This window comes from Haemaphysalis longicornis, unplaced genomic scaffold (genome assembly GCF_048455015.1).
Source record: "Haemaphysalis longicornis isolate Haplotype H1 unplaced genomic scaffold, Haemaphysalis longicornis Haplotype H1 scaffold_4, whole genome shotgun sequence".
Taxonomy (NCBI): domain Eukaryota; kingdom Metazoa; phylum Arthropoda; class Arachnida; order Ixodida; family Ixodidae; genus Haemaphysalis; species Haemaphysalis longicornis.
The window spans coordinates 205,046,770-205,189,698 of record NW_027526361.1 but is presented as its reverse complement, the minus strand read 5'-3'; the positions used below and the strand labels follow the sequence as shown (position 1 = coordinate 205,189,698).

General features: G+C 49.3%; 2 protein-coding genes and 1 non-coding gene across 4 annotated transcripts; all 3 read left to right on the top strand.

The window, feature by feature from the left end:
- Window positions 1–23,066: 23,066 nt before the first annotated feature.
- On the top strand, window positions 23,067–23,138 carry Trnam-cau (transfer RNA methionine (anticodon CAU)). The gene has a single exon. It is a non-coding gene; the product is annotated as a tRNA-Met (tRNA).
- Window positions 23,139–32,105: 8,967 nt separating this feature from the next.
- LOC144179618 (histone-lysine N-methyltransferase 2B-like) lies at window positions 32,106–102,478 on the top strand. Of its 2 annotated transcripts, none has more exons than XM_077708039.1 (34): window positions 32,106–32,289; window positions 35,029–36,223; window positions 38,433–38,606; window positions 43,527–43,718; window positions 47,531–47,617; window positions 50,072–50,233; window positions 52,809–53,631; window positions 56,014–56,061; window positions 56,991–57,552; window positions 59,526–59,636; window positions 60,051–60,161; window positions 62,611–62,754; window positions 63,788–63,880; window positions 68,020–68,128; window positions 68,428–68,483; window positions 68,760–68,817; window positions 73,208–73,356; window positions 74,433–74,589; window positions 75,232–75,296; window positions 75,734–75,814; window positions 76,146–76,383; window positions 77,750–77,823; window positions 78,098–78,235; window positions 81,089–81,247; window positions 81,946–82,066; window positions 82,448–82,526; window positions 85,325–87,651; window positions 90,516–90,590; window positions 92,126–92,250; window positions 93,970–94,217; window positions 97,266–97,395; window positions 98,857–98,952; window positions 99,620–99,687; window positions 100,994–102,478. In XM_077708039.1, the coding sequence occupies exons 1-34, from the start codon at window positions 32,122–32,124 to the stop codon at window positions 101,097–101,099; spliced, it is 8,529 nt and encodes a 2,842-aa protein (XP_077564165.1). In that variant the 5' UTR covers window positions 32,106–32,121; the 3' UTR covers window positions 101,100–102,478. The 2 variants fall into 2 exon arrangements, with proteins under 2 accessions (XP_077564165.1, XP_077564164.1); XM_077708038.1 differs by having other exon boundaries at window positions 63,785–63,880.
- A 6,647-nt stretch (window positions 102,479–109,125) lies between these two features.
- On the top strand, window positions 109,126–119,806 carry LOC144180193 (endothelin-converting enzyme 1-like). Its single transcript, XM_077708579.1, has 3 exons — window positions 109,126–109,218; window positions 111,917–113,602; window positions 119,177–119,806. The coding sequence occupies exons 1-3, from the start codon at window positions 109,126–109,128 to the stop codon at window positions 119,636–119,638; spliced, it is 2,241 nt and encodes a 746-aa protein (XP_077564705.1). The 3' UTR covers window positions 119,639–119,806.
- The last annotated feature ends 23,123 nt before the right edge of the window (window positions 119,807–142,929 follow it).

The window sequence follows — 142,929 nt, the reverse complement described above, 5'->3', positions numbered from 1 at the left end:
CCCAGCGCTCTCGGTCTGTGAAAGGGGAGCCGATCCGACTCGTGCTCAGGGTGTTGTATTGAAGACAACAAGGGGTGTTCTCAACTTTGCTACTAACTGCACTGGTTAACAGCGAGGAACTGCTTGGAATAACGTATATGGCCGTTTTCTCCTGAAGACACCGAGTCGGGCGCAAGGAGGTTGTTTTATACAACCTTCTCGGTCGGGCGTAACGAACGGAATCCCGAGTGTTTCCGCGACCGCGAACATCTACTTCCGTCGAGTGAAGTACGCCAGCATAAAACCCGCCGCAGAATAAACTCCTACGGCGCACTGGTGAGAGAGAGAATGACCTTTATCTGAGGGTAGATGTATGCCCTGGTGGAGAAGACGCAGTGAATAAAAAACGGACGGTTATGCAATAGCATCGCCCTCAGCACCACGAGGAAAAGTGACGTATACGATACTGAAGTTTCCTTTGGGGTTACACAAATCCCACCTTCAAACTTAACAGCATCAGTGTGCTGACTTTTTTCTGCACAGAGTATACGCTGAATCGGTAATTGTGCGTCGCACAGCACTGCACGAGTGCGCCGTAGCTCTCTCCCTCTTTACGCGGGAATCACAGATCAGCCGTCTGCGCACTACCGGTTGAACAATGCCTCGAAGTTGAGTTCCTGGAAGTTGTCCGCGAGTTTACAAAGTGGGTTAATTGGTTCGCCCTTGCTGTCAGTCCCCGCTGTCGGTTCTTTGCCTAGGAAAGCGCTCAACACCTGCCGTGGTGGCTCACTGACTAAGGCGGTGTGCTGCTGGGCCGAAAGACTCCGGTTGGATCTCGGCCGTGGCGGCTGTTTTTCTAATGGAAGCGAAAAACAAAACAAAAAATTTAGAGCGCTTCCACTGCTGTGAAGATGGATCACCAGCGAACGTGTATTGGTGGATAACTATACTGAGTTATGTATGGTTACTCACTGCATTGATCGAGTAAGGACATAAGTTCCTTTAAATTATTTCTAAATTATTTCTTAAATAATTTGTGTCGGGATGGTTTGGATGAAGCAAGAGTTGCAGCTGTTTTCATTAACCACGCTCCATCCGTGGATGGCCACGTATTCATAGCATACGGGAACTCAGTGACATTTACAACTTCACTGTCAATCACGAACGAACAATCACGACAAGTGAAGGAAGCTCGGCCTGATGATAGAGTCGTCTTAGCGGCCAATCCCAGTAGGGAAATTTCTTTTCCCAAGATACCTATATTCTACTGAGAGGTACATAGCGCTTTACCTTATATAGCTCTGGAGCGAGCTCGTGCGACTCTTTGTCGGCACAACCCGGTAGACGCACGCATTTGTTTTTCAACCGCGGTGCTGTTGTTGCTGGCCGTAATGTGCGCGGCGGCACCAGAAAACCCCCGGTCACGGTTACTCTTGCCGTTTACCACGCACGTTAATAGACTTAACGCCGTTTACCGGCGTTAATTAAACGGCACGCATGGTGTGACCGGTATTAACGAAAGACGCCGTTTAACGCCGTTTATTGGCGTCGTCCAGGCTTGCGCGTGGTACCCGCAAAAAATACCAAGAAAACAGTTCACGTGCGGCCGCGCCTCAAGGGGGAGGGGGGGGGGGGCACATTACAGCTCGCGTTACAGACACACAGTTTGCGAAGCCGGTTGCCGCCGGTTCTAGCACGCGCTGACGCGTTCAGCATTGAAAGGAATGTGAAAGCCCGCGAGCAAAACGATCGAGGCCCACCAGTCACCTATGAGAGAAACGACGATATAGATGGATATTACGATGACTACTACCACAGTGAGAAGCGACGACGGAACATGTAAATAAACAATTGCGTGGTGCTGCGTCCTTCAGTGCTTATATATAAAGAAGTCCTCCAGCTTCGCTGTGGTTCGAGCCTTGCGCGTCTTAGTGCAAGCTTCGCCATTTTTTTTTCAGAACCTCCTCTCCGACCAGCGCGACTTGGTACGAAGAGCGAGAGCAGCCAGCGAGTACCTGGGTTTTCCAGACTAAGGAAGATCCCCCACAGGGCAGGTGCCCCTAACATCAGCACCTAAAGCTCGTACTGAATCAAGTTTATTCCATCCATTCATCCAACCTAGCGCAAGACAGCTTCGCTTTAACATTACCGTGGTACAGAGAGAGAGAGAGAGAGAGAGAGAGAGAGAGAGAGAGAGAGAGAGAGAGAAGATAGATAGATAGATAGATAGATAGATAGATAGATAGATAGATAGATAGATAGATAGATAGATAGATAGATAGATAGATAGATTTAGAGAGAGAGAGAGCAGATAGATAGATAGATAGATAGATAGATAGATAGATAGATAGATAGATAGATAGATAGATAGATAGATAGATAGATAGATAGATAGATAGATAGATAGATAGATAGATAGATAGATAGATAGATAGATAGATAGATAGATAGATAGATAGATAGATAGATAGATAGATAGATAGATTTAGAGAGAGAGAGAGAAGATAGATAGATAGATAGATAGATAGATAGATAGATAGATAGATAGATAGATAGATAGATAGATAGATAGATAGATAGATAGATAGATAGATAGATAGATAGATAGATAGATAGATAGATAGCTAGATAGATAGATAGATAGATAGATAGATAGATAGATAGATAGATAGATAGATAGATAGATAGATAGATAGATAGATAGATAGATAGATAGATAGATAGATAGATAGATAGATAGATAGATAGATTTAGAGAGAGAGAGAGAAATATAAATAATATTTTATTGGAGAGTTTGGTTCCAACCTGCAAGGAACTGGCTACTCCAAACATTTGAGTAATTAAAAGGTAGAATGGTTATCTTAATGAACCACAAGGTTAGCCAAACCAGTAACGTTGAGCCAAACTACATTGAAAGAGCAACAGTTGAAAGATCACCCAAACAACCTATTTACATCTATACACCAGCAATACAAAATGGCCATGACGTGACACATATACTCTCACCTATATACTTGCTGACATTACTGTGTGTTTCCACACCCATCCAGAGGAATGTGCACGCGTTTAGTTCGCAGAATGTTCGCACATCTTCGTCACTTGAAAAAACTCTCTTAATAAGGCAAGGAAGGATTTGGTTTGGTTACGTACATTGTCCCACGGTCCCAACAGTTTCTGCAAAGATAGGAGTGTCGACGCCCGTTAAATATTTGCAGGTGGTCTACATTAATCCGGAGTCCTACACTACGGTGCGCTTCTAACCCGGGTGTAGCTTCGGCGCGTTAAACCACCGAATTTGAAAAGTGCTCATATTGGCGGAGGAAGTGGAACTTTAAATGCAGAGCATTTCAGTAACTCACGATGTCACCCGCGTTGACGTCCGTAGTTGTAGTCCGCACCCCTCCCCCTACACTATATAAAAAAAATACTATCCGGCGCCTGGTTTCGATCCCTCGACCCTGCGGGCGGAACGCAATGTACATGGTGCTCTACCCACTGCGCCACAAAGCCGACACAGAATGGGAGGCTACGAACGCGCCTTATATCCTTGACTCATTCAAACTACGTCAAGAAGCTGCTGATACAACGCATTCACTACCACCAACTCCCCAAACACTAAACGTTAACGCAATACACCCACCCCCTATGCGACGCATTTACTCGAGTCCCCCTCGCGGGTAGATGGGCCCAATTTTACCATAGTAAGCGAACAAAAGTGGCAGTGCAACGCCGGCACGTACGGGAGGAAAAGCAAGCACAAAAAGAACAGAACTCCCGCTGGCGCAGTTCCAGGCAGGGGGCGCGCGAGCACTGCGAAGGCGGGAAATTTGAATTGCATTGGATGGTAGCAGTGAGTGGATAACGGCGCTACAGCACACTATGGCGAATCACTGCTCTGCATTTCCAACAGATTTCACATTGAGTGGAACAGCTTTAATTTTTAAACACTATAACACTGCCACTGTGCCGTTCGTCCGGACGGCCGTTTATTAGGGCCATAGTGATAACCATTTATGATTGTGAGTAGGTTCGTCGTGGTTAACAGCTCTTAATCACGGCACACGGAGAAAGACCCACGTTTCGAGGCCGGATCGCCTTAATTCTAGGACGAACTTAATTCGAAACCTTAATTTCGACACCGATAGGGTTTCGTTTTGACAATGAGGCGACCCATGCCCAGAACACGAGCACTGGGGCAAAGCGATATACACCACAGTATTCAGCCTTTTTAAAAGACGACTTCCTGACGAACTTGATTCGAAACGAGGCAGGTTTCGAACTTGAGTCAAAACCGGGCCTCGTTTCGAATCAAGTTCGTCAGAAAGTCGTCTGTTAAAAAGGCTAAATACTGTGGTGTATATCGCTTTGCCCCAGTGCTCGTGTTCTGGGCATGGGTCGCCTCATTGTCAAAACGAAACCCTATCGGTGTCGAAATTAAGTTCGGCACGTCGACGTAGAAAACATTTAAAAAAAATTCCACACACTTAAATTCATCCAGGGAATTCAGCTGCTAAATGTAAAAAGCACCGAACGTGGCTTTCTTTTTGTAAATGAAGTATGAATGACTTTATTTGCAGTTAGGAGGACATTTGAGTTATAAAGGGACCCGGACCAAGACGAAAGCATAAAACATTTGACGAATATACTCTGAGTAACGCTTCCAGTAACAAACCTATGCAGCGTAGAGCGAGTTCACATTTTACCGTCTGCGCACGTGCCTCTCACGAAACTGATTGCTATTTAGCATATGCCCTTTTTTACCAATGACTCTCTATCAGCCGTTTGTGTACATGTGGATGGAAGTAGGTCAGGCCGGGAACGCGATCACATAAATGCAAATTTGTATCTCAACCGGGGTACAGCTGCGGGCACAATATCGATCGGTGTGCAAATTCAATTTCAAACTATTCCCTTCTGTGTGCAACCGCTTGTTTGCAAGTTCTCTTAATCATTGCAGTATTCCTCGCTATTCGCTTTAATTTTTTGTGTGCTCAACTTTGTGCCACGTGCAAGATAATGCACCCGCATTTGTATGAATGGGTCGCCGTATACTGGCACATTCATATTTATAACCTCGAGCGTCCGCCTTCCAAATGCAGAGGCCGCGCGGGACATTATAGTTTGGCGTCTTCTCACATTTACTGTTTTTTTATTGGGCGAAGCATCTTAAGGCCGAGGCTTTCCGGCGTCCGGCGTCCGTGCTTACGGCACAGCACAGTGTAAATCGAAACATCTGTGAACAAAAGGTTCACAAAAGGTTAGAGAGAGAGAGAGAGAGAGAGAGAGAGAGAGAGAGAGAGAGAGAGAGAGAGAGAGAGAGAGAGAGAGAGGGAGAGAGAGAGAGAGAGAGAGAGAGAGAGAGAGAGAGAGAGAGAGAGAGAGAGAGAGAGAGAGAGAGAGAGAGAGAGAGAGAGAGAGAGCCATGGTGCATGCGCGAGGAGCATCGGATTGGATTGGATTGGATTTAAATTGATTGGATTGGATTTGAAATCGTTTTAGCAGCAGTAAGCACGCTTACGGGCGATTTACGGTAAGAACGATCCCCAGTGCTTCGCCCACTCGTCACGATTCACTTCGTGGAGATGCGTGAATTTTTTTTTCTTTTTATTGGGGCACGAAGCACGAATATCCGCTCCTATTTGGGCTTCCTTAAGGTCGACCACGAATATGGAACAACAAAGAGTAGGGCGCCGTCCGCGATGGCCCCCTACCCCGGCACAAAATGATCCGCAGGGCGAACTGGGCTTTGGGTCCTGTCATACAATATAGGACACCCGATTTACCTGCTGGCCAGACTTGCGGCCGCGTAAGAACAAAGAGTAAAGAAAACAAAAAACAAAAAACAAAAAAAAATCGGAGAGCAGCATACAAACAAGCTGCCGCCGCCGCCACCTTTCCCATTACAAAGAGAAGACCGAATTATGTCCGCCTCTTCCTTTAGTGCTCGCTTCGACGGAGAACAATCGCGACCTGCTTTTTGTGCGTAGCGGCGGTCGAACGTTGCGCGGACCCGTTTTTCGGGCCCCTCGCTGGCGAAGCACGCGTATATAATAAGCTCTCGGTGGGCTCCGATATTTGACTCACGATGCCATCTCTCTCTCTCTCTTATCGGAGCCCCGTATCGGCAATTTGTATCGATTATCCTAGAGTGTGGGTTAACGCGATCCCCTGGTCCTGTTCCGCACGGTAACCAAAACGTCGCACTTAGTCTCTTTAACGCACGTAACTGCTGCTCTTGGGATTGTCAGCACTGTCGAATTAGCTGTGCCTGTGATCACGCCTTGCGTATGCGCGCCAGGTATATATTTGCTCAGTGTGCATATCATGCACATGTGGGCTCTGAATTGCAGAGCCGTCGTGGAGCCTCATTCGCGTAGGCTTTTTGTCTGTGCCCATTCCGGCATTTGTGTAGCTAACACCGAATAAATTTACGGTTAATTCACGTCAATGATGTCACGGGTAATTTCCCTATGCATAGAGTTCATTCTGTGGTCCACGTTCTTCTTCTGATTGCTATTCGCTCAGTGGCTATGGCGTTGTGCTGCGGAGCACGAGGTCGCGGGTTCGATTCCTGGCCGCGGCGGCCGCTTTTCTGATGGAGGCGAAAAGCAAAAACGCTCGTTTGTTGGAGCTTTCGGCGCACGTTAAAGGTCCCCAGGTGGTCAAAATTAATCCGAAGCCCTCCACTACGGCGCGCCTCATCGCCTGCGTTGCGTTCGCGCCTTAAACCCTGCAATCAATCAATCAATCAATCAATCAATCAATCAATCAATCAATCAATCAATCAATCAATCAATCAATCAATCAATCAATCAATCGATCGGATTGCTATTTAACGCTGCACTTCAAATACCGCGATTCTGATTCTGCCAACAAGTGTTTCTCCAACTGTAAAAAGTTTCAACAAAGAATAATAAAACAATTGATAGCGCATGCGCGCTCCCACGCATCCGCCATCATTACAGCGGCGCATTCGCGGACCCGCCAGCGCTGCGCCCATTAGCGCGGTATTTTCCCGTTTGCGTGCAATAACTAGCTTCGAATGCGCCAAATGCGGCTGTTCCCAGCGCTTTTTGTTCGCTTTCATGCATACCTGGCGTAACACACACAAAAAGCTTCTCAAACGCACCAGCGCGAAACGATTTTCAATGCCACCGTGCCTGGACTTGAACGCTTACTGCTCTATACGCTCGTCCTCCTCTGCGTGGTAAAACCCTACCACTGACTGCACGCTGAATACCCCGTTTATCAAGACTAAATAGAATTTGATGCCACTTCGGGGTTTAAGTGGGAACTGAATGTCTGTTTATTGAAGCTAAAAGGAGACAGGCCAACTTATCTGATGATTCCGGCGATTACAGCGCCATCAAGCCTGCTTGCACATTGTAACCGCAGTTAATGAAACAGTGAAATCAATAGATTGGATACACTGGTCTCGTTACTTTCGTGCTTCGTTCCCGTATTGCTGCTCAAGTGTGTGTCCTTATTGTTACTCCGCGTTCTGTGTCCTAATTACTACATTGGGACACAACTCACGCAGTAGAAAAATTAAACTTCGCTGAAATTTATCATTAGTGCAACTTTAAGCTCTCGCTTGATTCAAAGTGTGTTTTTATTTTTATATCTGTATTTTTATTTTATTTTTTTGGTCAGAAAAGGTCAGAAAAGGGAGGGAGGAAGAGAGAGAGCAAGGTTTTAAAACAATTCTGAGCCGACAAGGAGAGGAAGCAAGGAAGGAAGGTTGTTCCCAGTTTATTGGTAGGCGGTAAGGCTTGGATTCCATGATCACCGAATGGTAATTTACCCCAGTGTTCACGTTCATGAATACTGATAACTTCAAGCTTTTGTATAGTTTACGGAATTGCGTTTTTATGATAAAAAATCACGTAAGCTTGCACTCACGCGCAAGACCTGAATGGCGGAGCTGTTGTAGGTGATGATAGAGGGACACAAAGTTGAGTTCTTGTATCGTTGTGGTGTCGTGGTTGACGTTCGCGGCATGGCATTTCATGAACTCATGTTGAGGAAGGGCAGAGTGAGCTCGTCGTTTTTGTCGACGTTTTCGTACGCCACTCTGCAAGCACGACTCATCGTCTCTAGTGGAGGCTTTGCACGCCGAGCATCTCGAATCCGTGGCCGGGCCATGTGGAGTCAATGATGACCTACAGCAGCTTCGACATTCTAGTCGCGGCTCTTCTTCTGTACACAGCGCATGCACACGACGTCACGAGGACGAACGAACGGGGGGCGTACGCTATGACGTGTCTTTCTCGTTCCGGGCAAGTGTTGCCATGATTCGGCGAATGCTGAAGTTTTTTTGTGGCCAATGTTAGCCAATCTCTCTAATTGTGTATGTATGGCATGACGAACGTGCTTCCGAGGCTTGACGAGCGTTCGGCATTTCGTTTGTATTTTTAACTGCGGACACCACACACAAATGATTTGCTCAACAGCTTCGTTGTTAAAAATCCTTTTTTTACAAAAACCTCTGAGAAAGACTGAGGATGAAGCGATTCTATATGGTGTTTGTGTAGGAAAAAAAAAACTGGATGGTTCTAATCTGCATTGTGGACGAAAAGTTGCAATTTCCATATATTATACACTCATTTGATAGGGGTAAAAATTATAAGTTTTACTGATAAAAGAATGATAACCCCTTCCCCCCTCCGGAAACGGGGGTTCATGTGAAGCTTGGCCTCAGTGAAAACGAAAACGACCACAATCGAAGCGCAGTGACGGCAAAACTAAAACGAAAACCCTTCTGCCAAAATCAAAAGGCAATGACCGAAATCAAAATGCAGAACCGTCGATCGACCACAACGAAACCCTTTCGTTTTGCTGAGCTTTGCCCGAACGCGAATGTTTGGTACATATACGTTATTGCAGAGCATTATCCGCAATTGTTGGGAACTTCACCGTTCTCCAATCGCTACCCGCTCTTTCGCGGAGCGAACTACGCGCGGCCTACCCATGCCGCGCAAGAAGGTGAACTGCCCGACGAGAGTGAGCGACCGCGCCTGCGAGCGACGACGCTGATTCGCTCCCATTGTGGCATGATCCAGCGCGACCCCTGTGATCATGCGCCCGAGCCAGCTGCCAACGGCGAGCGAGAGCTGCGTATAAGAATGATGATGATGGTTGGTGTTTCATGGCGCAAGGCCAACGAGGGCAAAGAGCGCCAGAAAAGAAGTTATATAATGAAGCGAAGTGATTACGACAAAAAGGTAGGTATAAAAACATGTAAGCCGAACATAGTAAATTAAAGGTAATAGTGATGGCTGGTGTATAGGGCCAGATTTGATTATGCGTGATATGAGATAAGGTTTAAAAACTTAACATCTGACAAATAATCAAACACACGTTTCACAGAAACACTGGCATCGTCACCTAGAAACAGCGATGGATGTAGTGGGATATGTTGTCTGTAGAGTTCTCTGAAGTGTTTGTGTCGTGTTGTGTGAAGTGCCTTGCAAGTTATTAGTATGTGGACTACGGATAGGCCCTCCCCGCACCTGCTACACAGGGGTCTTGGAGATCCCGTGAGCAGGTGGGAATGTTTTGCATGCGTGTGGCCTATCCGTAATCGAGCCAGGGTAACTTCGTTGTGTCTGTTGTGAGTATCAGTGGTGTATGCCCCCAAGAGTAACTTTATAATGTGTAGTTTGTTGTCAGTCTGCTGATTCCAGTGTGCTTGCCATGTTGTGCGGAGGTGTTGTCTGATGTGTGGTTTCACGTCGGTGTAGGGTAATGTGGTGATGTCTACTGCATTCGAGAGTGTAGCAGCAGCGGCCATTCGATCCGCGGCTTCGTTCCCGGCTATACCACAGTGGCCAGGGTCCCAGCACAGGACGAGTTCAAATTTGTGGACATACACCGACATAATACCTTTGATGATAAGATTTACAACGTGATTTTTTGAAGACTTTGTTGATGACAATGCCCGCACAACACTGAGGGAATCTGTATAGATAATGGATTGTGGGGTGTGGCTTTGGAGTATATGATTAACAACAAGAAGTTCACCATAAGCCTCTGCCGTAAAGATACTTGTATTACTGTTAAGAGTTCTAGTGACACTAAGGCCGGGCCCATGCACCGCGCAGGACACAGAGGTGGCAGTTCTAGAGGCGTCAGTATAAAATTCAGAACACTGATACTTCTGCTGCAAATACAAAAAGTGCTGCAGGATTGCACATGTGGGAGCTCGCTTTTTATCTAGATGTGTAAAAGATGTGTCGCATGATACAGGGCGGAGATGCCATGGTGCTATAAAATCCGTTAGAGAACTTTGGATTGTATCTAAAAAGGAGACAGCAAGCTCTGACGCCTCCTCTCTAACTCTGTAAGAGAAGGGCGCAGAGAACGATGGTCGATTTAAAAGGAGTTCAGTCATGGACGTATCATGAAAAACTGATTTAAAAGGATTGTGAGGCATGGATGAAATTTTAAAAGCATAAAGGAGATCTGTGTAAGCTCGCTGACGTTGTAGGTTCCATTTGTTGCACTCCACATAGAGGCTTTCGACCGGGCTAGTGCGGAAGGCGCCACACGCCAGGCGGAGCCCGAGATGGAGCACTGGGTCCAGCATTTTGAGGGATGTTTTACTTGCTGACCCATAAACAACGCTACCATAGTCCAATCGTGAACCTATCAAGCTGGTAAAAACACGTAAGAGAAGTTCTTTGTCAGCGCCAAAAGAGATGTGCGACAGAACCTTCAGGATATTCATTGTTTTTAAGCATTTATGTTTCAGTTGTTTTATGTGTGGGATGAATGTGAGCTTTTCGTCAAAGATAATACCCAAGAACTTCTGTTCCTTTTTTACAGGAATAGAGACACCGTGGAGTTGAATGTCTGGATCCGGCCGGATACCACGCCTCTTGGAAAACAAAATACAAGTGCACTTCCCGGGATTAAATTTAAAACCATTGCTATCTGCCCAGCCAGCTAGCTTGTTAACACCAAGCTGGACCTGGCGCTCACAGACAGACAAGTTACAGGATTTAAAGGAGAGTTGAATGTCGTCTACATAGACTGAACAGGAAATCGACGGTGGCAGCGCCTTCCTAAGGGAATTCATTTTCACAATAAAAAGGGTGCAACTTAAAACTCCACCTTGCGGCACTCCATTTTCCTGCACATGAACCCTAGAGAGTGCAGTTCCAACTCGCACACGAAAGGTTCTTTGGACAAGTAGCTGGCAAGTGTGTTTATCATGTTACCTGACATGCCGAAGGACTTGAGGTCGCTTAGGATGCCATACCGCCACACGGTATCGTACACTTTTTCCAGATCAAAGAATACCGTCATACAATATTGTTTGTGGAGGAAAGCATCCTTTACATAGGACTCGAGCGCCGCGAGTTGGTCGTTGGTGGACCGCCCCGCCCTGAAGCCTGCCTGGCAGCCCTCGAGAAGACCATTGTACTCAAGAAAGTACACAAGTCTCCTGTTTATCATCTTCTCGAGGAGCTTGCACAGGCAGCTTGTGAGGGCGATGGGCCGATAGCTAGCAGGAGAGGAAGGGTCCTTTCCCTCCTTCAGGAAAGCCACTACTATGGCCTCCCTCCAAAAGCGAGGAATGTGCCCCGAAAGCCATATGTTGTTGTATAGATGTAGGAGTGTTTCAAGAGTGTCTGGGTGTAGGTGTTGTATCATGGTGTATGTGATTTTGTCTGCACCTGGAGCTGAAGGCTTACATGCGCTCAGAGCAACCTTCAGCTCATGAATAGAAAAAGGAGAATTGTAAGAAGTGTGCAACTTGTTGTTATCACGCAGGGACTTCTTTTGTACAGATGCCTTGTGTTTCATGAAAGTGTTAGTGTAGTGTGCTGAACTGGACACGTGTTCGAAGTGTTGTGCAAGTGTGTTAGCCTGGTCTTCCAGTGTGTCCCCTGTTGTACTAACCAGGGGCAGGCTGTGTGTCTGTTGTCCTTTTAGTTTTCGTATTCGTGTCCAGACTTTGTGTGCGTCAGTGTATGAGTTGATGGAAGTGAGGAAGGTGCGCCACTCTCCCTTTTCGCCTCACGACGCACTCGCTTCCCAAAAGCCTTTGCCCGTTTAAAAGAAATGAGGTTATCTGACGTGGGGTACCGGCGAAGGACACCCCACGCCTTGTTCTGGGCCTCTCGCGCCCGCCTACAGTCCTCGTTCCACCAGGGCCTCCTTGGGTTGCGGGATGCACTGGAGGCCTGGGGCATAGACTTTTCGGCGGCGTCGAGTATGTGTGCCGTGACGAGTTGGGCTGCTTCCTCCACGTGTAGGTGTTTTATGGTTGTGTGGTGTAGTTTAGATGTTTCTGTGAATGTGCTCCAGTTTGCTTTTGACTCATTAAACCTGTTATGGGAAGATGGACTGCATGGGCCTTTACCTATGTACGTTAGGGAAGTGGGGAAATGGTCACTACCATATGCCTCTGTGCCCACACCCCACTCAAGACATGGAAAGAGAACTGCGGAGCCAATCGCCAAGTCAAGATGCGAGTATGTATTGTGTCCTAAGTTATGGTATGTAGGCTGTTTTTTGTTGAAAAGGCATGCTCCGGAGGATGTAAGAAACTTCTCTATCAGGCGACCGCGGGCATCCGTTCTGGAGGAGCCCCAAAGAGAGTTGTGCGCATTAAGGTCGCCTGTTAGTATGTATGGTTCGGGCAGCTGGTCAACCAGTGCCTCGAAATCAGAGCTCAGAAGTGCAAAATCAGGAGGAATGTAAATGGAGCATACCGTTATCAACCTATTAAATATTATCGTACGGATTGCTACAGCCTCGAGGACAGTGTTCAGAGTGACAGGGTGGCAGGCTAAGGATTTCCGGGCAATTATGGCCACACCGCCAGAAGAGTGTGTGCAGCCATCCCTGTCCTTTCTGAAGACCATGTAACTATTCAAGAAATTTGTGTGCTTGGAATTCAAATGTGTCTCCTGAACACACATTACACTTGGCTGATTAGCATGCAGTAGTTCGTATACATCGTCAAGATTTTTAAGAAGGCCTCTACAGTTCCATTGAATTATGTTTTCTCTTCCCATTATTTAGTGTGAGAGCTACTGGAGTGTGTGTGTTTGTTTATGTGTCGTCTTTCGGGGCTGTGACTCTCGCCTTTTTTGGCTTGTCTGGAGGCTTTGGCGTCGGGACGCGTGCCTTGCGCTGCGTTGCAGGCAGGAACGGCCCGACATCCATGTCGTCGTCGGATGTCCGAGGGGTGCCCGACGGACCGGGCCCCCCGGACTTGGCCCCCCCTCGGGAGCCCTCCGTTTGAGCCGCCACCACCGAGGGCATCCGGGGCGCCAGAGGTGGCACGGGCGGTGCGGTGGCGGTGGGAACCGGTGCGGGGCCCGTGGTGTCCATCACCTCGGTACCCTCCAACGCACTGGAGGAGGGGGAGACAGAGGCGGGAGCGGCACCGGTCCCGACGGAAGAGGTTGCCACCACAACCGCTGCTGCCTCAGCAAGCGGCGTGATGGCGGGTTAGGCGCAACCCAGGGGGGGGGGGGGGGGGGGGAGGGACCAGGTCAGACTGGTGTCACGCGTCACGTCGGTAAAAGAATGGACTCCGGACCAAAAGGGATCAAGTTAAGATAAGACTTTAAGGAAGAAGAATGTAAGAGAAATATACAATAAAAGTGCTAGAAATACAGTACATGCAAAAAAGAACCCAAATGGCTTTCAGTTCGTGAACTAGAATAGTGTCCTCTCGCATATCTATTGGTCCCTATAGTTTCCTAAACGCCATTTCCCTACCGCACATTCTGTCGTTGCGTTGCACTGGATCGTTGGGGTAGCGGGGCATCAGTCGTCGCTAAGGTGGCTCCCTGAGCGCAGCGCCGTGAAGATGGTGACGGGGCCAGTGGGGCGAAGCCACTGGTGCGTGCGTGCCCGTGCAAGCCGGTGCTGAAGCCAGCGGAGCGGAGCCGCCGTTGCCCAGGAGCACCCGCGTCAAATGCTTGAGGAGGCCAACGGGGCAGTGCCGCTGGTGCCTTGCGGGTTCCCAGACCTCGGGTCCCGCCTCCTTCGGTCGCCTCGAACCACGATCTCCTCGTCCACCCGCTCGTCGTCTTCCTTCTCCTTTTCCCTCTCCTCTTTCTCCACCAGCTTCCAGAAATTTCTCGCTTCTTATCCCTTCTTCGTCGTCGTCCCCGCCGTCTTCGCACCTTGACTCCTGACAACTGGCTGAACTGGGTTCCTGTGGAAACCAGACGCCGCTCCGCCCCCCGGCGAGCTGCGTCGGCGTACCTCCCCAGGGGGAAAGAGGCGAACCTCTTTCGCGCCTCTGGGAAGGTAAGGTTCTCAGTGACTTTCACCTTGATGATCTCCTTCTCCTGTTTGAATTTCTCGCATGTTCTAGAATAGGCCCCGTGGGGCCCCTGGCAGTTAGCACACATGAGGGTTTGCGATGGGCAGTTGTCTGATGGATGATCGTGTTGTGCGCACTTGGCGCATGTTAGTCGACCACGGCAGGCGGTAGTGCCATGCCCAAACCGCTGGCATTTAAAGGGGCCCTAAATAGGCTGCCAAATGTTACGATTTTGCGTGCGCAGTCACTGGAGTACTATCCAAGGAACGTCATGCCGCAAAAATTGTTTAAATGCGATAAGTATTAGCCGAGTTATCGCTCATTAAAAGGGGCCACCCATAAGGCCTGGGGCTCTCCTCCTCTAGTAGCTCCTCCGAAGCACTGTGGAAGCCGCGACGTCATCGACCCGGCGCAAGACCACCGAGAGAAACAGGGCAATCCATCACCCTCCTTGATGTACGTGCAGTCATTGGCTGCGCCAAGCCCTGCGCGCGCTTTTTTTTTTTAGCACTCGACGCGCATGCTCCGCCCACCAGATTCCGGTTGCACGGTGAGCGCTGTCGCTGTGGTTCGCGTTCGCGGCGCCGCACTGGGCAGTGTCTCGTGCGTCATAGAGGCGCGTCAGAGCGGGAAAGAACTGCGTCAGAGCGCGCAAGTGTGGCGGCAAGGTATGGTTGGTGAGCCAGGAGAGAAAGTGAAATCTTTTTTTCGTGTGTGTGCGGCCCCTGCTTTACGCAGAGGTGTAATATTTGGTACACGTTGTCGTGAAGGGGTACTCTAGCGATTGCGCGATTGAAATGGCGACCTACGGAAGCCTATTTAGGGCCCCTTTAAAACACCGGCGGGGGTTGGGGATGTATGGCCTGACGGGGCAATGAATGAAACCTGCATTTACTGATTCAGGAACTGTGGAATGGTCAAAAGTCAATATTACATGTTTTGTTAGGATTTCCTTGTTATCTCTACGAATCATGATACGCCTCACTGCTGTCACACCTTGGTCCTTAAGGCCTTCCAACAAATCAGTGTCAGTTTCATTCATTAGATCTGACTCAGAGATCACACCCTGGGAGCTATTAAGGCTGCGGTGGGGTGTGACCCTGATGTCGAGATCTGCGATGCGAGTTTGAGTCAAGAGATTTGTAGCTTGTTGCTTGTTATTCACTTCTACAAGAACTTCTCCTGTTCTGAGTTTTTTGGCTTTGTAGGACTGACCAACAATGCCCTCAAGAAATTTGGAGATCAGGAAGACAGACTTTGTGGCAAGGGGGTTCGACGCATCAACAGATTCGATTACCAAAAACCTAGCATAGTTGTCCGGCTTTGGGAAACTCGTCGTTGGCAACGGAGGAAAGGATACTTCGGTGCGGCCCCTTTTAGGGGGCCGATCTTTGGATTTGGAAAATTTGGAAGCCATATATCATAGTATAAAAGCAGGGAGACGGGGGTACTTTCTCCTTTGACCTTACCCTGGTAGTCAAAGAGGCCCGGAGCTCCCTGCCTGGTAGACAGGCAGGGAGCCCATCGGCCGGAGCTTGACCAAGGCTCCGACGGCCACCGTTAGAGGTTTCTACCCTTCACCTTAAAAACACATCACCACGGTAGGGCACAGCTTATGTTGGGGGGCTCGGGGTCCGCGGTATCGCCAGTACCGTCACCATGAATACTCAAGGTGCCCCGTGCGGGGAGCTGCGTATAAGAAGGGGAATGCCCGGGAGGGTGTCAATCTGAAATCCAATCTATAAGCCCCAACAGGGCACAGTCAACACTTTATCCCTTGCCAATCCCGCCAAGTGGGCACGTGCCAACGTCAAGGACATCATCATCGTCGTCGTCATCATCATAAGAGCACGTGAATAAAGTTGGCTTTGCCGCAAAGCGTTTCTGCGTACGCCACCAGTCAGCCAACACAAGCTTCGCTTGAAAAAAAAGTACCGGGAACGGGATGAGCGGTAGTTGAGCATTGAGGAACTAAAGCAAAAACACAAAAAGAGGCAAAGCAACGAAATAGTTCAAAAGCGGTGGCAGGACACAACAAGCAGAAAAGCGAATAAAAATGCGACGAAATGGTTAAAGAGCAGCGCAGGGAGATGACAGGCAGAACATACGGGGGAAAATGTGCTCCTTTTCTTCTTCTTCTTCCTCGTCCACTCCTAACAGGAGCGGCGCGTAGCCAGAACGAGTTAAAAATATGGCCCGGGCGACTCACGCCCCCTCCCACGTAGCTCTGGCGAACAAGCGAGCCAAGCAAAGCGGCGCATCGTCAAATAGTGAAACGGGGAGTCCGTGTTGCCAGGGCCGAGAAAGATGAACGTCCGGTGAACCGACCCGCGCGGGCGAAAACAATCGCGCAGTAAAGCAGGCAGGGAGAACCTCCTCCAAAGTGCTCGCCTCCTTCCGCCGGCGGTCTGTCCGAAAAGACCGCGCGCGCAAGACGGGGGCGAAACACCGCAGCCACTCACCTCCTACCTCGCGCCCAAGCAATCTGTCGCGAAACAATCGGCGAGACGCAAATACGCAGCTTGGTAGAGGTTCCCGACTTGAGAAACATTTTCCCGTAGACGGACCTACACTGCGAACGACTTTTTCGAGCGAGGTGAGCTTGGGGAGAGACGCGAGGCCTTCTGTTAGCTTGGAGGTGAAACGCGCAGTCGACGGCTGCTGCTGCTACCAGTACTATCCCGCCGGGCGAGAATCGGACGGGGGGAGCGGAGGCCTCCGCTGAAAGACATACGGAACGAAAAAGGTGGACGGAACAAGAAAAAAAGTGGTTGGTTGAAACGATTCCAACTCTCTCTCGGCTCGTCGTCGTCCGCAGTCAACGTGCTCGCTCGGCATTGCTCTTGTTTTTGTCCTTTTTCTCTCCCGCGAGTGGGAGTGCGTCAGACACCGGCCGCCCTTCTTTTCTTTTCTTCTCTTCTATTTCTTCTTCGTACCACAGCGCCAGCCTTTTCATTTCGCCCCCCCCCCCCACTGCCCCCTCCACCACCAAATCCCTAGTTCCCTCGTTCGTTTTTTTAATTCGTGTTTTTGTTTTTCTTTTTTTTAACCCTTCACTACGACCACGTGAGCAGCAGCGCGCTTTCTCCTTTCGTCCACGCCGATTTCCCTCCTATTCCACGCGCATCTTCGCGAGCTACTTGCAGTTGCGCAGTCATTTTTCGCGTCTTTCCCGTTGTTCCGCGTACGGATCACGGATGCCACCATCGTGCATTCGTCATCCAGGCGATGTCCAAAGCGGGACAAGAAATAATACAACAACCATAAGTACTGTACTCCGCTAGAAGGCGCGGGAAGGGTTACGACATTTTAGGGTAAATGAGGTGGGCGCTAAGGCGAGCGAGAGGATATGACGCAACAAACTGAACTCGAGAAAACCGGAGTAGCGCGCGATTTCTTCACCGCCAACCGGATGCCCGCTTTTCTCTCTACAAGTAGCTCCATTTTCTTTTTTCGTGCCCGTGGTATCATGGCCTTTTTTCCCCTCCTTTTCTTTCACCCCGCCCCCAATCACTCCCTATTTTCCCCCATTTCTTCCCTTCTTCTTGTCGTTTCCCTTTCCCTAGATTCTTACCAGACAGCATCTTCCCCTGATCCCGTAAAAGATAAAAGACGCGTCCGCCTCCCCCCCCTTGTGTTTTCTCTGTCCGACCTCCGTCCTGTCAGCTTTATCTCGTCTAGCAGCGCCTCGCTAAAGCTGCCCTCCGGTTCGGTTACGAAAGCGACGAGGACGGGTTCACGAGTTCGCTCGCGCGGCTAAATCTCTCCGCGAAGAGGCCGAGGGAGAAAGCGGGACAGAGTACGGGAGATGGAGGGCACAATGCGCGTGGGAAAGAGGAGCAAAAGAAAAAAAGAAGCGACCAATGAAAATCTGGCGGGAAAAAAAAGAAAAAAGGAAGTGCCTGTTGTGACCTGCGCGCGGCGTGCGTTCGTTCCAGTCTCCCTCTGTGTTGCCGCCGGGAGATTAAACGAAGCTGGGAGATCATACATAAATGTTCTGAGCGCGTGTGAGCGCGACCATCCAATCCCTCCGCACTGAACGAGCCTAAAAACGACACGGGATGCGACGCGAATCATTGCGCCGGAGCGGGCGAGACAGGAACGGGAGCGGGGATTACCGGTTTGCCGTAGTCGCCGAACTCGGTTCCCCTTTTCTTCTCTTTTGTCCCCGGTTCGCTGTTGTCGCAATCTCGTCCGGGGCGCCTTTTATAGTCGCGCTGTTGGGAGGTGAGTGCGGCGCTAGTACAACGAAGGCTCGCTGTTTTTAGACACCGAGCGCAGAAGGTGTGCGTGCTTTTCGTAGCTACGGACCGTGTACGAGTTAATAGAGAACGCGAGAGCCTAAAAAGGAGATGGAGGAATGAAAAAAAGGGAAAGTGCGGGAAGCGGGGAAGGGGAGGGGGGGGCATAATTAATATTGAGGACGACGTAGATAACGTAGATGTTGGCTCCAGCCGATTGAGAAACTGGTTACTCTAAGATTCATAGCGCCACGAAACCGATATCGATGTCGTAACTGATATCGTAGAAAACATAAAGTAACGATGAAGTACGATAAAACAGATGAAGTACGATACCTACGAAACTGATATCGCAGAATAAAAGATAAAATAATAAGCAACTTATTATTAATTAACAGGTTAAAAAATGGTTCGAAAATAAGTAAGCTCAAGACATCCCTCGGAAAAAGTGAATTCGAAGACACCTTAAGGTGAGACGTATCAAAACTTAATCGAGTTGAATTAACAGGGCATCGTCAACGCACAAACAGTTTTCACTGCAAGTGAAAAAAAAAAAAAAATCCGCACAGGAGGTCATAAATGATTTAACAAAGTTAGTGGGTACCCTCAAGAAAGTATTCGATTAAAATATAAACTTAAATAAGAGTATTGAGAGAGAGAGAAAACAAAAAAGTCCATTAAATACGCATCATCCCGTTACCCTACGCGTTGATCGCAAAGAAACGTGTTGGCTGTCCGGATAGAAATGGACGTCTAACGGACGGACCAAGAGCCAGCGGAACGGTCCTTGGCACGAAAGGCCGCCCGGTGACACAAATTATGAATCAATCTCTGGCTCGCCATCCGTAGCATCCCGTTTCTCGCACTCCATTCTCTCGTTATCGCCACTCTTGATGACCTCCCGCGGCTCCGGCACTCGTCCGACGATATTACCGACGTCGTTTTCTCAATGCATCACGTGCTTGTGCAACGCGATCTGCATACTGCTCGTTGCGAGCAGTAATCTCCGCACCGGCTTCTGCCCCCTGGCGACGAGAGTAAAAGAAAAAGAGAAGGATGAAAAAGGGCAATATCGAGCCCCGTCGGCCGACTGAAAGTGAAACAACACCGGGAAATAAAAAAAGAAAGACATAAGCTAGCGAGTAATCAGACGAGCGCGGTCGCGGAGCGCCCGACGCCACTCGCCCGAGCAATATAATATAAATAGCGGCGCTCTTAAATGGAAGGAAGCAAGGGTTGCTCAAGAGGCCCTCCGTTTCTGCTCGGCGTATATGGCGCGCACCTTCCCCTCGATTTCATCCCCCCCTTCTCCCCCTCCGGCTGGCATCTGCTGCTCTGCTCCTTATCATGTCTTGCGACACAACGCGCCGACCGCATCTCGAAGCTGGGACGGGCGCCGTTTTTGACGTTGCGAAAGACAGTTCCCTTGTACGGATCTCCGCTCCTCCCCCCGAGTTCCAGCTCCCCGCCGCAACCCCGGGTCTCGGTCGGTGATCGCAAGGCGCGGTCTTTCTATCGGTCCGCAGCACCCTTACTATTTCACTGTTTATATCCCCCACCACAACCTTTGATTCCGCCCCCCCCCCTCTCTCTCTCTCTCTCCCCTGCCCCTCACGCATCTCACCTCTCTCTCGTCGTTTTCCCACCGCCCCGAATCTTGCCTCCTCAGACAAACGGGGCGACACCGATACGAAAAGCTTTCTTTGCGCCCGTGGCGCAATGTTTGTCCTTCTTTTCATTATAACCTGACCCCCGCCTCTCCCTCCTTTATTCCCCCGACCGCCGCTCCCGTCTTTTCTGTTTGATTCGATGGAAATTCCTGACGCCTCTCTCTCTCTCTCTCTCTCTCTCTCTCTCTCTGACTTCGCTCGTGGAGTGTGTTCACGACGGTAGAACTATATCGCTGAGGTAAGAGGTGCGATGCGGGAGGGTGAAGGGTGGGAAGGGTTTGTTCCCGCGCTCTATTTTTCTTTTGGGAGGAATTGAGTAACTCGCAGCGCGGTAACTGTCGCGGAGACCACGCCGTAACGGGGCCAAAAGAAGGCTCGGCGAAGAAGTCGAGTTTTGAGAGCGGCTAGAAGTCAATTTCCTCGGCCGTCGAGGGAGCCGTGAAGTCGTGTCGCGCCAGTTAATTTATTCGGAGATGGCAGAAAATAAACGAGGGCGACGATTGCGCGGGGTAAAAAAGGCGGAGTAGGCGGCAATGGAGCCTTGATAGAGCACCTTTTGCGCGAAATTAAATCAGGTCAGCGTTTAGCGTATAGTACCCCTATTTAAACTTGGCTGGCCAGGTTGCGTCTGACTATTTACAAAGTGGCTCACGTCCCCTACTAATCCCGAACTTTTCCCAAAATCGTAATTAATCCCGAAAGATCAATGCTAATTTGCACTGGGAAATCGAATGCATTGTTCGATTTTACAATTCGCCGAAACTTTAACGCAGCTTTGAGGGAGGGTGGCAGCAGTGATTTTGGGCGTGGAGTCGACGTTGAATTGTGTTGAAGGCTGCGAGTCTGCGACAGTGGGTTCTGTTGTGCGGAAAGTGGGCGGTTCATGATGGGGCGTCGGCCAGGGCGGTGGGGCAGACGAGCGCATTAGTAAAATGCAGGCGCCGCAACACGTAGTGGGATCGAACCGCCCTCTCTATTTAATTACCCGCCGCGGTGACTCAGTGGCTATGGCGTTGTGCTGCTGAGCACAAAGACGCGGGTTCGATTCCCGGCCGCGGTGGCCACTTTTCTGATGGAGGCGAAAAGCAAAATTGCCAGTGTATGTGGAGATTCCGGCGCACGTTAAATATCCACAGGTCGTCAATTGATTGATTTGATTGATTGTAGGGTTTAACGCGCCGACGCAGCGCAGGCGATGAGGCGCGCCGTAGTGGAGGGCTCCGGATTAATCTTGACCACCTGGGGATCTTTAACGTGCGCCGAAATCTCGAACACACGGGCGTTTTTGCTTTTCGCCTCCATCAAAAAGCGGCCGCCGCGGCCGGGAATCGAACCCGCGTCCCTGTGCTTAGCAGCGCAACGCCTTAGCCACTGAGCCACCGCGGCGGGTTCCACAGGTCGTCAAAATTAATCCGGAGCCCCCCACTACCGCGCGCTCCATCACCTGTGGAGCGTCGGCGCGTTAAACCCCACGAACAATCAATCACTTCTCTATTTAATTAATGCGGCACGCAAGGTTCCGAACTACTCCAATTAAAGAAATAACGGCAACGCACTTCTTGTTCGTTGGCGTGCGTTGTTCAGCATAACAGCGGCGCGAAGGGCGATTGAATGAATAAAATCTTCGATGAGATATGAGCAGATGCTGTTGTTAGGGCATTCGCCCGGTGGAGGGGGTAACGCAAGACAGGATTCATCTCGTCTTCCGTTTATTGCACTGTTAGGCCAAACTGACTGAGTTATTCAGACCATCACAGAGCTTCCTCGGTGTTTTAGGTGTGACGTCAGAACGTTTAAATAGCGTCATCAACAGAGTGATCGATACGCTATAGTGGTGACGAGATCGTATCAACTTGCTTCCCACGCCAGAGCCACGGCTCGGCTAACATCGCCGCTTCCATTAAACTTATTCTCTCTCTCTCTCTCTCTCTCGCTCTCTCTCCAAAAAGATGTGACCAGCAGCTACAATGGGACTGGGGTCATTCTCCAAGGACAATATCGACAAGGTCGTGCGGTGCGTCCTGCAGTTTTAAGACGAGAGAAACACCAATAACTCTGAATTACGAGCATGTGTCATTTCTCCATTTGCGTGTACTAAGCCTGGGTTAGGTTTGGCGTTGCCACCAACGTAATCTAGTAACGTTGGTTGCCACTTCTTGGCCAAACCCCGCTGCTAATGTGTAATGTGTGCGGGGGCACGGTCTGAAGTAGCAACGACCTCTATAGTGTGCCTACTTACATCTGCTCAGGCATCTTCCTTCCTAGGCCTTAAAACTGGCCAGAAAGCCGGAGTACAAAACCCGAAATTCTAGCTCATAGGTGAGGACTCGTGGTTTCCACTCCAGAAGCAGATGACCTGGGCTCGCCCCACAAATCGCCGGCAGAGTCGCCAGTTTGTGGTTTATTGGTTGATTGTAGGGTTTAACGCGCCGACGCAACGCAGGCGATGAGGCGCGCCGTAGTGGAGGGCTCCGGATTAATTTTGACCGCCTGGGGATCTTTATCGTGCGCCGAAATCTCGCACACACGGGCGTTTTTGCTTTTCGCCTCCATCAGAAAAGCGGCCGCCGCGGCCGGGAATCGAACCCGCGACCTCGTGCTCAGCAGCGCAACGCCTTAGCCACTGAGCCACCGCGGCGGGTGTTTGTGGTTTATTATTGGTCTGTTTAAATGTTAACACCACTGGATCCGTTTGGGTAGGAATTCGTTTAAATGAAATTAAATTTATTAGCCATAATACGGCACGTGACAAGGCACAAAGAAAGAAAGAATGACACGTGCTGTGGCGAAGCAGTTTTAATTGGAATGCGCATAGTTGCACTTCATTCGCGGTCAGTTTTAATTAACGATTGCGTAGCAGCTGTTCGCCTGGGAGAATCGTCCAGCAGAGTGGCGCAGTGGAAGCGTGCTGGGCCCATAACCCAGAGGTCCGTGGATCGAAACCACGCTCTGCTACGTTTTTTTTTTTTTTTTTTTTTTTGCTGTGCCCGACACGAGAGGGCGGAGCATGCATTTTTAGAGCCTCCGACTTCAGCAGAAATTGATAATTTTTGGAAATTGGTAATTATAGAAATCAGCAGTAATTAATAACGTGATAGTAATTGGTAATATTGCTGTCAATAGTCGATCAGTATGCGATACCTGCAAGCCAGCAAATTGGGTATATTTTTAAGCATTGAAATAAACCGCGGCGTGATCGTCGAAAAAAAAAGGGAACGATATCAGTGTCTAGGGCTCGTCTTCGGAGGAAATGCACTGCTGCAATCCAGTCCAGATCGGTTGTGTTTCCTTTTCGTTTTCGGCGCCAACCATTGTAAGAAAGTCTATGGCGCCAACAGGAGTGTCTTTCGGTCATTTTTCTGTCGTCTGCTCAAGCATGAGCGTCGTCTGCTAACCACCGCCAGAGGCACGTGCCGACTTGAGAGAGAGAGAGAAGAACTTTATTTATAGATCCGGCAAGATGTAGTCAGCGGCCACGCAGGGCTCGCACTACGACTCTAGTGTGATTCGAATAAAGTCTCTTGTCACACCGGGCCTTGGATTCGAGGGAGGGGGGTGCCTTGACAGGGGTATTTGGGTCCCGCTGCCGGTGAGTCCGGCGTGTGGTCTCCCGTTCTTCTCTGTCTTGCCAGAGCCTCCTCGAGTTGCTAGATCGCCCACTTTTGCTGGTGGTAATTGTCCGAGCGAATGCACCGCTCTAGTCCCTCCGGGAGCCGGTCTCCTGGCACCCCGGCTCCCGCCACGCAGTCTTCGGCTTCCTCGCCCCGTGCGGGATCGCCCGTGTTAGCAGTTCTTCCACACCTAGTGATGTGGCACAGAGTCGCGAGTTCACTGTCACATACACTGCACACAGCACTCACGAAAAGTTCGGGACACGCGTGCCTGGCCCACGCGGGAGTCAAAGCACACTTCACTTGCAGGTGTCTTAGGAGCACCGTCTCCGCTCGAGAGAGGTCTCGATGCGGGTTCGGGTACTCCCTCCTCGCCTCCCGATGTCTTCTGAGGATATCCCCGTAGTCCGTCAGGACGGCGCTCGTTGCTTCTTCGTCAGGATCCGCGGTGACTTGCGTTTCGCCGGCCCGGCACATGGTGAGCTCGCGGGCTGCAGCGTCTGCGTCGTCGTTGCGGTTTTCGACGTTTTCCAGCCGGCCCATGTGAGCCGGAAACCACTTGATGGTCGTTACGGGGCTGTGGGCTCGCGGATCCCGCGAGGCCCGTCCGAGTCTCACGATTCGTTCCGCTCCTTCCCATACCGTACTCCTTGCAAAATTCCTGATCGCCGTCTTTGAATCGCTCAGGATCGTCTTGACGCCGGGTGTCGCCAGCGCCAGGCCGATCGCCGCTTCCTCGGCTTGGCCCGGGGTCTTCGCCCTCACCGACGCGGCGTTGATCAGCTCGCCCGTGGACGATCTGACCACCGCTACGGTGAAAGCGTTCGCTGTAGTCGGGTACTTCGCCACGTCCACGTGGGCCGCGGCGTCGTCGTGTCTGTAGATCCTGGCCAGGGCTGTCGCCCTGGCAAGGACAACCGAGCCATCCTGGGCCTAGACCTTCAGGCGGCCTTTGACAACGTCAAACACTCGGCAATCCTCAAGCAATTCTCTCGTCTGGGCCTGGGCGAAAGATCTTACAATTACGTCCGCGCTTTCTTGTCGAATCGCACGGCAAGACTGTCGCTGGGAGACAGAAAGCTCGAGGAAAGAAGACTCGGAAGCATAGGAACACCGCAGGGCTCAGTGAGCTCGCCGTTCCTATTTAACACGGTGATGATCGAGGTCGCCAAACGGCTGAAGGCGCTGGGCCCCGACGTCCGTCACTGCATATACGCAGACGATGTCACAATTTGGGTGACGTGAGGGAGCGACGGGAAAATCGAATCGGACCTTCAGGAGGCGGTTAGAGCGGTGGAGCACAGGCTTGCGCTGCTCACCGCAAAAATCGCAGCTCCTGGTGCTGCCGCCACCGGGGCGATACAGGAAGACGGCGGCGCAAGAGGCGGCCAAGAACATCGCCTTACGAACGGAAGACGGCGAACTCACCCCGCACGTCCCCGGCATCAAGATTCTCGGCATGCACGTGGACGGTGTCCAAACCAACACCACGGCGCTGAGAAACATGATCACGAAAATCGGAATAACGACCCGCTTGGTTAAGCGAGTGTCGTCGAGATACAACGGCATGAACGAGCGAGGGCTCTTGCGCCTTCTGCAGACCTTCGTCGTTAGCCAGGTCGCATACGCAGGAGCCTTCCACCGATGGACGAGATCGGAGGAAGGCAAGATCGACGCAGCCATACGCAAAGCGTACAGGAGCGCCCTGGGACTTCTCCCGGGGACGAAGACGTCGGCCTTGCTGGATCTGGGAGTGCACAATACACTCTCGGAGATCAGCGAGGCCCAACGCATGTCCCAACTGGCGCGGCTGAGCTGCACGAGAACGGGCAGGAGCATCCTCGACATGGCTGGCATCAACCCGCCCAAAGGAGGGGAGAACAGCGACACGAGCGACAGAATACCGCTCGGAGACGAGGAGGCGAGGGGAATCATCGTGTTCCCTATGCCGAAGAACGTAGACCCGGAGAGGGACAGGGAAAGGCGCCTAGCAAGGGCGACGTGCCGACTTCGTCAGCGCTGTGACGCAACAAGGAAGGCTGGGTGACGAGAGTAACAACGGGGACTGAAGGGAGAGAAGAGGCGATGAAAAGGAAGGCGGGCAAGTATTCGAGGATCGCGGAGATTGCGCGTCCGTTTCAGGGGTTAAAAAGGGGGCGCAATAGAAGTCCTCCGCTCCGTGGTTCTGGCCCTGCCGAGGTTGCGCTTGTGTCGGCGGAGGCCTCGCTGGTCGACGAGGGGGAAGCAGCACGCGTGCGACAAATCTGCACCCCGCGGGAGCTTTGTGCTGGGCGATGAAGCCGAAGTTGGCTCATCGTGGAGGAAGGGCGTCACGGCTTGTGTCACTCGCGGTATGCCGGCACACGCTCGCCCGCTTACATTTGCATCCCTAGTATTTTCTTACAGCGGGGTCTATCTAGCCTTGCTACAGGAGTAGCCGTCCGGATAAAAATTGTCGGCTCAAAATGCAAAGGAAAATAAAGAGGAAAGTACGAAGAAACGCCACTCTGTTGAACTTTCCAAGACAGAAAAACTTTCCCAGACAGAAAAAAAAAAAACAAAAACTGCTATCATTGTTCGAATTTACCTTGAAACTAAAGCTGGAACATACTTTTTAACCCTAAAAATAATCGCCCCTCATCCCGCTTTATTCCAAATATCCTCCCGGGCGTCAATCAACCGACGTACTTGTGTTCTGTGCCAGATTAATCCAAGTACACTGCTCATGGAGATATCGCGAAGGGCGCCCCGCCGGCAATAGCCCGCGGACATGTACGAACGTGCAGACATGGACAAATGAAACGCGATCACGAAAATACGAACGGAACTCACAAATAGCGTTATTTCTTTCCATGCAGGTGAAATTGACGCGTCTATTAATTGCACTAAAAAAGTTGGGAAATCTGGTTTTCGAAGTACTATTCGAATAACGCGCCATTATTTCGCCTACACGAACATCCTTTTTTCAATTTTCGGTGTTCTAAATCATATTTCCGTGTTCGCATTTCACATACGTACCAGCCTCGCGACAAATGAGGTGATGCAGCTGTTTTATTTATTTCTCTTTCGCAGCTGTGATCTCCACAGTTTTGCGGGCAGACAGCTCACTCTCTTGCAAACGGTGTTGACTGACAGAGCGCGCAAGAGGAGTGGGATGCACCGACTTCTAAACGAAGACCCAGAGATAATTTTGGGACATCTCAGCTGTTAAGAAACAAAGTAACTGAACTCTATGAATATCTGAGGTGAGCGAGATGCGAAAGAGAATTCGATTTTTGCTTGTTTGTGCTGGAATGTTGCCATCCGTGACATATCCGTGGCCAAAATCGAGGCCGGAAATTCCCTGCATAAAAAATCGCTTCTTGGGCCTTTCTCTCCACCATAATTTTTATTACAGAACATTATGCATAATCCTGGCTTCAAACATGCATTCGCCCACGCGTACATGCATGAGCGAACACTTACTTCATTGTGATGCGGGAACGTGCGTCACGGCACCACCACCATCATCCATCATCATCATCGTCGTCGTCGTCTTCGTCACCGCCGTTCCGCACCATGAAAAAATAATTAATCCTTCGAGGAAGAATATTTTAACGAGTTCTTCTATACGCGGTACACATGGACATCTTTCAAACAACAAGGCCTATAGTAATAGAAATAATGTTATTGCCTTCGTAGGCAATGGACAATTGTTACGACGATGCCGGGATTGAAACGAAGTACTTTTCGTTCGTCTTTTTATTGCAACGGGACTCTAAGAAAAAAGAAAAAAAAAACACATGGGCAATCTACGACGTATATGAAAGGTTGGGCTGCTCAGCTAAGACTACGACGTGCACAAACGACCGAAGCGATGACGACCGTGAATGGAAAAACGAGAGAGGCCAGAGTGCTACAGAGACAAACCATGCGAAGGAAGCGAGGCCGTAAAAAGTAACGGGCCCGAAAATATAAATACAGCAAATACGTTTGGTCTAACGCAAAGGGTGAATAGAGTCGCAGAGAGAGAGAGAGAGAGAGAGAGAGAGAGAGAGAGAGAGAGAGAGAGAGAGAGAGAGAGAGAGAGAGAGAGAGAGAACGGCGGTGAACGTGCGTGCAAAAGTTAACAAATATATTGTTCTCCCCTCGCGAGAGTATGGCTAACGAGAGCTGACTGTTATCCATGCCCTCCAAGGAAGAGCGTCCACGTTGCGTAAGCCGGTTCGATGAAACATGGATGAAACCCTTTTCCTCCCTCGATCGCATCGGCTGCGCACCGCTCGCTTTTTCTTCTTTTTTTCTCCTTTCGCCGCGCACACCCTCGCTCTCCGCCCCCGACCCTTAGAGCATTTTTCGACGCGTATTTTCGGAAACTGGAGACAATTCTGAGAAGAGCGAGAATAAGCGTTCAACCTAAAATGCCGGAGACAAAGAAGGAAATTTTAAAAAATATTTTTACCACGCGGTGTCGAAACTCCGAGCGGCTCCTCTAAACGATCGAATTCGAGGAGATCGGCCGGATACGGGTGTAAGAGTGGCGCGGGTCAAAATCCGATTTGCGTTATGTAGCTAGACATATTCATGCGAGTACAAGCGAAGCAAGTTGCTAGGGTATTCTACCGTATACGCGCGCAAGTAGAGAGAGCGAAGACCGGACGACTGTAAGAGGCGATTACTGCGTTCGCTGTGACGCAATGACAGCAGCAGCGCTCCAGCTTTGACGTTGCGCAGAGTGCGGGGGAGTAGGAATTGCGTCAGGCGCACCGTCTGCGCCTGAAGAGAAATCGATGAGCGACTACTGGTCGGCACGAGGAAGACCTTTTGAGGCCGGACACGGGTTGCTGTTATAAGCGGGTGTGGCAATAATGGGCCTGTTCGATTTGCAGTCGCGGACTGGCCGCGGATAGTCCGAGGCGGGTAGTCCGAGGATTCCCCGAAGCCATAGAGATACATTGGAAAAACGAATGCCGGACTGCTTCTCGGTGTGTCTGAGGTGTATCCCCAGATTGTAAATTCGAACAGGGCCGTAGCCACAATTTTTTTCCCGGGGGAGGGGGGGGTATGGGTTATTGGAAGGGAGGAAATTTGCCGAAAGAAGTACAAGTCTGGCTCACGTGCTGCCCGGAAAAAAATTCGGAAAGTGTTCGCCTCCCCCCCCTTTACCCCTCCTCCTTCTCGGGCTACGTCCCTGAACATAGATAAGCACGACGCGTGTAGTTCTACCCCGACCTCCCAATTCTACCCCCAAAATAAAGCAATACCTCTGTTCTGAACTGCTCCGTTGCGTACTACGGATTAATGTACACGCCGAAATCTGTACCACTCATAAAAGTGCTCCCGTGACTTCTTTCGCGCGCGTGTTGGAAATGCATAAAACGGCGCTTGGCTGGAATTTTAAATGTATGCAACGCGGGAATTTCCCTCAATGAGCTCGAGTAGCAACACGTCGTTACAACGAGGTTAAAAAGAGAGAAGGAGTTACTTCTTATTACCATTGTTTCGTTGCAACCATTGTCTACGTGAAGTATAAATAATACAAAACAATTGCGCTCTCTTGTTATATCCTTTACTTCCGACTGTTTTGTTTAAAGCGCTTTAACTTAGTTGAGGCGGCTGGGTGGGTTTGCCGGCGTCGTGGAGTGTGCACTGCTTCGAGTTAACATACTCATGCGCGATGCTTTTCGTCCTCGTTTGATACGACACGAAACACGCGAAAATCTTCCCGGCACACATAGACAACGTAAGCCTTCCACACAAAATAATTTCATTAATAATAACCTTAATTGCACGCGAAATACGAACTCACGTTGCGTGGGTTGCATTTGCTGAAATGACAGCACAATCCCCCGCCGTTTTCTCCTGCCAAGCACATGGCAAGCGGGAACAAATTCATCCTTGTTAAAGCAATCGGAAATCACTTTGGCGTTTAAACGTTAATGCGCCCGCTGTGACGGGGTTGAAGAGGTCTCTCGAGGCGGAGAAGAGGGGAAAAGATCGCGAATCGAAAGGGTTCGCCCCAAACAAATAAGCAGAAACACGGCGACGAACAGAGGGGAGCGCAAGCAACTACGTGAGTCGTCGCGATAGCGCGTTTCAGCCGCCGATGCCGCGACTGTACTTCGCGCTTTTTTTTTATTTATCACCGGCGCGCGACGGGAGCTGGGGTGAAAACAAAAACTAACCGCGCGATGGAAAAAAAAGTTCACAAAGAGAGCAAGGAGGTTCGGCGGCAGCGCCGACGACCACATTTCGTTGGCGAGGGCGTCAGCAGCAAGAGCGAGTGTAGCAGACAAACAAAGCGACAATTTGGGCGTTTGAGCTGGCGCGCGGCGAACCGCCGCGCGTTAAAAGAAGCGTGGCATACTAAAGGGAGCGAGAGAGGGTTGCGATGAAAACACGCAGAAATGAAGTGGCCGAAACGCGCGCGTGCGAGCAACCCGGGGTCCCTGTGCGCATGTGCGCGGCGACGGCTCGTAGGTCGGCACGACGCCTTCGATGCCTCTCTCCTCTCCTGCCGCCGGCAGCGCAGTCCGGTCGATATTCTCGCGCACAGACATCAGCCCCCCACGCAGCGCTACTGGCTGCCGGGCGGTTTCTATATTTTCGACGAACCTGCGACCGGCCGAGGGAGCGAACGGCGAAGTGAAAATGAAGGTCGGGGACGTCTGCGAAACGCCGCTAACAATTTCGGAGAGCGTCGTCACTCGGATGCGCCTAATGAATACTGCCCCGCTCTCCGAACGAGGGCCGCTCGTTCGTCCGCTGATATTTGACTCGGGATTTTTTTTCGTGCTCTTGATTACTTGCAATGCGTGGCTGATTTTCTCTTCCACGTGCCCGCGACTTCTTACGCAAGCCGTCCTACCATATTGCGTGAAAAGGAGATTCAAAAGGCCATTCACAGCGGAGCAACGTCACAAGTCGTCTCGCAAATCTGTGCATGGTCGTGTTACATAAAAAAGTGCATGACGCGGGGGCGTGTCATCACTTCTTGTATAAAGCCCATATCCCGACATAAAGTATCTTTAAAGCAAAATGTCGAAGCCCTTTTCATACTAACGCTGTGGGTTCATGTGTGCAGGCTACGATCGCAAGGTCTCACAAGGTTACCGTATTCTAATTCTCTGCATACATTGCAATAAATACATTTAATTTTCTGTTGGTTGTGTGGATGTTTTGTTGTTCGTTTTATAGCGTTCAGCTTTGCTTCAAGCCATGCATAATCATTGGTTGCTGTTTGTTGTGTCCTCGAGTTTTCAGCTGTCTTCAGAAGAAGAAATCAAAGCATGACTGCTGGCAATTGTACGTCTGTTGATTCGTACAACCAAATAAAATTGGGTGCAAATATCAAATGATTATTGTTTTGCGTCGTTTGTTTTTATTGGTTTAAGAGCTGGGCCCCCGAGGGACATTAGCACAAAAATATAAATAAATAAACAGCGCGATTTTCTTCACACACAAAGCTTTCATAACAATGCTGGCAACAATGACAAAGGGCAATCAGCTGATCGTGGTTTTGGTTTTGTCAGCGCACTAGCAGACGATATTGACTCGATTTCTTTGTCGACGTTTGCGCAGCCATAATTAAAATATATTAATGAATAAATGCATAATAGTTCAGTTTTTGAAATATTTGGTAATAGCCATTGCAGACAAATGACACCGAAAATAAGCCGCCGAGCTAAGAAGCGGCGCGATAATAAATTATGCAAGTAACTGGTATATTATGCGCAATCACGTACTTCTATTTGGCCCTGGCAAATATGCAACGAAACACTGGAAGAAATGAAGACTGAGTCGATTAAAAACTAGTTTTCGTAATTGCTTCACACCAAACGCACACGCAACTTTGTGACAGAGCATTTGTTTGTTTATATCGCGAAAAAGAGCACCAACCGAACAAGCGTTGCGCTAGTTCGCCCAATTATGTGCCCCAATCTTGAACAAGTAAAGCAGTAGATTCATAATTTTGTCTGCCAAGGCGCGTCATAATGTAAGGTATAAATCAGGTATTGTTTCTACAGTTGTCAGTTGGCAAATAAGCATCAAAACATAAACGTTGTTGCAGCGCAAGCGAATAAAAATAACCCCAAACATTGAATATGGCGCGAAGGCGCGGAGTGATACACTAACGTTTTCACAGCGAGAAACAAAAACTGGGTTGTTCAAGCCTATAAAAACATTAGAAGTAAATAATAAAAATAACTTAATATTAGCAAGTTAGTAGGCTTTGAGGGAGCATTTTATGAAGGTAAAAGCTTTTTTTGAGTGGCTTCAGGCTTGAAACATTCCGCACTAGGTTTTGAAGCGCACAGCCGAGTGGTGTCGCGATAACACCATCCAAAATGGCGCGACTGCGCTTCCCAGGCTGTCCTGGCCAGCGTATTGGAAGAAACGGTGTTACTTACGATGACAATAAGAATCGTCTACAGTGTGATCCATCATTAAGTGCTGTGTCCAACCTTCAGAGGAGTTACAACAGTTTTTATGAGCTGTTTGGAGCGTCAGACGAGGTACGTACCGCCTTACGACACATTGCGTATATGAGGTTGCTTTGCAGCGTGATGGTGGTGGGGGCTTCGACCCTTTTTTTTGCCTAGCCAGGAATCGTATTTGCCCTCAGCTTTAATTTTCGACCTTTCACCTACAGTGCTAGCACGTAATCTTAGCGCTGCAACGTTCGTGCTCGGCGAAAACGGTTTAACATGTATTTAGGCCTAGGCCTTGTCGCGGCAACACACTCCGTCGCTGCAGCGTTGTTTCAAAACTTGCCGTTTCTAACTTTGTACCACTCGTCGTAAAGATCGAGCGTCGGTAAACATGACATCCTTAGCATAGATGCCCTCTGATGTCTTGTTGCTAGATGTCTTTGCGTACGAGGGAGCCAAAAAGTTTTGTTCAAAGTGCTCGCTCGGTTCGTGAATTTGGTTTGTGGTAGTGCCCGACTACTTCTAAGCATGCTTAGCCGGGCCCCCCCTTGTGTTCGCGGATATTTGCTTAACCTGTTAACGTTCGCTCCCTGCGAAATCTACTTACTTACGAATGTAACCGCGACATGGGAGCAGTTCACGCTTTGCGTCGCTTTTGGACGCGAACTGGCGCGGGCTGCCCCAATGTCGAGGCGCGCGCATTCCCCTGTGACATTTTGCGCGTTCGCACGGATTCGCACACGGTTTGTTTTAGCGGGAACCCATCGCGAAGTCGGGCTGCCGATGTAGGTGACAACGAATACCCGCATTTTCAGCGCGGAGCTCGAGGTGTTTCCTTTCTTTTTTCTTTTCCAGTCGCTTTCTGTCGCTTATTAGCCGGCATGAACGTTTCGTTGTCGTGTGACCAAGGTTTATTTCGTCCCCTCCTTGAAGTGCTGCGATCGTCAGGCATTTTGTAATGTTTTTTTTTTTTTTTTTTTACCGTTACGAAGTCTCGTCTCGGATGCCACGCTACCGTCGCGGTAGGGATGGCGCGGATTTATAGCGACCGCTTACCGGCTGATGGATTGTGTGATCTTTATGACGGCCACTCGCTTGCGGTGAAGTCGTGCGCGCTCAATCTGGCGTCGTGCGATGTTATTCGCCTTTAGCGTGATCGTTTGCCTGCCCATAGACGGTGTGATCGATTTCTTAGCGGACACGTAGCAGTGCTTAGACGGGCGACAAAAGCGATGTCGCGTCTGGCCGTCGCGAGCGCATGGCGACACGCCGCTGCCGGGATTATAAGCTTGTTTGCTGCCATGTCGTCGGCTTGTAAAAGCGGTGCGGTGCGGCTTTCAGAAATGCGGCCGGTTACCGTCGCGCTCTCGTGAGAGAGCGAAGTTTCACGTAATCGACGATGAGCCACAGGTGACGTTGAAAGCCTGGTTTTTAAAGTCTGTCTTTCGTTCATTGCGAGACGTTTTGTGCGGGTACCGTTTGTTTTGATCGTAGCTCGCTCGTCGTCACCAGGTAGCGCTCCCCAGCAAAGCCGTCCGTTTCTTGCTTTTCAAAAGCAGCCGAAGTTGTTTCTCTGTCACATATTTTTCTCTTTACGTTCCTTTAAAACGTGCTGGCGTTTTTTTTTTAATTTGAGTTCGTCCCGCCGTGCGGTTACGTTCATTCAATAAAGCTACTTGTGTGCTCTTCTTGGTTTCTGTGATCGTTCCCGGTTTTTAATAAAAGCCGTTAGAAGTTTAGCGTATTTCATGGTTGAAAAATTTCCGTAACGGCGAAGTGGTGCTTTTGCTTTCGCCCTCATTAGGGGAGACGATTTGTTTTGGAAACTGCTCTTTGCGATGCTAGCAGTCCGTCCATATGTCATCGCGATTTAATGGCTTGTCGTTGGCAGTCCTTCGCTTGCGTGACATCCTGCGCCTTAAATGCGGTAATTTAGAGATAGCTTACTAGCTCGATAACTTATGACAGGTTAATATTAGGGTAAGCAGTTCTTCATTCGCCAATATTCTGACTTTCCGACCCCGTTGTGTGACTGAGGGTGGTGTCCCCGTGAAATCCGGGCTGGTTTAACTATTTTTCGTCAGATCATATTTTTACTGTGGTCCTCAAATGGTACTGCAGACTGGGGCGAGGTTATTCATCAACCAAGTTCTAGTTAAATGTGTGTGCGTGTGTGTGTCAATGGAGGGCTTACCTACTGAATTTGGCTTGTGCTGCATTCTGGCTACACTAAATCATGTGCCAGTCTGAATTTGCTGGAAATGATCCGAAAACTTTTCATTTGTGGCAGCAACATGCACAGTTATCTGTTATTAGGCGAGGATTTTTAATAAAGGGACACATTTGTTGTATAGCTGTATTCACGTCCATCACATTGTATGTGGTGCAATAAAGGAGAAAAGAAGGTCTGTATTAAAAACATGATTAATCAGCAAGAGCTTGACTCTGGCTTTGGTGGGGAAAATGTGAAATGAATAAGTGCGAGTTATAAACGGTGCGCAGTTTACTTGCAGACACGTGCTTTGCATAAAAACCGATGTGAATAACAGTTGAGAGCTGTAGCAGAGGGGAGGACCAATCTTGGTGCGGTACTCGGTAACTGGTGCCGCTGCGCATGTGTAGAGGTGGCAAAACTGGTTGTGCACGCACGCCAACTGCATACCGGATGCGTTACCAGACCGGTTCTCTGCTCTGCTATAGCTCTGTACTGTTACGGCAAAGTTGTATCATTTGCCTGCCTTCTTGAGTCACAGCTGAGGAGGTCTTGTAACAGGAATGTGCAGCAGCTGATCGCTTTTAACCCCCGGATACTTCTCGTTGCAGGATGACGAGTTTCACGGGTTCTCACCCCGAGATGTCCGGAAAGCCATCCAGAAGCTGAGGCATTTCAGCGGTGGTGGGGAGACCTCCGAGCACTGGCACAAGGACGAGCTCACCAGCGATGTCGCGCCCCTCAAGCCCGCCGACAAGCTCACGGGCCGCAGCAACCGCCCGCCAGACCCTGGCGGTGGCGGCGGGCGAGAACGCGACCGGTCACCGCAAGAAGTCGCCAAGCAAAGCCGGCTGCCAGCCCCCAAGAAGGGTGGGCTGGCACCATGTGATGTCAGAGAGGAGAAGCGGAGGACGTCGGGCCGGCACGCGGCCCAGCGCCTTCTGGACCGTGCCAAACGGGGCCGCAGCCGGGCCTCGCCGAAAGAGAGCGTCGAGGGCCGTGGCGGCCTCCCGACCCGGAACGGCTGCTTCCAACTGCCGGCCGTGAGCGCGCGCTCGTCCCGGCGGATCATCCCGCGCAAGCGGTACCTGGAGGACAGCGAGGAAGACGCGCCGCAGATGCTGCACCTGCAGAAGAAGAAGAGCGCCGCACCGCCGCTCCTGTCGGCCGTCCCCGAGGACGCGGCCCTCGGGCCGTGTCCGCCGGAAGCGGAGAGCGCGGACGCGAGCTGCCTGACGGAGGGCGAGGGGGACAGCGGGGGCTCGCGCGTGAGCCTCTTCGACCAGCCCCTGGTGGTGCAGGGCAAGCGGCCGTGGAAGCCCTCGCTCAAGGTGCAGCTGCGTCTGTCGGAGGCCAACCTCGGCTCGCCCTTCGGCTGCAAGGGGAGCCGTTCGGGCTCGCAGACCTCGTCGGTGGACTCCTCCCGGGAGTCCATCAAGCGGGACATGGTGTCGCGCTACGCTGAGTTCATGGCCACCCGGGAGGACACGCCCTCGGCCGAGGCGCCGACCTCACCGCCGGGCGCGGCCCCGCTCGAGGACAAGGTGGCCGCTAAGATTGCGCGGCTGCTCAAGTCGCAGTGGGAGAACCGCCTGGGGCCGGGGGGTCCCCGGCGGAACGTGGTGCTGCGCAAAGCGCGGCTGCGGCTGAGCCAGCGGACGCTGAAAAAGCTGCGCCAGCCCCTCGAGGAGAGCACGGAGGAGAGTGTCGTGTCGGAAGTGATGCCGGAGGTCGGAGCGGAGAAGGCGGCCGAGTGTCCGAGGAAACGGGAGCGGAGGGTTCCGTCTCTGAACGGCATGAAGAGAGGTGAGGGCCGGCGAGCCAGTGTGTGCGACGAGGCTCTTGCTCGTGTAGCCGAGTGACGTGCCTTAGGTCGAGCACTCACTCTTTCATTAGTACTGGTTTGTCAGGAGTATTCACAAGGAAACCAGTAATGTCACAATACCGTAGTGAATCCAACAACGTTGTTGTCGGGTCACCGGAGCAGAACATGTTATGCTGTACCCACTGGGAGAAAGGAGGAATACATTTGCACTATTTGCCACGTTAAAGCTCAGCAGAGTGTAGTAATTGCCATTTGTGTCATTAGTTTTTCGGCAGCTATTCAGAACTGAAGCAGCTTTCAAAGTCTACTGCACCGTAAGCAGCACCTGTTGCTTGAACTTTGTGATCGCAAAAAAAAAAAAAAAAGGGTAGGGGAGGTGGGGCTAATGTGCCAAAGCAACACCCACGTTATGTGAGGTGTGCTGTCGTGGAGGGCTCCAGGTTGATTTTGACCACCTGGGCATCGTAATGTGTGCCGAAATCTTGACACACGGGTGCTTTTGCTTTTCGCCTCCATCTGAAAAGCAGGCACTATGGCCGGAATTGAACCCGCGTTTTAGTGCTTGGCAAAGTGCCTTAGCCGCTAAACCACTGCGTTGGGCTGTTTTATGATTGTTGTTCTTTGCAGTTGCATTAATCAGTGCATTAGAAGATCAATTATTGCCGCTGAGTTAACACCTACACTTACTTGGGTTAGCTTTTAGTCGTACACAAGACAGGGTGAACCCTTTTGGGGTAGGCTTCCGAAACAAAGTGATCACAAGAGGTTCCGAAAAATTGTCAGATGCAGTCTTGTCCTCATTTTGGGGCACAAATTTCTGTCATTCGTCTTTTAATGACGCGCTGTAACAAAAAATGGTAAGCTTCTCTTCTCTTGATATCCCCAGTAGCACCTTATGTAACGAGCAGCGTGCACTTTCAGGTGTGCCAACTGTTTGCAAACTCTTGCTACGAGGTCTCTGCAGCTCTCTCATTTCATTTTTCTTTTCTGACATGCATTGCATACGGCAACTGGTAAATGATCGTAAAAAAGCAAACTACTGCGGGTTGTAGAAAAGTTGTTGCGTTTCGGGAGCAGCCAGGTTCACCGTGCCACTTTAGTTGTACAGCGCTGTCGTAAACTTGTCGCCAAAACTGGGAAAACATGCGAGGCTCCCGGTTGTCGGAACATCTGGCAACAAGAGATGCAGCTGCGTGCACTTTTCCGTGTGACCTTGGGTTGAATGTTTCAGGCGGGGACTCTGATTGCGGGTTTCAAAGCAGTCAAAATGCGCTGGACATCTTCAAATGTCGTAAGGAGAGATGGTTCAGAGAGCTGTTTCTTTTTTTTATTTTGTTGAGGTGTAATATTGTTAACTAGCACTTGTAGTGCTATTGTAAGCAGTTAAGCTTTTTTTTTTATTTTTATCTTTTGTGAGACCATGCAGCTGTAAGTCTCTGGGGTTTAGCTTCAGGAGCAGTGCCTTAATACCAAGTTTTCATTGGGAAGCCTAAGTGGAAAGTCATATCAAAATCTCTGAAGCCGCGGCATTGTCTTTTTAAGCAATGGTTACTTCCACGGTTCACGTTTTATGGCTTCCGTGGCATAGCTGCGCTGATAATTTTGATTTAGTTGTCAGTAGGCTCTTTTATCGCGCCAAGTAAACTTAAACAATGCCTTGTATAGTGCAGGCAACAGTTTACAACACCGTATTGTTGTGGTGTAGTGAATGCTGGGCTCGGACAACAAATACAACGCCACTATTTGGCTGTGTGATTCCATTAGCCGCATTTTTGAGTTTATAGAAGTAAAGTTTTCCCTGTGACGAAGTTGTCAATACCTCTCTGAAATGCAAATCGGTTTGCTTATAACATGTTTGCTTCGTTTATGTGTTGTGTTTTTCATTCGTCTGCTATATTCAGTATTGCCCTTCTCTCTCTTGCTTGGGCCCAATCTTAGCTTGCAATATGTACTAAGCAAATAAATGAATCAATGAAACACTGAATTGTTCCAAGTTCACATTGGGTGCAGCATGTTACCCGAGAAACATTGGTGCAGTGAGGTGGTGTTACCATTAGAGAAATACGGTTAAGAAACCTTGGCATTCAAGAAAGGCCTGCAAAGTTGTTGCGCTGCTAGTTGTTATTGCCATTGAAATTGGCCTTTTGCGGAGGTCAACTTTTCTGCTTGCCCTGTTTCCTCTTTCGACAGAGCGGAGTGCGTCTTTGGCGACGGGGGCGGGCCAGTCGCGCTGCAGCGTGTGCCAGCAGTACAAGCGGTCGGCCGAGCTGGCCATCCGCTACGGCCAGTACGCGTGCCGCTTCTGCTTCCGCTTCTACACGGCCTTCCTCCGGAAGCCCAAGAAGTTTGTCTGCCCCAAGGACGGTGAGTGGCACAGGAGGGACTACGATGCGGATAAGTGCGGGCTCTTCAACTTGTAAGCGGCTACTGTCTAAAAGAATCAACAGTTGGGCGAGTTGGTAGGGGTTCTGAAGCGTCTTAAAGAAGTACTGACACAGAATTTTTGAGCTTTTTTTTTCTCTGCTATAGGTGCCTACGAGCTTACTAATTATAGAATGGCACATAAGATTGTCCAACGCAGCATATATGATTACTTACAGCACCATTTATTCGTGTCAGTTTCGGTTTCGGTGAAGTGAAGACCGAGGCAGCCGCCATGCTGAGAAGGCGCGTTTAACGTCACTGTTCTCAGCACACCCCAGCCAATTCTGGTGTGGGCACACGCGCGTGCGCCAGACCTGACTAATGGGCCATAGTCACATGTGACGTCAGTCCCAAACACTGTGCTGTGTGCACAAGATGCAAAAGTGCACGCCAACAGCATCACCGCCGCCTCCATATGTCACGGGAGCCCTGACGTTGGTCGTTTGGGTCCAAGCGCAGATGACATCATGAGCTCGCTTGATGGTGCGGAAGAGCTTTCTCGTGCGCGGATGGATTAAAATTAATTTAAAATGTGTTCTACTGAACAGTGATGGTTTGAACTTCCGGGAGGGCATATTTATATATACAAAAGAAGCTTTTTACATAGTTACCTGGGCTTTGAAATTTCTTGTCAGTACTTATTCAACACGTTCCTGCCCACGCCTTTTCAAATCGATGGTATACTATTGATGCTTCCACGTTCTAATTTTGATGTTTTCTCATACGAATTTAGCGCTATCCGAGTGCGCTCTGAAAGCTGGCACCATCTACTGAGTAGTAGAGATACTTGCATGCTCCTGTGCGCCGTGAGTTTTTAAAGCATCGCCGGTGTCTGTGACGGACGCTCGAATGATACGGGGACAAGGTCGACATCGTGCGCTACGGCGCCGCGGAAACGCAGCACTTTTAGCCATTTGGACGATTCTACGCGCAACTTCTTGGATGACATTAGCAGCACTCACTCCGAGAACGACTTTTTCTCATCAGATTTCAGCACCGAAAGCAGCAGGGCACCAGACTGGCCCAGAACCTGATACCCCTGTTCAAAATAAGCAGCAGAAAGTGCAAAGGTATTGAAACTGTAAATTATGCTACAAACAAAAAGAATGGAGCAGAAAAGCGACGTTTTCTGCGGTGCATGTGCAGCCAACTTAAATTTTGAGGAACTGCTTTGCACAATGGCACGAAACCCACTGTACTCGGGGACAACTTTCTCTGGCAGTGCAGTCAATGCTACGGAGCCGAACCACACCTTTTCGCTGTGCAGCTAGGAGCAGTTTGGCAAAAATAATTGCCTGGCCATAACCTAAGCAATTCATAAATATATAGTTCTTATGTTTTAGCCTTGGATTGATAATGCCACTAAATTACTTTCCAGGATATAGAAACATAGAGCAATATTTTTTAGATTTCCGGATTTTTTTGGTTGCGGCTGTCATCAGTGGCGTCGCAAGGGTTCTCTTCCGAAATAAAACATGGCGTCGTCATCGACAGCCTTCGACAGCTCGCCACTTCATTCTCCACATAGGATTTTTAAGAAGCTTGAGAAGCAAAAGCTCCCAAAACAAGCGAAGCAAATGGTTTTCAGAGTGTACGCCCCAGGGAGACAGATGCAAACCAGGACTCTCCGTCGTTTCCGCAATCCGTTTGGTTAGCCAGTTTGCCGGCGTAAGCAAGCGTGCGCGTAAGCGTGTGTGCGTGCTGCTCTTTCGGTATACTGTGCCCGCGCTATGTAAGTACGCTAAACATGTTGGTGGGGCAGTCCAGTTTTGAGCTCCAGAAGAGTTTACAAATCAGTGCATGCTGTCAAAACTGAAGCGCTGACAAAATTCACTTCACTTCTGAACAATACAGGGTTAAGTGGTATAGTCCACGTTCAGTCTGAGTTGTTCAGTCAAAGTGTTTGCTTGTGTTTACAAACAAATGAAGCGTGGGAAAGGAGACGGCAATATGCCTGCATGCTCGTTGATCGTGGTTCAGTGAAGTGACCACGGAGCTCATGCGAAGAAATGAACTGTATCAAATGTGTATCTTTCACACTGAAACTGAAACCAGTTTATTGGGAACTACTTCGGCGCAGTAACACACAGCAGTTAGCTCCCCCTCCCCCCTCCCTCCGTAGCTTTCTCCCCATTGCCACAGAAAGTTGTCCCCGAGTATAGTGCTAACATTTTTTTTGTAATTCAAGAAATTTTACAGTTAGGCGTTTGATATTTGCAGGAGTTTTGCACTGATAGTATATGTACAAAACGTATATCTTAAAGTTCTTGTATATTTTTTCTGTGTGGAGCAACACTGACGTTTTTGCTTATATTTTTGTGTTTGTCCCCAAACTTTTTTGTACAGCTTTTTTCTTTTTTTCAAATAAAAATTCCTCTTTGGGACCATTACCACTGCAAAAGAAATATACTCTTCTACAATTCTATACTATACACTTATATGTTCCCAAAATCATTACTTTTCCCATGGGAAGGAAGGTGTGAAGAAGTAGCGCAAATTTGACACAGACACAAGAAGAAAGGAAGCACTGTGGTCGGTCCACTCTCTTCTTGGTTCCATGTGGAGTTTGCACTACTTCAAGATGGTCAAGAAGCTGTTGTGTAAGGTCGACGAGCTTGTTGCGTCGGGGCTGAACATGTACGGCCGGTTGCAAAATTTCTTCAGACGTCTGAACGCAGGCTGAACTGCTGCGCCGCACCCCAGCCCCATCCACTGTTTGGACCAGTGCATTGCCTTTTGTGCTTTGACGTGTTTGTTGGCTTGCTTCCAAAGAACACGTTCTCGCTTCCGAAGAAAGAATGCGTGAACACAATGAGAATGCGAAACAAAGCAAGCGCATTGTTTGGGTTGAAGTAAAAGGCTAAAAACTCACTCGATTTGGGACCGAATGTGACCGATGAAACCACGGAAAGAAAAATACAGGGATGGGATTATCGGAATGGAGATATGTGTGGTAGCGTGAAAGGCATGTTCCTGGGCTCGACCACTGGATAAGAACAAAGTACAAACACAACGTCCACATATGCTAGTGTGTCTTCACAGGGGTGCCAAATCAGGAAGATCACATAGTGCCATTATGGCAGCACCTCACATTTTTCGGCAACCTTATGGAGCTCAGTTGCGCTAGTAAAGTTAAGCTTTTTTTTCTGGTATAAATGGGTACCAACTTGTCGAACTTGCCATCTTGATGTTTTTTTTCTGTCATCTGTTTTTGTGAGACATTCTTAGGCCTTCCTTTCACGGTGCTGCTGTTTACTGGTCGCTGTTGGCGGATTGCGATGTAGCTCGTATGGTTAGTACTGTTATTGTCTTCTAGCAAAGCAGGGGATTGATTGGCTGTGATGGCGCTAACTGTTAGCCACCATAATTACCACTGCCGTCTTTGTCCACCGAAAGCAATCGCTGGAGTTTGTCATACATCAGTCGTACATTGCTGTCGTTGTCTTTGTTGATGTACGGGCAGTCAGTAGCCAGAACAATTGCTGGATTTCCTCGCGCATCAGCTGCGGACTTTCGCAGACTGCCAGGAATGGGAATTTTCCTCTCTGTCGTTTCAGCTTGTCCTGTCTTTTCTGCATTTCCGTCTTTTGGCACCCTCTCCGATAGGGCTTAAGGAAAAGTCCTTTTTTGGCGTGTGATGCTGGGGCTGTTCGATTCTTGGGCTCACCACTGACTCCCCTAAAGCAATCCGGCATTCGCTTTTAGATGCAGAGCATCTGATTCACTCGCCTTGTCCCTCCGGCGTCGTCGTCGGCGTTGTCCACCCCTCCCCCATTCTCCTCGCCGTGCCAGCTGTGCTCTCCGCCGCTCACCCCCTCTCCTCTCCGATAGTGAACACACTCTTGCGAGGGGCATTGTATTGGCTTGGCTTGGATTGGATTAAAGTGGATTGTGTTGGATTGTGTTGCGTCATAGCCGCGGCAGACGAGCTGGGGCCGGTGCATGTGCAGTACTCTGTCTTCCGCGGTTTCCTCTCCTTCGGGCGCGCTGCGCATATAACCGGTGTGCCGTTCTCCGACGAAGCAACATCCACGCTTGGCTCAAACACCTAGAGTCCACGCCGCTTTACAAGTACGCCAACGTCGTCGTCCACTGGGACCGGCTTACGCAGTCCCCTCAACGTTATGCGCGCTATAAAACGCGGTCCCTTCGGCGCTCCGCCTATGCGTCGCATCTACACAGGGGTTCCCGCGAGGGGAAGTGGGAGTTTTTTTTAAAGCATGACTTTCTTAGTGGGACCGATGGCATCCTGTCAAAGAGCTGATGCACTTTCCCATAGACTGGTGGATCGACTGAAAAGCTCTGGAAAGATCTTGGACCTGCGGTGCGTGCGTGAAACTGGGCTTCCACTACGTCAAAACAGTTGCTTCAAAATCGTGAATAAGGAATGGTTCCAGATGGAACAATACATGCATCGATCATGAAAAAGGAGTACAATAGTGTACCTTTATCTCATAAAAAACGTATTGGTATACATTTAGATCATTTGCGGATGCGTTTATTTAGTGCGCAAAATATCGTTGCATGGGTTCGTACTTCATTTGCAATTTGTGTCTTTGAAGGTTTTACGATCGATTGAATGCACTTTTAGCAAAGGTTGTGATGCAGTTTTGATGTGGGACAGCTTTCGCGCTTCTCCCTCCTTTCTTTTGGGAACGGACGGTAAATTTTTTTTCACGTATATTTCTATGGTGTGGCGAATCTCTCGACCACCCGTGGACGATCTGCAGCGAGTCCTCCGAAACTGTAAATCGAAGAGCCCTGCTACGCAACGCTGGTGTGTAGTGATGGGAAGGTGAAAAAGGAGAGGGGCTAAGTCGACACCTTGCGGCGGTTTCCCTCCCCCTTCCTGTGGTGCAGGCCACTGCAGCCTGTCGCAGCTGTCCAAGTGCAAGGCGTGTCTGGTGCACGCGTGCTGGAACCTGTTTGACATCCCAGCGCCCCTCAAGCACCGCATGGAGCGACATCTGCGGCCGCCGCGTGGCGGCGCCGACAGCCGGCCGCGGCGACCCGCCCGCAAGCGGGGGCTCTCCTCCTCCGAGGACAAGACACGTGAGTCGTGGATGGCTGGCAGTGCCTCGGTCAACCTGTCAAGGCTGCTTTCACTATCCTTTGCACCACCGGCTGATTTTGATGTTTAGAGGGGCAATGAAGACAAAATACGTTTGGTTGGTTAAAAAACACTGCTTCATCCTGATAACGATTGACGCCAGTTTTGTTGCAAACTTTAGACAAATGACAGCGATACAGTAAAAGTTCATTTATTTGAACTCAGTTAATCCGAACTTCCGGTTAATTTGAACTTGTGCCCTGGTCCCGGCACAGCCCTGTATATTTCAATAGTTAAATTACCATTGAAATTATCACCAAAGGTTCAATCTTTCAGACTGAGCAAAGTTGTGTTCTGTCTTGGCCCCTTACACACCTGGCCAACACTGTTATTCGGACAGGTGTGCTGCTGCTGTGGGCTATCAGTTTTCATGTTATTTGTGTGTGTGTGTGTGTGTGTGTGCAGTCAAATCCCACTACAACGGAATTCGTGGGGTGGGCGGAAATACAGTCAAGTCCACTTATAATAAAATCCCATCGTTATAACAGATAATTGTTATAAGCGGGTTGCGAAAAAAAAAAAAAGAGGACGGAACAGCTTACATGATTTTATTTGCACTCAAGCAAGGTCGTACTGCTACTTACTTGCAGAAAAGAAGCCATGGTCGGTCAGCTTTGTTTTCTGCACGCAAAGCTGGTGCACATCTTTTTCAAGAGCATCTATAACTCCTTCACGTATCTGAGAAAAGGGTCCTTGGCGAAAACAAAGTCCTCGAGGGGCTGTGTCATGCTTTGGGTTTCCTGCGAAGACCCTACCTGAGTAGGCTGCGCAACCACGTCGCCAGAGTCGTCGCTGTATGCAGCACATATTCGCGCAACGATCAACTCTTCAGTGAGGCACTCTGACGTTTCCAAAACATCAGCCCTGACTTCCCATCCACGGAAATACAGAGGCAGTTGAGGCGCCCAGTAAAATTAAAAGCGGCACAGAAAACTGCTCTCCGCCTATCTCGTTTCCTCGTAAGCGGCGCAGTTGACTCGTTTTCGGAGAAGTGGAAGGGATGAGGCGCATCGCGGCTTGCATCGTACGCCGTCAGCTGGCGGCAGCTTACATTGCTGATAAATGCTGCGACCGGATTCAATTGTTATATAGAATATCGCGGCACTGGAGCATTGCAATAAGCGGCTTATTTTACCGAAGAAAGCATACAAAAGTGGACGGTGCCATAGTTTATCGTTATATCTGATATATTTTTATACAGGGTATTATTATAAGTGGGCTCAACTGTAGTCATTGGGATGAAACTTCGTTGCTTTAAAAAGGGACAGAAATAGGGATGCCTACATTCACAACTGAAGTTTACTCCATAACAATGCACACTTGCATACGAAAACCTTATTTTCATTGGGGAAGAGAAAAGTTTTACTTGCCCATAATGCAAGAAATCCTAATTTTCCGTTAACAAAGATTTCGTTGAAGTGGAATTTGTTGTGGATGGATTTTACTGTATGCACATATGCTTTTTCTTTTTCATGATCTGCAGATGTAGGGATCGACAATGCTTCGACTGTTGGCACTAGGCTGAATTGGTGCTTTCACCTTTCTGTTGCTCTTATTCTTTTTAATTGCTTTTTACTAACCTGAACTTGTGCTTTCAAGATCCGTAACATTTCAAGCATCATGTGTGTAGGAAGTCAGCCACAGTGGTGCCTGGACCATGGCCACTCTGTATGAAACCAGGGACTGGTTACGCCCGGCTGATACCCATCAGGATGTGCTCAAGCGAAACAGAGAGTGTTTTAGGTTTAGGAGGCCCATAAGCAGAAAATTGAAACTGACAGCACGGGCGAAGCATGCACTAACAAACAGGTGAAGTTTATTCCTACGAGTGAAAGGATATATACATGAGCCAACTACTTAGTCAAACCACTCTGCACATGTGGTCACATTGATTCGGTATCCTGGAGGAAGGCTGTCTCTCTCTCTCCAGTGAAGAATGTGTACCAACGCACTCGCCTCCTATTTGTGATACTGCACAAGACGTTTTCAACAGTTCTCTGCTTCTCTTGTCGTTCGATTTAAATAGGACTGCGGCATTGTGGAATGCTGGGGTGCACGTACGATTGGTGCATTGCAAAGCAAGGTTACTTGACACAGCCGTCTGCTGACGCAACGCACAGTGCCACTTAAAGGCCAGAATACATGGAGCGAATATGGGACGAAAAGTCGACGAACAACGCCCGGCGACGCACGCCCGATGCGTGGTGGCGAAAAAACATCGTCCACCGCCGATCTAGCTGGGTGGGAAAAGTTTGGCGGCGGCGAAGCGGCGGCGAGCGGAAAACTGAGGGAACCAGTCAGGTCTTTTGGTTTCCCGTCCATGGTGCATGCAGAGCGCTTTGGTAGCCGTTGAAAGCAAAAGAGTGTGGGGACCAGGGTTCTTACGGCGGCCTAGCTCGATCCTAGAGATTCGGCCGCAAGGCTAGCTCTGCTGAACACCACCACGGACCGCCAACTTGGCGTAGCGGCAGCGAACAGCAAGGAACACACACAAGACACGGAAATCGCCAACCCCGACGTTTATTGCACTGCAATAAGAGACGTCGTGCGCGTCGCTCTACCACCGCCAAGACCACCTTGGCCAGGACGGGAGAAACGGGCGCGAGGGCAGACAAAGGAAGGCCAAAAAGGAGCAACATGTACTTACGGCTGCTCCCGATGATGGCCGGTATCCAAAGAGGACCTTCCTTCATCTTCGACCCCAGACCAGCCAGCCCGGATCTTCCGAGCAAAGCTGGTCGTCCGGGAGTCAGCGGCGCCCCCCGCCGTCGTCCTCCCGCAGCGGGGGAACGCGCGGGCCGTTGGGAGAGAGGGACCTCCCCCTCTCGCCTTCGCGGCGAGCCGAGAGAGATTAACAGCAACGTGGGGCCTGTCTTTGAGATCGGTGGGTGAGGAACAGGCGGTATCACTGCAAGGGCCTCTCAAATGCAACGGAAAAACTAGCAGCAGCCAGCCGTGTGTATTGAGCTTAGTTTGGCATGCTGTATTTTGCGCGATGGTGCCATCTGTTGAGGTAGACCAGAGGTAAAATGCCAAGTTCATGTTCTGGGAGTCGCTAGATCGAGTCTGCCCGGGGGGCGTTCCCCCCCCCATTTAATGCTTTTGAGAACTGAAAATGAATATTTCAGTAGAAGAAATGCCCCCGAATCTCGCAGAATCATCAGACGACGAACAACCCAAGCGGGAAGCTCCTTCACTGGGTCTGTTTACTGAACGCCGCCCGTGATTCTGGGCATACACTGAGCCACAGTGAGAGCAACCCAGTGGCGGCGGGTGCCGTCTTTGCTCCGTGTAGTTCTGCGCAACAAACATACGGCGCCTGCCATGGCAGATTATCCGCTGTGTGAACTTCGTCGTGAAAGTTCGCTCCATGAATTCTGGCCTTAAAAGCTGCTCGTTCGGTGACGCTGCAATGCCACTTCTTGCAAGAAAGGGGCATCTTGAGCTTAGTGCCAAAGAAGCTCTCAAACAAACTTGTGCATGTGCATTACATTCATTGCCTTGCTGTTACGTGCTGCTTGCGTTGTTTTCATTTTAATTTTTGTGTTTTGCCACCATGGATCTCTGCACTGCCTTGCTGGTAAATTTTTGCATGCTCATTTGTAGTGCTTAGCCAAACAGGGAAGTTGCGGGGTTTCGACAGTGGGTTTCAGCAACTTTGCTTTGTGTAAAGGTGGCATGCTTGATGCAGTTTTCGTTATCTCTGCACACGTTTGCTCACCCGAGCCCTTTATTTTCCTCCTCCTCTCCTCAGGCAATGAGAGCGTCTCGGAAATGCCAAAGCCTGTTCTTTCTAGTCCAGAGGATTCACAGGATACCCTGATTTCCAGCAGTGATTCCCGTAAGCATGGTGTTTCCTTGCCTTTTTTGTTGTGTCTTGCCCTGTCAGACACTTGCAACTCCTGCCAGCAAGCTTGTATGCGCATGGTTTTCGTTATGCAATAGGCCCAAAAGTAATTTTAAAGCGAAATCTTTCTTAATGGGACTGATGGCGTCCTGTCAAAAAACTAATACATTTTCCCGTAGACCGGTTCGTCGACCGAAAAGCTCCGATAAGATTCTGGACACACGGTGCGTGAAACCAGGATTCCATTGTGTCAAAATGGTTACTGAAATAATGAAAATCGCAAAAAAGTTCCTCTTCTAGACGAGACGATACACGCATCGATCGTGAAGAAAGAGTACGACAGTATACCTTCATCCCATAAACCGCGTATGGGTATACATTTAGATCGTTGGTACAGTCGAGTCCACTTATAACGGTACCGTTTATAACCATATATCAGATATAACGATGAACAGCTATGGCACCGCCAACTTTTGTATTCTTTCTATGGTAAAATAAGCCGCTTATTACAATGCTCCAGTGCCACGATATTGGATGTGACGATTGAATCCGGTTATAATGTGCACCAGAAGTGCACATTATAACCGCGCTTTTTTCAACTTCCTTTAGAAAGGGGTGGTGAATTTTTTCTCGGCAGTTTATGTTGGGTTTTGAAAGAGCTGCCGTTGGTGTTTGAGTATCCCGAACCTCGGTTTTAAAATTTGCGATGCGAAGAACGTTTGCATCTTTAATTTGTTCCTTCCCTTAAAATGCTTGGATTTTTTTTCCCTTTTGATTGGGTGGGGTAGTTTTGTGCCACGTTTGGTTGATTAGGGCTGTAGGGTAATCAGGTGCACAAATTGTAGCCAAGAGGTGTTTGCTTTTCACCCACAAGCTTCTACGGAAAGGAAAACCTGGTGTGCCCTGGAAACTAGTTGGGAAACCCAAATTACGGAAGTTAAAGTCTGTGCGCACTTTGACGCACTGACCTCAAGTTCTGAAGCAGGTAGCTGGAAGGTTTTGAAGTGCGCGCAAACACCGCTTGCAATGCAGCCAGTGGAAAACTCATGAAGGTGAACTTTGTCAGAACACTCGTGATGCGTGAATCATGCGCGTGTGAATGTCCTAGGGGCGTTTGCCAGTTGTACATGTTTGTGGCATCTGCTATGCTTCCGAGACGTCTTTTTTCTTTTTTGTAAGATATTGTATCCATATTTATTTGCAAAATGTAACACTAGAAGCACTAGAAAAGATGTTCTTTCGTTGCGTTGTCTCTAGCGCTATTGCACTTGGATGCAACGATTGGAAGCGGTGCACCAAACCGGTTTCTTTTTTTTTTTTTTCCCTGCTGTTGCATGCTCGCGAGACTTTTGAACCAAGGTCAACATTGATTTCTTGTGCCAATACGATGGTCCCATCCAAAACGACAAGGTCAACATTGATTTCGGATTTCTTGTGCCAATACGACGGTCCCATCCAAAACGACAAGGTCAACATTGATTTCTTGTGCCAATACAACGGTCCCATCCAAAACGACAACGTAGTTTTACAGAATTTGCCCCCCGAGGGGCTAAATGTTTTGCTTTCAGTCTAGAGATGCAAGGTGTGTGGTCAACTATCAAAGCTTTCCAGCTGTTTACAAGTTTCGGAGGCTTCAGTAATCAGCCGCTTTAGAATCTCTACAGACTTCGTAACCCTGTGCAACTTTCTGTGGTGCCGGTCAATGACAGTGTTGGGAGTGTTCTGTGTTGTGTTTGTTGGTGTGCGAATCATGAGGCCTCGCGGCCTCTTGCTATAATAGTCCCTCGAAGCTTGGCTCGTCTGCCATCCGGGCCAGTTTTGCATTATGATGAAAATGCGCGAAAAGGAGCTCACCGGTCGACTGCAGCTTCCTCTCAGTGCGCCATGCAGCAAACTCACCGCGTTTGCCATTGAGGCATGCTTTTAAGGACTGAATCGCTGTTCTAATAACTCTTAATCAATAAAATTATTTGTTCGCTTAGTTCTTTTTGCCCGCATAATTTCTTTCTGGGTACTACAAGCGGAAAAACTAGCATCGTCTGCTGGCACGCCGCTTTTAGCTGCGATTGTCGGTGTACTCTGTGGTGAGCAGACGATCAGAGGTGTGCGCAGTACTGTTTGCAGTTCTGAAATTCCTCAATAAGCTTATTCAGACAGGAAAACAGAATGCCCAGGAAAAAGAATGTCAGGGAAAGCTAGCCAAACAACAATTTAGTTTTTAGAAAGATGTCTAAGCGGAAAGGGCCAGTACACCGCAACGGCGCGGCAGTCGACCGGTCTGCTGTCTGCTCACGACTTTAATCGCAAGAAGGACCCTTCGGAAGGCCTCGGGCGGCAGACGAGCCAAATTTCTAGGGACTATACTCTCTCTGTTGGTGTCGGTTGGGCAGGGGGGCATGTGGCCTTTTCTAACCTCCCCTTGGTGTGTGTGTGTGTGTGTGTGTGCAGTCAAGAGCAGTCACGGTCCGCGAATCAAGCATGTGTGCCGCCGGGCGGCAGTGGTGTTGGGCCAGAAGCAGGCGACCTTCTCCCCCGCGGGCCGCATCAGCCTCAGCGCGCTCTCTGAGGAGGACAAGAGCCGCCTTGCGGGGGTACACCACTCGTCCCAAGGTACGCGGTACTCCCCTGCCTGCGGTACTGCCCCTTCACAACTCGCTTGGGTGTGCAGAGTCGTTCCAGTTGGTACCGGGGCAGCTGAGGCGTGTTTCCTAGCTAACACAGAAGAAGGATGTTGTTAGGGCAGACATCCTGCATTCTTCTCTCCAGTGTTCGCGTCCTTTTTGCACCTGGAAGCATGCCTCAGTTCCTTGGCTCACTTCTGGCCACTTTGCATGGGTCTGTTTTAAATGCGGTATCGTCTGCTCGCGAAACCAGCGGTGAGGTTGAAGGGAACGGGGGTGAGGTAATTCTTCATCCCTTTTCCCTTGCTGTGTGCATGCCTCTTGGAATGTAGTGCTGTACAGTTGAACACGGATGTATCTAGCTCCGAAGGGATCGTGATATGGTTTGATATATCGATAATTCGAAATACACAAGATTATCTGATAACTCTGTGCGTCACTGAGAGCTTTTCGAGGTTGTGACAAGCAGTAGCTTACCGATTTGTTCCTCAAAGCGCGGAAAAATCGAACCACTGCGTGACGGCCACCGCACTCTATTTAGCGTGGAAAATGTGTGTGAGATTCGCTCGCTTCTTCTTCTGTGTCGTAACCAAACTGTCATCAAGCTTACTAACGCCGTCCAAATAAGTAAATCCGGTGTTGTCCACGGTGCCATGATAGTGATGAATCTGAACACTGACACAGGCTTGGCTGGAGTAGGTGGCATCTGGAGCTGCGGAACAAAGCTGCTTTGCACATGACACGCTCAAGAATGGCCGGGCCATGGCCGTGCAGTCTTTGCATCTCAGGTTTGATGCACAGTATCGCGCACAAAAATGCTGCGAGGAATTTAGAATACTTCTGCAACCAACATCTTTTCGCCGGCCCGTACTCATCCAATGATGTCTCGTCGCTATATCCAAATTCTTCCGTTTTTTTTCACCACCACGGCTCCAAAATGTGTGCTGCAGACAAAAAAACAAACATGCATCACGCCGCATTGTTCCCCCTGCGCGAGCCACCACTGGTAACTAACTGCTCAAGCACGCAGAAAAAAAAAATGCCTGAAACCGGGTTCTTCTGGTCGGTTTCCCCTCCTCCTTTATTGCCTTTCGCACCGAATCACTTCCCGCGTTCACGCTACCATGCGGCTGTCACCCGTGCTAGCGTATAAGCAGGTGTTGAAGGGCATCGGAGTGTTACGACGCCGCCTCCTTTTCACCGGGCGCAGCAGTGCCCGCGAGAAGTCATCATCATCATAGCCTCCATCTTGTCAGGAGAAGCGCACTTGCGGGGGATCAGGCATTCAATATATCGAATGTGCCTGTGATCCGGAGTTTGATACACGCGTACAACAGTGCTACACTTTTGCATGGGATTTCCAAAGGGATGTTCACACTGTTCAATATAGACAATAATTCAATATATCCGGGTTCGATATGTCCGTGTTCGACTGTACATGTTCCTTTCATTGTGTTCTGTCTTTTTTGTGCTGTTTTTTCTTCTGTAATGAATCTAGTCCACCAAGCCCGTGATTTTTTAGCCTTTAGAGCGCACTGTGTGATGTATTAGGCAACAAACTTGATTTTGGCTCAAGTAAGGTGTAAGCTGTCAGATTGGGCACGTTCGATAATGCGAGCAAAGGACAACTGGTAGACCATCTGTTCAATGGAGTGCTTATGAAGAGGCAACAAACAGATTAGGGGGAGACCAGACGCGAAGTTCAGTAATTTGTGGGCATAGAATGGACTTCAAAAGCCCATGCCAGGAGTGATTGGACATCTGGGAGAGGCCCTCGTACTGCAGTGGACGTTTAAGGAACTGCAGATGAGGATGATGATGGTGATGCTGTATGATCACGAAGCGGTAGTGCCAAAAAACGAATGTTGTAGCTGGGAAGGGCACTCGCGATGACGGAAATTGCAGGTCCCCACTTGCCTCCTGGTTTTTTAAGGGCGATAGTCTCTTTTGGGCTACTTAGACCTGAAAATTTTGGTTCTGTGTGTATGTTTGTCCGTTGCTCGATTCAGCCTCCTAGCCAAAAGATAAAATAAATCAGAAACGATGAGTTTGTATGGGCAAAAGCTTTCCAACCCACTAAATCTGGCAACACAGTTCGTAGCCGTCAACATTGTTGAGCAAAATGGAAATACGAGGTATATTTGAGGCAAAACATCAGTGCATGATTGGTACTAGGCAGTGTCTTTTCAGGTGGCAATATAGATGTGCGCTTGACATTTCAAAAAAAAAAATGTGTTGGTAAAAAATACAAAAAAGGGCCTGTGCCTGAGCTTAGAGCCCATGGCAGCATTCTAGGTGCATTGCAAGTTGAACAGTAATGCAAGGTTCCAATAGATAGTGTGCGAGCAGTGGAACGTGGGAAATTTGACTTCACTCGAGCAAACATCTAGTGTGTTTATCTCGGGAGGACGGGAGGGGAAGAGAGTGAGAGGTCGGTGGGGGGGAGGGAAGAGACTTTTGCAGCGAAGTGGGCAGATGCGCGGCCAATCGCTTCCCTTTTGAGCCGCGACTTTTTCTCGGGAAATGGTGCTTGAGAGCGCGGTTCTCTTTTTTCTTCCGAACAGAAGAAGACTCTTCCCCCGAGGTACCCGAGCGGAACCGGCGCAAAGACGACGGCAAGAAACGGGACGACAGCGGAGGGCGAAAGAGGGACGAAGGGGGTGGAGGAGGAGGAGGCCGGAGGAGGGACCACGAGCGGAGAGGGGGCGGAGCGGCCGCCCCCGGCCGGGAAGGGGACAGCCACCCGCCTCCCCCCGCGGCGCACGAGAGGCCGCAACGCCGCAGCAAGGAGCACGACGACCACCGCAGGGGTGACCAGCAGCAGCAGCAACGGCAGAGGCAGCACAGCCAGGATGATCCACAGCCACAGCCACCGCCGCCACCAGAGGAAGAGGGGAGGGGAGGAGAGGGGGCCAAGGAGGAGGAGGGCACTGACGGGAAGAAGGGACCGGAAGAGGGCGAGTTGGAGGAGCCAGGGGTGAAGAGGAAGAAGAAGGAGGAAGAGGAGAGGATGGACGAGGGCCTGAGCGTGGTGACGGAGAAGCTGACTGACGAGGTGATGACGGAAGTGAAGGAGGAGGCGGGCGAGGAGCCGCCGCAGCTGCGGGCTGAGACGCCCGACGAGGCGGATGAGAAGAAGGAGGAGGAGGGGGAGAAGGAGGCGCTCATGGAGGAGCCCCTGGCCTCGAGCAAGGAAGAAGAGGGAGGGGCGGTGGAGCTGCCCGCGGAGGTGGCGGCCACCCCCGAGCAGCGGCCACTGCGGCGGACTCCGGTGCGCCGGACGCACGCCAAGGCGAAGAGGGGTCGTCGCGCGCGAGTGCGCAAGGCCCGCTGCCAGGAGTGCCCGGGGTGTCTTGCTGAGGACTGCGGGACGTGCGTCTGCTGCCGGTCAGTAGTGGGCTTCCTTTTTTCTTAATTTTAGTATTGCGAAGCTGTTGTAGGTCGAGCCTTTTCGGAAGTCTGCCGAAGGTCGTGCGTCACGCTGGGGTAGGAGCAGGGTTCCAGACCTGCCAATAGAGGGCGCAGTGGTCTGCCAGGGGCAGGTTCCTCTCCCTGCCGCTATGGTTTCTTGTCTGCTGTGGTTGGCTGGGGGAAGGAATTTTCTGTGCCGATTTGGCTCTTGAGCTAGTTGAAGCACTTCTCCCGCTCTTGGGGTGCATTGAACCACAGCCCGGTGACTGGTTTGCATATTAGCTTAAGGGTATGTACAGCCATTAAGGATCATTGATTTTATGGCTTTCTTGAACGAGCGTAGGCTAGGCTTATCAAGAGAGGGGGTGTAGGCGTGATTCTAAGCATACCAGCCTGTAATATTGTAGAAGTTGGGAGTAGTAACATTGCGGAGATGAGCTGTAGCAGCCTGTCACGAAGCTTGTCTGTTGAGACCCCTTAGGGGCCAGCGTCCAAGGTTTTTACCCCAGTACGAAATCGATGAATGCGAACACAAACAAGTTGCTGTACTTCATGTTATACAGTTTAATCTTGCTAGAACGAAGTCCGCTTCAACGAAATTTCTGCTTCAACGAAATATTTCCATTTCCCCGTCAGCTAGCCATAGAAGTCGATGCAACAAAGTCCTCGCCACAACGAACCATTTGTCAGGCTTGCTTTCGCTTCAATGAAATTTTCGATGATTTGGGCTGGGTTTGAACAATTATTTTACAATAAAATAAGCATAGCGCCAGCTACCTGTAACTTTTTATACATTCAGGATGCTTAGTTTCACCGAAAACATGCACGGTGCACCCACGCTGCCACCCAAAACAAAAACAAACTCATAGGTGGGCGCCATTGTTTGATAGTGATAACAATGCGGCGGGCCGTCTTTATATGAGGCGCAAGCCAGGTTCACCAAGCCGGAGCTATAGCCAATCCGTATCCAATAGAAATCGCGCGAATGTGCTCTGCTCCTAGCGCAGCGCCGTCATGTATGTGTTGTGAGCAGCTGCCCTTGCAGTTTTCCTTCCACAATTCTTCAAAGTCGAAAGCTTAAAAGTAATGTTTTCGTGTTTGGTCTTGAACCCACGTCATCCTATCTTAGTCGCGAGCGCGCGTTCGCAATAAATGCAAGCCGGGCTTGCCTGCCAAGGTCAGTTGCTTCCCTGCCTAGTCAGAGGATAACGGCGCCCTTCCTGCCACAAGCGATATGGGGGCTTCCAACTGCCTAGCAGCTATCTGCAAGTAATCAGCTCGGTGGAAACGCCTTGCTGTACAGCAATACACTTTGCGCCTGCATTTCTTCATTTCTTCACCTCTCCCCTTCTCCTCAGTATCACGCTCTTCACGTGCTGGTAAACAAAAGCAGATAACCATTGGTATGTTTGTTATCTGAATAAACACGACAACTGCACATCACTCCTTTTTCTAAACGTTGTATTATGCTGCCAATGATGCAGCAGTATCTGGGGCTATTTTTCTTGCCCTTTCGTGCCGTGTTGGGGCAGATTTCGCCTCAACGAATTTTCGCTTCAACGAAATCTTTTGCACGTCCCGTCAATTTCGTTGTAGCGGGATTCGACTGTACTTCCATTATTATGTTCTGCAACCAGTATGTCTGTAGATTTTAATTTTCCAACGAAGCCTTTTTTCATAATTGCTTTATGCGAGGTGGAGCCGGGCGTGTAGGAATGACAAAGTGTGAAAACTGTGTGCTCTCTTTTTGGCGTGACTTTTTGTATGTGTTTGTATTTTACTATTAAGACGTAGAGCAGACTGTGTTTGTGCATTTGCAAAGCCCTCCATAGCCTTTAAAAGATTAGGCCATCATCTGGGCTCTATGCATGCTCTTAGTCATGGTGGAAGATGGTGCGGATTACTTGGTGCACTGATTGCAAAACTACATCGATAGTTGAGTGAAGGCTTTCGCGTTGTCCTACTGGTAAATTTCAGCATGCTGTTATTCACGGTTTGTTCCTGGCCATGTGAGAAGTGATCTAATGTTGTATCAGTTTCAGCGGGTGCACATTGCCCATAACATTGGCAAATCAACTGCACGCGATTGCAGCTCTCGAGGCGTACCTGCATGCAATGGGAGTTTACTCTGGGCGTTGCGCGATTTGCCAGCTCGCGCTAGGATTGATTTCGGTGTGAGTTTTTTTTTTTCATTGCATCTTGTGTGTGTGTATTTTTGTGATTAAGTGGTCCGTGATGGAGTGTGCTATGAGGCAAGGTTATTTCACTAAGTCGTTGGTGTGCGCCGGGATGTGTGCTCACGATTTTGGAGACTTTGCGCTTGCTCTTGTTAACAGTGGTGTATCCGTTCAATTTCAGAGACAAGAAGAAGTTTGGAGGCAAAAATCTTCTCAAGCAAGCTTGCTTGTAAGTGCTCTCTTTATGTTTTCATCTGTCACTCGTTTAATGCTAATTCTGGAACTAGTGCATGGTTCTTTTGCTAAGGGGAAAGGGGGGATGCGGAGTTCCTTAGAACAGCTCATTTGGCACAGGTTTTTTGAAACGGAGTGCCGAATTGAGTCTGCGTATATAGCAAGCCTTGAACGGGGGGATCCATTATCATGCTGTTTAGTTTCTTAGGATTCATTTTGAGAGCAATGCTGGTGATAGCCATGATACTTCCTTGGTATACGAGGAGCTAAAAAAATTGAAAAATCTGGGCGTGATGATGAACGTTCTGTACTGGTATGCAAATGGACTTGTTGCTGGACATATGGTTACTCCAGACGTACTCCAACGCTCAAAAAACACACACTGACAAGGAGGACGAGAGGACCAGGCCTGCTAGCGGTAGCCAAATCCAAAAAATTCAAAACGATGAGGAACACAATGTTTTGCCGTTAGTTGCTGTTCTAGTGAACTTCGTCTTCTTCAGAACTTCACTACCAAGAGTGCACAAAAACTCGTCTTATTTCGAACTTCAGCCACATTTCCGCGTCAACACTCTTGTGCTGAGAGTTTCGTTGGTTTCACTTGGTGCGCATCGCGTTCTAGAGTTAGGCAGGTTTGAAGGCGAATGAGTTCTGCAGAACTCCTTAAACCAAAATGACATTAGAGTGAATGGCATTAGATTTTTGCGTGTAGCAGCGAATTAATGGCATTAATATTTATAGCATTAAGCACGTAACGTAATTTTTTGTGTACGTGTGGCATTGATGAGCGGGCCTCGTATAGACCAAACAAAGGACTACCAACCTGAACGAAATGTCCACTTTCTGCAGTATGAACTTTTCGTGGCATATTTGGCCACGCAGACTCGAGTTTTGACGCCCCAATGGCTCGTGCTGTTCTTTCAGGGAAAGGAGATGCTCGAACCTGGCTCTGCGCGGATGTAACCGAAGGGTGCAGTCCCGGCCAAAGGCCGATCCAGACCTTGCGTCGTCGGACCCGAGCCGCGAAAGCCCTGCTCAGGAGCCGTGCAAGGCGGAGGACGGGAAGGAGGGGGAGGAGGAGGGGAAGGCGACCAAGAGGCCCTCGCGCCTCCGCAAGCCCAAGAAGGTGGTGCTGCCGCCCCCCAGGCAGAGCTACCGGCCCAAGCTGGACAAGTACAAGCGGCTGCTACGGCAGAAGGCGAAGAGCGCCACGGCCGCCAAGAAGCCCAGCCGGTTCGCCAAGACCAAGCGCGGCGGTGGCCAGCCCCGGCGGAGGCCTCCCCCGGCCGTCGCCTGCAAGGTGGAGCAGCCGGCGGGCGACGAGGAGTCGGTGGCCGGCGGGAAGGAGAACATCGGGCCCTCGGCGGCCGCCGCTGACCTGGACACGCGCAGCCAGGAGAGCTGGGCGACCAGCAGCAGCAGCTGCAGCACGGGTGGCAGCAGCAGCAGCGCTGTGGCAGCGAGGGAGGCCAGGCTGCAGGCCAAGGTGTGTTCAGGCAGGCAGGCTGTGGGGAAAGCAAAAAAAAATTTGGAAATGGGAGGACGACAGGAACAAGCTTTTATTCCAGCCAAGATTTATTGGTAGTTGTCGTTTGCTGCCTATTGTGATATCGTTACGAGGAAGATGCGAACTATTTACACTCTGTGTACAAAAGCAGTCTGTTCTCAAAGAATCACAGTTTAATGCAAATAGTCTAAAGTCGAGGAATCCAGTGCAGCTTGTGCCGGTCTGCCTCTGAGCAAGCTTTTTGTCTTTGCTTTGGCTTGCTTTGCGCGACTCACTGATGCGGCATGTACCCATAGATGGAGTGTACGATGGATTGACCACCAGGCGGTCCAATGCATTGCCATGTGAAATGTCAAGAGTTCCGTGACAATATCTTGGACATCAGGGCGTGAGCTGTGTCTCAAGTGTTGTCAGGTGCCCACGCAAAAGCTGCTTATATGCGCTGTAACTTCTACTTTGTACTCATGCGTGCGCAGTTTCCGTATGTGGGTGAGTGGTTTTACCAAAAAGTCTTAGTTGGACGTAGCGCTGGTCCCTGTCGTTGTCCTCTGTTTAAATTTTGCGCTTTACTATGAAAATGCATCGTGGTTTTTGTCTGGGCTGTCGTTTACTATGCTGTGAAGTTTGGGGTGCAATTGTATACCTGGGTATAACTTAAGAACAATGCCACCCTATTTTTTCTCTTTTTCTGTGCAGCGCAAATAGTTGCATTACTTGCAAGTATTTTGAACGTGAGAAGGGACGGGACATTCCCAGGATATTTTAAACCCAAATCACTGAAGCGATGTCAAACTCACTGCACGATAAAAAAAGCAGACAATGTAGCGCATTGCACCCGCAACTTCCTTTCGAAACGTGCTTCGCGCATTGACGTCCGGGTTTGTCGCTTCAGTGGAGTGATAGACTACACGAGCTATGGCCGTTCCTAGGGCCCGAGCCTAGCTTTGGTAGACTGGTTTTTGCAAAAATGAGCCACATTGCATCTGGGCGCCCAATTATTGATGCGAGGATTTGTACGTTTGGAATTATTACACGACCAGGCTGTATTGTGGGCGGAATGGTCATTTCTCGGCTCCGCTTCCCCCCACTTTTGCAAAAGTTTGCCGTGGTCAGACATCTCCTAAAACACACCTTGGATGTGATAAACAAACTTGCACAGTTTGGAGGATACTTGCTGCAGGACACTTGACGAGGTGAATATCGCTTTTACATTAACGAGCTCAAAGCTCGCAATTACAGCGTTAAGCTGGCCGCTTCTCGTCTGTGCATATTTCGTATCCACCCATCCTATACTATACTAAACATACTAAACCTATACTAAACATTATACAAACAGCTCTTAGCTTGCGCACAGTAGGTGTTGCACTAATCATCGCACCCCCGCGCTTTTTTTTATCGCGTATTTGGCATTTCGCTCACATTTTCTGCTAAGGCCTTAGCGGAAAGGCTTTCTTCTGAAAGCCCTAGATGTCGCATCAAATGTGAAAAGCGACTGTCGTCGGCGTCGGTGCAGATGGTACCAAAATGGCTGCCGCTGTAAACAGAGAAAAAAAGAAAAGAAAAAATTGGGTTTGCGTAAAACTTGAACCAGGGTCATCCAAGCAGCAGCCAAGTGGGCTAACCACAGTGCAAGCTCAGCACCCTGGCAGAATAGAACAAGAACTGTTTTTATTATTATTATTTTTTGGGTGCCGTGACAGGTACAGAATGGGTGCACACATCAGGGTAATTGGCATCAAAAGACGAAGACTGAGAAGAGAGAGTCGCAAACACAGTGTTAGCAGTCTGTGATAGTTGCTAGGCTTTTTTTGCCTGCGAGACACGTAGGCAGGCTTGAGTTCCCAAGGAATTGGGAGAGAGATTGTTTGGTTGCACGATAGCCACTGGACATTTTACCGAGGCGTGTACACCGACTGTTCTCTCCCCCCCTTGCCCTTTTCTGTTGCTTGCAGTTGTACGCTCCGCTGGTGCCCAAGGTGGTCGACCACCCGCTGTCCTCCCGACAACTGAGCAAGAAGTCGGTGGGGCACGGGAACCAGCCCCTGGTGCAGGCCTTATTCTGGGTGAGCAGGAGGCTCTGGCTACGCGTTCTTTTTTGGGTTTTTGGGGCAAGTTTATCTCCTGTAGACTCTCCGATTGAATGTTGGGAGAGTACAGAGTGGAAGACGCGAAGGTGTGCAAGGCGTGAAGTTAACTTGAATTCGGATTTATAAATGACATTTGTAATCCTTTCAAAACATTAGTTTTCTAGCACCTTGTTGCTGCAAAATTGTACTGCTCATTCTTCATGCCTGCGAGGGCAACCTTGTGTTCGTTCTGTGTATTTAGCTGAGCTTGTTCGGAGTGTTGGAATGTGGCAATGAGCCCTGCCCTGTTGCTATTCATGGGGGAATGAATGTGGTTGACTACGACAAAAGCCGGCGCACCCTTGTGAGTTGATCGACCTGGGGGCTTCTCCCTTGTCATCTCTCTTGCAGGACGAGTACGAGCGGTCCAAGATCATCCCCGTGGGCTTCCCCCTGGTGTCGGGGCAGCAGTTTGCCGTGCACGCAGTCTGCTTCCTGTGCGGCAGCGCCGGCAAGGAGGAGGTAACCTCGGGCGAGGGCTCCTGTTGAAATTGAAAAAAAGGGTGGCCTTTAGGGCCAGGCAGAAGGGACGTCACAGATGGCTTAGCGGGTGGCGCAAGCCAGTGGCCAAAGGGCAGCTCGGAGGAAAAACGTGCGCGCGTGTGTGGCCACACTGGGAAAAAGGGCGCTGAGCTGAGCTGAGCTGGATTGAGAGTTGGCCGAGTTGGTTAGGCATCGTAGAAAGACGTGCGCAAAAGACGACGGGGCAGAGCAAGAGCAAACAGGACGACACGCTCCACTGACAAGCAGCTAACAGATGGGTTAGCATGTCGTCCAGTTTGTTCTTGGGCATCGTTCACACAGCCGTTTCTCACCCCGTCACGTCACGTCACCGTCTTCCATCATGGGTGACAGTTTCTGAGGCGATTTCTCACTGAAGGCGATGCGACAGCGCCAGGAGGCTGAGTTCTGCGTTGGCGTTCTATCAACGCGACAGGACCACACCCCGTGGTAAACCAGCCAATCAGAAAACTTATATCTTTACAGCTCAATTTAGCGAAAAGTGAGCACATGCAAAAATCTAAGTCATTATTTATTTTTGCATTACAGCACTTACAGGCACCTTGTGTCGTATATATCACGGCATTTTGTTCACTTTTCAGATTGATCACGCTCAATTCTAGGCTAAACTGATCACTAGGAAAACGACCCTGTACTCTGACGGAGAGTTCCAGTACGAATGCTACTCTGTTGCGTCTCCGTTGCAATTTTTTGTCGGGACAGTGCTGTGACGGAGAAGGTGACGGCTGTATCAATGAGGCCTTACCCTGCGGTGTCATCTCTGTTTTTTCTGTGAGCAGAGCTCGGCTCGTTTTGTGGCTGCCTAGCTGGGGTGAGCTGGGATGTCACCTTGGCTTCGTGGTTGCTTGTGTGCTAGCTACACCAGGAGATGCAGCGTCGTCTGCTACAGCGCTCTTTTAGATGCTTGTAATTGATTAACTAGGAATCTCGCAGAGCTATTGGTCGTGTCCCTGTTGCCTTAGTGGTTCCTACAGCACATTCTGAGTCACTTTGGCACAGTTGAGATTTTTCTGGCCATTGAGTAATTTGTGTAACAGGAGATTACTGGGATGATGTCAGCTTACGCTTCCAGCATTCCAAAGTTTTAAGGGAGGATCGACGGTGGTCGGAATGTGCGTAACCTTGTTGTCTACCAAGCAACTCTGGGGACAGCAGGAAACATGCAAACAGTGTAAGACTTAATGAGTGTATTATTTTCACAGAAAGGGAAGGAGAAAGGAAGGGTCACTGTAGTGTTCACTCTTTTTATAATATAATTTTGGAATATGCAGGAAAAAAAAAAAAATATTCAGCACCCTCCCACTTTGTAAAGAAAGAAAGATGGTCAGCGAAGCTGGGCGCAGTTCAAGGAGGGCTCAAAACAAAACACGTTGGTGTGTAATTTGCAATTTGTTGTACTTCCTAGCTGTTTAATTCACTCGTATTTTAAATTTAAAAATTGAACGGCTTTCTCACTTCGCACCGCTCCTGATAATTCTTTTTGCATCTGTATCTGAACGACACGGACAGACTTGGGGCCCGAAAAGTACCTGTAAAAGAAGCGTGGCAGGGCACCTTTAAAACTGGGTAGTACCTGAGCTGTGTACTAGCGGACAAACGTGGGGCTGCCCGTTTCCCGCCTTCATCGTAGGCATCTTGCTGTCTTTGTGCCGCACCAACCCAAACTCCTTGACCACCACTCATGCGTGCATAAATGACGTGCGTGTGTTTCGACGGGGAAGACACCAGCCAGAACATCGCTGCAGAAGCCCTTCTCTGCTGGACGAGAAAAACACCGGGCAAGACATCACATCAGGAGCCATTCAGGAGGAAAACGCGAACGCCTACGTCTAGTGTGAAAAAAAATTTTGTTGTACACTGATTTACGCACACAAGCTATATGTGGAAACTGAGGTGTACATAGCTTAAAAAGAGAGAGAAAGAAAAGGCTCGGGCCATCTCCGCTAACGTGAAAACTGGGGAGGAGCAAAGCACGCAATGTATAAGTGCATTCCTAGCACCTTCGCATTTTCACTAACGGAAGTGAAACCATTGTGTGGGGTACAGGTATACAGTCTCGTCTTTGAAGCACGAAGCTCTTTAGCATGAGGCGTGAACGAGTGTCCCAGTGTTTTTTTAGTATGTGTTATGAAACGCTCCAGCGTGAAACGTAAACAGGTATCCCGGTGTTTTTTTAGTGCGCGTGACGTTCTAGCGCGAGGCGTAAATGAGTGTCCCGGTGTTTTAGTACCGTGACTGCATGAGATGACGATTATGACGACGACAGGATACGCCAACAGCCCGAGCCCCTAAGGGGCCTCGCCCCTAAAAATCTGTGTTCCATTTGGACACATGCCAGGGCAGACACGAACTCCGTCTCTCATCCGCACCTTCTTCTCTAACGTTTCAGCTGCTGTTCTGCTCGGTGTGCTGTGAGCCGTACCACTGGTTCTGCCTGGAGAGCGATGAAGTGCCCCAGGCTGGGGTGGACCAGGAGTGCTGGTGCTGCCCCCGCTGCCAGGCCTGCTCCGTCTGTGGACACCGCAGCAGCTCCGTGAGTGGGGGGAGCACCAAGAGCTTTTTTCACTAGAGTGGGGGGGGGGGGGGGGGGGGGGTGGGGGGGGGGAAGAGGTCCTTGCTGTCAGCTGGGCGGGAGAGATGTTTGGCGACGTGTGGGAAAAATGCATTAGGAGCAGCTCTGAACAAATCCAGTTTTCCAGTATAGCCCAGTTGTGTTACTTTAGCATCATCCTCTCCAATTGTTCCTCCAAATGCAGTGATTCTAAAGCCTCCCAATCCAAAGAATACGAAGCCATCAAGAAAGGAGTGTGCGCCTCTGTGGCTATACTCAGTGACAACTTAAGAACGGCACCGGAAGTTGCCGCTGTGCCTTATCACCGTAGCTGGATGTTTCTCTGCGCGGCGCAAGTAGGGCGTTACTCGGAATATTTTGAACATGGCGTGAGCCGTTCCGGTGATTTTTCGGACTTAATATGCTTATAAATGACTCCAGTGACGACAAACAAACTGCGTGAGAGGAGGAAGACGATATCACGCATTCATAGCAAACCCCTTTCAAAATGCGTGCGCACTGACGTCACGGGTCCGGCGCTTTGGCGGAGTGATACACTACATGAGGTGGTGCCGTTCTTGAGTTGTAACCGAGTATAGGTGACACCCAGGCCGGTTGTCATGGGCAGAGCGGCTTGACGGGCACCAGTAAAGACACGCCCTCTTCTTTCCTCCTGTCCCTCCTTCGATATCTGTTCGGTCCTCTTTCTTCCTTCTCGCTTGGCTATCTCCTCTGCTTGCTGCTGTCGATCGCTTTTGTACCCTCAGTTTTTGTATGCAGTGCCTCTAGATCTGTTCGACCGTATCGCTTGAACGCTGACTGGCCATTCAGACTGATAACTACGTTTTTAATGCCTGCCCCTAATACGTCAGTCCCGCCCATATTGCATCTTTTGTGGCTGGAGTGGGACTGGGCGAGTTACCAACTGCTAGTTCTGTCAAATCGAACAAACTTGTGTTTTGTTTGTATGGTCCCTCTAGAAAATGACATTGTGTGTCCTCCCTGCTTGCAGCAGCTGCTGCGGTGCCACAAGTGCCAGCAGACGTACCACACGGGCTGCTTGGGGCCGGGATACCCGTCCAAGCCATCGAGGAAAAAGAAGATCTGGGTGAGTCTCTGCGTCTGGCTAAAGCTCCCCTGTGGAGCGTTTGCCGCTCAAGTGCGCCCCGTTCAGACGCTTGGTAACCATTCCTGCGCAGCTTGGCAACCAATTCCCTGTGTGTTAAAGTAAGGACAAGACAGGAGGGTTGACGTTGCTTCCTAGGATGGCTAGGTGACGTCACAAGTAGAGGTGTGCGAACGCCAAATAGTAACTTTCGAATGGAATATCAAATCAAATATCGAATATCAATTTTTTTTACAGGCCTTGATTTTTCATAGGTTTTTGTGCAAAAGCATAAGCTACTTTGCATGTTCAGGAGACATGATGTTCTTTTTCAGCCTGGAAAACACACTTTTCAACTCGCATCGGCAGTACTCCAGGAATCCAGAGCGGAATCCAGAAGCGAGCACTTAACAATAGGATGCAAAAACACTGCACAACCGTAGACCTCGATGAGGCACTTTTTTGGAAACACATGGGCTGCGTGAAGCATTGATAGTACGTAGTGGCAGTGCAGTAGTGCAGTACAGTTGTTGTGGGCAAGCTTGCGCTATCCATTGTGGTAAAAACAACAACAACAACAACAAAAAAAAAAACAAGTGAACACGCAGTAACCATACACCAACTGTATGAAAAACAGCCAGAACCGCTTTTGATATTAAATTAACGGGAGCGCTGTCAAAACGGCGGCTGTCTTTACCGGAAGCTGCCCTAACATGTAAACATCCGGTCGCAGAATTCAAAATGGTGGCCAGAGTCGACAGCGGTGGCTCGAAAAAAAAAAAAAGGTCTTATCAATCAACGCAATCGCAGATTACTCTGTGAAGCAAGATAAAATTTACAACCTCTGCAAAGCGCGCTTGTCGAAAGCGCGATTTGGACGAAACTTGCTGAGCAGACGGTGTAGCAGCAGTGCGTTAGCGTGTGTTGTTGCCTCTCGCTTTCGCAAGGCCGGGCACGTTCGGGAAATCGACTCGACTACAGTTAAACCTCGATATAACGAAGTCGTACTTGCGGGCGAAAATTTCGTTAAATCGAGAATTTCGTAAAATCGAGGTTTCGATTTTACAGTTAATTTAACCAGTTATTGAGGTTTCAAAACCTTGCCCATCGCTCAGAAACAACTGCTATGTAGTTACCTCTCCACTTAAAGCGAAATTTGTACTAAAACTGGCCGCGAAAATTGTGTGAATTAAGAGCCTCAACACTTAGGCAATGGAATTCGGATAGCCGACCGTAGTTCGTGTCGTCGTAAAACCGGCGCTTTTTCCGCAACGCCTCATTAAATATGATAGCAGACTAGGTTTTCACTTTTTCTTTTTTCATTTCGGTCACTACTAAACGCCGCTGTTAGTCCATTGAACCCGCGTCCGTGCCCCGTGAACTTCACCCCGGCGAGGTGCTGGTTCAAAGTTACGCCTCTTTTCGTCCGTTTAGTAGTAGGCTTAGCCGCGGCGTTGAGGGGTGCGGCGGGCCAACAGCGGAAGGGTGTCTAGACTTTTTATATGCACAAAGGCTCTGCAGTATGGGCGCGTGATGCAACCACGACACTCGAGATTGAGAATTGAGCGGAGTACACACGGACCGCTTCACTTTGTGGAGCAGCGCTTACGTGCTCCCGCTAAAGTGGAAAGCTTACATTAAATATCTTCTGGCAAATTTGATTAAGCAATTACTTGTATGCCCGCTGAGCCCTAAAGAAACCGATTTCTCCGCATCGCAGCTGTCTAATGAACACGTTTTGACCACGTTCGGAGAGCAATTTATTGCCACCAGCACTCGATGTTCAAGCCGTAGTGAAGAAGTCCGTAAGCAGTGCTTGGCGTTTCTTGACCAGGGTGGGCTTTACGTGACGCTCGTATGCTGACAGCGCTAACAAGGCTTGCTCAAACATTCGCGTGCGCCTGTGTGCCTCCGCAGAACGTCGATGGCATCCATCACTTCGGTGGCCGTCGGTCTACCGTCGACAGGCTCTTGTTCGGAACACTTTTCTTTCCCTTGGAGTGCTCATGCTGCTTATAAGACTCATCTAATGATGGACGAACAAAATATTAATGTGGTTATCAGCGAGCACAACTTAGGGCAGCAGCACCGTGAGCAAAGACGCGTAGAAAAAAAAAAAAAAAAAAAAACACTTGAAGTAGGCTTTGGCAGCCTAAGCATAGAGGGCGCTGGCGTAGGCAACGATGGAGACGTCAAAATGGTGGCGGCACTATTAAACCGTCCATGACCGCTAGCGGGTTTTGAGCAGCAGCTTTTATCGCTTTTAATTGTTGTCAACCGCATAATTCACCGCTTTTCTTTCATTTTAGCCTTTTATCAGTAGATGTGAGTACTTAATGTTTTCAATGTAGGCTCTGAGAGACAAAATAAAACGTGCCTCGACCGGAATTTCGTTCTTCCTTTCTCGCCGTGACTTCGTTAAATCGAAAGCGCCGCACAAAATTACTTCGTAAAATCGAGATAAAAATACATGGATTTAGCAAAATTTTGGTAGAAAACTGGAAAAAATTCGTTATATCGCGAATTTCGTTAAATCGAGGTTCGTTATATCGAGGTTCAACTGTATTCGAAAAATGGAATAGTAGATATTCGATTTGCGAATCGAATTAGCCGCGGAGGTGCTATCTGATTTGTATTCGAATATTCGAATATTCGCACACCCCAAGTCACAAGCACTTGGCCAGGTTGAGCTATTGGCATCTGCCGTGGGAGAAGAAACTGCTGCCGCTGCGATTGGCATTTCACCGCGCAGCCCTGGATTGTATCGTGGCCGCTATCATTCCGTCCATCAGGTGCCACCATAATCTCCTTCATCACCACAGCCACAAAGCTTTGTAGTCTGCATTGGTTTTCACTGTGACGTTATCCGGTCGCTCGTGCACTCCCATCACCATGGGCCGTTTTACCTGCTATATACGTTCTTGATCTGTGACTTCAGTTGCAAGTTTCTTGCTAGGCCACAAGTACCGTATAAATCCACATAAGAGCTTCATGTATGTAAAAGCCACACTGCCTAAGTTATATACTCGGTATTTTGAAAAGGGGCATTGTGGGAATTATTCATGTATGATTTTTACCCCGACTTCAAAAACGTGCTGGCCGCTGACTGGACAGGTGATGTGGGCCGCACTTTTGTCCCTTTTGTTGGTTAACCACGGCTCTGTGAGGCCTTGGCACGTCGCTTTGCCACCGGCAGCGTCTGTTGTGTTTTATTTTTTTTGTGTGTGTGTGTGTGAAAGAACTTTACCTTGCTGGCTTTCACAGGTGTGGGACGAAGCCTTAGCAATGATGGTGCTGTTTTGAAGTGAGTACTCCCCTGGAGTACTCCACTGGAGAGGGTCTGGTTTATTTGTGGCACATTGAAAACTCGTGTATGTAGTTGTAGTAGATGAGCATATAAAAGTGGTCATTATCAGGAAGTGTGCTATGGATCGTGAGGGGGCTCGTGACAGCAATGTCTCTGCGAGTTTGATATTTCTGGGTTTCTGATGATAAAACATAACAACAACAAAAAACAAATTTAAAAAAAATTCAACTCCCACAACTTGAGTCAACGTTTTTGGCAATTCAAGTTTCAGAGAGAGAGAGAGAGATTTTGGCGCACGGTAAATATCCTCAGGTTGTGAAAATCAATCCACATTCCTCCAGTACATCGCACCTCATAGTCCAGGGGTGGCTTCGGCACATTAAACCCCCTCAATTTGAATTTTCAGCTGTTTGAGATGCTTTTTGGATATTTTAACCTTCAGATATTTTAACCCGTTGTCTGGAAGATTGACGTCGTGTGATTGCGCATGTAACAGAATAACGGAGTAAGGGTAACCACGTGGATGCCTAGAGAAGGCAAGCATGGCAGGGGGCAGCAGGAAGTTAGATGGGCAGAAGTTTGTGGGGACAAATCGGTCACAGTTAGCATAGGACCGGGATAACTGGAGATCTATGGGAGAGGCCTTTGCCCTGCAGTGAGCGTAGACAGGAGGAGGAGGAGGAGGAGGAGGAATATTATTATTATTGTTATTATTATAATTATTTTTGTTGTTGCAAGTGAAGGTCGGCTCTGTTAGTGTGGTTCCTCCACAGTGCAAACGCGACCGTGACGGTGGTCCCCCCGCCTTCCCTTTCCTCCTGCCCTGTGTTCGCAGCTCTGCGTCAAGTGCGTTCGGTGCAAGAGCTGTGGAACCTCATCCAAGAACTCTGCGTGGAACTTTGACCTGTCGCTGTGCCATGACTGCGTCCTGCTACGGGAGAAAGGTGAGCAAGGGATTTGTTGGGGAAACCGGACGATCGCACCGCCATTGCGGTCGCGTGCGTGCGTGCGTGCAAGAATTTGTTGCCTAATCCCGGCCACAGTGGCTGCTTTTCTGGTGGAGGCAAAGAGCGAAAATGCCAAAGTGTCAAGATTTCGGTGCACATTAGCAATCCCCAGGTGGTGAAAATTAATCTGGAGCTCTCCACTATGGTGCGCTTCATTGCCCAGGGGCAGCTTCGGCACGTTATACCCCACGATCAACCAAGAACTTGTTGCTTATACTCTGGTCTTGTGTTTCCAGGCAACTACTGCCCGCTGTGTGAGAAGTGCTACGAAGACGATGATTACGAGTCAATGGTGAGTGCTTTTGTTTCGTCTCCCAGTTCTCTGGAATGAGAGGCCCCTTTTGTGTTAGTGGGAGGAGGAGACAGGGTGCAAAAAGTGACAAGAACAGCAACGAATAATTAGGTCTGTTAATTTCTGTCTGGGAGGAGTTGTGGGTAGAGTGAGGGCTTTGGTTACGATAAGTGTTGCGGGACCACAGGCTATCTGTGCTATGTAGCTGTGTTATGTAAAACATCCTTTGAGTGACTCCCTTTGGGAACAAACCGTGCAATCTCTCGTTCCTTGCAGATGGTCCAATGTTCCCAGTGCCAAAAATGGATTCACGCTCGCTGTGATGGCATCTCGGGTGAGTACGGCATGAATTCGCGGGAGCTATGCGTGTATCATGTTATGGCAGACGTAAGGTTAGTGGGAAACAGTGTTAAAATACACATGCTCTTGCTTCTTTATTTCTTAAATTTATTAACAAAAATCATTATGAAATTTTCCATATTTTCTGATTGACAAAACAGCTTGCTAAAGAAAGGCCATAAATCTATTCGCAATGAGTGCTGTGTACGTTTAAGTGGCATTCCAGCAGAGTTTCTTTCGACTAAAAGGCAGTTTGCATCTCTGCATGGTTGGAAATAGTATTCTAGTGTTTTTAAATGTTCTTTAAGTAAATCACCTGATCGCCATTTGGAGCACTATGGTTAATATTTAAGGGGGGACGCGGGTCTTAGAATGGTCAAAAATGGCCAAAATATCGATTTTGAGAAAATCCAATTTTTGGAATTATTGTACCTTCAAGCACCTGCCTTCAAAATATCAACGCGAAATTCCATCGGGAAATACTCTAAAATCATGTTTTGAAACGCCTCGAGGGCCACGAAATGCCCAGAATTGGGCAAAAGTTGCTTCAAATTCCCGCGCGCCCCGCGGGCGAAGCAGCCGACCGATCGCCGCCATCTTGGTCTTGTTTTGAAGCTTGTTTCTTTGTGCGCATTTTGCGATATCTCAAAATGGCGTCGCTTGAGTAGAACGACCGGCCTTGCCAGTTTTCCGAAGGCACCTTCTCGGCCGCTGATTGGCTAGAGCGGGCGCGCGCGGTTTGAGTTCGCCATACGACCCCTCCCATTGGTCGGCGCGACTGCTGTCATGGCGGTCGCCATCATGGCGTCTGCTACGCGCGTCTGACGAAGTCCGCTCTTCTGGCACAGCGCTCGCTTAGAGCAGTTTTTTTTTACAGTTTCTTCTAATTCTTCCATCGCGTACTTTCGTGAATGATGCCAGGAGACGTACGTTTGAAGAAGACGACCCTTCATGCGCACGGGAAGCGAAAGCGTCGTCCGCCTATCCCAAGGTCGCGTGGTGCGACTTCGGGCCGCTCGACTCCGCCGGATGAGAATCGTTCGCCGCCTCGTATTGCCTCGCCTGCCCCATCGCCTGACCAACCACCTCCGGAATCCATACCTGGTCCAAGCACGTCCTGCCGGCTTGACACGAGGTATTACACGGCGGAGGAGATCGCCGCGCAACACGCGGACGAGGTCAAGCGCGGAACGGAGACTAAGTCAGCAACGCAGCGGAAATTCGACCTCCTTGAAGTGGATTTGGCGCACTCAGAGGAAGAATCCGGCACAGATTTTGTCTTAGTGGATTTTGCAATGCTGAAGGACCTTTTCGCGCATGTCAGGTGCGGCAAGTGCGGGCTGGCGGCGCCGGATTTGAGGAAGCCTGACCGGCAGTACGGCCTCGCCGTGAAGCTCGAGGTGACGTGCTCGATTTGTGAACACCGTGTGGAACGTTTTTCCTCGCCAAGGACCGAAGGATCTGGCAATATCACTCTTTTTGAAGTGAATATGAGGGCTTTGAAAAGTATTCAAAGCATGGGGAAGGGGGTGACTGCTCTTTCAGATTTTTGTGCTGGTATGAACTTGGCCCACAGAGGCCTGCACCACAAGACATTCCAAGCGCACTTGAGGAAAGTGGTTCAGGTTTGCGAGGACACTGCAGCAGCCTCTGAAGCTGATAGTGTGCGTGCCATCAAGGACTTGTACACCTTGGTCAGCCGCCAAACAACATAGATGATATGTTTGATGGCACGTGGATGACAAAGGGACGGTTGTCACACATTGGAGTGGGCTGCATCATTGGAGTGTACACCAGCTTGGTGATTGATCATGTAGTCCTCTCTAACTTTTGCTTAGGTTGCACCATCAGACCCAAAGCTTCAGATGAGGGCTACGAAGATTGGCTGGCAGACCATGAGTGTCAGCGAAACATTGACTGTGGTGCAGGACGCATGGAGGTAGAGGCAGCCCTGATAATGTTCAAGCGCTCGCTCTCCAAGAATGGGCTGCAGTACACAACCGTGATGTCCGATGGAGATAGCCGCACCATGCACGGCTTGAAGGAAAAAGGCGTCTATGGGTTTATCCCCTGAGGCCAAGAAAGTTTGCCTTCCAGCTACATTTATTTTCCCCAAAAGACTCTTTTGAAGGCCAACAACATGATGCATTTGCGGAAAACGCACTGCGCAGTGTCCCACCCCTGTATCCTCTCAAACTTCCAGCATAAAAACCGCGAATGAAATAGCCTCACCAAAGAACAAAAAAGGGGGGCACCTAAAGCAAGTTTCACCCTCACACTTTTGCCGTACACAATATTCTGGGTACCACAGTGCACTGTAATAGATGATGGCACTTCACGAAGGACTGTTGCAGTTTTCACGACGCCAGCAAGACACCACCAGATTTCACAACGCTAACAAAATGCCAACAGATTCGAAGTCGATAAATTTTGCTAAATTCCTGTTGGGGTCCGTTACTTGGCCTTTTGTATCTCCAGTTCTAGTTGACATTTTTGGAATCCAAAGACAGATTTGAAAATGGGAAGAACATGTCTTTGTTACTGGGAAATTTTGAAGCTACACTACTGATGGTTCATCTCATAACACATGGCCAAACTTCAAATGCAGTTTTGTCAGTTTCATATTTTTGGTCACTTCCCTCAGCCTTACGCAGCTTTTTGGAAACTTATTTTTGCTTCATAAGGTCAATCTTGGTACCATTTTTTTCAGTACAGCCTGAGGCAGCCGATGACATTCTTAGTTTTTCTGTTTAGGCTACGCATAAATGATGACTTGCAGTTATTTTGATGAGCCAAAATATCCAATACTGCCATTTTTTGTACTTGACATATTTTTTTAGGATGCCGTGATTTTAGAGAAAAACGAAGAATGTCATCGGGTATGGGAACTCTCTGGCTATCCATTCATGTAATTAAAAGCGACAAAATGCAATGCGAAAGTTCATTAAAGCTGCGTAAGAAATTACCTAATTGCGGTTTAGACTTTGTATGATAACTTTTGAACTAACAGCACCAGCTCAAATATAATTGCATATTTGAAATCTACAGAGAAAAGCACATCAGTGTGCAAATTTTCATAAGTTTCTACCCATAAATAAAAAAGTTAGTTTTAAGACCCTCGTCCCCCCTTAAAGGTACTTTAATGGAATGTCTTCTTCGGCAAGTTGGTTCGTGGTTACGGAAACAAGGCTACGCGCAGTAACAGCAAGGACAATGAACGGACAGGATGGGTGCTAAACGGACAGGATACCGCTCGTCCCGTCCGTTTGCTGTCCTTGGCATTACTGCGCTAAACCTACTTTCCATAATATCCAAAGGCTTGTCCTTGTGTGGTGCACTCAGGAATGGGGGGAGGCACAGAGCTCCATTCTCCTGGTTCTGTTTTTTTTTTGGCTTTCAGTTCTTCATACACATTTCAACAAACAACTGTGTTTTTTGTTTGAGTGAAATTGTTGCCGCGGGAATCGGCACCTGGCAAGGATGACATCATTTCTGTCGTTCCAAGCATTAAACATGTTCCCTTCGATGTTTCTGCCTTTTGCGGCACGGGCAGTGGCTGAGAAGCATCCGAATGTCTTTGGTATGGTAAATGGCATTTTTCGTTAATAAAGGGGTACAGTTGGTACTTCCGGGGTCGATATTATCATATAGTTCACCTTTCTTACTCACCAGGATATGCTGGCGGAAGTATGGGTCGTGATGCTGGGGACATAGTTTAATTTGGCATTATTTATCGCGGTCACGGAACAGCTCAGGGAGTGAGTCGGAGTGAATGGACATCAGCTGATAACAGGGCTGATTATTGCAATGCATGTTGCCGTTGTGTGCCTCTAGTGAAAGTGGTCATTGAGTATCTGCCACGATGGTACGCCACCGCTTGGAACTAATTTTACAGCTCATTAAACTTTGGTGGCACCAGTGGCAAGGAGGAACCATTTCGAACGCCCATTTGAAACACCAAAGTTTAATGAGCTGTAAAATTAGTTCCATGCAATGCATCGAACAACAGATTCTCGTATTCCACTCACCAGGGGTCGCAGTATTAAAAAGTACAAAGATTACAGTTTTATGGCTAACACTGTTTTGTCTATTGTAAGTCCAGAAATGGCTAGTTATCTCTCATTATCTCGAGAACTAATTGACTGACTAAAAAAATAATGGCATATTTGAAATCAGTGGGGGAAAAAAAAAAGCAGCTAGACTGGCAAGTTTCACTGGATTTGCTTAGAAATTAATAGAAATAGTTTCAGGAGCCATGTCCCCCACTTAAACGAACGTAGTACAATGTTGAGCCGGTGCTTTGCAGCAGCAACTGGCGTGCCGTGCTGCTGTCCCCCACAACACACGTTGCCTTTCCCCCTTCCTTTCTCCCTGCCCCAATGCAGAGGAGTTGTACCAGGTGCTGTCGCTGCTGCCCGAGACGGAGCTGTACTTGTGCCGGCTGTGTGAGCCGGACTCGCCGCGGCTATGGCTGGGCACGGCCGAGCGCGTGCTCCAGGGGAGGCTGCGCTGCATCATGAACTCCCTGCTCGAGGTGAGGGAGTTCCCCTGGGACGTCTGCTCAGAGTGAAATTTGGATCTCCTACACTCCGAGACTTTTGTGAGGGTCATCTCTACCCCTATGTGGTCGGCCCCTCCCTCTTCTGCATCCCTCCCGCTCCTCTCTCTGGGGCCTTCCTTCCCTGTTACCCTCCTGCCCTAATGGAGTACCTTGTAGGAGGCTAAACTCTCTGTTTTAAAGCGAAGCTTTGTACCTCTACCCCACAAGGGTTTTGTCGTGACCTTTGGTGTGAACACAAAACTCCGACGAACAAATAAAAGAAGCTGCTGGCTCTGCCAGGAATCGAAGCTGGAATGAATAGAGAAACGGAGCGAGGGCCCGTTGTCTTACCAATTGAGGTACGAGCCCACATGGAGACGGGGGAGGCAGACGTTGCACTCACCGAGCACATTTGCGTGTTTGCCCCCAGCGTTCTCGCTGAATGCCACGTGATAGCGTCACGCGACCTCTCGCACCGCTGTGCTCTCCGCCCCTGGCATGTGTAGTGGCTGTGTGCGCGCCTTGCGCATGTGCTAGGAGTTATAAAAATGAAAGGAAGCTCACACCAACGCATGGCATCTCACTTCTCTGTCTCTGCCGCCGATCTTGTCACCTCCGTCGGCGGCGGCAGAGATGGAGGAGAAAGAAGTGACATCATCTAACACCAGGTTGGAGCTTCTTTCAGTTTTATAAAAAAAAGTTTCCACTTGTGTGCTTCACCAATACATCTCTTTGAATATATCTCTTTGAAGTAATAAAGAGTGTGGTTAAGTTCAAGTTTCAGTTTTCAGTTCAGTTTATTGTCAAAATGAAAATACGGTGTGTAAAAAGACATATAGAGGAAGGGGTCCCAGAGTTATAAACTGTAATGGGACCCCTTGTCTCTGGTTTCACCCTTTGTAGAGCTACGTGCGGGAATTGCAGTGACGTCGCATGGGCAGTTGTTGTGGGTTTTGTTTATACAGCTTTGCTTTCCTACCACCTTCACAAGGTGGATTGGCGCGCATTTTTTCTCCCTGATATCCAATAAAGAGCCTCTCCTTCCCTCCCTTCTCCCTCCCTGCCCACAGCTGCAGAAGGCCTCCAAGGACCGGTGCCAGGTGCTGGAGCAGGCAGTGCCCACGCCCCCCGACCTCATGGCCCTTCCCGAGGAGGCCCAGGACCGGGAGGCCAGCATGGACACCACCCAGCAGCAGCAGCAGAGCGCCCCCACCCTCTCCCGAACAGGTCGGTGCCCATCACATCCCAGTGGATGCGTGCTGGTACGATCGTCGAATGGGGGCGCCACAGGACTTGCGAAGAGAAATCACCCTGGTTGGTTGGGCTCGTGTCTTACAGGTGCACTGCTACACGCCAGTATGTTGCAGGAGTGGTTCGCTTTGCGCAGTGCTTACGTTCCAGCCACATGCCAGTCCTTGTGGCTGCACCAGCAGAGGTGGTTTGTAGCTTGTGGGTGCGTGCTGCTGAGGGAACACACCTTACGGAGGGACTCGCTAGTGCATTGCACACGTATCAGGGTGCAGGACTGCACTCTTGGGCACTGCGCTGGAAACAGTTGAAGGTGTGTGTGTGTGTGCGTGTGTTAGCACTAGGTGTTCCTTGGTGTAGTAAGTGATCAGAGGCCAGCTCTGCTCGTGAGGCAGCTCTAGTGAAAAAGGGAAACCACAACAATAAAAGAGAGGAGTTGGTTGATGTCAACAACAACCTGTCATTTTCATCATTGCCAACGGAGGGGTCCAAGGGCCTACGAGCAGGTGTGACAGCTACTGGAAGCATTCAGATCACTGCCCTTGTCACACTGGGTGTGTGTGGGTGTCCTTGTGTGTAAATCCTTTTTTTTTTTCTCCTTCCTCCGTGGCTGTTGTGCAGAGCTCCATTTTGTGGACCTGATCAAGGTGCAACGGAGGCTTGAGTGCGGGGAGTACACGACCGTGGTGAGCTCCCTCCTCCTTCTTCTTCTTGGTCTTTTCTGCTCTTTTCACAGTCACGTTGTAACGTTTTGTCACAGTTTTCTTAGGAGCGCCATATGCGTCACAGCGGAAAACCATTGGTTCTCTGAGAGCAATCGAGAACAATTTTGAGAACAATTTTTTCAATTTAGAGTAAGTGTCCAGTGTTTGTATTTGGTTCCAGTCAAAACTGTGACATTCGTGCACCTAGCCTATATTTGTTTCCCTCAAATCATAAAAAAGGTTGGATCAGGGCCATTTTGTGTTGATTGCTCCTCCCCTGCTTCCCCACTTAGCAAGCTGCTGTTGTATTGCACTCCTGTTGTGGCTCATATTATTGGGAGTGATTTGAATTGTTGGAGTGGAAACAAGGGGAGGGTTAGCTGACAAGTGCCTGCTCTTTTGTCTCCTCCGCACTACAGAAGGAGTTCTGCGAGGACATCCTGCAGGCCGCCATTGCCAGCAGGGTCTCGGCACAGATGGTCAGGGAGCTGCTGGGCAAGGTACATCCCCTGCTGCTATGTTTTTTTAAAAAAAGAACGATTTGTGCACTCTGTCCCAGGTGTTACAGGTGCTGACTGTGGCCACAGTGCTTTTAACCTTGTTTGGGATGTAGAGGGCACTTGGGTGCCGTTTTAGCTGTGCTGGAAGGCTGGCCAATTGCTGTGGCCATTGCTTGGGGTGCTTTTCATGCATTTGAGCTGGTAGGAAGTGCTTTTCTGCCTGGCCCAGCAATGGTGTGTGTGAGTTATTGGTTCCCTTTGACTGCATTGTTAGATTGAACTACCTTGCGGAGTAACAACGCCCTCCCCCTTCCCCCTCTCTGTGCGGCAGCTTCTGGAGGAGGCCTTTCCGGGCCTGCGGCCCTCCCCGCTGCCGCCCACGCCCCCGCACGAGCCCAGCGCCCTGCTCGGGGGTGGGGCCCTGCTGCTGGCCGAGGCCGTGCTGCCCCCGCACGGGGACCACCTGTACGCCCAGTGCCAGGCCAGGCCCCCGCCTGCGCACCCCCTGGCCGAGCAGCCGCCGGACGACCTGGCCGGAGGGGACGGCGCCTCCGCGGACCCCGCCACCGGTGAGAGGCCCCTGAGGCTTTTTTCTCCGGAGGCCTGAAGAATTTTCTGTTAGTGCGAGCTGTGGAGTGCACGCCAGAAAAGGGGAGCAGCTGTGCTGTTGATGGGCTCTGAGTAAGGGTAGTGGATCCTGAACGCAGCTTGTACAGTAGCCGACCGATTTTTTGGACCTGGAGGGGGACGAAAAATAGTCTGAATGAAAGGGCAGTTCGAATGATCCGCGAGTCATTACTCCTGTGGGACACTCTGCAAGTCATTACTCCTGTGGTGGTTCCTCTGGAAAGTCCGAATTTTCCGAGTCCGAAAAAACGGTTGGCTACTGTATACATTTTGCCTCACGGGCTCAGAGCTTTATTGTACACCACTATTGTAGTGAGGTGCATTTGCCTCCACTGCTCTGGCAACCGTGATCATCTGTGGGGAGCGACACCAGCGCCACGTCCCTATGGCGGAAGTGTCAAGGGCATCAGCTGCTGATCGAGCAGCAGGCTCGCTACCTTGGCCGGAAGCCTTCTTTGTATTTGAGCCAGTAATAAACCCAGCTTACTACAACTACGGGCGACGATGGATCAGTCCCTAGTTGTGGATCAGTCCCTAGTTGTGGGTAAGGAAGGCTGTGAGCGCGAGCCACAGAGGAAGCTAGATGGAGGAGCTTGAAATGCCGCTTGTTGTAACCTCTGTAGGAAGGAAGCAGTCGTGAATGAAGCTGCAGTAGCCATCTGAGTAATGCGACAACAGAACGTTCCAACAGAAGGCCCAACTTCGCCTTCACATTCTTAGAAGGTCCTAAGCATCCACTGTAATTCCTTTGAGCAAGAAACAACGACAGAAAGAACAGTGCCATACAAATCCCCACGTTGCTAGAACTTGGTGTTCTCCCTTTCAGGCAAAAGATCAAATGGCTATTCACGTGTAGAGTGGTGGCCTGCCTGTGTGGAACTGTTGCATTGTGACACATGCTTGGCTTTGCCACATGCTGCCACTGCTGTTGAAGTACAGCTAACTTCGTTGTGACAGGGACTGATTGATGGCATCTTGTACTCCATGAGTCATTACAATGCCTACTGGCTGAGCTAGCTGTACTCCAGGTGGTACTCTGAAGGGAAAGAAACAGCACGATTGACAAAGCACAGCAAGGGAACCACTAAACACTGGCGCTGATTTGTGTTGCCTGGTGCTGTCATTTGCGCGTTTTCCTTCGAAGCACAGCATTTCAGTCAGCCAATCGGCAATCCCTTCTGCAATTTTGTCAGTAGCCTGTCACAAGGGAAATACACCTGTGCTTGCTACAATAAGTGCAGCTTGACGAGTGCCCAAGGAAGAGGTTGTCGGTTCAGTGCAAACGGCCCGTGTCCTGTTTTTCCGCAGAGCATGGAAGAGGCAGCGCTGTGGACTCTCGTCGCTGCGTTCTCTGTGGCCAGCCTGGCGACGACTCCAGCATGGTGAGCGGCCTGCAGGGGCAAGCCATCTCTAATCATTATTATTGAGAACAGGGTAACAGGCAAATACGGGTTCAGCGCTATTGTCCCATGCTGTGAAGTCGAGGACTTGTCCCTACTTCTTCTTCCATCCTGTTCACTCATGCGCTCAGTAGTAATGTTCCACAGCCGTAAACTACAAGCCCAGATCGACGCTCTGACATCTCCTGCGCACATCTTGTGGCCTCATTGGCCTCATCGGTGACGCCCTTCTTGCCCTTCCCCGTCCCCCCTGCAGAAGTGTGGCCGGCTGCTGTACGCCGGCCAGGACGACTGGGTGCACGTGAACTGCGCCCTGTGGTCGGCCGAGGTGTTTGAGCAGGCGGACGGCTCCCTGCACAAGGTGCACGCGGCCATCATGCGCGGCCGCTACCTGGTGAGTGCTTTCTCGGCTTGGGCCAGGATCAGTGGCCGGCTAAGGCTGCTGGTTCAATCCCGGCCGCAGTGGCCTCATTTCTTCAAATGGAGGTGAAAAAGCGAAAGCACCCATGTGTCAAGGTTTTGGCGCGCAGTAAAGGTCCCCTTGGTGGTCGAAAGTAATCCAGAGCACTCCTCAACTGTGCGAGGCCTCGTAGCTCAGGTTGGCTCGCTGAACCCCCAAAATTTTGAAATTTTTAGTTCTTGCTGTGAACCGGGCCTCAGAAGGGCCGCGAAACAGTAGTTAACGTCGAGGCGATGCTTTTGAGTTGTTTTCTTAACTTTTTCGCGATAATTGGTGCCGTATTGACAAATTGGAGCATTTAGTAGCTCCTAGCTCCATCCAGTAAGAAATTCTGTAACTCCGTTTCAAACCATTTGGTAGTATAGTATTGGTACATACAAAAACTGATATTCAGGTTGAAGCCAGTAATGTGGCAGGCAGAAATGGCATTGGATCGGTCATTTGAAAGAACCAAAGTCACCTGTTTGCTGTCTGTTTAATTTAGCCACATCCTTCCTAGCCTTGCTTGCCCCTTGGTTGTGGTAGTAATTGTGTTCGTTATTTTGAAGGTTATTTTGAAGCCATGAATGAGCTTGCACTGTCCAAGAGGCCAGTGTGGTTGCATGTGTTATTGTTGAGAAATGGCTTCATAAGCAGCGACCGAGGCTTGTTCAGAAAAACTTGGAGGCTGCAGAGTGCCCCACATTTTGGCGAGGATCGCTTTACTGTTGCCACATTAAGTGCATAGGAGAGGGGAGCAGCTGTTGCACGACATAGTGACTGTGATCTCTCTGCGCGCATTGTTTCAGCATTTTTTTCAGCTGATTTGGCTGAATGCCACATGCAGTAAGTACGGTCGTCAAGACTTGCCTTGACTGTTCTTGCCTTGGAATGCGGGTGTTCGCGTACTCATTTGGGGCAGGGCTTCCCTCATTTTCTTTTCTCGTACAATTTTTTTATTTTTTTCTTCTTAAAGAAAGTCAAGGTGGGAACAGTACTTGGGAATCAGTAGTGTGGGAATCAGTAGCGTTAGCCAGTAACGGTTCTGTTAGTTTAGTCGGGATGTATGTGCCTGTGCAAGCTGTATTCAAGATACGTTGTTTGCACAATGATTTTAACAGCATTTGGAAAGTTGATGTCTGGAGATTCTGATCGTGTGGGCGAAAAATTGGACACGAGATGGCTTTCCAAGCGCTCAGACGTGTGTACAGACTGCGCTGTCTTGATAAAAAACGAATGCTTGTTGCATCAGTGTGTTCCTTTTTCAGTGTTTTGGGATCTTTTTCTTTTCAAAGTGACCTTTATCAGGCGGAAACAATCGATCAAGCATTTATTTAACTGCATAACGACCTTGGCGATGGCTTACTACTTTCGTGACCGCGTAAAAACCGGTTGTTTTCGGATAGTCCAAGAAATATTTTTCTCCTGCCACAAAAAATTACTGATGCTAAAGTGTAAGGTATGAAATGATAGAGGAAGGATGGGGCTTTCCAGCATTATTAATTTCAAACAACAGATTTATTACAAATATTATCAAAAAATTATCCAAACAAAAACAAGTAACAAAAAGAAAAAAAATGATGACATTAATGCTACTTTGCCCAGACTAAACAAAAAAATTGAAATATACACTTTGAATACAAGGCCCTTATAGAATAATACTGCAAACATGAGCTCTCTGAGTGCAAAAGTTATTTACATACATACAAAAATAAAAGCACTAGTGCCTATCGTGCCACCACGTGAAGCAGTTTTTCAATGCGGTGAAGTAAAGGTTGGCGCCACTGGGCTGCTGATGCCAAGTGGTCCCGCCCGAATGAAGTCGACACCCTGCAGATAAGAGCTGTGTCTTTTAGAACAGGCTGAATTTGTTTACATCAACGCGCGGCAGCGGTAGAACGACTTGAAGAGAAGGCGAAACTTGCCGGCGGAGACCTGCTGACGTTTCGGGGCGGTTTCACACAATTTTTCCGTCCGTACTGAAGTCTGACGAATCGAAGTCGTCTGACATGTCTGTGCTGCTACTATCATCCAGAGATTACAGCTCAGATTCATCAAAATCTGCCAGAATCCATTGTTTCCGTGAAGCATCGGCATGCGGCATCGACGCCGCAGCTGAAACCACGTGCGCCTTACTGCGGAGGACCTTGAAAATCCTCCCGTGGCGGAGAAAAAAAAACTCGCTAGCGAAACTGATGAAATACGTCCTCTTTTACCCTTTGGATGGCGTTAGCTGTCCAGCAGTGCTTGGAGAGTGCCAAACTTTGAAGTTGTATTAATCGGCAACATACTATCTGTCGATGGGAATAGGCGTAGTCACGAAATTGTTAGAACCGGCACTTAAACAGGACCAAAAAGGGGTACTTTCTGGACAGTATTACCTTCCTGTGTCAGGAAAGGAAATTGCAGAAAAATAGTTGCCCTCCATGCTTACATTTTCATTTAGTTATGTGGTAGTGTACAAATTCCTCAGCATCTTCTGCTTCGGCGTACAAGTTGCAGAATTTTGAAAACGTTACGCAGTGGTTGCACTAACGATAGGCAGTCACTAGTGCAGTTTTGGTTTAAACTTGGTCTCTTAACATGCATGCGATTTTGGTCCTGTTTTCCCTGGGAAAAGAGAGAAAGAGAGATAACTCTACCACAAATGATTCACACCAAACTCGTGGGAGCTTGGTTCATGAGACGCAAGTATCATAACTGAGTAAATGTGGTGTGTTTGTTGTTCTACTTGTAATTTTCTTTGCCGAGTAGCATCGGGGATGTGTCCTCAGTCATCTCGGTGCTCCCTTTTCTCTCCTCTTCCAGCGCTGCGAGGTGTGTGGCTGTGTGGGTGCGACGGTGGGCTGCTGCGTGCGCGGCTGCCCGGCCAACTTCCACTTTGGCTGCGCACGGGCGGCGCGGGCCGTCTTCCAGGACGACAAGAAGGTCTTCTGCATCTTCCACCAGGGCAACGTCAACCGAGAGGTGCGGCACCTGTATTCCGTCTCTTTCAATTGCTGCTGTGGCTGCCTTGGCCCTCTGGTGGTCGACCTTTTTTTGTGTGTGTGGGTGTCGCATGCGCGGATGTGTGAATGTGACTTTTGAAGCTTGACTTCTGAAAGTTACGTGTCCTTCTTTGTACCTGCTTCTGAGCCCACAAGATGGTTGTGACTCTGAATTTGGGCTGCCGGCGATTACCACTTGCAGTAGGGTAAAGAGTTGGGAAAAATGGAAACCTGTCATCTTTTTGATTAAAGTGCCAAACACAACAAGGGAGAGAGAGGACAGGGATGAGCGCTGATATTTTTTTGCCCATCCTTGGGTTTTCCCTTCTTTGTTTGGTTCGTTTCGCGATTACCACTTGTCGATACGGCGATATGCTCTCTTCCTGCAATGGGGTCATCTTGTGAATCGGAAGAGCAGCAGGATGAGAACTTCAGATGAAGGAATTGTTTCATCAGTAGAGCTAGGACTCAAGCTTGTCTTCCTAATTTCCTGATGGTGGTGCCTCTTAAAAACGTTTTGCTGTTGTGGGCTCCTCCTGTGTAACATAAAAAGAAAAAGAAAAGAAAGACACAAGGGAAGCTATAGATAAATGTCGTTAGCCGAGGCTTCGCCCTGTGTCGCACACGGAATGGATGTTGGTGGTGTTCAGTTTCTTGCTCTTCTTTCGGGCTGGCCAGGTGGTGGAAGGGGAGAAGTTCTCCGTCAGCCGAGCCGTGTACGTGGACCAGCAGGACATCAACTCCAAGTGGCAGAAGGCCTGGGAGGAAAGCCTCGCCCGAGAGATCAGCGTGCTCGCAGGTCAGGAACCTCACTCTTTTACTGCTCTGGAATGGGGTCTTATCGCTACCAAACTACTGTGTACTGCATACACAGGCACAAGGATTCAGTCCTCCACCCAACCACAGTCCCAAAAATTTAGGAAACGGTATTGTCATCAATGGCTGTCACTGAGCAGCTTGAATTTTGCAAGCAAGCTTTATGCGAGGGTGTTGTGAACTCTGATTGGCATAACAGAAAATTGGGTGGGGGGGTTGGGCAAGAGCGGTAACATTTAAAAGTTGCTACTGAAAGCGTAATAATGCCAGGGCATTGTAGGTGGCGCCCGACCTGTGCAACGCTGTGCAGGTTGGTGTTAACAATATGCGCGCGTCGGGTGTCGTCTTGTTTTCGGCCATGCAGGTGCCATGACCATCGAAAGCCTGGGACATCTGACGGAGGCGTCGGATCTGGAGAATGTCCTCGTTCCTGTCAACTATAGGTACCGTTTCTCCCAATTCAGTTTCAAGGAACTAGCATTATCCGCATGTGTTGTGACCGCACTTTCACTGATACGGAGGTCTTATTGAAACCAGGAGCAAGCACCAGGGTTCATATAATTGCAGTGCAAAGAAAGTGCAGCGAGGACTCTAGCACTGGCTTTAGTTGGGTACGTAAGAGAGTTGAGTGTTAAAGTCATTCATTTAACTTTTTTGTTCGTATTGATCTGTGCGAATTGTCGTATTTTTTTGGGGAACCGGCCCACTCGTCGCAGCCAACTCGTCCTAGGAAAACTGGTCATAGGGAAACTGGTCAAAGAGGGCATCTCGTTCTAGGTGATCCCGTACTAGGAAAAGTGGTAGCACTGACCTTCTCGTGCTAGGAAAAGTCGTCTCGCGGTTCCATTTTTGGCCGGTGTCGAGGAAATGGGGAGAGGAAGTTAGTGGCTTCTAATCTTATAATTACTCCCAGGTTGACCTCTTCAGAGTTCGGGGGGTCCCCTGCTTTTGTTAGTTTGCAGGCGGTGGTTGAAATGGGTTTTCTATTTTAACACATGTTCCTCTGTCCCCTTCTTATTTCCCTTCTTACTGGGTAAGGGGTTTGTTTTCAGGTTTATTTTTTTTCTTCTCCTTCCAAGAAATATTCGTCACGCTTTTTCTGTGGAGGGGGTCGACTTTTTCTTTCTTTTGCGTTTTCTTTTCTTTTTTTTTCTTTTTGCGTTATCTTTTGAAGCTTTTTGCCTGCTTGTGTACGTATCTATAAATAGGAAAGGACAAAATGTTGGCCTCTTGTTTGTTTGAAGGTGTTGGTTGAAATTGGATTTTTGGTTTCAGCACAACTTCTGGTTTCTTTTTTTGCTTTCCTTCTCCTTCTAAAAAATATTCGTCACACTTTTTTGATAGATTGATTTTAGGGTTTAACGCACCTACGCAACGCAGGCGATGAGGCGCGCCGTAGTGGAGGGCTCCGGATTAATTTTGACCACCTGGGGATCTTTAACGTGTGCCGAAATCTCGTACACACGGGCGTTTTTGCTTTCGCCTCCATCAGAAAAGCGGCCGCCGCGGCCGGGAATCGAACCCGCGACCTGGTGCGTCACACTTTTTTGTGTGTGTGTGGGGGGGGGGGTCAACTTTTAAGTTCAGCCTTGACTTTCAGGTGATATGAAGACTAACAAAATGAAAGTTACCCAGCTTGACAATCATCATTTGTCAGCAGGCATGAAAACAAAAGATCAAAATACTAAAAAGCGAAAACACAGAACGAAATCGCAATCCCAATACAGCGCCGTCACTTAATTACCAAAAATTAAAAAAAAATGTATTAGAAAAAAAAGAACGGGCAAACGAAATCTAATATAAAAGGCTCACGTAATTAGCTGCACAAAAAAAAAAAGATACGCTGTCTGGGTGGCGCGTTCCTCGAAGGCGACAAAGGAAACATTAAGGGTGGTGAATTGAAGGAATGTAAGAATGTTTACGCATAAGATGAGAAATATACAAGCTTCTGTACTATTTCATTTGAATATGATAGACGAAAAACGTAAATTGTGACGAGTTGGCCGGGTGTCCAGTTGCCCTAGGTTACCAGTTTCCCTAGTGCGAGATGGCCTATGACGACTTGCCCTATGCGACGAATTCACCTATGACGAGTTGGCTGCGACGAGTTCACTTTTGACGAGTTCTCCTAGACCCATTTTTTTGTATTTCCTTGCAATTTTTTTTAAGAACACACTTGTAAATGGTCTTTCCTCCTTCCGGAAACTATTACTATCTATCGTAGCTGCGTTGGCTGCAAGAGAATGTGCATAGTCATGCGTAAAAGTGCGGCACATTACAAACTGAAGGTATTAGATAGGAAAATACTCTAGAACCTTGTTGATACGTTAAAAAAAAAAAAGAAATGCGAGGGAGAAATGTACAATCCGGGAAAATGTACTATCGAGTAAGAAACGTACTATGGGGAATTTTTAGTGTTCGTAATTGAGAGCGTAGTAACCGGGAAATCACATGAATCTAGAACATACCAACGGGGTTCTACTGGACTTTTTTTTTTGCGTAGTTTGTTTTGGTGCAGAGAATTCAACATTAGCGCACATCTAGCATCAAGCTTCTTCTTCTGCTGTAATCGTGAGAGCTGCTGGACGTTATGTTATTGTTGTGCCCTTCCCGGAACCAGTGCGCCGGAAAGGCAGAAAACTGCTCAGTGTGTCATTGAGTAAGGAGGGCTGGGAACAAAGCTGTGATAACTACCGCGGTTATTCCTTTGAACCCCATTCCCCTTTTTTTTGCGTTTCTATTTGGGGGTTCTGTTGTGTAGTGAGTGCAGTCTCTGTGAGGGAGTAAATTTGTGCCCTGCATTGGACCACAGCAACTGGAAGAGCAGCAGGCTAACAGCGGCAACTGAGAGATGAGAAGACTGTTGATTCCAGAGAGGGTGAAAAAGAAATAAATTCGCAGGGAAAGAATGGACTCTGCCATGCATGGCAGGAGTGGTTGGAGATCTCATTGGTTGGTGCATGTCTCATCTCATTGTGTGCCTCTCTTTCTCGGTTTTTTGTTTTTTCGTTTTTTATTATGTATTACGTCCTACGCAGTAAACGTTGCTGTCGTTCTAAGGGGGCAGTCACCTCGCCAAGCTTGTCACTGCAGTAGCCTTTTGTGATTGTTCCTTTTTTTCATTGTCTATGAAAGATAAATAAAGCATTGAATTCAATTGAATCTATGTGAGAGGCCTTCGTGCAGCAACGGACTTTGATGATGATGATGGTGATTGCTCTCTTCACTGGACGGTGTGCAGGTGCCGGCGGCTGTTCTGGAGCACGCGGAACCCCAAGCAGCGGGTGGTGTACGTGTGCCGGACGTATGAGGTGCGGCCCCCGCGGCCGCCTTTTTGCGAGGAGGACTACGGCCCCAACGTGACGACCGCCCACGACCTGCCCCCGTCGTTGTTGGGGGCCCCCCCGCAGTGTGATAGTGTCGCTTTGGCGAATTGTGATAGCACGGGCGGCGTGTCATCCAGTGATCCGGCCCCGGCCGAGCTGGACGACTTGGACGCCAAGATCCTGGACGAACTGGCCAGGTGCGTCCAGAGCGGCGACAGCCAGATGGACTTTGCCGAGCTGCTCGAGAACATATCGCGATCGTGCGACCCGGCCTCCACGGCGAGGGGCGCCAGCAGTCCCGTTGCCGCGCCCAGTGTACATAGTGGCGAGTCTGCCGAAGCGCACTGCGCGCCCCCCTCCGCTGTGGCTGACCAGTCAGTGACAGCGTGCCCGGACAATGCGGCGGGGGGCGTGGTGAAGTGCGAAGTGGCCCCGTCGTGTGCTTTGCGAGACAGCAGGGAGCAGCAGCAAGAGGGTAGTGCCAAACGGACAGTCAGTGTTCCTCCTTCGACGCTTCCTCCGGCGGGCTCGCACGCGACGCCGAAGACCGGTGACCGGCCCAGTGACGCAAACGCTGTGTCAGTGCCGCCAAAGTGCGTCGCGAAGCCCGTGAGGCAGCAGCAGCAGCAGCAGCAGAGTGTGTGCAGTTGTACGTGCGAAAACCGGACAGTGGGCAAGCCAGGAACGAGCAAGCCAGGTCCCCCGGTTACGACGCCGGGGCGGGCACGCTCCCGGCCCACCGCCTCACCCAAAACCATCCTGCCCAAGGTGCCAGGCTCCCAGGGATCCTGCCAGAAGCCGCGGTCAGTGATGTGCCAGCAGCAGCAGCAGCAGCCGCACCAGCATCACCACCACCACCACCACCATCACCAGCAGCAACAGCCGCCGCCGCAACAGCACCACCCGCAGCAGGCCACCCCCCTGGTGTCCCCGTGCCTGGGCCTGCCCCCCGTGGCGGCCGCAGCCGCGCAGCCGCTGGTCAGCTACTCGCCCTACGCGTACAACTTCCCCCTCATCAACCAGTACCCGTCCACCATCAACATGACCAGCGTGAGCTGCGACAAGTTCGAGGTGTACGAGGTGCCCGGCGGCACCATCATCATCCCCCGGCAGCACTACCGCCTCGAGAACTGCGTCTCCACGCTCAGCATGGCGGCGGCCGCCGGCACGCCGCAGGTGGCCTACCTGGGCTCCCTGCCCCTGATGGCGGCGGCACCCTTCATGCAGTCGGCAGCCCCGCCCCCGCTCGCCTTCATCGGGGGCCAGGCGGCACCAATCATGCCGCTGGCGCTGCAGTCGCCGGGCGTCTGCGGGCAGGTGCCCCTGGTCGCCGGAAGCGGGCTCCTGGCCAACGCGGGCCTGGTGGCGCCTGGAATGGCCTCGGCGGGGCTCATGACGTCCGTCACCAGCCAGACGTCGGTGGTGAACAGTGGCGGCGCGTCGGCGGGGCCCCGGGCGTCTTCGACGACCAAGCGCGTGCCCTGCTACGCCAACGCCCACCGCAAGATGCTCGCCCAGAAGCAGTGTGCCAAGGCCATGATGATGCGCAACCGGATCCTGCAGTCGTCGGGCGGCCGCCAGGGCACCAAGACCATAGTGGCGCAGAGTCGGACCTTCGTGGCGCAGCAGCGGTGCACCAAGTGTGTGGTTCTGCCCGCACGGTCGACGGCTGCGTCGTCTGCGGTGGTCGCTGCGGCTGGGGCGGTGAAGGCTGCACCGACAACCGCTTCCTCCTCCTCCCCTGCGCTGCCAACCACCCAGGCCAGCACGACGACGGTGGCGACGCCTTCCGCCACGCCGGTCACGTGCACGGCGCCACGTAACGCCCCGTCCCCGGACGTCTACCCGGAGCCGGATTCCTCCACCGAGTTCCTCAGCGGGCCAGGCCGTGTGTCACCGGTCCTTCTACCACCTCCGCAACCACCGTTCAGTCCGAGCCCGGAAGAGAGTCCGCGGGGTGCGGGAGACTCGGGCTCTCTCGGAGCCGAGTCCATTTTTGCGTTGCTGCAGAAGGCGGCGCAACGCATCCTGCAGGACGGCTGGCCAACCGACACGGACACGGAATGCCCGCCGTCTTCGTCAGTGGCAGTGCTCTCGCCAGAGGGAAAGGAGCCCGTGCACAGCACGGTGGGCGTGCTTCCGCTCCAGGAAGAGGCACGCGCACCTTCTTACGAACGGCCCTACATTGTCTACGAGCTGCGCAGCGAGGATGGCTTCCATCACACATCAAACGACGCGCACGGTAGGGTTTAACCCCTTTGCCGACCGACGTGGCTTTCTTATTGACTATCTCAGCTGGCCATGCTCTGGAGTGCTTAGAGCATCTTGTTCTCCTTGAGTCAGACGTCTGTCCTATTTTTAAGAATTCAAATTTTGGGTGTTTAATGTGCCGAAGCTACACCGGCGCGATGAGGCACACGTGCAGGGTTGCGGATTAATTCTGACCACCTGGGGGTGCTTAATGTGTGCCAAAATCTCGGCACACGGGCATTTTCACTTTTCTCCTCCTTCTGAAAAGTATCGGTTTTCAAACCACCATGGCTTGAGCTAAACTCCCCCAACCCACTATCCCACTCCTTGGCTTGTATTCCTAGAGACCCTTGAGGGTCTTCCTCTGCACTAAAAGCCCTGAAGCCGGCAGGTACCCTTGAGGCACAAAGCCTGGCAAGAGAAAGGCCTTAAGTTGAGGTGGGTGTTGTTGCAAATCTGCAGTTTTACCGCCGTATTCACAAACCTAACGTACACATATCTTCTGCCTTGCAGCACTTTTTGCCACCTCTGCGCGTTTCAAGAACAAAACTTATGCTTAAAGGGCAACTTTTTGTAAACTTAATGGCCCGGAAAGTACAGTGTACTTAGGTAGTTCCCCAGGCTACTATTTAAATGGTCCTTTTCCGGATGAACATTGCCTATTAAGTTAATAGCTTGGCTGAGTTTCCTGGTTTCGCACGTTGTGAATGACAAATTGATGGAGTTGAAAAGAACGAATCATTTTCTGCATTCAAAAATGCAACCAATGCAGCCGCATACACAAAACGGTATACACCCGCACACCAGCCCGGATGTTGCGGCGTGGCCAGTGCCAGAACCATGGCACTGGCAGGTGTGACCACAGCTTGTTGTCGCTCGCCAGAATGAAACTTGTGGCAAAAACGAAGTTGAACATTCGAGAAAGGGGAAAAGCTGTATAAGGGATCGTCATTGGCTGTACTAGTGTGAGTGGCGATCAGATATCTGCTGCGCTGTTAAGCCTAAACTTTCTCTACGGAGACCACCGATCCGCCGGCCACCAACGGAGCTGGCTGATTGGAGTGCTTCAAAACTGGCGCCACTGGGGTGCCCTTCTCTATTGGTGCGCAAAGGCAGTGCTACCCCCAGGCCGTGTGAGGAGTGAGGATTGGCGCGTCACGCGATAGTCCCGTTTGCGGGTGCCTAATTTCCTCCAAGAGGGGTGCCTTTGATAAGGGCGCCACAAAGTAGGTTTTTGAAGCATGCAGTTGCCTTACTCTATTCTGGCCCTTTTCTGACCTTTACAAAAGGCTGCCTTATGGCATAAATTAAGTTTCCTTTCAAAATACGTAAGTTACCTTTGTTTTTCTTGAACGAGCTGTTCGTTTGTGTACGCTAAACTCTGTATAGACATTGCAGTTCAGGTTCTGTTTTGCTTGATGCTGAAATCAGGGATGGGACTTAACCTCATTCTTTATAAGCTGAACAAAAATGATCTTCGCCTAAGAACAGCAGCAGCAGCAGGGAGGAAAGAAAACAAAATGCTTCCCCGAAGGCGTAGCGTTGTGTCTTAAGCCTGTGTCACTTAGGCAGCTGTCGCAAATTTGCCACAGTAAAGGGTTGAAAATAATAATTTAATAAGAAAACAGTTTCGAGATTCTGGGTGCCGTCTGGGTGCCGTCCGACACCGCTGCAAACGTAGTATGTTCCTGTGCTGCCCAGCAGTGTTTTCACTCGTGACTGGAGCGGTGTCCAACTAATGTAAGCAGTCATGTACAGCTCCAATGTGGTGAGATTGTACTCGTCACACAAGAGCCACCCATGTGCTCATTTGTTTAATTTTTTCAATACATGTCGCACTGATATGGTTGTTGTAGGTATCGCTCACACATCATGTAGTCCCAATCATTCATCTTTAACGTCCGCACCTATCATCAAAATCCGCTCAAAACCTGCGAGAAAAAGGGTATCCCTTACTTGAGTGCCTACAGCATGCATGTTTGTGTTGGTTCCTGTAGAATGTGCTTATTCCGTCCGTATCCTCACCAACACCTCCAAAAGAGAGATCAACTCTGCAGCTTCTTGTACGCCTGCTTTGATAACTCTTTGTATGCGGAATATGTTTCTTAGCAGGATTGCGGACCTTGTGGGGAGTACGGGAAAAGTGGCTTATAAAAGAATCGCAAATCCAGTTTTGGGAACTGCGGTTGCTGGCTTTCTGTGTGCTCTGCTTTTTAAGTGACACTTGTAGGCTTTGACATCCGAGTCTTCCAGCCAATCGAATGGTGAGGTGATCGAAGGTGGGTGAAATAGTGACACGGCCCCACCAAATGCACTACCCAGTCTCTCTGCTGTCCTTGTAGCTTCTGATGCCTCACACAAGCGAGCCTTCTTTCTGTGACTTCCTGGAGATAAACTTGCCACTCTTATCTCTGTAAGGCTTTCTTTCAGACACCACCTTGACCCATCGACTCCCAGTAGCTAAACAAAACGGGGCTGGAAATGCTCATCGTTGAGGCTAAAAACAGAGGGAAAACAACGTGAGGTTTGGCAAGGACTGTGCGAGCACTTGTTTGGTGGAAGTTGTTATGTCTTGTGTGCAAGACGGAGGCTGCTACAACTGCGGCCTCACAGTGCACATTCACCGGGAACGGGACATGTGGGCCCTGGAAGTGCTGAAAAACCCTCGGAATTTTTGTCCTCAGACCCAGCGGAAACCTTGTACTGTGATGTAAATTGTATGGAGGCAGCCCAAAACACTGTAGAGTTAGCTCTTCTCGGCGCACAAAATGCTGTCTTTAGAGTCGGTCAGTGGCGGAGGAAGTGATACTGAAGTCGTCGGTTGCTCATTCTCTCTCTCTCTTTATTTTTGTGCAGAGGTCTGGCGGCACCTTTTCGAGAGACTTCAAGATGCTCGGGCTAGTGCCAACATGCAGCCCTTGACCAGCGACGGTGAGCTTCTGATCCATGATGTTCCTCGCTATACGTTCTTTTGTTTGAGGATGGGCAGTAGCGTGGTACAAAAATGTCGCAGTGAGATACACTTCAGAGCACCTGTGCTAATTCTGCATCAAGATACACTTGTCAGTTGTATTTGTATCTCTGTAGCGAAATTATTTTGCGATGTACCAGTTGTATGGCAATTTTCTGCTACACATAGGCGTCTCGTTACTGTAATTGCCAAAAAATTGCGCCCACCTCCCCGCGAGGGAAACCCTGTGTAGATGCGACGCATCGTGGGGTTCACTTGGTGTTTCCGTTGGATTGATTGTGAAATCGCGTGAAACGTGTCGGGAATGCGTATGATTATTATGTTTTATAATTATTATTATGTTTTATTGGCCAATCTTGGTCAATCTCTCTAAGTAATATGCTTGGGGCTTCGCTGTCGCAACGACCTTTACTCCATCATTGTTGCTGTAAGTGGGAGCTTCTTTTCTTTTATCGCAAGTGTTAATCATTGCCCCATCATGCGTTGTATCAGTATCTTCTTGACGTAGTTTGAATGAGTCAAGGATATAAGGCGCGTTCGTAGCAGTTGATTCTGTCTCGGTTTTGTGGCGCAGTGGGAAGAGCACCATGTACCTCGCGTTCCGCCCACAGGGTCGTGGGATCGAAACCGGGCGCCTCTAACTATTATTTTTTTCATAGTGTAGGGGGAGGGGTGTGGACGGACAACGCCGTATGGAGGGACAAGGCGAGTGAATGAGATGCAGTCGCATCTAAAATGAACCGTTGTGCTTTTACTGGGGGGATGGCATGGTTTTTGTGAGAGATGCTATCGCCTTTCCTTTTGAGAGCGGCTAATCCTATGCGTGACTTGATGGTTGTTTTTTACCTTCGTAGTCCAGCAAAAGATGTAGTCGCAGTCCAGGGCTCCTGAACTGGGAAGGTGGTATTTGTTCATTATAACAGCAACTTGGGCTTGTCCACAGCAGGTAAAGGGACTTTACTGGTATGGGATTTGAGCTGAAACTGAGCTAGCACAGTATGAAAAGAACAACTCTTTCAAGAAGGTGGTGTTGCTGAAGTGAAATTAGGGTACCTTTATCAATGAAAACACACCCGCTCAGCGGCACAGCGATTGGACCCGAACACTTCCAGACATATGCGCAGCAACACCCTTGAGTGTAGGGGAGGTTCGTCGGTACAGTGACAGGCAATAGCGGTAAGGAGAAGGATCGTGCGGTTCCTTGCAGGTTCAAGTGACGGGAACTTTCCAGCTGATGCCTTAGTGGGCCAACATATACGGTGCTTTCAACCACAACTATGTGCGTTTGAGGTATGGAGGCAATGCTAGCCCATTACAGTGGGGGAGGAGGGGTGGCCTTGATTATTCTTGAACGATTCTTTGGCAAATAGCCAGCTGTACCGCTGGCTCCGTTCAGTCGATGCCTTTGCTGACTCTTGCGAGGTTCAAGCTGGAGGCTGAGGGTGCTCTGCTACAACAACGGGGGCCTTCCCCTCTTCCTCTCTCTCTCTCGCAGAGGTGAACGGCTTTGCCCTGATGGGGCTGACGCACAAGGCGGTGGTGTACCTGACGGAGCAGCTGCGGGGGGCGGACAACTGCGAGAACTACAGCTTCCGCTACCACAAGCGCAATTGCACCAAGGCAAGTGGGGGCACTCTCGGCTCCGCTGCCGGTGGCGGTAATTCAGAACCAGTCCACAGCGGCTGGCTTTCTTGGAGTTCAAGGGCAGGCACAAGAGTCCAGGAAGTGCGAATTGAGCCCCACTTTGGGGACGGTGACAGCCGTAACGTAGCTCATAAATTTTTCTGTAGTGGAAGATCAAACACTACTGGCACACTGAGCCTTTTTACACTTGAAAGCATGTGTCCGGGAGAAAGGCCTACGCAGTAGCACTTGGCATAGCTTGTTAAATTAGCGTGTACCATCATGCCTGCTATTTGTAGCGCTAAAGGGGCATTGCGGCAGTGTAATGAGCTAGGTGTTTTGCCGCAGTTGCAGCATGTGTTGTTATGAATGGGTTTGAGCATTAGATGAGCAGAAAAAATAACAGGTATTGGGAGTGTTTTGGGGTGGGGGGCACGGGTCCTCTTTTTGCGGCGGTAGGGCGCCTTGCGTCATTCAGAACAACTGTGTGTTACAGGTTGGACCAGCGTGAACGCTGAATGGGATATTGTCATGCATGAGTTAGATTCCGTGAGGTCGTGTTTTGACATTAACTTGATGACCCTGTCCTCCTAATGGCTACCAAAGAGTCAAAACACATGCAGTGTGACTTAACTTAACGTGACTTAAGTTGGCAGTGGTGGCAGTCTCAGTCTGGAGTGAGGTTGTTGAACTTCTTAGCTTCTCCGACAAAAATGGAAAGTAGCCTCTCGATTGGTGGCATGCCTATTACATTGCTTGCCTACCGTACCACGAAAAGGTCCCAATGAAGCTTTCTTTTTTTTTCTCTCTCTTCTATTCGTGTATGTACAAAAATAATTTCTGGTCAACACTGTCCACAACCATTCTTTTCTGTTGTGGGTCCATAAGGGAATTAAGATCTTCTTTAGGGGGATAGAAAAGAAAAAAGGGGCAGCCCTAGCTTGTCACCCGGACCACTAATTCCATTCCCGACCCTTGGGACGACCCTCAGGGCCAACTCTTCTGAATTAATGGTCATCAAAGTGCGACGTGTAGGAAAGGCCTAGCGTGGGGCCTACGAGCGTAAAGTGTTAGGGCACTGGAATGTGCATTTTCTCTTTTTCTTACTGCATCGTTGCAGGGGTCTCGAAGAAAAGGGAGGGGGTGTGGCAATATTTTTAAAGGGGAAAGCCTAAGTAAATTGTGTTGTATGAAACGCTGGTCTTATTGTTGTTGTCTAGTACAGAAAATGGCCACTACCGTGAGGAGTAATAAAAAAACCTTTCGGTTCATATGGGAATCGCAGGAAGTAACAGCAAAGAAGTCTGGTGAATGTTGCCAGGGTTTTTCTTTCAAAGCGTGTTAGCAGACTAGAAAGTGCCCCAAGGAACGAGAGATGGTGTGACCTGGGGGAACTTCTTTTTGTACAAATGACTATCTGCAGGCTCATGAAAGCCTTCGGCTAAAGCTTCCTTAGACGGGATTTGACAAACAGTATATGTGAGGGCTGTTCGGCCAACGAGCATGTGCAGGATCTTTACCGCACAGCTATGGAGAACCTGTCGGGGTGTTTGCGGCTGTAGGATAGCCCGGGGAACTTCCTTCAGCACAGTTGAGGACTCTCTGCAGACTCTTACAAGCCTTTGGCTCGAGGAGGTTCCGCAGACTGGGATTAGAGAAACGGTTTTTGTGAGAGTTGTTTGGCCAATGGGCATCTGCCGGGTCTTTGCCACACAGCTGCCGGAGAACGCCTCGGGTTGCGCTCGGCTGGAGGGCTTCCGGTCGCGTGGCGGCCCCCATGACATGTTCAAGTTCCTGGCGTCGGCGCACCGGTCGCCGCCACGCCACGACCCCGGCGACAGCACGGCAGACGAGGTGGAGGTGCTGCACAAGTCCTCCCGGCGACTCACCAGCCTCGACCTGCCCATGGCCATGCGCTTCCGGCACCTCAAGAACACTGCACGGGAGGCTGTCGGCGTGTACAGGTGAGCGGAGGCGTCCGAAAGGACAAGGCACCACTACAGCCCCTAGAAACGGCTAGTCTGCCGTCCGGGCCTGTTCTGCATTAACACTATCATGACCATGGAAAAATTGGTTGTTTTTGGGTAGTCCAGGAAATCTTGCCAAAGAAAATGATTGCTACTAAAACGTAAGGTATGAAATGATAGAGGAAGGGTAGGTCTTTCCAACAGTAATAATTTAAAACAACGGATTCATTATGAATGTTAATAAAAATGATCACATAAAAAAAGTAACAGCAAGAAAAAAGATGATGAAAACATCAATGCTACTTTGCACAGGGTACTCAAAAAATCTTGAAATGTACACTTTGAACATAAAGCCCTTATAGAATAATACTGCAAATATGAGCTGTGTAAGTACAAAAGTTATTTACATATGCACAAAAATATAAACACTAGGGCCTATCATGCTACTGCACGAAGCAGCTGCTCGACGCGGTGAAAGAGAGGTTGGCTGCGCATGTTTCGCAGACAATGTTCGTTTTCTGCTCAACCTTCCTTTCCTCCTGGCACAGTTTGCAGTTTTGGTTTTTTTTTAATTGTGTGTGGTTGGTGTTGGGTACCCTGAGGTGCAGTTTTAGGGGACACAACAGGGGGGACGGTGGGGCCCGCGAGATGTTCCTCACCACAGCCCAACAGCTGTTCAATGAGCTCGAGGCTGAAGGCGAAAAAGTAAAGGACCCAATTTCTACAATATTGGTGCATTGTGGCAGTAATAGCTCATTTTGCATTAATTTGCAGGTATTTTTATTGTTTTTTTGGTTACTTATTTTGCGTAATGATAAGAGGGGGTGGGTAATTTGCTTTCTTTAGGTTTAAGGGCATTGAGCTTCGATTGATGAAGCCATGTTTTAAAAGGGCCATGAAGACAAAATACAAGTTCGGGGCATTAAAAAGGACCAATAACAACAAAACCAACTTTATCGCCAACTTTAAACAAATAATCGAGATATTAAAAAAAAACATGCAGTTGGACGACTCCCTAGCCACTTGAAAGCGATTTTTCTATGACGTCACAGAGTCTTGTTTGTGTGATTGGTGGCAGCCGCCCTAAGCCACCGCCAAAAAAACGTGATTGGGAGATTGTAGTGGCGCCCCTAGTTCCCTTTGATCATATCACTTGAGTGCTAATGTGGAGTTAACACAGTAATACAAGTGTTTTTAGTTCTGGTGCATAACACGCCACTCATGCCCGTGCGAAGTTTGAAAGCTGTGCAATATTTCTTACATCTTTTCGCTTAGGCTTTGTGGCATGAATGGAGCTGCATGAGCTACAAAATCTAGTTGTTTCAAGTAGAGCCAAGTTGTATGTCGTCTTCATGGGCCCCTTTAACGACATTATGGGAGATACTCCTGTCGAATGCTTTTGTAAAGATGTTGCAGAACTGTTTTGATGACCTAGCACCTGAGACAGTGGAGGGTTAAAGCTGCGTAGTTTATTAAAGGGACCCTGCAACACTCCTTGACCAGTGCAAGTGAACCAGCGCGATGTTTAGATTACACTGCCAGGAATACTTGAGCCAAATATCATACGTGCACGTGAAGCGGTGAGCGCGCAAATCCTTGCGAAAGAAGCGGAAAAACCAACCGTGCTCTCTTCAATTTTTTTCATTATGCACCCCTGGCATGGCCTAAGTGTCATTGCAGCCATGGCTGTCTTATTGGGTGCTGCTGGTCAACTTCGCGGCTTATTTCTCGCTGTTAGAGATGAGGGGCCCTTGGGTTGTCTGACTCATTCAGGCCCGCAGGTCCCGGCTCGGCTGGTGTCGGACTACTCGAGATGACTGCTTAGGAGGAAACTGTACAGGAGGTTTATTCTACATGATGACAGTCGAGACAGGAGAACAAGAATAACACGAATACAGTCGTTTAAATAGAGTTCGTATTCTCCAGATCCCTGGCTAGGGAATTTAACTTCACACAGGTTGTCCAATCTGGTGGGCAGTGGACGACACTTGATGTACCGCCCACGACATGAGGCGTGGCTGATGCACACGGACCACTCGGTCGATGGAAAGGGTGAATATCCACGTCATCGATCGTGTCTTGTGCCGGAGTTGCACCACTTCGCGCAAGTCTTCATTTTGGAGGCCCCGTGAGAACGGAATTTCAACTCGGCTCCCAGCACGTGAAGACGAGCGACTTCCTGCTCTCGCCGACGGTTGGAAACCGAAGATCTTGGGCACTTGAAACCGCAGCTTCCTTTCGGTGGACCCTTCTTTCATACGTGTATGAAGGAAAAGAGTGGCCCGCAGCGTCTGGTGAACCGAGGATATAGAAGCCGCCACTTGAAACCGCCGCCGCCGCTGGCGCCAGGGTTTCTTGCCTCCTCGTGCCTCTGGGTGATTCATCCACGCACACTTTGCTCTAGGGCTTGCGAGGAATTCCTGTGTTGGCCGATCCTAACATCGCATTTCCTGTGACGATCCGCCGTCGTCAGCGCTGTGTGCAAACTTCGTCTACACATGAACCTGTACGCCCGACCAGCCTGAGCGCCACGCGCTTGCGAGCAGGCACCCATGCGTTTTTGTGGCACCAGACCAGAAATAGACCCCTCCATTTGCGGAGAAAAGGAGAAAACTCCCTGGCCTGCGATATATCAGAGGCCGCCAAAGAGAACCGCGTGAGCTGCCCCCCTCTCCGGGAGAGAGAGCGCGCAGCTTTCGTGTCGTCGTCCGCAGTCTAGTTGAGAGGGAACAATTATGCGCAATTTCTCATCGCACGTAGTTTTGGTGATAGTGAACAAATTTTCTTAACTTTTGCGGGAGGAGATTGCTGGGACAATAGACATCACCCCGAAATACATTCCAAGTAGTCGATGGTAAGTGCTGCACGTTAAGCCGATAGAATGAGGGCCAGGTGAATGAAGTCGATAGAATTGGTGGGAGTTTTCCATAGCCCTTATTTTTTTGCAGGACCCGATAGACGGTGGTAGGCTGCTTTGTGGAGGCCTTCTGTTGGCTGTCTCTCGTTTTCAGATAATGGGATTGTGCCTTCTCTCTTTGAATGCAGATCTAACATCCATGGCCGGGGCCTGTACTGCAAGCGCAACATTGACGGCGGAGAGATGATCATCGAGTACGCCGGCGAAGTGATCCGCGCGGCGCTTACTGACAAGAGAGAGAAGTACTACGAGAGCAAGGTGAGCGAGTGCAGGTTTTTTTTCTTGTACAGTGGTTCTCAACCCTTAGTGGGCTGGTATACCTTAAGGGGGCCATGCAGACAAAGCTTAAGTTTGGTTCATTCGAAAGATTGGCTTGTTAGAATCTTACTGAAGCCACTTTTAACGCACACTTCGCTCAAAGAAGCTACATAATTAGGAAACAAGGGGATGGCCATGCGACCCACAACAGAACCTGTGATGGTATATGTGGCAGCTCTGCAATTGGCTGAGGCCGGCAAACGCAAATTAGCAGGGCTTATAAGCTTGCCAAATGAGCTATTTGTGCTTACATTTCGGGCGCATTCTTTTTATAGCAGTATAAGAATGGTGGGGTAAACAGTGGAAGTTACGAAAGTACACGTAAACGTAGAAGTACCGATGTGCACTGCTGTTTGTATAATGGGCTCCCTATGCTTGTTTTAGCTGCACAGCACTTCAGCGCTTTGCGGTTGTCTCAGACGATACTGCCCGATTGGCATAAGCAACAGTGTCTTTCTTACGTGACGATATTTGTTGAGCGAGCACTCTCTTTTACGAAACAATTATTTTCTACCTGAACAAAAACAAGCTAGGTACAAATACAGTCAAAAACAAAGCAAAGACTGAAAATGGCCCACTGCAGTACGGTGGCGCCATCTAGGTTGACTAGCGGTAAACAAGGCTCCCCCACAAATATGATATCATTGCAGACGTCATGAAAACACACGATCTGGTGGGAGAATCAAAATTTTAACTTTGATTAATTTGTCAGTGAACTAAAGCATCGTTTGCTTCCAGACTACCACTGGGGGCACAACAACACACTAAATCTTTCGAATAAAGTAAACTTGTAATTTGTCTGCATGGCCCCTTTAAGGATTTATAAAAATGGGGATGTAAACGTCCCCTGAGATGTCAACATCTCCCGACATACAGAGTGGAAGTTGATATGTGATTGGGCGGTTTGCTCTTGCAACTAAAGTCATCTGGTCATCTATTTTCTGCTCACTGATGCAGCTGCAGTGTTGTGTGCAAAGTGGACTTTTAAAAATGTTCTTGCTAATAACAAGTCAAGTGTGTGCCATATGGAGGAGTCACCTTTTTGAATCACCATCAAGGTTTGGCGGAAAGGAAAAGGCAGGGAGGGGGCGAGTTTTATGGAGGGGCTTTGCGTACCCTGTGAGTGCCCTTCTGTAACAAAAGTGGAGAATTTTAAAAGGTGTATCACGGGGACATTGGTGCATGTTACAGAAAGTCTGCCAACAAAGGCTGACGAAGCAGTGCATAAGTGCATTGCTCTATTTCTGATAGCTTACAGGCACTGTTTGGGAAATCAGGATGAACAGGAAGTTCGAATGAAGAAAGTTTAAACTCGTAAAATGTTGCGGACTCCTCCTCCTCCTCCTCCTCCTTGGCATCATCATCATCATCATCATCCCGCTCTCTTCTTGCTCTCCCCAGGGGATTGGCTGCTACATGTTCCGCATCGATGACCACGAGGTTGTGGATGCCACAATGCACGGAAACGCCGCAAGGTTCATCAACCACTCTTGCGAGGTGAGTGCTGTCGCTGGCTTGTGTGTGCTGCCGGTGCTTTCAGTGTGGTGAGCATGATGGATTGGCTTGTCTCGGATATTGCTGTCTGCAGAAGTTGATGGACAGCAGCTGGGGAACAGTTGGTGTTTTATGGCCCACAGCACGTCAGGGTTGGGGTGATTCTTCCTTGGATTGCTTAGTTGTCATGGGTCTTCGAAAGCAGTGCACATACAATTTTTGATTCCAATTATCTCGGATGGGATGACCCCAAGTTTAGGTTGAATAACCAGGAAACTGGGAGCGATCTTAAGGCATCGTGGGGAAGTTATTTGTTTTGTGCCAAATGTGGTTTTGCCCTGGCGCTTCTTGCAGAAAAAAGAGGGGAGAAAAAGTGGAAAACAAATTGCATATAAAAAATATCTTTGTGCATGTTTGCCGTGATAGAATGCTTCCCTGTTCCACTGTGTTGGAGAGCCAGACAATAGACAGTGTTTAAAGGTAGCTTAGTACCGGAGGCACATTTGTGATGCTGCTCCTGTTTGTGTGTTTTGTGTTTTTCTCGCTTGCTTTCCACTGCCGCGTTTTTAATGCACCCTGAAATTCTTCCTTTCAATGCTTCCAATGCACTGCTCATACTTCATGCTGTGGGACAAGACTGATCCTTTTTTCTTTTTTCTTTTGTTTGCAGCCAAACTGTTATTCAAAGGTGATTACTGTGGACAACAAGAAACACATTGTGATATTCGCACTGAGAAGGTGAGTGGTGCAAAGTGCGTAAGCACACTGCTATAATGAATAGTAGGCTCAGATGATGAGTAGGGTGGTATGCAACTATGTAAGTGACATGTGGGGCAGAAACAGGTCGTTGACGCAGCCAAGCCGAGCCAGTGGCTTTTTTTTTATGACCAGTGGCGTCGGATAAACTAAGCATAATTAACTGTTGAACATGGCGATAAACAGGGTAACATCGCCATAAGTAAAGGTGTGCCTAAGCAGACTGTCCGCTCGACTGTTAAGAACATGGCTGCTGCCGAAAAACGCGGTTCTGGTGATATTGAAGAACAGCGCTTTTGAATAGACTAAGTGGTGCACCCAAAGGTTGAGTCTGCCCCGTCAGAGTTCTTTTATGTAATAAAGAACTCTGGCTCAGTGAAGTTTGCCATTTATCATACCCAGGCATGCATCATTCTCGTTCTGTTTGATGAAAAAGGTAAGAAATGCCTAAAGCAGGAGATGGTTCCCATCCGTTGTATGCAATCTGCCGCTGGCCCTGCACAGTCCAACTGGTCTAACTTTCCATTTCACAGCCGTCCTTCATCAGATTGTCGTATCAGCCATTTCACTGACCAGACAGATCATTGAAAATTCGGGAGCATCCTTGATCCGATTTATTTGACAAACGTTTTCGGGTAAACCGGCCTCGTCACAAAGGGTTTGAACAGAGCCCGGCTAATTCTGGTGGCACTAACTGGTTTTTATAGCTGGTTTGTAATTGCTCCTAGTTAGATTGTTGCTTTAATTGTTAAGCTTAATGTGTGTCTCTATGCACTCAACCACATCCAACGCCGGTGCTGAGCTTCGAAAACAGTGTTAGGCAATTCTTTTTCTCCGCGTGAATGCTGTGCTGAGATGCTGCAAGCGTGTAGAAAGAACAAATCGTCTCTAACATGTATATGCAGTAGTGGCCGCAGTTCCCACTTTATGCTCATATACCCCACCCCACCCCCCAAAGTTCGGATACTTCATACTTTGGATACAGTGAAAATTTTTACCGGGTTAAGAGGGTCCGTTGTAACGGGTGCAGACTGTACTTCTAAATGGGTGTGAAGTGATGATGATGATGGTTTGGGTTTACTGGCGCAAGGCCAACAAGGGAAAAGAGCGCCAAAGGCAAGGTTCTTTAATGATAACTCAGATGTATTCTAAATTATCTCAGTAAGAACAAAAGTGAAGCGGCTTCTCAGCGGTGTGAAGTGGAAGTAGTTCAAAAAGTACAAGCCAGAAGAGGAGGCTCTTGTCTAAACTGCTGTTCCCCCACTTCCCTCCTCTCCCCTCGTTCCAGCATTCTGAAGGGAGAAGAGCTGACGTACGACTACAAGTTCCCGATCGAAGACGTCAAGATCCCCTGCTCCTGTGGCTCTCGAAGGTGCCGCAAGTTTCTCAACTGAGCGGAGGGGGCCGTACGCACAACGGCGGCGACGGAGCGCCCCGCCGCCCGCGCCTCCTCCCTCCGCATCGAGCTTACTACGAGTAGTGCGACGTGTACATAGGCTGTGACCGCTCGTCGGGCGTCCCCGGTCCTACCCCCCACCCCTTTTGCCCATCGTAGCTGCTGCGACGTGTGTCATCATTATTATTATTTCCATCCCGTTCCTCATCACCACCTTCACCCCCCACCAAGCCCATGAAACCTGCTGAGACGTATGTAGGACGTGTGTGTGTGTATATCTCTGTGTGTGCCATGCTGCGTGCGTATTTTATTTTCGTTTCCCCCCCCAAAGGAAATGCGAACAAGTTTCTCTTGTAGAGTTAGCGAGTGCTCGAGGAGATATGGAAGGGCACCTGTTGTTGCATGTGGTGAGAGCAAGCGAGCTTTTTGGTACCTTGTGTAAAAACAAAAAAGGAAAAGAAAGTGAGAAAAGAGAAAATATTGAGACAGAAATAGAGAGAAAAGTTTGCAGTGGTCGACGTGCATAGAACAGAGCACAGGGTCGTTCTCTCCCTGCGCTCTAAGGATATTTTTCTGGTCGGCAGACGCACACACGGCAGTGCGGATGCTTTGTTTTCTGATTCGACGACGAGCAGATTGCACGCGAGAGCGCGAAGGTGATGTTACACGATACCTGAAAGTGCCTTGAGTGGTTTTTACGGGTGCCAACTGTGATCCCTGGGAGTCAACCTGTACATAGTGTAGAAGTTTTAGCTGTAATTACCACCATCAAGGAGAGAGAGAGAGCGCACGGCACGATGATGAACATTTGTAACAAAGTTTTTTTTTCTTCGAAGTTACTACGGCGCACCCCAAGAGCGGTGAGGAAGAAGAGAAAAAATATGCACAATTATAAATATCTCATTTTATAGTGAATATATATATATATATAGTAGTATGTATAACAGTTGTTGTGTTCAGTATCCCCCGTGTAGTATCACCACTGCATGTACTTGCAAGCACTGTCGTCGTTCTTGTCGAGTCATTTGGCGAGGAGGGCTTGCCCCGCCCCCGCCTCGCTGCTGTTTTTGTTGCCGTCGTCGCCTGGGAGCAAAAGCGCGCGCAAACAATAGCGCTAAAAGATTTTTAAACTTCGGGCAGCGCAGGCGGGCTGTCGTCGTTGAGAGCTGCACGAGCGGCAGCATTGTAGTGTTGTAAAGAACGTTGCCGGAATGCTCTTGTTCTTCTTCTTACTCCTTTCCCTTCGAGCGAGAAATGTGATGCCTCTCTGTTAGCACGCGTGACGTTTAGGATGTGACTATTATTGCTGCAGCGCTTTAGGATTAGCGACCGAGACTGTACATATAAAAACACCGCATAAAGATGTTTGTTTTCTGACTTTCTCTGCTGTGTCTGTTTTGGCTGTGGGAGGAGCCCTGCTTCCTCACCAAGACTATTTTGGTATAATACCTAGTGTGTGTTGAAGTGGGAAAATGACACATACGACCAGAAAACGACGTGTGTGGTGGAACTGCAAAACATTTTATGCTTGTCGTAGTTTGAAAAGGAACAGGTTTGCATTTGGACTCTGGTTAGGTGGTGGTTATCTTCTGGAATCATTACAAAACCCAAACCATGAGAGATACTATAAGGTGTTTGTGCGGGCTGGGCTACGTCTGGAAAGCATCGGTAAGTAACAAGAGGCTTGTCTTTGCCACTGTAAAGAAAAGTATAATTGGTTCTTACACGGCCACCACCTCATGCTACCGCAATTCGACTCTAGGTGTGTTTACTAGATAATTTTGCAAGCTTTCTTGGTACAAAATCTCCCCCATACTGTAGTAGATCCATGGTTATTCCATGATCTTGCTGTGCAGGTTGAATCTCTTTTCATCCCGTTGAGTACCTTTTCCACCTTATAGCTAGTGTTGGAACCTTGCAAACCAAGCCAGTTCATTCAGCAGTTTCCCGGCTTAAAGGAGCACTGACACCAATTTTCGGCGTTAATATTATTGCACAGTTCGCTTCCTTCACTCAACAGAATACTCTGGCTGAAATATGAGCAGCCTGCGCCGCGAAGAACATAGTTCAATTGGATCTCATTTATCGCGCCCACGGAGCAGCGCGCGGAGCGGCACTCAGCAAATGGACATCAGTGTGACATCACCCCATGAAGCCAAAAGAAGTGACGCCACTTCACGCACGCGGCCCCATGAGCGGCGAGCGGGCGCCGGTGACATCCGCACAAAGCGGTGAGGTCAGGCCGGGATTCTGTCATATGCGCCGTTCGGGATGAAAGCGCGGTAATTTGAAACAAACGATTTTCAGGCCGTTCAGTGTAATTAACTATCGCGCGCTGAAGTATTTTAAGTGCTGTTTCAGGTTCGCCAGACCATTAAGCATTGATAAAAGCAATAAAAATGTAACAAAATTTTCGTGTCAGTGCTCCTTTAACATTGCTAACCTGCGCAGAACCCTTGAACTAATTTCGCTGCCTCAAACGAGCGCAGGCGTTCAATATCTGCTAATAGCGAGCTTCTTCGCTTGCCCCGAAAACTTCCTCCTTTTTTAATGTTTCTTCAATCTTTGCCTTATTGTTGGCACGAATGTCAGTGGCCTAGCATTTGTTATGCAATTGTTGAGAACTCTGCCATTTCTGTTTAATCCCTCATCCTTCACACTTTCACACTCCTACATTTATTCACGAAGTCCTTCGTTGTCACAGGTAGTATACCAGGTTTGCCAGCAGAGCTGTTTAAGTTCGAGCTTGGTCTGGTGGCGTAGGCAAAAAGAAAGAAAACCGCGCCACCTGTAAAGGGTGCACCACTGCAGAAAGGGTATTATAACAGTGAAGCCGGCTTTCGCGCCCGCTCGAGTGTCGTATGCGTAGGCGCTCCCCTTACTATGCCATTTTGTATATAGCAGTCTTTCCTGGCCTCCTATATCGCAAAAAAAAAAAAAAATGGCGCAGCTTGCATTAGTAGTGCAAGGCTAGAAAAACAGCAGAGGTGGGGGTCGACCTCCCTTCCTTCCCCGTAGGATCCGCTGTCAGTGTGGGGAACCTACCAGAACGTTCTTGTAAATTCTGGCTAAACTTGGCCTCACCACTGAGCACTTAGCCTAGCCTCGCAAGAACATCGCAAAACCTAACAAAACTTAGCAATGGCTAGCAGAATTTAGCAAAACCGGAAAAATCTTGGGGGTTGAACCCCAGCTCTGCCGTTTCTCCTGGTGATGCAAGCTGCGCCATTTTTTTTTTTTTTGTTGTTGGTCATGTTCCCCCGTACAGCTACTCCCGACTCCGTGATTACTGTAGTCAGGTTGTCATTCACTAAGTCTACGCTGACTCCACCCCCTAAATTTGTTTTGGAGTGTTACTTCGAACTCTTGCACCCTGTCTCTTGCTGATTCGTTCTTTTTTTTGCTTGTTTCATCCTTTCCATTCCTAAATTTAACCCAATTCTGCTTCTGGCCTTCATGGTCACTCTTAGACTTTTCATAGCATCTCAACATCCCACACTATACTGCCAGAATTTGAGTACAGTAGAATCTACATGAAATGGAATGTGGTTAAATGGAACTATCAGTTAAACGGAATAAGCACTCTGCAGTGGGAAAGATTTGCATTATTTGCAAGGCAACAAAAATGCACTGCATTCTACCTGGAGGATTTGCGGCGTAGACGAGGACAGTGATGGTGAAAGAGTGCCATTTCTTAGAGAGCATTCCTAGCATTGTTGCACCTGTCCAGTGTAGCGTCAGTGGTGTCCAGTTATTTTCTTATAGACCAGGCGGCATTCTAGACATGAGTATGTGCCAGCGACCTTCAGTATTTCTCAATGGGTTTTCTACCTAGCTGAAGATTGGACAGCGCTGCTGTAGTGTGGCAGCACTGTTCACATCTTTAGTAAGGCTTGGTAGGCTAGTTTATATGGGGAGAGCTTTAAACTGAGAGAGCTTAAATGAAAACAGGTGAAGCGCAGGCTAAGATGACCTGGAAGCATTCTCTGCATCTGTACTCGTAGGACATACTTCTCTTATTTGCTCTATTCTTGCCCTAGATGTGGAGAAAGCATACGACAATGGATGCCATCAAGTTACTCTTTCAAGCACCGCACATTTTCAATTAGAGTTTCAATACAGTCAGTAGGCTCGTTTTCATAATTCCGCGGGGTGCCGCAAGGCTCGGTCCTGGCGCCAACATTATTCAACCTGACACTTTCTCTCGCATGCTTGGACTGTAGGGTATTTGAGAGAAGTGAAACACTTCATCTATGCTGAAGACGACCGTCGTGTTGACACGTCCAGATATTAAAAGACCAAGAACAAAATCTGCAGAGTGCCTTGACTACTGCACACACACCTACATGTAATATATATATATATATATATATATATATATATATATATATATATATATATATATATATATATATAGATATATATATATATATATATATTCGGTATTCTGGAGGTCGTGGGTTCGGATCCCACCCGGCGGGCATTTTTTCACCACTTTCTTTCTGACTCAAGAAATTCTTCATCTGTTTCTATGACCGCATTCTACCCTTTGCTTTCCGAGGTTTTCTTGACTGTGGCGCATTAGTGTGAGCTTCCTTCATTTTTATTTCTGCAGAAATCTCACCTCGCTTCATCCTCTGAGTGGCTTTCCTGCGATAATTCGAAAACACATGTAAAACTTTCTTTTAACAACGAAGCTGTTGAGCAAATGGTTAGTGTATACTATCCGCGGTTTTAGAAACGCAAAAAAAAAATGCCGAGCACTCGACGCTCGTGCACGCGTACCCAAGCGCACTTTCTTCGAGCTAGGATACCCACTTATTGGGAGATATAGGAGATTATTCGGAGTTATTGGCCCATACTGGTAAAAAAATAGAACTGCAGCCTTTGCCGCGTGCCTCCAGCGCACCTTCGTCAAGCCATACCTATTATGGAGATTGGCCAACATTGGCCACAATAAAATTACGCCCACCTCCCCTCGCGGGAACCCTGGTGTGATGCAACGCATTTCATAGGGGGTTCCATTGACGTTTTTCATCGTATTGATTACGCTTATAGCAGGGATTCTCACGCGAAGGGGAGGTGGGCGGACTACCGTCGACTGAGACCGCCGGAGCGCGGCATGCCGCTTTATATTCACAGCGCCCGAAGGAGAGGAGGGCGCGGAGAGAGAGTACTGCACATGCGCAGCGCCGCCCACCGGCGCCTAGCAACGGAGTGAGAGCGCGCTGCGCCAACCCGCAGCTGTTCGGGAGAGAGTGTTCGCTATCGGAGAGAGGAGAGACGCAGCTGTGCGGACAACGCGCAGGAAGGACCAACGTTTATAGAACCAAGGTCAGTTGTAAAACTTCGAAGTGTTTCCCGGCGCCGCCGCACCATGCCGCATTGATGGCGCTGCAGTCGCACCCGGCTCCCGCGCGGAGAGAGAGAGAGAGAAATGACCTTTATTAATTCGACCTGCGAGAAAGGTGCGGGTCAGGCCGCACCGGGTGGCTGAGGTCAGCACGTTCTGAGGGATACACCTGCCGTTGTGCGGCTAGCATCTGCGCGCGTGCGTGCTTGCGTGCGCGTGCGCACTCCAGTTGTAGATGGTTAGGCGAGCACTATGCCGGCGCCCGGTTGCACGGGTGGTTACAGGGGAAACCAAACTCAAAGGCAAGGCGCTTTTCTCGCACTTCAAGTTACTTCGGCCTTCGTGTAGATATATGGTACCGTGCCAATGCGTGTCTCGACCGAAACCTCTCACTCTCAGCCAAATCGCGCGTGTGGCGTGAAGTTTTACCCTGAGGACATAGCAAAGAGCTACACCCACTTCATTAACAGTGAAAAAGTAGAAACTGAGTGAGGAAGGTTGAGCCTCGTCGTAGGAGCCTTCCCGAAAATATTTCCAAACCTGCTTCTTTACCTTTACCTATCCAAACCACCAGCAAATAGACAGAAATTTCCACGCCGAAACATGCAAATTGTTGCACAGACCTCGTCTGCACAGAAAGCCAAAACAAGCGCTAACGGTGGAGCCGAAGAAAGTGCTGCAAATTTAGACGTGCTGGCAGCGAGCAGTAAACCTTCGTTCAGAGACATGGAAGGAGTTCGTTTTCCATTGGCGAGCCGGCGAAAGAATGTTGGCAGAGATTACAATAGAAGTTATGTTGTTGTTTTGTTGTTGTTGTTGTTCAGAAAATAGAGGGATAGCTTCTTTTCGTTTAAAAGTGTTTCAATCGGGGAAGAAGTAACTATTTCGGTCAGCTGCTGTCTCCGCTGCAGTGCCTAGAAGCTCTGTCAATAGCGTAAATACAGTTACTATAATCTCATTAACCGGCACGAAGGAATGACACGAAGTAGAGGAGATTGTAATAGCGGTATTTGCACTATTTAAAGAGCTACTAGGCACTGCAGCGGAGACACAGAGATACGGTTTGTTTCGGGCGCACTGCGATCGTCGTCTTCGTCTTGATTGTCTTATCGGCCCCATCACCACGCGAAGCTGATACTTGACAGCCTATTCTTTTCGCCAAGAGGGATATCCGTGAAAATATCTCGTTACCTTGAAACTAAAAAAAAAATATCCACTTTTTGGTTCTTTTATTCAACCGATAAAGCTTTTTTAACGAAATAACGACAATGTTTGCCAGCCTTCACTAATGTATCTGCATAACGCACCAGCCACATTTCCTGCCTAGAGGGTCAGCCGCCTCAACAAGAAACGTAAATTATGTAATGTGAAATGGCAGACGATGCTCTAAACGAACGCGGAAGTGCAGCCACAAAGCCGCGCGGCCTTTGAAATGCAAGCGGCTACTGCGCAATGGTTGACGCCGATTGAGCGCCGTAGCTACGGTGACATGTGGCTAGACTTACCACTTACAAGCATAAATAAAAGGTTGTAAACACGGTGATCGGCATATTTCGCGATAACGCTCGCAACGGCAGTACAGATGCGGCCCGCGCTGCTTTCGCTCGTGCTTCCCCAGCGGCTGAAGGGAGCCGGTTGCGACGGCGACGCCACCTGGCGCTGTGGGTCGCTCGGGCGCCGTATTGCTGGTATGGCGGAGGCGGAGAGTTTTAAAACTGACCTTGGTTCTATAAACGTTGGGAAGGACAGAGGGGCGAGCATGAGATGCGTTGCATCGAAAACTCCAGCGTTCGCCTTATCGCGGAAACACTTGCTCGCAACGAGAAAGAAACGTCATAGCTAGCGTACGCCGCTCGTTCGTTCGTCCTCGTGTCGTCGTGCGCATGCGTTCTTTACCGTAGAAGAGCCGCGACTTGAATGTCGAAGCTGCTGCAGGTCATCATTCACTCCACATGGCCCAGCTGCGGATAATTCGCATGCCCGGGAAACAGGTCGCGCTTCAAGAGCTCGGCGTGCAAAGCATATCCGCTAGAGACGACAAAAGAAGTTGCACTTCCAGTGCGATGTACGAAAACCTCTACCAGAACGATGACCTCACTCTCGCCCTGCTCAACATGAGTTCATTGAAATGCCGTGCCGCCGACATCAATAACGACACCACAACGATACTAAACTCAACTTCGTGTCCGTCAGTCATCACCTACACCAGCTTCCCCATTAAAGTCTTGCGCGTGAGTGCAAGCTTGTCTGGCCGGGGCTTCAGGTACAAGTATGGCGACAGTGGAATTAGTTGCGGGGGTCTGTAGAGCAGGAACCAGGCTTGCTGGTAACTATAGCCGGAGGGTGCCACCTGAAGCCACCCCAACGTATACAGGCCGCAAAACGGGTGCCAGCGTGTTCACCAGTAGCACTAACGCTCAATGCGCGTAATTCGCAATCGGAGACCAACAGACATGGTCTTTTCTTCAAGCTGCCCATTACATTTTGCCGTCCTTGTATACATAGCACTGGAAGCTTCGGCCGACCTCTTGCTATTTGAATTGTCTGCAGGGTGCGGAAGCAGTGAAGAGAACGATGAAATGCGCGCGTGCACGCACCGCGTTCTTTCGCGAGAGTAGAAGAAGATCCATCCTCGCTGCCGCCGGCTGCCATTGCACTCGCTGCGCACGCAATGGCAGATCGAAGCCTGACCCGTTCGACGCTCCAGTCTCAATCCACGTCTCACGAACGGATGCGCAGCCCCACCAAGCGCGAAGAACCAGGCGTGAGTAAAAAAGGCTTTGTACGCTCAGGATTCTCTTCGAGATACCCTTCTGCAAGGCTTAGTACTTTAGGCTAGCGAATATCGGCGAAAGGCGTTAATTTTAACGGGAAGGACGAATATACGTAGATTGCTGTGCATTGACTTGGAAAGAAGCGTTCGAAGTTTTCGTTTTTGCTCCTTTCGACGCATCCGAAACTAAATTCCACTGTCATGCGTTATAGGTTCAATTTCAGAGCATAAAATCAAGCTTCCTTTTACTTCCGCTGGTGGTCCCCATGTGCAAGAGCTGAAAATGCTGAATGTGCAAGAGCTGCACAACTAACGAGAAAGTTCCGAGAGGAAACTCCAATGCTGGAGTCATCCTGGACGGGCTCGCTGACTGCAAAAAGGTCACGACTCCGTTGGATCTCAAAGAATAATTGATACGTCGCGCATTGCACCAGGATAAGTTTTCAGTGGAACGCAGCGTGCAAAACCTTCGTCCGAAGAGCTAAGCCGGCGTTCGTCTTTGCACCAGTGAATACTACGAGCCGAGTAACGCAGTGGCTGTGGCTTCGGGCTGATGAGCCCAAGGATGCGGGTTCGGTCCCTGCCAGCGGCGTAGCCGGGAATATTTTTCAGGGTTGGGGGAAAAGGTAGTCCGAAACTCTTATTTTTTGTCTCTACATGTTAATATATCGATGCTGTGTGTAAATAGCATGGGCGAAAAAAGGCAGAAAGGAACGAGCCGAGGGGCAATGCAGTGCTCAAAAAATTTCAGGGAGTGTTCTGACACCGATACACCCTCCCCGCTGGCTACGCCTCTGATCCGGGCCATTGTGGCTGTTTCAGAGCGCGCTACATCTTTCAAGGTCATTCATCGCGTCGCAAGTGACCTTCAACCGCCGGCGCGCAAGCTGCACTTTCTTTTCGCTCCGCTCGCTCGGAGCCTCGCCACTGCGGTACCACGTGACTAGGAGAGAGTTTTAGCGGCTGCTTCCCCTGCGCGTGGTCTCTGTCTCGCCATCGATGGTTTACGCCAGCTGGGCATGCCTATCAGCGCAAGCAAAAGGATCATTCCAACCATCCAGTACAGATAACTAGAGGGCTGCTGCCAAATCTGGAGCAAAGGCAAACTTTCACAAACACTTATACTCGGGCTCAACTTTCTGTGGCAATAGAGAGAAAGGTACGGGGGGGAGGTAACTGCTTTGTGTTACTGCGCCAAAGTAGTCCCAGTAAACTAATAGGTTTCGAAGCAATAAACCTGCGCCATATTTTATGACGAACGCGAGAAACGGGAACGCCCGTGTGCCGAGATTCCAGTGCACGTCAAAGGTCCCCAGGTGGTCCAAAGTTGTTCGTATGCAAGCCGTATTAGCCCAGGTGCAACCTCAGCGCGTAAAACCCTCAAAATTAAAATACTGTGGGTCAGTAGATGACGATGTCGGTTTCGGTGTAAGAAAAATACGTACATATATCTATGATCAAAACGGAGTGCCGCTAGAGCTTCTCGTCATGAAAGTAGGGCCAATATTCTTTGCCTATATACGGTATAGCCAAAACTTTCTTTGTTGTGGGATACTAAACTATGCGATATTGCATGGCTGGAAAGACATTTTTCCAGGGCACTATAACCATGAAAACCCCTAGTGCCTTTTAGCGATAGCATTTTTCGTATGCAGCGAAAATGAGACTCATCTAGCTTTACAGACGAACAGACGGTTTTTTCTTGTTGAGTCCACTTAGAAATGTTTAGGCGTTTAATATTTGATAAACGTAGTGTCTCGGGTAACGCTATAGCTCCTTCAGTGAAAAGCTTGCAAAGAAAGTTTGCCCAATGTTTGACAACATTTCATTGCTATCGCTGAATGCAGGGGCATAACATGGCGGCAAGCCCAACATACCCTTGTGCGAGCACATTTCAGTGGTTACCAGAAACCTGCGCTTTTGATGGTGGCACCTGAATTTTCCCTAAAGGGGCATTTTTTAACACAAAAGTGTTTTATGACGGGGTCCACCAAGAACTGACTGACATCATATCCGTCACGGAAATAACATTGCCAGGAAAACTTCGATTAACTCGGCTGCGCCGGGATTTGAACCACGAACTCGCTCGCCGCAACGAGAGGTACGAAATGCGCTCCCGACTGCGCTGTGAACGGACTCGTAATCCGGAAGACAAACGCGCCTTATATACTTCCCTTCAGATGGCGCTGCCGTCTAGGAGTGGCGAAGTGAAGTAGTGCATCATGACACTAATGAGCGCCGACAGTTGGCGCCTCGATGCTAGCGCCTACGTGTACGGGGGACGCGCAGCGCAACCTGCGGAGGAGCCTGTAAGGCAAAGTATACCGCGGAGTAAGATCGACGCCGGCTTGTGAATGTCGCGCTCCTAGCACGATCCGCTGCTCCTTTCGCTGCAGCGGACCGTGTTTTTACCAGACGATTCGCTGACAATCCGTTTGGTTTCGTTCTCACGGACGGAGTGCGAGAGCCTGTAGTTTTCAATCGGATTTACGCGACGCTCCGGCGCGTGCAATCCAGTGTCTGCCGTTGATGCGTATAACGGTGCCACACCGACAAAATATAAACAGCGATGAGCAAGTTTATATCGATGCAGAATAAACATTCAACTGCTCCTGTGAAGGCACATTTCACTTTCCTGTTTTACCGGTTCCTATGGAAGAGGGATCAACCACATTTTTTTTTCTTTCAGAGTACAAGAAGAACGCTGTACCATTCTCAACCACACCTGGCCATTCCGAGCCCTCCTCCGCCTCCCGAACGCCCGAAGCTGGGCACCAAGGCCACCGTCGTGGTCGTACTCTTCGTGGTCGCCGTCGCGGCCTCGCTCATCTCCGCAGTCGCCGTGCCAATCGCGAACCGCGTTCGACGCGCCGCCCGCATCGTCGACTTGTGCGAAACCACTGCCTGCACCTCGTACTCCCGAATGATAGCGCACAGTGCGTCGGGCTCGGTGAACCCGTGCCACAACTTCTACCGCTTCGTCTGCGAGGGCTACGTCAATTCGTCGCGTTCCGTGTTCCACGACCACATGTCCTTATTCACCGGCGTCGTGGCACGGTCGCTCCGCACAACGAGAGCGCCGGAGACATCGCAGAGAGCTTTCGAGAAAGCGGCCGTCTTCTACCAGTCTTGCCTCGCTGTCGTGAAGGAAGGGGCGAGCCAGTTCGACGAGTTCCGCACAGTCATGCTGAAAGCTGGAATCCACTGGCCTCGAGTCGTCAAGGCGCCCGATCTCCTGGACTCTATGGTAAACATGGCCGTCGCCCTGAACGTCTTCACGCTTATTTTCTTCACGTCCAGCTACAACCATGGAAAGTGCCGCGTAGAGATCTGGAAAGGAGATGTCTTGGAGCACCTGAAGCGGCGGCGCCGAGAGCTAGAAGTCATCGAGAAGTACAAGAAGTACTACGACTCGTTCTTCGAGATCTTCTTGAACTACGAGGGTAATGTGTCTTCGAAAGACGTCGCGTTCGCGTCGGCCATTCCAATGGACCCTCCGTCGCACTTCGAGCACTTCCTCCGCGTCGAGAACGTGGCCTTCCACTACCTGACAGGCCGTAGACCTTCGGCTAAAGTCGTCTTCGACAGTGTCGTCAAACTCGACCCGATCACGCCGTCGATTTCGGCGCGGCGTTGGGAGGGCCTCTTCAGGCGGATGGCGATCAGTGGCTTCTTCCGCTCCAGCAACGCGTCGTCGCCACTGCCTTGCTCGCAGCAGATAACCGTTTGGGACGTGCAGCACCTCCGGGCCTTGGATGACCTTCTGCTTGCCATGGGCGAAGAAAAGCTGCACTTCTACTACGGCTGGACCATAGTGCAGGCGCTGGCTCGATTCATGTCCTACGGCCTGGCGGTCTTGAGCTACGGCAACACCAAGACGGCCCGCGACGAGTCACCGCTGCACTGCTTGCGGCTGGTGGAGACCACCATGGGCCTGGTGGTGTACAAGCGGTTCGCGGCCACCGACTTCAACAAGCGCACTCGGCTCGAGCTGCACCAGATAATGAACGTCGTGTACTCGGCCCTACTGCGCATGCTCCAGGCCAACCCGGAGCTGGACCCCCGGGAGACGTCGATCGACCTGCGGAAGCTGGAGGCCACGCTGATCCCTCGCTTCGACCTGCTCGACGACGAGGCGCGGCTGGAACGGTTCTTCGGCGAGCTGCCGGACCTGGCGCCGGAAGCGTTCGCTCGCAACTGGCTGCAAGTGCAACAGGCGCTGCGGCGCTCGAACCCTGCCGCGTTGGAGGCGATCCGCGCCTTCTACATGTCGGCCATCGCCGGCAGCGACGCCTACGCGATCCGCAGGGCTGGCAACGGGCAGGAGCTGGGTTTGGCGCCCTACGTGACGCTTCTGCCGCTGTACGACATTAAGGTGAGCTTCGCAGCGCCGCATTGGAGGTCCGTCTGGGTAGCGAACCTGTCGAGGCTTTTGTTGGAGGTTGCACGTTTGTTCACAGTGCCTTACTTTTAAAGTGTTTGTCCCGTCCTGGGATATTGCGTCCGCCCGTCCGTCATACTAAGAACGAAACGGAGAATATCCGACAAACCACTCCAGTTGCGTCCCTTCTCAGCCAGCTACTCGCTTCCAATAAATAGTCTTGTACATCAGCCCAGCGAATCTTGCTCCGGCGTCAGAAGAACGCAGTAGCAACCTCATAGCATCCTATGGGGATCACAAAATAGGCTGTAGTTTTTTAAACACGATAGGCTTTCTTGGGCTACCCCGAAAATTTAGATCTGTGTGTACGTATGTCTCTCTTTGTCCCTTTCTCGATTCAGCCATTTGGCTAGAAGTTACAAGAATTTTAGCAGCGGCGGTCGAGCGTCAGCTCATCCCGACTTTCTTCCCTCACGCCTCCATCCATCAGCATCTGCCATTGCCAGTAATCACCATCCCAGCTCCCCCCGCCCCATCCGCAGACCTTGACCCGCCCTTTATTGCGGCCGAATGTCAGGAACTGTTTTTCCACGGCAAACGACGCTCCGCCCGGGGACATGATGGCATCACGTCGCAACACCCCTGAAATCTGAATGACTCCACCATTACCGCTCTCTTAGACCCTGTTGTCACGGGCGAAGTTCCAGAAGAAATCAAACTTACGCTCATTCATCCGATATCAAAACCGACAGACAGACAGAACAACTTTATCTGGCCACAGCTGAGGCGATTAGGCCGGCGACGTCTTCTCCGCCAACCGTCGGTCAGCAGGGCCCCTTTTGGGCAGGGGTCCGGTGCCTTTGGCCAATTGGGCCAGGTGTTCTTGAATTTGGGGGTTTGGGTCACGCAGGGCGGCCTCCCAGCGCGCCTCGCTGGTGATGGTAAGGAGAATGGGATGGGATCGGTGCCTGGATAGCGAAAAGATTCTACTAATATCTCTAATCTCAGACCGATCTCCCTAACCCCGATGCTTTGTAAACTCGTACAACGCCTCAAAAATAGTTGACTTCAGCATCATCTCGACTACGTGTCACCATATGTATCCGGTTTTATTTATTACTACTACTACTACTACTACTACTACTACTACTACTACTACTACTACTACTACTACTACTACTAATAATAATAATAATAATCAATCAATCAATCAATCAATCAATCATGTTTATTTACGTGCCCAGGAACAGCCAGAGGCCTGAGTGCTGGCGCACGGGTAGTTACATGAAAACAAAATACAAGAAACATATTGAAAGAAACAAACAAGCGACAACACACACACAAATTGAAGTAGCGAAAATTACAGAAATAAAGCACAGGCGGAGCCTGGGTACAGGTAAAAAAGAAAAAGAAGATGCCTTTGTGGCTCAGCTTATTGTAATGAATACACAACAAGCAGAGAACAAATTTTAACAGTAAGACGACAAAAACAATGACAAAGTATAGAGACAAATGATAAGACAAGCATGATAAGTAAACAGTTTTAAAAACAGGCAACTATATTGGTTAAACAGAACCACAGAGAAACGAAACTTCAGCAATAAAAAAAAAGAAAAACGAACGACAGAGATATCATAGATGTTTAACATACTGTGTTCAACAAAGCAGTACGGTAAATTGTAAAGGAGCTTTGAAAGATGTCAAGGCGTTCAGAGAAGCGGTTGTAGCAATTCTGTATTCTGCGCACAGGAGAATGATTGGAGTTGCGCGCAGCGGTCAAGAAAGGGCGATGCGACCTGGTGGGCCTCTGTGGAACACTAAACTCTAAACAGTTAAGCAGGTCCGCGCAAGAAAGGTCACCATGAACAATTTTGTGAAGAAATGTAAGGTCTGCACGCATACGTCTGCAGGTCAACGAAGGAATGGAAGGAACTATGGGTAAGTCAGAATCAGGACCCGGACTGTGATTGTGATGACGGTGCTTAAATATGGATAAAAACTTCTTCTGCACACGTTCTATTAATTCACTACTAGATTTGGAGATGCCGTTCCAGGCAACAGAAGCATATTCTAACTGGGGGATACATATTGCATTGTATAGCATTAGAAATGGATCTGGAGAAGAGAATTCCTTTGTAATCCGACACACATTTCCAAGACTTCGGAGCGCTCGCCGGGTGATGAGCCTAATATGAGAAGAAAAAGAGAGGGTACTGTCGAAAAGAACCCCGAGGTCCCTAATCTCCTCAACCCTTTGCAAAGGAGCTCCCGCTATACTGTAGGAAAACAGTAGACGATGGGTTTTCCGGCTGTACGTGACAACCTTTGTTTTAGCTGGATTTAAAATTAGACAGTTTTTGCTGCACCAGACCGATAATTCCGACACATCCCTCTGCAAGGCACAGCAGTCCTGAAAACTGCTAATGTGCCTAAATAGTTTGACATCATCAGCATAGAGAAGAAATGAAGATTTTGTTAACACTGTTGACACATCATTGATAAAGATAGAAAACAATAGTGGACCCAGCACAGAACCCTGAGGTACACCACTCGTTGCAGTGTAAACACTAGACCTTTTGAAGTTTACATCTACGTAAAAGGACCGGTCAAGGAGATAGTTGGACAACAAGGCAACAAGACTTACATCAACACCGGACATAGTAAGCTTGTTAATTAATAATTTATGGTTCACTACATCAAACGCCTTACTGAGGTCAAAATAAATTACATCCAACTGGCCGTTTTCACAAACTGCAGCCGAAGCCTGAGTCATGAAGCTTGCAAGATTTGTAACCGTCGATCGACCCGAGAAAAAGCCGTGCTGATTTGGTATCAGAACGTTCTTGACGCATGCAGCAAGAACGTTGTGCAGAGCTGACTCAAAGAGTTTTGAGGCGACACAAAGGAGTGAGATTGGGCGATAGTTGGTAACGGCTGACTTATCACCAGACTTAAATATTGGAAAAATTCGAGCAATCTTCCATGCACGAGGAAATTTGCCGAAAAGCAAACAGTTATTATAAATGGAAGTTAAGACAGGCACAAAAATGTTGCCGTAAGCCTTCATGAGGGCTGCTGGAATTCCGTCTGCACCACAGGAAAATGACGGTTTCATCCGTTTAAGGCTATCATTGACAAGTTTTTCATCGAACATAAGTGTACTAAAATTAGACATATTATTAAACGATAGGCGTTCGTCGGGACCATCTGGCAGTTGAAAGACAGAATGAAAGTACTGAGCAAAGCTCGTGGCGACATCCTCAACCTGTTCCCCATCGGAATTAATCAGACTAATGTGTTCTTTAGACGCCTTAGAACGGCCGCGTACATACCTCCAGAAGTCAGCCGGTTTCTGAGACGCAGAAGCCTCTAACGACTCTATATAGAGCTGGTGGTCACGCCGGTAGAGGCTTTTACAAAGTGAGCGATACCGACTAAAATCCGCTTTCCACTTGTCAAGCCCAGACCGCTTGGCCTTTTTGTGGGCACTGTCCTTAAGTTTAAGCGAACTTCGAAGTTCTTTAGAGAACCAGTGGGGAAATTTGGAATGAACAGGCTTATAAAAAGGGATGTACTTTTCCATGCCACTCCTGACAATTTCGGTAAAACGTCGAACCTGTTCGTCAACATCATTGACATCAAAAACACTAGACCATTCAGCAGATGAATAAAAGTGATAGAGCCCAACATAATCACCACGCTTGAAAGCATATCGCGGGACTGCACAATCGTCAACACCACCATAGCAATGCTGGGCAGAATAATAATAATTATTATTATTCCATGAACACCCATGACTGTCTTTGGCTGCTACGGCGAGTCTTCAAGCGCACCTATCGGGCGGGTAACCCTGACTACACCCCTTCAATTGATATGCGAAAAGCATTAGATAGCGTGAAGCTGCTTTTCTCGAGGAGTTATCCCAGGCATTACCTAGTCAGAGGGCCCAAGACTGGCTACGTAATTTCCTTGAGACCAGTGCCATCCGTCTCAGCAGCACGTACCCGGGGTGGAGCCCCAGGACCTACTACTAAGGTAGGGGCGTTCCCCAGGGCTCTATCGTCGGTCCCGTGCTTTCCAACCCAGCCATGGCCCGCGTTGCCTATAGGCTTGAACAAGACTCTGCCGCTCGATTTGCTATATACGCCGATGATCTCACGGTTTGGGTGGAAGCAGCTGACTTTTCCGATCCACATCACATATAGTGTAGAAAAAATTCCCGCGCCTTCCCGCGAGGGAAACACGAGTAAATGCAGAGCATTGGGGGTCGTTAAAGCCGCGTAAAGTCGCGTTAGAGTGGAGCGAGCGTCAACCAAGGAAGGAAGAAGCAACGCAGTGACTGAAGCACGAGCGACCGCTAGCCGCTTTATATTTGCAGCCGGCGCAGTAGAGGGAGAGCAGTACGGGGGGGGGGGGGGGGGGGGGAGAGCGCGCATGCACAAGCAGCGCGCGCCCTTCCACGCCCCACCGCGCTGCTATCACGCACCTGTTACGCCGAGACCGCGACGGAGCGAACGGGCTGTCTACGACGCATGCGCGCGCCAGCTGCTGTTGAGAGAGAGGAGGGAAGGAGGAGAGGCGCACCTGCTGCGGACGCGGAGCTGTTGACGCCGTCCGACGCAGGAAGAGGCGAGGCTAAGAAATGCTCTGCATTTAAAAAATGACGTGTGTGATGTTTATTGCGTGTGCATTTCCCCGAAAGTGACTTTTGTTGGCCACGTACCGTGCAGGACCAGGTGCGCGGCCCCAACAGGAGCGCTGCTGTTTTCGCTGCCGGCTGGTTGCGCGGCTAAACTTTACGTAGGGAACTTTCGCTCTTGCTTTCGTATACTGGCGCAGTTAGTGCGGCGCGAAATGCCTACGCTGAAGTGAAACCAAACGCGCGCTGCACTTATCGTACCACCCACAAAACGAAAGCAAGAGCGAAGGTTCCCCTCGCGCAACCAGCCGACAGCGTCAACCGCAGCGCCCGTGTTGGGGCCGCGCGCCTTGTGCGGCACGGTAGCCGTGGCACACAAAATTTTGAGATCGACTGTACATTTTTAAATACACTACAGTATATAACGAAAGAGATGCAGTCGCTTATGGTAATAGTTGGTTCTTAGGAGGGTGCACTTTTACATGGTTGCTGAATTACATTGCTGAATATTGGTGAATTGGAAGTAAATGAAGTTTTCTGAAGAAACCGAGGAACCAAGATACCGCTATTGAAAATTGACACTGCGCAAGTTCTTGGCTGTGGTGCGGACATTCATCGCGTCTGGAAACGCGTCCCGCAGTACTCGCAACTCCGCCACGGGCGTCCATGTGACGAGCAGCTAGCTATGCGCGTGTTGGTAACTTGGCCTTTGAAGTCGTCGTTTCAATGTTCACGGGGTCTCCTCCCGGAACGGAAAGCGTCGCATCAGCGAGCTGCAGTATAGTGTTATTTCCTGTTTTTTTAAAACTTCTTTCTTCTTGCTCTCCTGAGCACATGAGCGGCGGTGTCGCGTTCGTTCTCCCAGCTTCCACCTCCTCTACGGGGACCCCCACAACGAGGGGCCATAACAGCTTCGCTGCAAAGCGCAGGTGGTGGACAGCGTCAAGTACGGCGCCCTGGGCTCCCTGCTGGCGGCGGCCACCTTCCAGTTCTTCGAAGAGCGGCTTCCGGAGCGCAGTCGCTTCCGGTCGCTGATGGAGCAGCGGACCCGCTGCTACGAGAGCGGCCCGCTGCGAGGACTGCGCGGGGACCCGGCCAAGCGGGCTGCCTTCGAGCGGGCCGTGGCGCTGTCCTTCGTGTGGGAGGCCTTCCGGTCGCCGCTGCGGCGCCGGGGCAAGCACTCGCGCGTCCGGGGCCTCGAGTCCTTCTCCGAGGACCAGCTCTTCTTCGTGGCCTCGTGCTACCCGCTCTGCACGGGCGACCAGGGTGCCGGGCCGGCCGAGCTGGCCTGCAACGAGCCGCTCAGGCACAGCCGACACTTCCCGGTCGCCTTCCGCTGTGCCAGCGGGGCACCCATGAACCCGCGGCTCAAGTGCAGCGTATTTTACTAGCGGCGCACTTTTATGGCGGTTCTTTGAGTTCCTGAGACATTTATTTGTCAATTTAAGGCGCTTTTTTTTTGCATTTTACCTGCATGTGTATTCTATTGAGCATCACTTTTTTGCTCACTTGTTTTCGTCATAGTTAGGGGACGTGTGAACTCTAGCTGCGGTCCCCTCTGGAATAGCATTAAAATATATTGCCGCGAACCACGTCTCCTGTTCTGTTCACTTAATAAGCAGTGTTGCGTGACCAGCACCTTGTCGATTCAGCGTCTAAAGGTCTAACGAGACGAAAGATCCAACGAGACGAAAGGTCCAACAGTGGACCTTTCATCTCGTTGTACATTCAGGCTCGATTGGACCTTCCGACTCGGTGGATCTTTCATCTCGGTGGATATTCAGGCTCTTTTGTATAAGGGGCAAAGCACCTTAGGACCTCGCTTTGTCCGTGGCTTGTACCTTGGCGTCCGTATACACAGTGTTGCGCATGCGCGAGGAGCATTGGATTGAATTGGATTAAATTGAATTGTATCGGATTGGATTGGATTGGAATTGTATATACTGTACACACGCGTTGCCACTCATTTACATGCGCGAGTGGGCAATGCCACGGGTGATTTACGGTAAGAATAATCCCCAGTGCTTCGCCCAATCGTCATCATTCACTTCGTGGAGATGCGTGAATTTTTTATATGAACGTCCGGAGCACTCTACAATCACATTCACTACCCAGTTCAGCCAATTAATAGCGAGAACGTCTGCGTTTCAGGTGCGAGTATATAACTTCGCCAAAGTACATGATAGTTTAAATTTAAATGTAATCCCGGCATTGGCCTTTCCACGTGGTCAGGAACGGGCTATTTCTGAACAACAGGTTCACGGAGATGAAAGTACTTGTTTACGAGATATATGCTATCACTGTCGTATCGACTGATGAACGCCCACAACAAACATTTTTCGGATTTTTGCGCTGCGGATTTTGCGGATTTTTGCGCTGTTTTGAATTCAGTTAGTATGCGCCAAATAGCCCAAGCCACCGTTATAGCGCAGTTCAAATGTGACGGAGAATGGATTTTTTTTTTTCGGAAAGCCGGAATATGGACCCTTAACAAAAGGAATGACCACAAACATATGCGGACCACCCGTGACGCTGTTCAATAATGATAACGTATACGTGAAAAATTTTTCCTTTAAGCGGCTTACATCAAAACTCTTAGTGAAAACATGCTTGTGCGACAAAGGAATGCATCTATCTGTTGCTCGGATAATTGCCGCTTCTATCAACTAGAAACCATTAATCGTTGCATTGTTTTGTGGCGGGATGCGGTGTTTTTTGGGATGTTTTGCGACAAACTGTTAAAAGGGACATGGACAATGAGGTTCTTGCCTTTTAGAGATACTACTGGAGTGCCCTATGGTATCATTTTTGTGATGGGATTGTATAGCTTGTAGAAGTGCCGCATGACTGAGCGGCATGCGGAACTCCCACGCCCAACGAAGTCTGTTTTTTTAGAGCTGGCTGAGTTGGTGCAGAGCATCTATGCGGCGGAAAGTTACCCATCAGAGTGGCTGCACCTGTTGGACGCGCGTGTCTGCTTGCTGAAGTTTTGATGGCCGCCTTATTGTAGCTGCTGCGGTGTTATCCTTCTTGGATGACTGCTAACTTTTGTATTGAATAATAACCGCAAGTTTTTCATACAGAAAAGAAAGAAATGTGGCATGGACGAGTGCTCTGAAGCACTAGATGCAGTGCATCGTAGCTGGAGGTTCGAATCTCCGGTAGAACTACTTTTTTTTCTGGCAGTTTATTACTTTTTGTATAGGTAACGTTTTATGTACTCCATTCACCGTTTCGTGCTGCAATCATTGCATTATGAGCGAGTTTGGAGACTGCGTGCAGACAGACACTATCGCGCTGGCGAGTTTTCTTTGGCGTGGTGTTGACATATCACCGGCAGCTTAGAGACACAGTGCCGAATCCGCCGATTGCCGGCCTCGTCCGAGAGCGACTCTTACGACACAGAGACGAGCAAGACAAGCTCCGAAGTTGAGGGAAGCGCCTCGCAGTTGAGCGTCTCCGATGGTGCGGAGGGCGTGCAGCCACTGCGAACACCTTGTGAACGTTACGATTTTAAGCGTGGCTGGCAGCCTTATCTAACCTATCATGCAGCTGACAACGATATCCAACCAGCGATAACGTTGGACGCCAAGCATGTTGCTGCGGGGAACCGAAACCGAAACTGGTTTGAACAACTCTCCAAAAATAAATGACAACTACATTGCGATACATGAGCTTGTTGCCAATAGTAGTAAAGTTTTTTTTTTTAAATAAATAACACTGACATACAATCAACTGCATATACATAACGTTTAAAGTCTTGGGCATCGTCCAAGCACATCGCGTGACGTTTCCTATGTGTCGAACTTGTCTTGCAATGCGATTGGACGCTGTTTAGCATTCTAGATTTCATGCATACGCCATTGCGCTTATGTCAGTGCAATTGTGAAAATGTAGTTTTGTGGTATGTTTTGGGGGAGTTCGAAGCAGTTTCGGTTTAGGTTCCGCCGTGAAATACGTCCATGGTTTCTGACGTTGTCTGTAATCGCGCATTGGTCATACTTCAGAAATCGTCATGATCCGCTATTCACACGATGTTGACTGCAGAAATGGGCCGCATAAACCTCCTTGCGCCGCTTCAAGCTAGCAATTATCGTTTCATGCAGTAAGAAAGGCCGAGCCGAGGTGGACGCAGTTGGTGAACTTCGGTGCTCCGGTTCATCGGAGATGGTGAACCGCGGGTCGCCTCTCCCGCACCTACGGATCTCACCTACATGTCTTTTCTCCGTAGCATCCGCCGCGTCGTCGGCGAATCGGTCAAAAAACACATTCGGCCAATAAAAAAGGCCTCTACCCCTAGATTTGAACCCGCACAGTGGATGCCAACGCTTCGTGCTTCATCAAATTACGCTTCGGCAACATGCAACGAGGCTTACAAATAACAAGTACATATGTTGAGGCCAACCGCCGTCATATCGGTCATACGCGACATAGTTTTAGCGCTAAAAATAGGCGGACACAAGAGGACAAGACAGGAGCTTCCAAAATCGCATCGAACATTGCTGTTTGCTTGTTAGATTGCACTAATTTGAGCTGATAAGCTGAGCATTGTTGCATAACGTTCGTGCAGTAGGCTTTTACCCTAGCCACCCCCCCAAATATCTAATGAGCAGCTACTACGTTTCTTCTGGCAGTATTATCGAACAGAAATGTGTGCTATTTCACCCTGCGAAATGGTTTTACGGTTTACGATAAAGAATTCAGTTGGTTTCATTTCCTCATAACGTGTATTACTTCGCTTTTAATTTGCTTTAGATTTTCTACAGGCGTACCCGTCGCACAGTCGTATGCAGCTTACGGCGAAGCGTTGTACGCCAATTATATGAAATACTTGCTCGCTAGAAACGATCATCATCGTCATCATAAAAAACAACCCACTCAGGTCCACTGCAGGACAAACGCCTCTCCCATTGACCTCCAACTCCAGCTCCTGTACTGCACTGCTCGAGTCCACAGTGTACCCCCGAATTTATTTATTCCATCCGGTTTATCCGGTCCGTCTCTGAAGTGAAAAACATGTGACTAGGGGGTCATGGTGACTCCTGAAGTATGGCTAATGCACGATCGCAGATATCGTTGGAAACTATGGGCGTGTTTCACGGTGAAACCAAAACCGACACTAGTTCGAACTCTCCGGAAATAAACCACAATAACTTTATTCCGACACATACTTGTTGCGAATCGCACTAAAGTACTTCCTAAAAAACATCCTTTACACAAACGCAGGTGCGAATGCATGAAAAATAAAATCTTGGTGTACCCCCGAATTTATTTATTCCATCCGGTTTATCCGGTCCGTCTCTGAAGTGAAAAACATGTGACTAGGGGGTCATGGTGACTCCTGAAGTATGGCTAATGCACGATCGCAGATATCGTTGGAAACTATGGGCGTGTTTCACGGTGAAACCAAAACCGACACTAGTTCGAACTCTCCGGAAATAAACCACTTACATCGCAAGATGGGTTTGCGTCATTTCGCGTTACTGCTGCAGTTGTGGCCGCCGCAGACTTCGCAGGGTATTTCTTCTTCTTTCGGACTTTGAAACTGAAGTACAGTATTAGCGGCTGCATAAACGAAGAAAACCATGTTTATTTGCGCCCGTCTATGCAATGCAAACACAAACACAAGTTAAACAAATCAACGCAGCCTGTATAAACATTGCCTAACGCGTGAGCGAAAAATGGCCAAACAGCCACTCTCCTGTTGCTCTCTCCCACCCTTCCCCGCTCCGTGGCCTTCCAGCGTGCTTTCGTGTCCGCCAGCCAGCGCCGCTTCTCGGAAACTATGCAAAATAGTCGAAAGTTTGTTTAGCGTTCCCGAGGCGGCGCTCCTACGCCTTCTTGTTTAAGGTCCCTGAAAGAACTAAGGTAGCGCCAACTGCTCCCTCCTTCTCCACTGCCCTCCTCTTTTTTCTCTCCCCTCACCCGCGGCGCCGCCGTCCCTTTAACTCCGCGGCGGGGCCGCCATATTTGTTGGCCACTTGAGAGCAGACGCCCTTGCTACGCTTCAGGGCGCTCGCTGCAGTTTGCTCTTGTTTTCCCGCCGAAATCGCTCTTTGGTAGCATTTATAGGATTTCTAGAGCCCCGTTTTACCAACAGGCACTGAGTGATAGTGTTTTGTTTTATATTTTTGTCTACAAGGGGATATTTGCGAGGCGGATGCCGCTGGCGCATACGCACAGCGAGGTTTTTGTTTACGTGTGCGGCATTCTGTAACACCTCAGGATAGCTCGTGAATGCGAAAGGATCGAGCGTGGACATTTCAAACTGCTCTGTTACGGTAGTTCCGTTCTTGCATTCGCGTGACTGTGGTCGTGCAATCACTGCACAGAGGTCTTGCGCACGGTTCGCGGCAGTATACAGTGCGCTTCATTCGCAAATGCCGTAGTTCGAGCGCTGCGCTGGCGTCCTTGCACTCGCCTTTCTTGCGATAATTGTGTATCCTCAGCTGCGTTCACTCTGCGCCCGCTTTTACTAACGACCTACAGCCTACCTTAATTACGCGCAGTTTAGAGTGCTTTGCCGTTTTTGTAGAAATGTTTCCTTCACCTTCATGTCGTTATAGGCTGCTGTGAGTAGACTAAAAACATACACATGCTGTTGTGCGTGTGTGCACGTACAGCGACGTGAAAAGCCCCTGCTTCCCCGACTTCGCAGCCGGATACACTAAACTGCACTCGCGGCCGTACGTTCATGTGCGAACCTAGTGAAAAACGCAGACTTGTAATTCTGGGAATACGCGCCAGAGAAGACTGCGATCAATCGATCGGGTAAACTGAAATTACAGTCCCTCTAGGTACTAATTATGTAACTAGTTAGTGCAGTTAATTAATCATGCAATACGTTTTTTCACCGGGCGCGGTCGTTTACAGCCGTTATTAATGGAGGCGCCTGGACAGAATTGTTTTGTGCTGGGATATATTTTGGCAGATTTGTACATTGCACTAACACAGGGATACACCCGAAAGAAATTCGAAAGAGGACCAATGTCACGATGATTATCAAGAGAAAACAATAAATCACAAAAATGAATTGGTGCCAGCAAATAGATATTTTATTGGAACAAACGTCCGTAATGACGTCGTGCAGGTGGCTTGTGCTGCTGACGTGGCTTCCCGTGAGAAAAAATGTTGGGAGTGGCATTTGGGTTTAGTTTTTTTAACGCCAAGCTTCTCAATATCTGTTGCTCAAATTGATCCGTGAAATAATCCTATTGAGAAGGGAAAAGAAATGTCGCCACCGAGTTTGAGATGCGCCACAAACACTCCGCAAATATAGGCAATAATGCATTGCAGAAGGGAGTTAGTGACTGTTCTACCGTAGCATGGTCAAATTCGTGTTCGCGCATCTGCTCAGTGCCGCGTCCGCCCAACTCGCTACACTAAACCCGTTTAGCAAGCGCTTTGCTGGACAAAAATACGTCTGCTGAAAATAATATAGTCGCCCAGTGTGTTTTGGTTCAAATCGCAATGACTGGATACGCTGCGCCATTGACTACTAAGATGAAGTAAGCGCGCACACTGCAAATGTACGGCATCACGTGTAATGCAAACGTAAGTCGTAATTAACGTTCCTCTGTGCATACACGGAAGAAAGGGCGTACAGCCGTTACGGTGCGAATATGCATTTGAAGTGCTCATTCAAACGTGCGCGAATTTAATAAAGCGATAACAGAAATTGCGCATCAAACGTACGTCAACGGCGCGGTCACTATATTAGCTGACCTTAAATTGTTTTACCTAGCCGCAATTTTTTTTTTCTCGCAACAGCCTCAATTTGCGCCGCACCGACCAAGCCCATATTACGCAGCAAATCACTCCGATGTCATAACAACGGGATTATAATACCACCCGGGTAGCTAACACACAAAACATGACTTCACGCCAAAAAGAGCGTACACGCACTCGGAACGCACACGATACATGGTCAGACGCAAGCTGCCGTCGGCCAAAACAAGCATGAATTCAGGTGAACAATTCTCGCGTCACGAAACCCTTACGACAACTGACTGAACATGCTACGCCGCTGATATTGATGCTGGAAGTTAAGCGCGCACATGACAAATACACGGCCTCTTATCCAAACCAAAGCTTACGACGGGACGAACTCGGCGCTGCGCGCAATGCCTACTCAGAACAAAGCGTGTACGACGGTCGCGAAGGGAATACGCATTTCTTCATAAGTGACCGCTCAAGCTCGCGCAGAATTTAACAGAGCAAGAACAAGCATTGAGAAACTTACCTCGCAAAAGAGTGATGGTAGCGTCGGCCTTAAGTATGCCCGTTCAAATCTATGCAACCAAACTTTTCTCCTTTCTGCGTCGCGTTTCCCGGACGGAATAACGAAGTCTTGTGCCCTGCCTGACGATATTCGCGCTGCCTAAGGCACAACACATCGACACCGAGAAGCAACCTAAAACGACACCGGTGCGACATTTTTTCGAAGCGAGCAGCTAATTCCGGTACTGAAGCACGGTGGCGACGGTGGCTCGGAAGCCAGCAATGGCGTCGCAGCGGCGGCGTTGCGCAATGTCCCAGCCGGCGAGGCATCGGCGAGGCGACCCGGCGGCGGAGCAAAAAAAACAAAACCACGTGACTTTTCCCTTGGCCAATGGCGCGCGGCGTTCGCCGGCGAAAAAGAAAATGGCAAAAAACGAAGTAAGAGAGGAGCGCGGGCGAGGGCAAAAGGCGGCGAGATCTAAAGATGGCGCTACCTTAGTAATTTTAGGGACCTTATTCTTGTTTTTCACCATGCCTGTCTGTCTTGGTCTGTCACTGATAAAACTTCCTTTGTCACGAAGCAAAATCCCTTGCGCTGCCGCAGGCTGATGCCGGCTTTGCGCGCTTATCTACTCGGATCACAGGCCCTGAAATTTTCTGAGTGGGGCATCCCACCTCTATCCCCTCCACATTTAGGTATTGTTTTGACCCCGCTGTTCGCACTCCGCATCGGTACGCACTTCTAAAATTGAGGACTGTACTGAAGAAGCGCCCGGACAGCGTGGCGGGATCCCAGCTGCTTATCCTTTTGTTTCCTATAATTTTCTGAAGTTTACAAGCACGTGATATTATTGGAAAGTAACCGTAGAAGTGAGCGCCTGAACAAAAAACGTGCACGCAATTTTTTCTTCTCTAAATACTCCAGAAAGAAAAATATCAGTAAATTATGGCTGCCCCATCCGAAAATATCGTTTTTCTGTTAGCTATATGTCTACCCGACAATCAGTATGTTCTTACACTATTTCAGTCCACCTCCGTCTTTATCTTTGGAAAAATGCAGCAAGTATGAAGTGAGCGACACGTTGAACGAGTTCCCCAGTGCGCCACAGAACTAGCGCCCCGTCGCGGCTAAGATGTAAGCGAAACGGCCCTTGAAGCCCAACAGGCAAGCTGACCGACACCGTCGTAGAAGTGGGTGCAGCGTTCGCGACTCGCGAGCAGTGACGTAAGGCGAGATGTCCGCCGGCACGCGCCACATAGCGGATCACTGCCTGAACTAAGCGTCCCTACCCACGGCCTCCGCGATCGGCGTCCGGCGGCGCGCCGTTGCTCCGGCCGTCCCAATCGCCCAGAGAGAGCGTAAGTCGAAAAGGGGGCGTGGCCGCGTCTTCCGCCGCACTGTGGCGCGCGCAGCCGATGGTTGGCACGAAAGCCGTGTACGCTGGGACGCTCCTCGAAATGGCTTTTCGTCAACTAGCGCGCTTCTTATCGCAATAAAAAGAAAGCATAGCTGATGTTACGGATGCAAAGCGACTCATAGAACCTGATAATGCATGTATTTTCGCTACGATTGCAGCTATGCGACTTATTTAACATGGGCTGTGCCGCTTTACGCCCTCGACGCACGGGTAATATTCGCTACAACCGATGGGAAATTTCTGGCGCCGAAATAACGTTCGCTTCGCTAAAATGTCACTATTTTCCAGGTATTTCTTATGCCGGCTTACGTACTTTATATAATCTACATGGACAATGCAGTTCAATTGAGCGTGGGGCGCGATCGCGTCATACCCACGACGGATGGCTGTACTGATATCTGGCCTTAGAATTAATGCTTGTTGGGTGGAAGCACTCGTCTTTTTAGAATTAACACGTTTAAGGAGGATAACGTTGAACGATAGCCTCAAGCATGCGGCAATCTGCTCTACACATGCGCGTTAAGCAATTTACGGTTTCAATTTCAGTCGCAACAAATTAAAAAAACTTAAGTGCACCCCAATTTCATTGTATTCTTAAACGTAGCTATAGGGTATGCAGGGAAAACACTTGGAATGGCACTTGGCTTCAGGCACCGAAGTTTCGTGGACCCTGAGGAGTAATCACACTGATCACACTCCTGGAAGTGCAGGCTGCAGACCACATTGCTACTGGACTTGTCATTTGGTGTAAAATCCCGCCTCGATATAGCCTTTAACCACGCCTGCCGCCGGCTCTCATCGGAAGGAAACTCATGGAAGCTGACTCCAAGCTTCTTCTGTTTATCCAACTTGCAGTATGGCACGCAGCAATAAGACATTTTGTCTGAAAAAAAAAGTGTAAAAGCAAGCGATAGTTTATGCTGAGATTACGGCAAAACAAAATTCCATATTTTGCCCCAACGCCAGTTGAATTGAATCCTTTAATTAAAGTCGGGTGCAGCGCTTCAAGGAATGCTATTCGGGATAGATGACAACCGAAGCTTTCTCTCAGCCCATCGCTGTCGTTTTTCTAGATCACATAGACTCGTTGCTCGCAGGCTGGAGCGCCGAAAGCTAGATAATATTGCACGCCATTTCAGCAGTGTAACATTCAGGCCAGCCTTTAGAGCTGCTTACATGCGCGAATTCTTCAAATGAATTACAACGCGCCGCAAATAGCTGCATGCCGGAAACAACGAATATCAAAAAATCGTGTCGTAAATTAAAAGGGCATGTGCGAAACCATATCATCAATAAGCTGCATACCACGACTTCCGTGAACGAGGCTTCAAACACGAAATATACAAAGGTTCAATTTCTAAAAATAACTGGCAAAAATCAAACACAGCACCTGTATAAAAATGAAATCACTGCGCTAGATTACTGTCCTAACCCACCCCACGCGGAAATAAAAATATAGCGGCTGTTCCAGCAGGCAAGCGCATCGATGATTCGGTCGCCGAGAAGTTCGCGTCCCCCAATGTACCCGTACCGAAATGTCCTGCAATGATCACAGCGCATACTTTTAATTGTGACATACCTGGATTTCAGTGCTGTTCCTCGAAGCTCCTTAGACAAGCGGATGACCTATTCGTTCGGTTGGTCAGCTCAACAAAAATAAAGCTGCAACACAGTTCTGCGTGATCCCGTCAGCGAAGACACGCAGCAACAAGGCTCCGCAAAGCCGTCCAGGGGAGCCGGTGCAAGCTGCCGAACCATCGGCTAACACCGCCACCTCGCGGCGCGTTGCGGAGTTAGCCCAATTACATGTTTTTGCTGGGGGACGCGCCGAATGGGACGGCCGGAGCAACGGCGCGCCGCCGGCAGCCGATCACGGAGGCCATGCCCTACCCTTCCCATTGAAAAGCGCGCGACGCGTCAGGCAATGTTAATACAGGCGGCGTTGAACAAATAAAAAAGGCGGTTTGTTGCGACTTAGCAACCAGTTAACTAGGGTGTGTAGTATTCTTAAATTTCCAACTCGATTTTTTTCTTGGCGTGTGCAATGTTCACAGCACTCTTCGTGGGCTCGACTTTCACGAAGCAGCTCAATGATTGGCGAAAAATGGAGAAAGTCACAGATTGGTGAGACGATTCGGCGCGGAGCTCAGAATAGCCTAACGGTATAGCTGCCTCTGCAATCATCGATATTAGAAATGCATTTATATAAGAATCTCATTTTAAACCATTTTATCTCTAGAATATGACAGCTCGGTTCCTGAATAAGGTACTGCGCTAGTAAACACGAAGTTTCGGCTTGTTTCCTGGGAACGACAGTCGCATTTTCCAGGAAAAAACAAGGCAGCAGGGCGATAAAGTAGCATAAGCAAAAACGTCTATGTAGCGCGAGTGTTGCGCACGTTCAAATCAATTAGGCACCATAAATTGGTCCGTAGCCCCTCCTCCAACTCCCATGGCTGTTCGCAAAGCCTCACAGTATCTCTGGATAAGACATTTCCAGTTTCTACTAAATTTTAACTCTTCGAAAATGTTTGTCAGGATTACTTTTCGCCTTCCGCCGATGTAATGCACTACAGCTGTACAATAATGAACGGCTGTATTTGAAACAACGGAGCGAAAAAGTGACAGGGCTGGTTGACGATGCTGAACCGATTCAATTATGCATTCCGCTGTCTCTCGAGCTGCTTTTGTCTGCACGTTAAATCCCGTCAAGCTTAACTTGAATCAAATTTCTTAGTGCACCGGCCAACTCAATAGGAGAGATCATGCGTTGATTTGAAAGAAAATGGCAAGCGCAAGAAGTTTGTTGTTCTAGCCTACCGGTAATTATCCAAATATGATTATCTGACGACAACCTTCACGTGTATTTAGTGATGCGACCCCACTGTTTGTGAGGAACTCAACCGATTATGGTTGGGTTCACCCTGACGAATTGCAGTACTCGAAACGAAACTTTATTGTTTGTTTTATTGACAGACGATATTGCTGAAATTGACCACTGAACATCGCGGGACTTGCTTACGGCGGCGGACACGGAAAAGATAAACCTTTAGAGTGGTTCTCTTTTTCTTCTTTCTTGTTGTTGGGTCCGAAATTACCCGATTCTGCTCTCTTTGCGGGCATAATACGGGAAACACACAGTCGCCGCTCTGGGAATAGGGAGGACACACCTGAGGCCTTTCGGTCTACTCGTCACCTGGACATCAAATAAGAAGGAGGGGGGGAAGGAAGGGGGGGAAGGGAGCCATCGCGTTCGCTTTGAAGCGTAAACTGGATGTCGGGGTGGAGGGAATTTGATGCTTTTCGTAACTAAACTTCGGTGGTCTACAGTGCGCGAAGACTTTGTATGTCTATGTCTTTACATTGTTTACATGTCTGTACGTCCGTATTGTTGTCTGTATTCTTGTGTCTACACCATTGTTGCGTCTATACCATTGTTTTTACCTTCCCCTTATGTAACACCCCGCAAGGGCTCCCTGAGGGTAACCTCAACATTGACGATGCTGCACAACTCAGCGGTTCTGCACGTGAAGTGAAAGTGTGTGATACCCTTTTATTGTACGGTTTATTGTTGTTTTTGCTTGTTGGCCATTGTTAGGCCCATCGCTGTTGTTCCTGCTGAAATTGTATGAATGCCCACCTGCTATGGTCTCGCCCGAGACTGGCAGTATTGAAAATAAATAAATAAATAAATAAATACGCTCACGTTTGTGCTGCTGAGACCGAGGTAGCGGGTTCGATTCCCGGGCGCTGCGGCCGCTTTTTAGATGGAGGTGAAAAGCGAAAGCCCCCGTGTGTAGGAGATTTCAGAGCACATTAAAGATCCCTAGGTGGTGCAAATTAACCCGAAGCCCTCCACTACGGCACGTAGCGTCGGCGCATTTAACACCACAATCAATCAATCAATCAATCAATCAATCAATCAATCAATCAATCAATCAATCAATCAATCAATCAATCAATCAATCAATCAATCAATCAATCAATCAATCAATCAATCAATCAATCAATTAATTAATCACTCAATCAATCAATCAATCAATCAATCAATCAATCAATCAATCAATCAATCAATCAATTAATCAATCAATACGCTCACGTGCAACTTGTTACTGGAAGCAAAACTGAGTCCTACATGCATAAGGCTAACAAAATTGTCAAAGAGATAAGTTAAGTTTTATGGGGTAAAATTTTACACAACTGATTTAAACCCATTGCTATCCGCTTTATTCGAATGAGCCCACTAAACTTGCCTTATTGTTGGACCTTTTGTCTCGGTGGAGCTTTAATCTCGTTGGACATCCAGGCTCGATTTGACCTTCCGTCTCGGTGGATATTTCGTCTCTCCCATCACGTGACGGATTGGACCTTCCGATTCTGTGGATCTTTCGTCTCGCTGGACATCCAGACCACAAGCGTAGGCGAAGATCACCCTCGCCCCTCTGAGGAGGAGAGCGTCGCTAGCGCCTCCTCGCCCCGGGTGGAGGGGTTTGCTTCCCCACAACAGGTAACCGTTATTTCTTTTTTCGGTTCAGTTCTGGTCCGGGTTCAGAGTGCTCTAAAAGTAACGGTTCGGGCTCGGGTTTATTTCCGGCAAAAATAGCGGTTCCGTTCCGGTTTTCGGTTCAGTTCCGGTTCGACACTCTGCACTATAGCAGTGTTGTAAAAAGAATGCAACTAACTTCAAAAGCCTAGTAAGCTAGTGACATGTTGCGAGAAAATCGAAAATAAAATAGTTATATCTTTTCGTTCACCCGTTGTGCAAGTTCTCCAGTAACCTCCAAATGCTGATTAATCTCATCGCCAACACAAGCCATACATCTCCTACTGTCCCCAAAAGGGCTAAGCAAACAAAAAAACCCCGCTAAAACACACCATTAAGCACTGGGAAGCAACATCATAAACTGACTTACTTTTTTCGATTGACAACTAATGCATTTTGCCTTTATAGCCCACCAAAAGACCATTGCCTGCCCTGTAGAGAAAATCCGCATTGCGACCTATTATTTATATTTGTTCTTTTAAGTGCAAAACACTTTATGGGTTCGCCTTGTCGTCGTAGCTCGCTAACGTTCGATGTCAAGCGGGTGCCGCAATCAGGCGGCGCAGCGAGATAAGGGACCAAGGTAGAGCCTGGTGTACCGTCGTCAGGGTGTTACGATGGGGCTTCGAAAACCACGCGTTTTAAACAGTCGTAACCGTTCGAACATCGTGAACCGCAGCCGCTTGTCATATATTTCGCCGTTGTTTAGCGCAAAGAAAACTGCAGGTGCATTTCAGGCAAAATCTGTGTATATAACCGGCAGCCGCCACGTTAACTTAGTTAGAAACGCTCGTTGGGTTGGTTTTTACCATAGTAAGCGAAAAAAGCGACTTCGCAGGAAAAAATGGCGCGTTCAAAATGTCACAGAAAGGCTCCAGCCGTGCAATAAAAATATTACGCGTTCGAAATAACGCATAACAGCTCCAGCATACGAAATTTAAACAAGCAAAAAAAAAAAAAAAAAAAAAGGCAGAACTCCCGCTGGCACAGTTTCAGGCTGGGGCGCGCGAGCCGTGCGGAGGCGGGAAATTTGAATTGCATATTCGCCAAGAGAGCAGTGAGACAGGGCGGCGAAGAGCGTGACGGGTGGCAGCAGTGAGCGGATAACGGTGTTACCACCCATTATGGCGAATCACCGCTCTGCACTTCCGACACCTTTCACATTGAGTGGAACGGCTTTAATTTTTTGCCAAACCCGCGACTGCGCCGATTCCTGCTCGCGTTTTTCCACCATCAATACCTTTTTTAATACACTTTTCATGGACGTCACATCGGGACCTTGCGGCTTCCGGTGGCACCATATTGGGGAACCTAGTTCGCCCGGTTCGCCCAGGTATAGGGCCAGTATATTCTAGGCACTATAGCCCAGGTTGAAGGTTCACGAACGTGCGACGGCCTACAGCTTGCAGTTTCCTCGCTACGCATGTGCGCTCCATGAGCCGTCGTCATGACGATATGTGCAGTTTTCGGGTGTCGAAGCGGAAGCAAGTCATCTGCGAAACCGACGAATAGGAGCCAGGCTCGGGAAGATTTCGTTTGCCAAGGGTAACAACGAATCAGTGCGAGCGCACGAAGCGGCTGTCCGAAAACCGCCAGCGTGTCTGGCTCGCACGCATAAATCGCAAAGACTTGAAGAACCTGAACCACATTCGTGTCTGCGGTCGTCACTTTATCACAGGTGAGTGATTTTTGAGCTAAGAACAAGGTTATGAGCACGCATAGTAAAGGCCCAAGTTTACACGCGGTCTCGCGCCGCTCGCTGCCAGCGCGACGGGTGGTCTGCGGATTGATCTACACATAATTACCGTCGCAGATAACACTAGTCAAGCTTTAAACAGAAGGCGTTGCTTACATGATTATTCGCTTTGTCTTGCGTTCTCCCGTTTTCGCACTAGAAATATCAGCGCGGATTGTTCTAGGCAAGGCTTTTTGATTTGACTCTAGAATGTCGCCCTTTAGAGTGCGGCGAGTTTAAGAAACGTCCCTTGGCTTGCAGGTAAACCTTCAGGAATTACGGACGACCAAAACCCCGACTGGGCGCCCACGCAACATCTCCGCTACAAACGCGGGAGCCGCCAGCGACGAAGTTGTCTGCTCGTTTTCAACGCAGCCAGCAGCGTGGAGGAGCAACTTCGAGCGCCGGCGCAGCGTGATTGACACCCAGCCAGTGGCCTGGCACAGCCCAACTGCAGCGTTCAAAGCGGACCGCTCCTCAGTCGTTTTGACACCGAGCCACCAGCAGCCCCAAGCATCTCTGTGGATCGTTTCAAAGGTTTGTGCTACCATTTTTAATAAGAATAGCTATTTTTTTACGAGTGAAGTTTTTTGCTTGCCCATTATCTTTTGTCTGCCCCATATTTATCCACAGAAATTGCATTGCTCTAATTTACTGCAGATGCTGTCGTCCAGACCGACCTAACGCTGCACGACCTGGAGGTGGCCGAAGTTAACAGCCAGAGGCTCGTTTCCAAGGTAGAAACATCAGCAGATGAACAAGAAAAGTTGGAAACAACATTGCGAGCGCTCAGCGTTGACAACCAGCGACTGTCATCTAAGATCCATGCTTTGGAGAAACAAAAGGGGCACCTTCAAGTAGCGGAAGATTCGCTGCGCAGCGATGATGTCAAAGTTTTGTTTTACACTGGGATTGAAAATGTTTCTCTAGTGATGACTATTTTTCAGCTGATGGAGGTCTCAGTAAAGCACACCCCACAGAACGGTTTGGCCGAATTCCAGGAATTCCTTGCCTTCTTGTTGTAGTTGAAATGGAACTTCCCTCTTCAGGATCTTGCTTCCAGGTTTGGTATCTCCATCTCTACTGTAAGCGGGATCCTGGAGAAGTGGTTGCATGCTTCAATTTTTTTGGATGCTGCAGTCACATCTTGTGTGGCCATCGAGATGCGACATTCAGAGTACGATGCCGCAGGCGTTCGTTGACTCTTTCGCTACTAAGGCGGCCGTCGTACTCGACTGCTTCGAGATAAAAATCAAGCAGCCATCATCTCTGCTGCCAAGATCTGCGACCTGGTCCCAGTAAAAGGGCAGTAACACTGCCAAACCTCTAATAGGTATCTCACCCCAGGGCGTAATACCGTTTATATCGGACGGCTGGGGTGGAAGGACCAGCGACCAATACACCACCGAGCATTGCGTCATTCTCGACAACTTGACCCACGGGATGTAGTCCTGACTGATAGGGGGGTTTTAATATCGCGGACAGCGTAGGCTTGTACTGTGCCACACTGCACATTCCAGCGTTCACTAAAGGAAGAACGCAGCTGTCAGCACTTGATGTTGCCCGCACTCGGAAACTATAACCAATGTCCACATACACGTTGAAAGGGTGATTGGGCTAGTGCGGAACAAATTCATCATTATGAAGTCTGTCCGACCCATTCACTTTTGTATTTGCAGGCCAGGAGATAAGCACGCCACACTTGATGAGATGGTTGTGGTATGCTGTGCCCTGACTAACTTGTGCCCTTCCGTTGTTCCTGAAAACCCAGGCACATCCAGCATGACGGCAACGCCTGCTGCTGAGATGGCAAACAATGTGCAACTCCACCGAGGAAACTGCACCTCCCACGGACCTAGCTTGTTCCCGTGGTTTATTTTTAAGTTTACTTTTTGACTGACCTTTGTATATTCCTTTGTTATTGTATAATGTCTAGGGTTGTCCTCATTTTTTATTTGTGTTTGCGTAAATTTCTTCACTAGCGTGTGCTGCTGTGATGTAAAAAATGACCTGTGTTTGCATATTATTTCATTGTTAATTGTATATTGTTCGTGGTCATGGTCGTTTTTTGTTTTTCATTTACCTGTCCTTGCATATTTCATGTTGTAGTATGCTGTAAAAATGTGTGCTGTCATGCTCATTTGTTTTTAATTTACTTAATTTACCTTTTTGCTTTACCTTTTTATTGTACATTGTATGTGCCGTTCTGTAAAAAATGCACAGTGTTGTGCTTGGGAACTGTCACCAGCTGAATGGACTTCTTGTATTAGCCTTACATATTGCCATGAAGGGTAATTTACAAGGCCCTTTGCTAACAAAATTGGTTTCTTTTATTTGTTTGTGTGCAGCATCTTGCATTAGCCGTCTTTCACTCCTTACACCACTTTGTATGAACTGTAAACTACGCGCAGTGTTCTTTTTGATCTTATTTTATTTTAGCAGCACAGATGGGCACAAACACTGGTGCTCAAGGCCTGGCACCCCGGCTACAGTCACAAATAAATATCTAGAAAACAGTACAGCAATCTGCTACTGGTTTGTCGTCTTGCGTATTGGTAGATTGTCAGTTCATTATTGGCTCCTCTTCTGTGCCACACCATCTCGACAAAGCCTCACCTTTTGCTTGGGTGCTCGCTTTATTCCTAGGCATGTGTAGTGAAACTACCTGTAGTTGCATTGATCCCCATCACAAGCTACCATTTCCCCCAATTCTGGACCCTGGCAGTAGCAGAAGGAGTCTTTGTCACTGCTGCTTGTAGGCTCCACGGTATCTTTTGTGGCAAAACACTCCGTGAATAGTTCAGACAGATGCACATGAGGGAAGAATTTTATCGCTGATGCTAGCATGTTCTGGAAAAAGGTATCGTCCTTCCACACTCTTTCGATCTGAAGTTCAGGAGGCGTCCTAACGACGAAGTCACAGTACGCAACACCGCACACTCCCGTCTGGGTTTGGATCTGGTAGTCGTATGCATGTGCTCGTTTTAAGGGCAGGCTCCCATTGGCGAGCTCAAGGCAAGTCTGAATTTTTGCTTGCTTCGTGTATTCCTTTCATATTAGCTGAATGGGGTCACTTGACCTCAAGTGTGCCTTTTCCGCAGCATGCGCACTCGACAGAAGCGTCTGAACTTGCTGCAACGTACGAATGTTCGATGCAGAGCCACAGGCCAGACTTTGAGTGTGCGAAACTTGCATGCTGCTTTCGCATTTCTGCAACGTAGCTGCTTATCGCGTCATCCTCGTGATCGAGTCCCTACGTTGTTGGAGGGGTGGAAAACTTGTGCTGGTCTGGGCGACAGATTTTCTTGATCAAGCTCACAGGAGGTTTGTCGGTGCTCGAGCAGCACACGCTTTTCATAACAGGGTCGGTAATTCGCCCCGCCCGGTATGTGTACCGCATGGCAAATTTTGATTGGTTTCGCGTGCTGCTTTCGACGTGCTTCACCATTTCTCGGCTGATGAAGATTTCTTCGAGGAACTTTTCGGCACGACTAATAAGGGTAACTAAATCTTCGGTACACGCTTCTGGTCAAGCCAAGTTGCGAAACAGCCCTGGTGTCTTTATTGCGTGGTGCCTCAAACAATGCGCTGTACAGTGCGTGCGAACCATTAAAATGGCCGGCTTCACACTTGAAGCTGCAACTCTCGAATAAAACATGTTAAGTTCGTTTTCTGTTGGTGTAGGTGCAACTGGCAGTACAGCCTGTGGCGGGCTTTCACACCTATCCTGGCCATAGGTCTCTAATTTCATAATGTCCATCCTTTTCTTTTTCGAGGATGTAGAGTCAATTTCTCTCAGGCGCTTGTATTGGGACGAGGGTAGAAGGCTAGCAGCCACACGTTACTGCGTTCCGTGCTTGTCCTGGCATCCCGTATTCGAACTGCTGTCTCGACAGCAAACAGCATTGTCCCTACGTACGAGCAAGCTTCACCCTCTCCTGCCATGCACGTACAGTAGGCTGTGATGACGGTTCCATCAGCGCTAGCTAGAATCCATGCTTTCAGTGGTAGATCTCGAATCCACTGGGAATGGTTCACCTAAAAGAGAAATCAATGCAAAATTTTAAGCATATTTACGTTTCACTTTTAAAAAGCACGGCAAGAGTCAAGTAACCGTCGCCAAATCCCCCCGGCTACCCATGTCCTGGCCGCATCACAAGTCGCGGTGGGAATACTCTGTCTTGATGTTTACCCAACCGGCAAAACCGCTTCCGCTCACTGACTAGCCAGAGCCACTCTTGTAATCAACAAGAGTGGCTCTGGCAGTGTTAATAATTACAGATTAGGAGACGTTACTCTAGCAATGCCTACGTAAGGACGAAAGCCCACACGCAGCACGAAGGAGACGGTTACTTCATTAGTAAACCGATTGTAGCCTGGTGACACATGCTGCCACATTAATAAGATTTCTTCAAGGTATTTTCACACTAGAAAAATGAGCGAGAGCGGTCGCGCTGATGCGGCGCCATTCTGCCGAAACCAAAACCACCGGCTTTCGTGCCGGTGCCGCAATTGCCACTGTTAAGCACGCCTCTTGCGAGGCAGAGTTTCTTGAACCAATTTCCAACAGCGCGAAAAAATGGGACAAAAGTCTAGACACGCAGACCCAGAGCTTCCCATGCAAGAACGAAAAGAAGCGCACATTTGCCGTTTTCTTACCTCACTTAACACGACACGTTTCGATGGTAGATGTGTCGCTGCCAAGCCCTTAACTAATCCACTCGTAAAAAAGTTGTGCGCCTCAAGGGACTTATGCATCCTCATCTCCTCTTGAGTGGCGTAGTTGGTGCCCAGCACCAGGTAGTTGTAGATGTCCGGGTAAGTTGTAGGCTGTAACAGCTCCGCGTCCGCGACGGCATCTTTTCCGATGCGTAGCGTGTACGGGTCAACACCTTCACGCGCACGTGCAGGGCCCACTGGGTCCTCTAAGTATGATTGAGAAAATCCAGCCATCACGACTAGCGCGTGCAGCCTGAGCGTAAAAGCAGCCGGACAGAGACTGCCTGTTGCACTGCCGCAATCAGAGGTTCTCCAACATGGCGGATCGTGCCGGAAACCGCACAAAATGGCGAACGTGACGTCACATGAAAGCTATGTATACGTGTGAAGGTGACCTCTCGTCACACTTCATCAAAATATATTATTTCTCGCCTTAATTCCTTCCCGTTTAGGTGAGCTCCTTTTTTAGTTACTGTTGGGAATGGCCATCCCAGGGCGGTCGCCAAGGTTGTGACTCGCATCGATCCAGCTCGTCACCGACGTTGGGAATCGGCCATCCCGACGCTGTCACCGCTGTTGGGACTGGGCCCTCTCACCGCTGCACCCAACTGTTGCGACTGGTCATCCGAGCGCAGTCAGAGGTGTAGCGACGTTGCCTTGCCCCGTCCGGTATCGACGCGGCGCAGAGCAGAGCGATGAAGTTCTCGAGCCGACGAAAACTTGAAGTAACATTTATATACAGTATGTACAAGGTAAGCAAACGTTACATGGCTCGCACAAAGGCGACAGCATCCTTTCACTCGGTGCCTCCGCCGGAGAGAAGCCGCCGAGGAATGCCGACGATGAGAGTCTCCAGGCTTCTTTTATAACCCGGGAAGTTCGTTGTGGCCCCGAGAAGTTCGAATAGCTCCAATCAGAGCTCTCGCTGCCTGAAGTTTGAATTCCGACGAATGGTAGCGAGGCGGTGAGTCAGCGGCGCCGCCAATGGGGAAAGGGAGGGCGATGCCCCCGCCGTCTCCGTGTCCTCGCCTCAAGGCGTAGCGACATGCCCTTATTTGGTCGTTCTGAGATGCGAGATTCGGCCGCGCCGCAGCGACGAAAGGGAGAGGCGTGACTCAGCCTCGCTGTCGGCGCGTCGCCTCGTGCAACGCATTTGGGCCAGGCGCTCTGGCACAACATTACTAACCCACTGCATGTTTCAGGCAAAAAATGCAAAGACCTGGTGGAATATATGTGGCCCAAGTTTGTCACCGAGACGGACAAGGTATTTTATCTGTCGTATCGAGGCAGAGGGAGCAACGCAAACTTCACTCTCGCCGTTCGCCGCCGAAGCATGTGCGAGCGAGGCATGTTAGCAAAGAAAGTGACCGCTATCGCCAAACGCTGAATGTGATCTGCTTTGCCCATTGAAGTGAATGAAAAGACAGTCTAGCGAGTGTGGTTGCACGCGCACGCGCACGTGGATGTTTCGACACTGCATTTTGCCATGTGCTCGCGTGCCCCGGCTTATTTCGCCGGCGGGTGTACAGTCAAAAATTTTTTGGGTCTTTTGGGTCTTTTGGGGTCTTTTCTGGGGTCTTTTGGGGTCTTTTCTGCCTTGCACTCATTGCAACCAATTGTCTGTCTGTCAGCAGGCAGACAATGGACCCTTCATACAGCAAATAAGCACCGTGGTCTGTCCCAGCTACTGTCCAGAGTTCACCGCTTTTAGAGGTAAGATGCAATACATTTGCTCTGCATGATTCGTTTTATGATGTACGCGATAACTCTGGGGTACTTTCTCCCTTGCGTTGATTGCAACCATCTGCCTTGATTGCAGCCATCTGCGTTGACTGCAGCCACCAGCTCATTCGTTCAACATCCAGCCAAGGAGCCGCAGGGTTTGCACCAGCGATGTCCAGAGTGCTGCATTTTCAGTGTAAGCTGCAACACCGTTTCTCTGAATGATGCATCTTAATATAAAACTAAATATTAAAGGGACACTGAAGTGATATGTAAACATTGCGGGATTACTAGCGCAAATTGTAGTCCAGAGTCCCCAGGCCATGTTTCGACCACTCTAGGCGCGTTTACGCGATTTTATTTAGTAGAAAAACTAATTCGAAAATGCTGTCCTCCTCTCTTTACGCTCGCCCATTTTCTGTGGCGTTTTCGTGTGACGTCAGGAGGGGATGAGCTGGCAATTGGCTGGCTGCGCTACTGCACGGCTCCCCGGCCTTCAGACAGTCAGTCGGCCCAGCGTTTCGTCCGCCGGCCGCCGGCGGGTCGTCGCAATCAAGGAGGTTAAAAAAAAATTGCTTGGTCGCAATTCGTTCGCTTAGTTGAAACGAAGCCAGGACACGTTTGTGAATGGAAGAATGTGCCTTTCTTTACTTGGTTTGTTTGTACACTGTATCTAGCTCCAAGTCAAGGTCGCTTCACACAGGCGCTGCACAAGCGCACATGCGACGCTTCGCTGACTGGTACGCCAGTAGGAAAGTATAAGGCCTCTTGAAGGCGGGAGAAGAGTCAGCGAAGTTAATATAGGTACTAAATAAATAAAATCAACTGATATTTTTACCGTACAGCGTAAAACTAGGGCGCGGGAAGCACTTTTTTGCGCTGGGCGAACAAGAACAGCGGTCAGCAGCACGACTACGCATCTGCGAACGCTTTTCCGTCTACGAAATGCAATTGCTAGACGAGAGCTACTGTGGAAACTCGGGCGACGCTTACTGCACGATCGCAGTACAACAAATAGTCACCGAAGCTGCTTGAAATGCCAAAACTAAATAAAAGTGTAAACCGGTTGTGCAATATATACCCTATATTAGGAAACTCTGCGGATCCGGCTTCGTGGCCGAGTGGGCTGAGGCGTTGTGTAGTTCACCGGAAATGTTTTGCAAGTCACGAGTTCGAATCCCCGCGGGTACGTGCTGTTTTTTTTTTTGTAAGTTAACTTTTTTGTTTTCCGCCGATGTTTTCTATATTGAGTTCACCTTTTTTTGGGCCGCAACGTTCATGGCTACACGAACTAGTTCACAAAACGCGCGCAGGCTGGCACTGGCGCGCTAGCGAGTTCTCGTTGGCGTGCTGTTGCCATAAGCACCGACTGCTTGCAGGCAGTGGGCACAGGCCAGAATGAACAGACCCTTGGCCTGGTGCGAACACGCTTTTTACGATACAGGCATGAGGGAGGCAAGCTCCAAATATGGGGCAAAAGCGCATGACATTTGGGCGTCTGCGGGTACGCGGAGGGCGTTCATGCACTGCGTAGGTCTCGGCTAGTGAATGCTACGACTACAAGCCGTCCTGGGAGGCTTATCTTGTGCATTTTACAGCCGCCAACATGGCAGAAGCGCGGTACGATGATTACTGAGATATTGAGAATGCCCATCCAACAACGCCATTGGTTATGTTTTACAGAACCGAAACCGAAACTGAAACTTGTTTGATTGCTAACCTTGGGCATCGTCCAATCACGGCGCCCCTCCTCTCAACGTCACAGCCTTAGTTGGTGCGGCCGCCGCAAACCGCGCATGGTAGTTTTTCTTCTTTCGCGCTTTGTAAAATAATTACCGATTTGTCAACCGGATAAACGATGAAAAGTGCGCTAATTTGAGCCAGTCTACGCAGTGCAAGCAAAAACGGGAGCTTGACAAATTCACTTCAGTGTCCCTTTAAAGGGTCAGTTCTGCCTTGCTATTTTTGCAACCACTGCATTCCTGTCCTCAGGCCGCCCCAAGCATCTATCATCCAGCCAAAAAGCACCACGGTCAGACCAGCGACTTGCACTGCGCAGCATTTTCAAGTGGTGAGATGCAACAGAGTTTCTCTGAATGATGCATTTTACCATATACACATATACTGTAGGGTCAGTTTTGACTTGTTTTTTTGCAACCATTGTCTTTGTGTCTTCAGGCCAGCAACATGGCTTCCCCCTGGATGCGAGCGCCCTCCCTCGAGACTCGAACTGCGTTTCTTCATTTCAAACAGCAGCGACGACATCGCGAAAGCGCTTCCGAATAGACAAGGGGCCACACTCCTCAACGAGCTTAGAACGGAAGC

Excerpts from the sequence above, each read along its gene's own strand:
- LOC144179618 (XM_077708038.1), top strand. The coding sequence starts at position 32,122 with ATGGCGCGACTGCGCTTCCCAGGCTGTCCTGGCCAGCGTATTGGAAGA. Across the intron at positions 77,824-78,097 it reads CTGGCGACGACTCCAGCATG|AAGTGTGGCCGGCTGCTGTA; the intron begins GTGAGCGGCCTG and ends TCCCCCCTGCAG. Across the intron at positions 94,218-97,265 it reads GAGGCTGTCGGCGTGTACAG|ATCTAACATCCATGGCCGGG; the intron begins GTGAGCGGAGGC and ends CTTTGAATGCAG.
- LOC144180193 (XM_077708579.1), top strand. The coding sequence starts at position 109,126 with ATGGCAGATCGAAGCCTGACCCGTTCGACGCTCCAGTCTCAATCCACG. Across the intron at positions 109,219-111,916 it reads CCAAGCGCGAAGAACCAGGC|AGTACAAGAAGAACGCTGTA; the intron begins GTGAGTAAAAAA and ends TTTTTCTTTCAG. Across the intron at positions 113,603-119,176 it reads TGCCGCTGTACGACATTAAG|GTGGTGGACAGCGTCAAGTA; the intron begins GTGAGCTTCGCA and ends TGCAAAGCGCAG.